Raw genomic sequence first — 144,179 nt, 5'->3', positions numbered from 1 at the left:
TTTCACCGTGCCCGAACGACGTTTCGACCACGTCAACGTGGATCTGGTGGGCCCCCTCCCCCCGTCACGGGGGTTCACACACCTGCTCACCATGGTGGACAGGACCACCAGGTGGCCGGAGGCCGTTCCCCTCGTCTCCACCACCACCACCGACGTGGCGCAGGCTTTCATCGCCACCTGGGTCGCCCGCTTCGGCGCACCGGCGGACATCTCGTCAGACCGCGGACCACAGTTCACCTCCGAGCTGTGGGGTGCGGTCGCCCGCAACCTGGGGGTCAAGCTCCACCGTACTACGGCCTACCACCCCCAAGCAAACGGGTTGTGCGAGCGATTCCACCGCTCCATGAAGGCCGCGCTCATGGCCGGCCTTCAAGACGGCGGTTGGGCCGACTGGCTGCTGTGGGTCCTTTTGGGCCTCCGCACGGCCCCCCAAGGAGGACCTCCAGGCATCCACCGCCGAGCTTGTCTATGGCCAGGCGCTACGCGTCCCGGGCGAATTCGTGCCCGACGCTACCAGTCCCTGGTCCGCAGCTCACCAGCGCTCGGACCTCCAGGAGGCCGCCCGACGGTTTGCCCCCGTGCCAACATCCCACCACGGTGACCCCCAGTCCTACGTCCCCCCAGCACTTCGCACAGCGGAGTATGTTTTTGTGCGTCACGACGCACATCGGGGGCCACTCCGGCCGCCGTACGACGGGCCCTTCCGGGTGCTGCGACGGGACGACAAGTCGTTCGTCATCGACATCAGCGGCAGGTCGGACCGGATTGCGGTGGACCGCCTCAAGCCGGCGCACGTGGACGTCGACCACCCACCACGGGTGGCCCTTCCGCCGCGGCGAGGCCGCCCCCCGTCCACGGTGCCCCCCACTCGACCACCCACCACCACACCGGACCCCCTCCCACGACCCGCCAGGGGTCGCTTCGGCCGGGTCATCAGGACCCCCCTCAAATTGACCCTGCCGGTGCAAGTCGATTCTGGGGGGACGTGTGTAGCGGCTACCGCTGGGTTTTCACAATCGCCTTGCACCTATCAAGGACGCGGAGCGATCACCATGCCGGGCTCGTCCAGGACGCCCGGGCAGGCCCGCGCTCAACTTGCCAGGCCTCGGTCGGGACGCCCGGGCATGCCCGGGCATGCCCGGGCAGGCTCGCCCTCAACTTGCCAGGCCGCAGCCAGGACGCTGGGCCACGCCCCCTCTCGCCTTTCCTGGGCAAACGCTCCGGGATAATATGTATACATATTGCTGCCCGATAAACGGGCTTTTCAGAGTGCCTGAGTGTTTGGTTTGATTAAAGCAACTCGGATGAATTCCAGCTTTTTGTCGCGTCCATTCTTCCGATCGACGTGGGAGCCCCAGCTCCTTCAACCAAATAAATACAAAATAAAACAGGAAAATTCATCATATAATTTCCAGTACAGGGCCAAACCACAGTCGGCAGATTTGACAAATATGCTCGGACAGCATCCTTTGATTTGGAAGAAGTTCTAAGAGAATGAAAATAATTAATTGCATGCATTGATGAAAAAAATAAAGAAATGGGAGCCAGATGATCTTGGCTTGTCACACTGTTGTCGCTGTTTTGTACTACTTCGCCTCTTCTTCTTCCTCTTCTCCTTTAATGGCTACAATTATTCCCAACTTCTTGTGGGGTTGTTTGGAGAAAGCTTGGCCCAATGCCTTCACGGACTGAATGTCCAGGCCTGACGTCCTACTAGAGTTAAGGCAGGAATTTGGATATGGTGCCGGCGATTGCTCGCCTGCTCTTCACGATGGACACCATTGCATCTTTAACGCCCAACAACTAATGCCAGCAGACAAGACCCCCATTTAATGTATAGCCGATGGAGGGCACACACAATGATGAATCACCCTGCATGTGAAACACCAGGATGACAGTTTATAGCTGGGTCAGGATTCATACCCAAGCTGGACAGCTGAGGCGAGTGTGTGTCCCTCTAGGGTCTAGGCCATCTTGCTAGCCCTTTATATGGTGCAGCATGTATTAAAATAATTGAAGATGTTAGGGAAAAAAAAAATCTTACCAAAGAATTTTGTTCACCTGGCGACTTCTGCATCTGTAGCAGTACTGCATCCCAAGGGTCCTTTGCTTGCAACGCCACAGTAGTTGATGAGGTGAATAAATCATGCGTGTTTGTCGAGTTACTTTTGATCGGAACATGTGGTTCTAGGAGCTTGACCGTAGTTCCGTTTTGAAATTTGCTTAAGGGATCCAGGTCAAGCCAGTCACAGTCAAATGTCCTTGGGGGCTCTGGAGTTTTGGGTGAAGAAGAATCAAGATCTAATGCTTCAAAATCTGATGGGAAGGCTTGGGACACACGAAGCTGTTCCGCCTGCCGCCGCTGCTGAATTGTTGCAATTTTACTGTATACCTCATCCCACTGTGAACTGTAAGGCTGAGCAAAACGTATGCCCTGTGCCTGGTACTGTCCTGATGGATGTGAGAGCGAACTGGGCAAGTTGACTGAACTCCATGCTTGGAAGGCCACCCGGGAATTTGACAAGGCAAGAGATCGTGCTGGCAAGGTGTTGCTCTGAGCCACGTTGGACTGCTTTTGAAAGTTTGTATGGCATTGCACAGTATTTGCTTGCTGTTGATTTGCCACCTGACCTGGAGGAAAGGCAAAATGCAGTGCTCCACTGTCACGAGGTAAACTTTGAGAAAGTATAACGTTGTGGGGCGAGGGGCGTGTAGCTCGGGGTATGGAGTGGGATGAAGGGTGCAAGATGGGAAACGATGAAGTTCGAGAAGGTGCCACATTGTCCGTAGAAATAAAAAATTGTTCAAGTTCGTCTGCACTCCAATCCTCCTTCAAGCGCTGCCGACATTCAATGTTCAGTTCAGGAAAAAAGATGAGGTCACGTTCTTCTCTCAGTCTCAGGCTCCCATCTAAGTAAATGGCATAAATATCCATCAAATTAACACAAATACACACAAAAGCAAGAAGTAAAAGTTCTTCAAATTCTTACTTTCTAGAAAGTTATTAAAAAAGATAACAATCAAACATCGATTAAAATTATCAAAACTTGATTCACCGACAACCCAGGACAACTATATTAAAGATATACTTGGGTTGATCAGCAATTTGAAGACCCAAGATCGACCTGCCTTTTTAGGTGGTATGAGGAATCGATCTGTGTCATGTCAAAGTAGAATATTGTTTTACAAAATAATCAAATATGAAAACTTTAAATGTCTTGAGTCAATAGGTATTCTCACCCCCTTTGCTATGACACTCCAAATTGAGCTCAGCTGCATCCAATTTCCTCTGATCATCCTCGAGATGTCTCTACAACTTGATTGGAGTCCACCTGTGCCCAATTCAATTGATTGGACATGATTTTGAGAGAAACACACCTTTCTATACAAGGTCCCACAGTTGACAATGCATGTCAGAGCAGCTTCACCAACATGAAGTCCAAGGAACTGTCTGTAGAACTCCGAGATAGAATTGTGAGGAGGCATAGATCTGGGAAAGGGTATAAAACAATTTCTAGTGCTGAACGTTCCCAAGAGTAAGCTCCATCATCAGGAAATGGAAAGAATATGGAACTACCCAGATGCTTCCAAGAACTGGCCATCCGACCAAGTTGAGCAACCAGGCAAGAAGGACCTTGGCCAGGGAGGTGACCAAGAACCCAATGACCACTCTGATCGAACTACAAAGTTCCTGAGAAGATGGAAGAATCTGCTGGAAGCGCAATAGTTTCTGAAGCACTTCACAAATCTAGGCTTTATGGGAGACGAGAGTGGCCAGATGGAAGCCGCTCCTGAGAAAAAGCCACATGACATCACGTGTGGAGTTTGCAAAAAGGCACATGAAAGACTGAAAGTATGAGGCAAACGATTCTGTGATCCACGAAGATGAAAATTGACCTCTTTGGCCTGAATACGAAGTGCTACGTCTGACGGAAACCGAGCACAGCTCATCACCCTTCTAACACAATCCCTACTGTGAAGCATAGTGGTGGCAGCATCATGCTATGGGGATGTTTTTCAGCAGCAGGGACTCATGGGAGACTTGCAAGGATAGAAAGAACAATTGATGGAGCCAAATACAGGCAAATCCTTTCGGAGAACCTGCTTCAGAGTGCAAAAGACCTGAGACTGTGGTGAAAATTTAAGTTCCAACAGGACAATGACCCCAAGTATACAGCCAAAGCAACACTGGAATTGCTTCAGAACAAGAACGTGAAAGTCCCTGAATGATCCAGCCAAAGCCCTGACTTGAATCCTCTTGAGAATCTGTAGAAAATCTGTGGAAAGACATGAAGATCACTGTTCACCAACACTCCCCATCCAACTTGACAGAGCTTGAGCAAATCTGCAAGGAAGAATGGAATAAACTCCCCAAATCCAGATGCGCAAAGCTGATACAGACATACCCAAGAAGACTTGAAGCTGTAATCACTGCCAAAGGCACTTCTATGAAGTATTGACTCAGGGGGTTGAATACTTATGTAAATTAGATATATCAGAATTTCATTTTAAATTGTTTCGTAAAAAAAATTATTTTTAAAAATTCCACTTTGACATTATGGGGTATGATATGTAGATCAGTACCAAAAACCTTAATAAAATCAGTTTCTTTTAATTCAGGCTGTAACAACAAAATGTGAAAAAACATCAAAGGGTGTGAATACTGTACTTTCTGAAGGCATTGTATGTCACAGGTTATTTGTAATGAAGTGGTGTTGCGGTTATGAAAAAAGGATCCCAGGGAGTCACATCCAACACATAAGGAACCCTTAGTTAGATATTTCATTTGTAAGTGTGGTTAGTCAGGCCTCCTCCCCTTTTGTAAAAGGGACAGGAAAATACGTTGTGTGTGTGTGTTTAACAGGTTCTATCGCCTTTGAAATTCCCCATCCATCAATCGTTCCCATCCTCCGTCCATTTGAATCGTTTTTCCAAACCTTTTTCCCATCCTGCACCTCCCCACAGATCAAATTATACACACTAGGGCATGCCCGTACTATATATATATCTAAAATTATATCCCCCCCCTCTATTTACATGAAATGGTTTGGTCCATTCGCAAAGCCAAAGCGAACGGCTTGCGAGTACGGTGGCAATCCCCCCCCTCTATTTACATGAAATGGTTTGGTCCATTCGCAAAGCCAAAGCGAACGGCTTGCGAGTACGGTGACAATCCCCCCCCCTCTATTTACATGAAATGGTTTGGTCCAAAGCGAACGGCTTGCGAGTACGGTGACAACCCCCCCCCCTCTATTTACATGAAATGGTTTGGTCCAAAGCGAACGGCTTGCGGAGTTTGGTAAAGAAATCGCCATAGCTCGGTAACTACTTCTCCGATTAATATGAAACCTTGAAAAGGCACATCCTCGGGTCCCCAGCAATATACCTGGCAAGTTTAAAGTATATCAGACCCGTGGTTGTCGAGAAACAGCGGTCACAGACAAACACACAGACAAACACACAGACAAACACACACACACACAGAGATTACTGGAATTATAGATAGATAATGCAACGTCTTACAGAACACACATTACAGAACCATATTGCAAAGTAATTCCTGTGCTGGGGCATAAACCACCAACGCACCAACGCTGCAGTGCCACAGAGACTGACCCTCTGAAAGGCCACGGGGAAAGCCGCATGCGAGCACCAGGTGCATGACCGACCCTCCGAAAAACTATGTGATGCGCGCACCAAGTAAGGGTCAAAGAGTGTGGAGTGACCAATGGGGACCTTGCTTCCAGAAGCCCCACTTCAGAGAGTGCTGCGGCAACCTTTTCCCCCTTGAAACCACACTTCACCCAGGGCCGATAAAAGCTGGAGAACACCAGAGCTGAGCGCTGATTCGCACACCATGGAACTGGATGGGGAGCGAGACTGCTTGCTTGTTAGTGGAGCGAGACTGCTCGCCTGCCCGTTAAGGAACGAAATTGCCCTGCTTGCCTGCTCGTGCTGCAGGTCGGGGCAAGAAAAGTTATGCTGAGGCGAGACAGGTTGGGCTGGGGTGAGGGCGATAGCGAGAACAGCAGCACGGCGTCCTTGGCGGGCAACGGCTCCATACTGACTTACACGATCTTTTATTCCTATCTCTAAGACCACCTAATTAGTCTAGTCTACTTGAGACACACAGATAACCTGAAAGAGTTATCAACGTTTAACCTCCGTCCTGGCTGGGCGAGGTACTGATACGCACCTCACACATTTTCTTGTAGAGCTTACATCGCATCTGCTACACCTCTCCCAACACACCACTGTATTCACTTCCTTCCACTTTGGACCAACACAAACCCACCTGCTTGCTTGACTTGAGGCCACACCCAAGCCTCATACTTTTCTCTTTCTCTCTTTCTCGACTTTCCCAGTAGGATTGTGGCATGCCTGTCCTGTGCATAGTTAAGCAAGATTGTTTAAGGTCAAATTTATGTACTTAAAGGATAATTGCTTTACTTTGTGACGCTGCACTTGTAAATACAGTCAGATCCCAACATTCACAGGGGATACTTTCCTGGAAATGTTGCGAATGTTGAATCTGCGAATGTGGGGGCATTGTTCCAATGGAAAAAGGGGGGATAGGTTCCCGGCAGTTCATTTTTAATGGTTTCGTAAAAATTTTATTTAAAAAAATTAAACTTTGACATTATGGGGTAACAATATTAACAATATTAAGCTAAGATTTACCAGTTATCATCAATATTAACCTCAGATCCCCACCAATAGGTAAAAGGGGATAAACGACCAAGTACCAAGTAAGTCCATAGGTGGGTGGGAAATACCTTTTTGCACCCACGAAAAACAGCGTATAGTGGGACTCGTGACCGTAAATATAGAAGCAGATCGCATTTCATCAACCACCAATACGAGGAACCCACGGATGGTGGGACCGCTAAATGTCGGGGTCCGACTGTACTTGCCTTGTGAATTGTACCTGTAAGTATGGCCTTTATCGTTTAGTAAGCCGTTTCAGACCTACTCGATTTCCATTTTCCTTCATTAGTTTGACATAGTGTACGTAATAAATAGACGGTAAGTTGTGCCCCATTAATTTGCTACGCCAGAACAGCCAACACCCCACCAACGGTTTCGCAAGGTGCGACATTGAGAGTGCACATCCCCAGTTGAGATAACTATGTCACCAGGTAAGGTAAGGCGACGACGCTGATCCTGCTAGATCTGGTTGTCCCAAACCGGCGGCTGCTGGTTGCAGACTTATCCGTGACTCAGTGTCTTCAAGGTCGGAGGTCGAGTGGCGAGTCCAAGAAACCCCCTTGTGAACCTCACACTCGCTCCGGAACCCGTAACAGTATATTTTGACGCCTGTTTCTCTCAGATCTGGTTACACTGTAAGTTATTTTATCTCTCTGTAAATGTTCGCTGGGATTTCACATGGTTAACATCGTTGAGATTGTCATGGGTCTTGTTATCCCTCCACGAAATAAATAAATAAAAATGCCTGAACATGTTTTCATGGTGCTCAGCATGAAAATTTAATTGAGTGAAGATTTCCACTTTTACAGTATCTTGCCAATGCTAAATACGAGAGCAAGTTGAAAAGTAATGCCTCCTATTATTTTTTTCTCCAAAACAAGTAAAGATGTTCAAATGAAACAAAGACAAATACCAACTTCAATCTTTATTTTACCCTGAGGCATATTTATTTCTCAACATAATCACCACTATGGTCCACAAATTTCTATCAATGTTCAAGTATTTTTGTGATGCCAACACGATAGAACTGTGCATCCTGCCAACTTAACCAGCGCTTCACAGCGGCCATGACATCATAATTGTTAAGAAAAATGTTCTCCACGAAGGTGCCCCTTAAGTTTGGGGAAGATAAGTTGTTTTTTTTTGGTGGTACACGGGGTACTCCTTGACCTTCTCTTACTTTCAAGATTGTGATGGTGCACCCAACTCTCATCTCCAGTCAGTCATCCTACTGGAGATATGTAGCGCTTCACACTTCACAGCACTGACAACATCATGCTGGCCTCTGCCATCTTGACTAACATAGCATGGAGACATTGACTCAAAATCACCAAATTTCCTACTCGGTGGCAGGGAAAACTAATGGGTGGACTATGCTTTGTTTCAAAAATAATAGGAGGCATTACTTTTCAACATGCCCTCGTAAGATGATCTCACCTGTATTTCCAGTGTTTTCAGCATGATGTGCAGACTGGCATGTAGTTCTACTCCTCGCCTTCTGCAGTCGTGCTAAAGCCTCAGCTTCCATCATCAGGGCCTCTTCCATTCCAACCGTCTCCATACTGCTAGGACTACCAGAGAATGAACGACGACGTGAACGACGAGAGGATTGTTTTGATATCCTGCCACTCTCCATTACTATCTGCTTAGTTACAAATATCTTGCATAATTTACAGAATACCAGTGAAGCTTGAGAAAAGACTTCTATGAAGCATCAAGTCAAACGTCGAGACCTGCAAAGCAGAAAGGGGGGGGGGGGGGGGTGGGGGGAGGAGGGTGTTTAGGAGAACATCAACCATGCAAATATTCACTTACATTGCTGCAGCCTCCTGTAAACAATGAATAATAATAAAAAGGTACTCAAGAATACAGTTGGTAAGTAATAGGATTTTTAAGGTAACTCCATTCTAGTGTGTTCATGGCAGAGGCTTTGGGGAGGGAAGGGAGAGGAGGCGGGGGGACGGATGATAGGGAGGGCCAGGGAGGGCCAGGGAGGGAGTGGGTCCAAAGAGCATAAGTAACACATGGCATTGTACATGCCATCTTCCCACATCATCAAATCTGCAAGTTCACTCTCCACGTACCTCATGGATGGTTCACATAACACCCTGCCCACCCCCTAACATCATATTCCACATACCACCTGACATGAAATTGTACAAATAAATAAATAAAAAATCAAGGAATGATACACGCACAAGCACACACACGTAAGGTTAATTGCCAATGGAGTGTGGAATATTTAGGGAGTTTGCTAGGAATGTCCTTTGACAGCATAATAGTCACTAACTGTTAAGACTGCTAAGGTTTCACTGTGAAGTAAATCGATGAAAACGAAATCATACGTTGGACGGAATTGACTGAATAGCATTTTTTCCCTGGTAGGTGTGCGAACCAGCGTCTGATCATGTGCACCACCTGTGTGTGCAACCTAGCTACAAAAAATGCACATAATTCAAAATTGCATGAATATCAATATTTCTAAGCCTCTGAATGAATTGTCGAGAACGAGAGCTCTTAAATGAGGTATCATGCAGCATTATCCGTGCTGCAGTTATGATGTTTACAAGGTTCAGTTCAGACACAATCACACAATCTGCATATACGATACAATATACAACACAAGAAAGGCGTCATGAAGAGCACGGTACTTGCGAAATCCATCACTCCCCACCCCCCCCCCCTCCCCCCCCCCCCCCAAATGCCATGAATACATCAACTTGTCCATTTCATTAAGATTAAAATTAACAATCTTAATCAATGCTCTGGTCAATCAGATGAAAATTGAAGATTTGAGAAGTTTTACCTTGAGTTGACCTTTGACCTCAAAAATAGTTTGTTTGGTTTTCCAATTCAGTGATGCACTATGTAATTGCTCTTTAATTTTCAGGTTAATCAGATGAAAATTGATGATTTTAGAAGTATGACCTTAAGTTGACCCTTAGACCTCAAAATTAGTTGGTTTGGTTTTCCAATTCAGTGATGCACTATGTAATTGCTCTTTAATTTTTAAGTTAATAGGATGAAAATTGATGATTTTTCACATGAAATACATAATACATATACATATACATATACACACAGGTATTCCTCTATTTACGTGCAGCATGCGTTCCTGGAAAGCAGGGTGTAAACCGAAAAGGCGTAAACCAAATGTGGGTTTTCCCATTAATGTAAATGTAAATATTAAAGGTGTCAAATGGCGTTAAACCAAATATCACAGGCATACATTGAAGTATTACCGGTACTTAATTCTTCCATGGCGTTAAAACGAAAAAGTGTAAAATGAATGGGTGTAAATAGAGGAATTTCGGTATATACAGTCACGTGAAAAAGTAAGTACACCCCATGTAAAGTTTTGACTTTTTCAACATACAGCTATTTGATCTTCATTTCAACAATATTGATAGATAAAGGTGATATAATATAACAAATATCATGAAACATTTACATTTTGTAGTCCATTGTATAATTTAAATAAACAAATGCAAATTTCGCATGTGGAAAAAGTAAGTACACCCTTGGCTCTAATAGGTGGTATTGCCCCCTTTGGCAGAAACAACCTCAAGTAGGCGTTTCTCATAACTGTCCACCAGTCTCTGCCATCGACTGGGAGAAATTTTTGCCCACTCCTCCATGCAGAATTCTTTCAGCTGTGCGATGTTTGAGGGGTTTCTTGCATGCACAGCTCGTTTCAAATCCCCCCACAACATCTCGATGTGTACCTAAAGTGCGTCCCTTGGAAGATTATTGGTGTTAATCTTTCATACCTGTATATAATACTCTGAGGTATATAATATAATGTGGAGCATCATTGCTTCGGATATCAAATCCTTCCTCTTCTCCAATGGCTTGATCTCTGATCATCAATTTGGTTTCAGACCAGGTCATTCTACTCTGGGCATGTTGCTTCCGCTGTCTCAACAATGGATGGAGGTCCTCAATGCCAAACAGGAAATCAGAGCTGTCTCACTTGCTCGGGTATTTTGAGCATTATATTATATACAGGGTATTTTGTGCCGCGAAATTTTGCGGCATAGTTCTTGAAGATTCCTACCTTGAGGCTTGTTTTCTCCCAGTGGTCGATTGTGGTCCTTCTACTCTCGTTCTCTCAGTCTTTTCCCAGTCTTTTCACCCCATACTTCCTTGTTTAAATTTTTAACTAAAAAAAACAAATAAATAAATAAATAACATTTCCTTCTTTTCGTTCGTTCTGCGACCAGGTGTTTCACCCCCATTTCACCCCCATTTTCACGCCATTCCCCAGATCTGTTTTGCCCTGTTCCTTTTGCTGACACCTTTTGCCCTGTTCACGTGACTCGTGGTTGTCCCTCTAGACCCTCTCCCCGTTGGTATTTTCGTGAATATTAGATTGTTCTTCACGGTTCTGTTTAAATATGTTTAAACTTTCCCCTGCAGTGTTTTATTCAGTGGTATATTACAACACGCTGTTTTTCTTCCTATTTAAAAGGCTTTTTTCAATTTCCTCTTCAACTCATTCCATTTCAAAAAAATATTCAATCTCTTATAATTCTTCCTCACAACATGCTCTAAATTCAAATTCATTCCACCCCTCCTCCATCGTTCTTAAACGGATCTCCAACTTGAAAATCACAATAAACCCAATTTGTTTATCAATGTTCGTCTTTCATTAATCATCCACTTTCTAAACTCCCCCCTTGCCCCTCCACCCCAAATCTTCCCCCTTGCCCCTCCCCTTCAAAACTCCCCCCTAGTCCTCCCCTTCAAATCTCCCCCCCTGCCATCCCTCTCCAATTCTCCCCCCTCCCACCTCCTTCTCAAAGCTGCCTCCTCCCCACTACATCTCCCTTCTATCTCATACCTCCACCTCCCCCAACCTTCTACTTTCCTCTGCCCCCCTCAGAGAACCCCTCACTGTGCCTCATCCCATCACCATCAAACCCTTCGTCCTCCTCATTCTTCCCTTTCTTGCAACTCTTCTGTATTCTGACACACTATAAACTGCTCTTCCTACCTCCCCCTCTCATCCTTCATCTGACCATACCCCTCCCCCTCCCCTATCCTGCACCCGATGCTCCCCCTCTCTCCTCACTAACGATATGGACCTCAAACATCCGGGGCCTTCACTCAAGCCTGATTGATCTCTCCATTCAGGTTGCTTCTGACAATCCAGACTTGATCTGCTTAACAGAAACTTTCCTCCTTCAAGATGTCTCTGATTCCTTAATATGTCTTCTTGGTTACTCCCTCCTCTGGTATGATAGACCTGAGCCTCGTCCTGGTGGTGGGGTTGCTATCTTTATCAAAAACTCTCTTCCTCACTCTCCTTGCACTGTCCTCTCTCCACCCGACCCACAGGAGTACCTCTGGCTACGGCTTCCTCTCCGCTCCCACCTTTTGTTCATATGTGTTCTGTACCGTCCTCCAAACAGTGATGACTCCTTTACATGTCGCTGTCTGACAACATGGACCAACTTCTATCAACTCATCCCAACTCTCTCTTCCTCATATGTGGCGACTGCAACTGTCATCATGCCAGCTGGCTGGGTGTGGGTTCCTCTCTCACCAGCCATGGCACCTCAGCAAAGGACTTCTGTGACTCATTGGGACCGACACAATCTGTCAATTTCCCGACCCGGATCTCAGTCAATGGAGTATCTTCTCTTCTAGACTTGGTTATGATAAACTTCCCTGCAAATGTCTGCTGCTCTTCTTTTGCTCCAATCGGTTCTTCTGATCATGTGCTTGTTAAAGTGGACATCTCTCTGGCCATTCTCCGAGAGCGTCCTCAGCGCCGACGAGTCTGGCATTTCACTCAGGCTGACTGGCACGGTCTGCAAGCAGCCATCAATCATCTGGAATGGTCTCCATCTCTACTGCTTCTGACATCAATTCTTCCTGGGAATTCTTCCAAAGAAAACTGCTCTCTCTCATGCACAGATTTATCCCATCTCGTCTTCAGTTGTCTTACCCTTCCTCCTGTCCATGGTACACTGAATCGTGTGGTAAGGCAGTTGCCCTGTTAAAAAACAACTTGCCTTTGCCTCTTGGAAGGCAAATCCAACTGAAGGCAATCTCAGTTCCTTCCACCAAGCTCGGAACAAGTGTGTGTCTACCCTCAGGAGTGCCAGGAAGCACTATCTCTCCACACTCAAGAATGAACTCTCAAACCTGTCTCCTTCCTCCAAATCCTGGTGGCGTCTGGTTAAATCCGTTTCTGGTGTTTGTTCCCCCTCCATCCCCTCCCTTACCTCAAACTCCACAGCTGACTCCGCACATGAAAAAGCCGAATGCCTCAACTCTGTGTTTGCCTCAAAATCTTGTGTCCCAAACCCATCTCTCTCTGTTCCCACCTTACCCAGTAGAACCCAACTGCTCCTGGACTCTGTGTCCTTCTCTCCTGACAAAGTGGAGAGGTTTTTGTCAAACCTCGACTCTGATTCTGCAACTGGACCAGACGGCATCAGCCCACGGGTCCGAAAATCCTGCTCTGCCACTCTATCTCACCCTTTCTCTGTTCTTTTCACCCTCTCTTTTGCTCAAGGTCACCTGCCAGCATCTTGGAAATCAGCAAACATTACCGCTTTACACAAAAAAGGTGCAGAAACAGATCCTTGCAACGACAGACCAATCAGCCTGCTCCCAATTATCAGCAAAGTCATGGAATCCATCATTGTTTCGGATATCAAATCCTTCCTCTTCTCCAATGGCTTGATCTCCGATCATCAATTTGGATTCAGACCCGGTCATTCTACTCTGGACATGTTGCTTCGGCAATGGATGGAGGTCCTCAATGCCAAACAGGCAATCAGAGCTGTCTCCCTTGGCATATCACGTGCCTTCGATACGGTCTGGCACCCTGCTCTGCTCACCAAACTCTCCTCCTATGGCATCCATGGAAATCTCCATGCATGGCTTGCGGACTTCCTCTCTGGTCGTTGTCAACGTGTGGCCCTGAATGAATTTCTCTCATCTCCCCTTCCTGTTCTGGCTGGAGTTCCCCAAGGTAGTGTTCTGGGCCATGTGCTTTTTCTGGTCTTCATCAATGATCTCTCCGACTCTCTGGAAAATCCTCTCTATCTCTTTGCTGATGACTCCACTCTCTGCCGCTCCATTCCTCATCCCTCAGATCGGCAGTCTGCAGCCTCCTCACTCTCTTCAGACCTGGACAAAATCACAGACTGGTCAAACCAGTGGAACATGTCTTTCAATCCTGACAAATCTCACACTCTTACTATGTCTCTCCGAAAAGACCGACTGGAAAACCCTCCCAACTACTTTCTCAACAATCCTCTCCAAGAAGTTCTGTCGCTCAAGCTTTTGGGTCTCACTATCCGCCATGATCTTTCTTGGGAAAACCCCATTTCCAAGCTGGCCTCCAAAGCCAGTCGCCGACTGGGCATCATCCGTCGTGCGAAGTCTTTCCTTGGCACACCAGAGATCCTCACCACATACAAGGCTTTCATCCGCAGCTCAATGGAATACTGTTCCCCCCTCTGGGCCAGTGCTCCTGCCTCACACCTAGCTCGACTTCACGCTGTTGAAACCAAAGCTTTCAGAATCATTGGAATCTCCTTCGATGAAGCTAACTCCGAGGGCCTTTCACTCACTCGCCGCAGGTAGGTTGGTGGTCTTTCTGTCTTCTACTGACTCCTCTCCGGGCTTGCTCCCCCAGCTCTCTCTGTGCTCTGTCCCCCAAATATTCCTACAGGTCGCACAAGATCTGCCAGCAACCCTCTTATGGTTAAACTGCCAAAATATGGGCTCTCTGCTCACCTTCACTCTTTTATTCCCCTTTTTCCCACCTCTGGAACAAACTCCCCCACTCCCTTCAATCCCACTCCTCCCTCCAGGTCTTTAAAACAGCTGTTCACCACCATCTCTTATCTTCCGCCATCCAAAACTTTGATCTTTTCTACCCCTGCTAATTCACCCCAAATACACTTTTTCGAAATTCCAACTTCTTTCCTGGAAGTCCTTGCAGTGTCCATATGTTTTATACCTCTCCCACCTCCCCCCAAGCCCTCTCCCTCCCAAAGTTCTCTTGATGTCCCTGCTCTCAAATGTTGTTTGTGTCCTTCCCCCTCTCCCCATCTTGTCTACCGCTCCCCTTATTTTGTGTTTTATGTGTTGGTTTGTGTCGGTCTGACTTTTTGTGCGATTAATGTTCGCTCTTTCACGAGCTTCGATCTTGTATACAAAAAAAAAAAAAAAAGTTACATATTTCATGCGTCCCACAATGTTTATTACATATCCAACATTTCATTTAAAAATGTTTTAAAATGTGCCAGTAAATGCATTTTTCAGTATTTGACCTTCTGACTGATTCTGACTGATGGATGGACAAAGACAGACAGAGACTATAATATCCCCCGTTTGTTTTTTTTCCCAAAAAGCATGGGGATAATAATTTCAATGACTGGTGTTCATCAAGTCACACCTGAAATTACTGGAAAAAAAGATGTAGGAACAAGTTAGAAAAAAAAACCTTTTAGTCACAATTCACGATTGCGATACATCGTGGTATGTATTGCAGTTTATCTGTATCGCAGTCGACTACAATACAAAAAAAATTCAGCAATAACCATCTCTCGTAAGTATAAGGCAGTGTAAAGATGTGACAAGTGTTAGTACTTGAAGTTAGAGTTCAAGCTCATGTTTAAAAATAGACGTTTCTGCCACTTTGCTTGCAGACAAGATGGGAGAACGTGGGAAATACATGATGTCACAGCGTATATTCTTAAAGTATGGATGTGCGCGGCGTGAACACCAATCCACATTGCCATCCCCATATGCTCCCCTCTAACCTGAAGTGGTGGAACAGACAATGTTTATAAATAACTACAACGATTCAGAGAAAAATGCAATGATTACACCCCATTGACATACAACCTAGCCAAAAGCTCAGAAGAATTGATAAACGACAAAGTTGTTATTCACGTGAAACCTTCAAGTTAAACCATTAGTTGTCAAATTACAAGAGAGGAGAACAAAATATGTGAACAAGGGCATCTCGGTCAGCATATGCAAATGAGAGAAAAGTTTCCAAAGCCGTTTTTTATCGAGCATGCCCTTGTGCAGCGTTTTCACAGAGATTACCACTTAGTACATTGGCATCGACTACATGTAGGCAAAGCAAGCGCATTTGTACAAGATCACATTCACAAATAATAGCAGTAGAATAATATATTTGAATTTATGGGTATTTTTTTGGCAAAGTTCATTCAGTCATTGTGACGTTTCAGGAAACAACAAACGGTCTTAGCAAGAAGGGCAAAACACACAATGGGTGAGCAGCACTGTGTGCGATGTTTTCAAACCGGCATCATCGTCCAATATATTAAGAATAAAGTTTGTTTGTACGTTTCTTTGTTTGTTTGTTCATTTATGTATTCGGACCCTGCAAGAACCAGTGCAACCAAACTTTGCATGGCCCCCACTTTCATCCAGAGGAAAGTCAAGAACTGTTTGGATAAAAAGAAATTTACCCCAAATAAAACCATTTAAATGGCCTTCAGGCCTCGATCAGGTCTTTCGCTTATACACTTGCTTGGGTTTTTATTCCGGGAGCGATTGAGTAATATGTATTGTGCGGATCGTATGTCGAGGTCGTCTATAGCGATTTTGTGGTAACGACACAAATTTAATTATTATGGTGTTTACACGTGTGCCTGTTATTAAAAAGATGGGCTTTACACAGGTGTGTTACAACACTTCCATTTTCAGTCCTCAAGTGAGTATCTTTTCATTGAATTTCCCCAGGCAACGCCGGCTAGTTCCAAATAAAGAGACTGTACGAACACCAACACCTCACACGCAACATATGATTATTTTCACAAATCATCAAGAACAGCCTTTCAAAACATGCTTTTTCACTCTGTTAAGGAACCCTCTCCTGTAACATCATTTAAAATATCAAGATGCTTTTAGTCACATTCCAGTGAATATGCAGAACGACACTCGGTAGAGAGCATACCTCCACCAGGCTGAACAGTTTACAGTTTTGTGTTCCACTGATAGGCCGGACCAAGATCCAGACCTGAACCAAAATCGAATCGGCTTGTTCTTGTCACCAAACCAACTCCACCAGATTTTGTTATAATCCATCCACAACGTTTTGAGATAACGTGTTATATATCGTTTTTGGCCCTATCTCTCAATTAGGCTAACCCCCGCTCTAGCAGGGAAAATGGCCTTAAAATGCATGTTGTTGTTTGTTGTTGCCCTATCTCTCAATTGTTAAGAATAACTTACCAAATCTTCACCAAAAAAATCAATTCGTCCGTGTCACACACCCGACCTGTCCACCAAATTTCATTTGAATCTGTCCAGAACTTTTTCAGATATCTTGTTCACAGACAGACAAACGTACAAACTGACAGGGGTGAAAACATAATCTCTGCCCACCTTTGTTAGTGAAGACACATCTATATATACATAGATGTCAAGATGCTTTTGGTCACATTCCAGTGGCTATCAAGTCTGCATCGATAGTCCAAACACCATATGGAGCTATAAATGAACTCTTGGCACTTTCAGTCTTGGGCCAACGGTCTGATTTTCTTCCAGATGACCTTCATTCCTTTCTCGACGGTACATCGCCAAGTCTCTCTTGGCCATCCAACCCTCCTCTTCCCGCCAGGTGCCCAGCAATTTGCTCTTTTCGGTATATCTTGACCCTACCTGTGCACCACGTGATCAAGCCATCTCCACATCCTAATTTTGATCTCCTCTATGATGTTTTTCCTCCCTGTTAACCTTTCAACGTCTTTCATACCAGCCATGTCAGGACAGAAGAGACTCAAGATTTTTCTAATGGCTGCTTTAGATGAAAGACTCCAGTTTGCATGATATTTATTTGGTGATTTTCCAAGATTCACATCCAAATGGGACTGACTTCACATTGCTGTCATAGGTCCTCAGCTTCGTTTTGGTCTTGCACTTCAACTTCCACATTTCCTTGCGCCTCCTGAACGCACCCCTTGCCTTTTCTATTCCATTGTATGCAGTACGTCTGTATCTCCTCCTCCTGTTATGGTAACCATGGATCGCAGATATGTAAACTTGTCATGCACTCCAATTGGTGAATTGTTGTCCATGTTGTTCTTGTTGGTGTATGTACCATGCAAGTCCATGCTTTCTGTTTTGGCTGTTAATTTCCAGCCCCACTTACATCGCATACTCTTGTAACCTATTTACTCTCTCCCACTTGCCATGGGAAGATTGTGACATCAGGAAGATCTCATCTGCAAAACAGAGTCCATCTCGCTGTTGGATATGGTTCATCACAGGAATCCCATTCCTTCCCTGCTCAGCTGTTTTATGCAACACTCCATCCAACCCCACTAAAAATAGTGTAACCTTGTCTGACCCCTGTAGCAACTTCAACTTTGGATGACAATTTATTGTTGCAAGTTACCAATCTGTACAAATGTATCTGGAACGTACTACAAAAGGAGGAAAAGAAAAAGAGCATCTCATGATCATAAGAAAAATGGTAATTGTAACAGAAGTAAACCAGAACACCACTCGTTAGAGAGCATACATCCACGAGGCTGAACAGTTTACATTTTGTATCCACTGATGGGTCGGATCTGGAATAGGACCTGAACCAAAATCGAATTGACTTGTTCTCGTCACCAACTTTTTGATATATCGTGCTATTTATCATTTTTGGCCCCATATCTCAATGGTGAAGAATCACTTTTTAAAATTCTCAGATCCAGATCCGGATCTGGAAATCCGGCAGCAGTCATTGGTCCATGTCACACACACAACCTCACATCCAAATTTCATCTGAATCAGTCCACAACTTTTAGATATCCTGCTCACAAAAAGACAGGGGTGAAAAGATAACCTCTATCCACCTCTGGTGGTGGAGGTAAACATTATCTACCATGTGACTTAACTCAACAAATTGGATACATACAACAGTGTTACTCATACTTTAGCGAATTGTGAAACAGAAGTCATCATTTGTTCATGGTGCCGGCGATAGCTCGGCTGCTCTTCGCGAAGGACAATGTGGGATCTTTAACGTCCACAAACTAACTAATGTTGGCAGACCAGACTGGACGCCCAGTTGAACGTCCATCCTTTAACGAATCACCCTGCCTGTGAAACACCGGGATGACAGTTTATAGCTGGGCCAAGATTCAAACCCAGGCTAGACATCTTAGAGGTGAGTTTGACACCATTATGCTGTGGCAACTCTATTGACAGCGTGTCATCGTTAGATGTTCTTTTGTGGCAGAAGCACATCCTGAAGCCTTAAATATAGGGCAAACGTCACCACTCTTGCTGCAGTAGCTTGGACTGGCAGGATAGCATCGAGGTATGTGCCCTTGGTGTTTCAGAGTCAGGGCGACATCAATGTGTGCACGCACCACCCTTCGTATTCTATAGTTGTACACACAAATCGTATTCCCTTCTCTATTCTCAGTGTCCAATCTGCCAGCATTAGTCGGTGGATGTTAAAGATCCCACAGCATCTTTCGCAAAGAGGAGGCCAGTCATCACTAACATCCTATGCCTGGGGTTGGCTTAGCGGTTCAGGCGGCTGGCTTAAGATCTTCGGGTCTTGAGTTCAAGTCACTGTCGTGCCGTTGAAATAACACCAGGTTGGTTGACTCAGCCCGTCATCCTTCCGAGGTCTGCAAAATGAGTACCAACTTGCTGGTAACGGGGGCACTGCATCAGCGGCACAGCCACGCTTACAGGAAATGATGCAACCAGCAGCCACAGGAATACTGAACAAATTCCTGCCAAATCAGCTGAAGCCTGCCCAGCTGGTGGGTAAAAGGAATCTTGGACCAATAACGTTCGCCGGCTGACACCACCAATAGGGAATGTTGGGCTGTTCAAGTATGCGGTTGTGACCACGTGCGCGCATCTCCCTGCGTAAAAGAAGATCGCTGCACTACCTACCGTGCGTCATGACGTCATGATCCAAAAGCATTGATTTCTTGATGAAAACGAACTCAGAATCAAATTAGGTCATCACAGCAAGACATCTAAAGCAGGCTTGCTCTGGATAAACTATATAATGAAATAAAGGACCCACCGTAGAAATAAACACAATTAAAGCGAGTGATACGAACTGCCGCCGGCTTCAATTAGAATTACAGGTAGGCTACAGTATTACTACTATTACTATTAGGCCTATAAGTATAAAACATGGATCGCAAGTGGACCAGAATTGAAAATTATTAAAGTATTTCTGCACGAGCGGATAATATAAATAATGTTTTTAATATTAATCCACACACTTCACGTACTTCATGCAGTCGTCTGGCTGATAACTTACAAATATCACAACATGCCTCTACGATTCTATACACCGCACATAATCACTGCATTCACAAGGTGCCCCGGGGAAACAAAGCCGGTACGAAAACCGGCTCAGGGAGATAATACCATTAGCAATAGGTCAAAAAGCACCAAAATCCGGCAGCAGTGGGAAAGTGCGTCTCAAGAAGATCTCACCCAGGAAAGGAATTCCAGTGTCAATTCAAATGCCGGCCGCGAAGTTCACTCGAGCGACTCCAAAACAACTGCAATGGACGACTTCCTGAAGGAAAATTTCCTGTTTCGAGACATCCGTCTCTTGGACTCGACTCTCGAGCCCGCCTGGTACGCTCCGCCCACACGTAGCCAGCCCTGTACGCTCCGCCCATACGTAGCCAGTCCTGTACGCTCCGCCCACACAGAGCCAGCCCGTTACGCTCCGCCCACACGTAGCACTGATCCCGCCCAGTACGCTCCGCCCACACGGAGCTAGTCCAGTACGCTACGTCCACACGTCAACCCGTCGATGACGAACAAACAGGAAACAGCGTTCCCAAAATGAAACTTTTCCTTTGAACTGGAAACGATTTAGGAATTGGGCTGGTCGGATGGGTTTGAGGTACGCACACTCGCCTGATCGAAACTGTCGACACTGGGTTCGAATCCCGACCCAGCTGTAAACTGTCATCCTGATGCTTCGCAGGCAGGGTGATTGATTCATCGATGTGTGTGACGTCCCTCGGATGGACGTTAAACTGAGCGTCCCATGTGCCGACATTAGTTGGTGGACGTTAAAGATCCCACGGTGTCCTTCACGAAGAGTATGCGAGCTATCACCGATACCCTGAACCTGAACAAATTACAAACTAAACTTAGTTTAACCCTAAACTTAGTCGAACGTCAGGCCTGGCCAGCCGGTTCGTGAAAGACTTGGGGGAAGCCAAGCTTCCCTCGACTAACCCCACAATAACGTGGGAAAATAATTGTTCTCGTTAAATAAGAATACAGTAATTAACTGCGGATGAAGAAGAGTAAGTCAACCCACCTTTTGTTAACAGCATGACAGGGGCTCAAACTCAAGACCCGAAGATCTTAAATCAGCCACTTTAACCATGAAGCCAACACCGGGCTTATTTTCCTGTATTACGAACATAAATAAAGTTATTTTCTTTTGAGTTATTAAGATCATGTAACTTACCTGTAATAACAAGTGAATCCTCTTGGATTGCGCTGAGGTTCGGGCATGGAATTTCGAGCCTCGATCATGGTTCGAGCCTCGATCTTGTATACAAAAATAATAATAATAATAATAAGAACCTTGGGCCGAATCTCGCGCTTCACCAGTGCGCGTGCGCGAATTTACGTCACGTCGGCAGCGAGAAGGGGTTCCCCAACACGAACCAATCAGGAACTGCCACGTCACACTTATATGATCTCAGAATTCCTGTGACAGGAATTCGCGTTACACTGGCTGGAAGTCATTCGCTAGAGGCGCTTCCTCAGCGCTAATAATGATGACAAGCGTTACGCCTAGGTCCCCCGTCGGTGAAGTGATGTGAGTTGACAAAGTGGGAGACGCAAGGCGGCCATCTTGGATTTTGACGTGTCGACCCAATTTTCAATAGCGTTCTCCCTTATGCGTAGATACAGCCACACACCAGATTAGAAGTTAGTAGTTCGTTTATTTTTCAAGATATTACGCTCACAAGGTTCAGACATATATATGGTGGTGGCCATCTTGGATTTTGACGTGGCGACCCACTTTTGAATAGCGTTCTTCCTTATGCCTAGATACACTCACACACCAGATTAGACGTTAGTAGTTCGTTCATTTTTCACGATATTTCGCTCACAAGGTTCAGCCATATATATTGGTGGCGGCCATCTTGGATTTTGACGGGGCGACCCAATTTTCAATAGCGTTCTTCCTTATGTCGAGGTACACCCACACACCAGATTAGAAGTTGGTACTTCGCTTATTTTTCAAGATATTCCGCTCACAAGGTTCAGACATACATGGCGGCGGCCATCTTGGATTTTGATGTGGCGACCCAATTTTCAATAGCGTTCGTCCTTATGCCTAGATACACCCACACACCAGATTAGAAGTTGGTACTTCGCTTATTTTTCAAGATATTCCGCTCACAAAGTTCAGACATACATGGCGTCAGACATACATGGCGGCGGCCATCTTGGATTTTGACGTGGCGCCCAATTTTCAATAGGGTTCTTCCTTTTTCCTAGATACACCCACACACCAGATTAGAAGTTGGTACTGCGCTTATTTTTCAAGATATTCCGCTCACAAGGTTCAGACATACATGGCATCAGACATACATGGCGGCGGCCATCTTGGATTTTGACGTGGGTTGCACCCACACACCAAATTCGAATGCGGTCCTTTGCTTACGCACGCACGCACGCACACACGTACGCACGCAAGGACGGACGGACAGACACACGGAAGGAGGAGAAAACCATAGTCCCCCTTTCGCTCCGCGTTGCGACGGGGGACAAAACGTTACATCGCGGATATCTCAAAAGGTTGTGGACGGATTTGGACAAAACTTGGTGGACTGGTTGTGTGTGTGACAAGGACGATTTAATTTTGGCGAAGATCCGGTTTTTCAGTGATTCTTCACCATTGGGAGATAGGGCCAAAAACGATACATAGCAGGATATCTCAAAAAGTTGTGGACGGATGATTTTGATTCAATGTGATTCTGTATTGTGATTTTCTCGTCTACTCTGGGATACAAACCGTAAACTGTTCACGTGGCGGAGGTATGTTCTCTACTGAGTGCCGCTCTAGTTTATTTTGTAGCGGTTGCCGCTGAACAACTCTAGTATTGTAGCGGCTCTAGTATTGTAGCGGTTGCCGCTGAACATACACAATCGCGTTACACCTGCCGAGGACGCAACCACGGAGCGATCGCTGTGCCGGGCTCGCCCAGACCGCCCGGAGACGCTCAGTCTCGCCTTGCCCAGGCATGCCCGGACTCGCCCGGCCCGTCCGGCGACACCCAGTCTCGCCGTTCCCGGGCATGTCCAGGCACGCCCGGCCCGTCCGGCGACACCCAGTCTCGCCGTTCCCAGGTATGTCCAGACTCGCCCAGGTCTCCCGGACACGCCCAGTCGCGCCTTTTAAGGGCAAACTCTCCGGCATGAGATATTCGAGTGCTTGTTTATAATGCTGCCCGATAAACGGGCTTTTCAGAGTACCCGAGTTGATTTGATGCAATAAAGAAACTCGGACGAATTCCAGCTTTTTGTCGCGTCCATTCTTTCGATTCGAGTTGGAGCACAGCTCCTTCATTGGTGACCTACCGACATGGACACGGCAGTTGTCCTCAAACTGCCTACCTTCTGGGAGGCTCACGTGGCGGTTTGGTTCACCCAGGCGGACTCCCAGTTCGCCCTGTGAGGCATCACCGCCGACGACACCCGCTTCCATCATGTGGTAGCAGCACTCGGCTCAGCCACCGCGGCCCGCGCCCTCAGCCTCCTCCAGCACCAGCCAGCCGCTGACAAGTGCGGCGCGATCAAGAAGCTCCTCCTCGACGCTTTCGCCCTCTCATCGGCGGAACGCGCACTGCGCCTGCTCGACCTGCCTGAGCTCGGCGACACGCGCCCGTCCGAGCGAATGGATTACATGCTCTCGTTGCTCGGGGAGCACGCCCCGGATTTTCTTTTTCAAGAGCTGTTCCTCCGTCAGCTGCCTAGCCAGGTACGCCTCGCCCTGGCAAGCACGCAGATCACGGATCCCCGCGCCCTCACCAGGGAAGCCGACAAGATCTCCTCGGCAGGCCAACACATCGGGGCAGCGACCTGGAGGCCGCCGCCGTCCGAAGCAATGCCCATGGCGCCCGAGCACCCGGCACGGTCGGCGGCCGAACTGCCGGCGCAATTGGCGGCCGCTACGCCGCGCCGACCGCCTCCAACAAGACGACCAGGGCCTACACCTGACCAGGCATGGTGTTACTACCATGCCAGGTTTGGACAAAAGGCCCGGACATGCCGACCCCCCTGCACTTTCGGCAAGTCCGGAAACGGCCGGGCCGGCGTTCTTTACCAGCCATGAGCGCCGGCCACACGGGCAACTTACTTTTTATCAGGGACAAAGCGTCCGGACGGCACTTCCTGTGTGACACCGGCGCCCAACTGAGCGTCATACCCGCCTCCGATCAGGACAGGCAGTCCGCAGTTTGCAGCCCCTCCTTGGTGGTGGCCAATGGATCGGCCATCCACACCTTCGGCCCGCGCAACGTCACCCTCTGCTTCGGCAGCCAGCGCTTTCATTGGACTTTTGTGACCGCAAGCGTGCCCATGGCTCTGCTGGGCGCCGACTTCCTCTGCACACACGGGCTGCTGGTTGATGTCAAACTGCGTCGCCTCGTCAACGCCGAGACCTTCAGCTCCCTGGCATGCACATTGAGCAGCTCCGCGCCGACCGAGCTAGCATGCGCCCTCCCGGCGGCGAACGAGTTTGCTCGCCTGCTCGCAGAGTTCCCGGCCCTCACGCGGCCGACGTTTTCGGCCATCGCGGTACGACATGGTATCGAGCACCACATACCAACTATGGGCCCGCCGGTTTACGCCAGAGCCCGCCGCCTCGACCCAGCCAAGCTCGCCGTGGCCAAAGCCGAGTTCGACGCTTTGGAACACCTCGGCATCGTGCGGCGCTCCGATAGCGCGTGGGCTTCGCCACTACACATCGTACCAAAGCCGGGGAGCGGCTGGCGCCTATGTGGCGACTACCGCCGCCTTAACGATGTTACCACCCCCGACAGGTATCCGATCAGGCACATTCAAAACTTCTCCGCCCGTCTGGCAGGACGGGTCATTTTTTCGAAGATCGATTTGATACGGGAATACCACCACGTACCTGTCAGGCCGGCCGACGTCCCAAAAACGGCCGTCATCACGCCGTTCGGCTGATTCGAATTCCTTCGAATGCCACTTGGCCTCAAGAACGCGGCTCAGGCGTTCCAGCGCTTGATGAACGGCGTGCTGCGCGACCTGCCGTTCCTCTTCGTCTACCTGGACGACATCCTCGTCGCCAGCGCGTCCCGGGCCGAGCACCTCCTCCACCTCCGAACACTGTTCGGGCGCCTCAGCGAGCACGGCCTAATCGTCAACCCGGCCAAATGCCACTTCGGCACGACGGCCGTTGATTTTTTGGGCCACCACATCACCAAGAACGGGGCCGTGCCGCTGCCTACCAAGGTCGAGGCCATCACCGCGTTGCCGCGTCCCCGCTCCATCAAGGCCCTGCAGGAGTTCCTCGGAATGGTGAATTTCTATCACCGCTTCGTGCGCCGCGCTGCTCAGCTCATGCGGCCCCTCTACGAAGCCCTCCGGGGCAAGCCGGCCAAACACGACGTCGTCTGGTCTGCAGCCATGGACGCGGCATTTACAAGCTCAAAGCGGGCCCTCGCCGACGCAACACTGCTCGCTCACCCGGTGCTCAACGCTCCCATCGCCCTCACCACGGATGCCTCCGACTACGCGGTGGGCGCCGTACATGAGCAATGGGTGAACGGCATTTGGCAGCCACTCGCTTTTTTCAGCCGGCAACTCCGGCCGAACGAGCTCAAATATAGCACGTTTGACCGCGAGCTCCTCGGTCTACACCTGGCCGTTCGCCATTTCCGCCACCTCCTGGAGGGCCGACCCTTCACGGCTTTCGTCGACCACAAGCCGTTGGTTTACGCAATGGCCAAAGTCACGGAGCCGTGGTCGGCCCGCCAGAGCACCACCTCTCCACCATGTCGGAGTTTACCACGGACATCCGGCACGTCGCCGGCAAAGACAACGCCATGGCCGACTGTCTTTCTCGGGCCAGCGCGAACGCGGTCCACCTCGGCGTGGACTTTGCGCTTATGGCGGCTGACCAGACCACCGACACCATGGTGCAAGCCCTCCGGGCGGCGGGCACGGGCCTCCGCCTGGCCGACGTCCCCTTCACGGACACTGTCCTGCTCTGCGACGTCTCCCAAGGCCAGCCTCGCCCCATCGTGCCCGTTACCTGGCAACGCCGCATCTTCGCCTCCCTCCACGGCCTTTCCCACCTGGGCCGGAAAGCTTCCCAGAAGCTGGTGTCGGCGCGATTCGTCTGGCACGGCCTTCGACGGGATGTCCGCGATTGGACCAGCACCTGCACGGCCTGCCAACAGGCCAAGGTCCACCGACACACCCAGGCCCCGCTGGCACCTTTCAACGTGCCCGAACGGCGTTTCGACCACGTCAACGTGGACCTGGTGGGCCCCCTCCCCCCATCACGGGGTTTCACACACCTGCTCACCATGGTGGACAGGACCACCAGGTGGCCGGAGGCCGTTCCCCTCATCTCCACCACCACCGCCGACGTGGCGCAGGCTTTCATCGCCACCTGGGTCGCCCGTTTCGGCGCACCGGCGGACATCTCTTCGGACCGCAGGCCGCAGTTCACCTCCGAGCTGTGGGGCGCGGTCGCCCGCAACCTGGGGGTCAGGCTCCACCGTACCACGGCCTACCACCCCCAAGCCAACGGGTTGTGCGAGCGGTTCCACCGTTCCATGAAGGCCGCGCTCATGGCCAGCCTTCAGGACGGCGGCTGGACCGACCGGCTACCGTGGGTCCTTTTGGGCCTCCGCACGGCCCCCAAGGAGAACCTCCGGGCGTCCACCGCTGAGCTGGTCTACGGCCAGCTGCTACGCGTCCCGGGCGAATTCGTGCCCGATGCCACCAGTCCCTGGTCCGCAGCTCGCCAGCGCTCGGACCTCCAGGAGACTGCCCGACGGTTTGCCCCCGTGCCAACGTCCCACCACGGTGACCCCCAGGCCTACGTCCCCCCATCGCTTCGCACAGCGGAGTACGTTTTCGTGCGTCATGACGCACACCGGGGGCCACTTAGGCCGCCGTACGACGGACCCTTCCGGGTCCTGTGACGGGACGACAAGTCCTTCGTCATCGACGTCGGCGGCAGGTCGGACCGGATTTCGGTGGACCGCCTCAAGCCGGCGCACGTGGACATCGACCAACCACCTCGGTTGGCCCTTCCTCCGCGGTGAGGCCGCCCCCCGTCCACGGTGCCTCCCGCTCGACCACCCACCCCCACACCGCCCCCCCCCCCACGACCCTCCAGGGGTCGCTTCGGCCGGGTCATCAGGACCCCCCTTAAATTGACCCTGCCGGTGCAAGTCGATTCGGGGGGGGGGGGGCGTGTGTAGCGGTTGCCGCTGAACATACACAATCGCGTTACACCTGCCGAGGACGCAACCACGGAGCGATCGCTGTGCCGGGCTCGCCCAGACCGCCCGGAGACGCTCAGTCTCGCCTTTCCCGGGCATGCCCGGACACGCCTTTCCCGGACTCGCCCGGCCCGTTCGGCGACACCCAGTCTCGCCGTTCCCGGGCATGTCCAGACTCGCCCAGGTCTCCCGGACACACCCAGTCGCGCCTTTTAAGGGCAAACGCTTCGGCATGAGATATTCGAGTGCTTGTATATAATGCTGCCCGATAAACGGTCTTTTCAGAGTACCCGAGTTGATTTGATGCAATAAAGAAACTCGGACGAATTCCAGCTTTTTGTCGCGTCCATTCTTTCGATTCGAGTTGGAGCACAGCTCCTTCAGTATTGTTGACTTCATTGACACAATGTCTATGGCAACAAATGTCATGAGAAAGCACGTGATGCCCTTTCCCAGAAATTCGTTGGGTGACTTGTGTCCTCTATGCCAAATTTTGTGGCAAATAACACTCATTGTCTTTGCTTCATATTGAGGCTACTTACATCTTGTTGTTGCTTGAGAAACACTTGATCGTTTTCCCGATTTGGTGATACATTTCCCATCCTCCTTTTTCAGCAAGGGTCACTCTTTTTCAAGAAGTACCTGCTCCTGCAATTTCTCTGCTATTTTGGGGACTTGTCATGCAACAAGTTGTTTTGATTAGCTATTGTAACCGTCCAGCTGTTTCGGCACATCCTCCTTCCATTGCGGTGTGGAGCATTGGCAAGCTCTCCGGAGTAACGTTCAACATATTCTTTGCATCTTCTCCTTGGCATGTGAATGATGTGATACACAGGGTGTGATTGATTTGTTCCAACGTTCTCTTGACATCACGTTTGCTATCATGGTTGAGAGATACGCTCCCATGTCATACAGGACTGTCCATCTTAAGGGTACCTCACACCAAAAAATGTTTTTTTATGGACGTCCACGGTCGTCCACGGATGTTCTTTCTACGGCAGCGTTGCGATTTTTTGAGCAAAATCGTGAACACCGGGGAGAGGATTTTGCTTGACCGTGACCGATTCACAGCGGTTTATTACGGTTTAGTACGGGCTGCTACGGCTTCGTTGCGGATATACACGGTGGAGATACGGTGCCTCTACGTTTGCTTGCGGTTCCTTACGGTTCCCGGCCCAGAATATAAAAACGGGGGGCCCCCCCCCGCTCTCCCCTCATTCTGCTGCTGACTTACAAGGGGGCAAGACCTATCCAGGAGAGCCATGAATGGAGCACCCGCTGCCCAGAGAGTCCAAGGAGAGGGAGAATCCTTGCGGATGGTTAAGATGGCCTTGCAGAGTCTTACGGTGGTGTTACGGCAGTTGCGGAAGCGTTGAGGAGGAGTTGCGGTCTAGATTTCCGTAGCACTGCCGTAATTTTCTTACGAGAGTTTTGGTCTGGACCAAAACTCTCGTAAGAAATTACGACCCCTCCCGGACGCTTAAGGATCCATACGAATGCTCCAGGAAGCGTTGAGGATGTCCCAGGTGCCACAAGGAATGCTCCCGGTTGTGCACAATTTTTTCGCCGCAACGCCGCCGTAAACGTCGTAACGACCCCGTAAGGCCGATGTGAGGGGAGTTTTAGATCTGCAAAAGAGAAAACAGTATTTTAGAATGGCATATGGTACATTCAGTTTTACACATGTTTACATCACATGGATGGGCATAGTATTCATATCATATCGGTCGGTCGGACGGAGCTCGTCTCCGAATTTGTCCGACTTTGTAATATGATTAGTTCGCTTACAAAGAACTTCGACGGTGGAAGAGGCTGAGAGTCAAACGAGGAAGCATCACATTGAAGTGCGGTGCTACGCGCGCGACTTGCTACCAAGGAGGAAGCAGACAACGCGGTTAAACAAAAGAGTCTTTATTGACAAGAAGTCACTGTAGCACTGGCGCGCTCCGGGCTGCGCACCCAGTGTATATCCTGAGGCCACGCCTACCCCTCGGGCGTGGCCGCCGCCCACTTGGTGCACGGAATGATGTCACCACGCCAGTGGGCTTTCGTGTCCGCCACACGCGCCCCCCCAGAATTCCCGCGCACCTGGAGGGCCAGTTTGCGGGGCAAACGGATGACCCGGCCGAAGCGCCCTTTGGCGACCGGCGGCGTCCGGGGTGCAGGGATGCCAGCTGGGATGCCCCCGGCTGTACCCGGGATGGGTGCCGGACCGGGGGGCGGCATGCCGGCGGTGCTGGGCGGTGCCGGGGGTCCGCCCGCCGGGGGGCGGCCCCGACGCGGGGGCCGAGCCACCGGCGGTGGGTGGTCCACGTCGAGGTGGGCCGGCTTGAGTCGATCCACCGAGACGTGGTCGGGAGTACCGCCGATGTCCAAGGTGAAGTATTTCACCCCGGTCTCCAGCACGCGGAAAGGCCCGTCGTACGGGGGCCGCAGTGGTGTCCGGTGGGCGTCGTGCCGGACGAAGACATACTCCACGGTGCGAAGCTCCGGGGCGACGTGCGTGGGTGGGTGCCCGTGGTGCGCCGTCGGCACCGGGACGAACCTCCGGGCGGTCTCCTGCAGCACGGAGCACTCCTGCGCCGTGGACCAAGGTGCCGTGGGGTCGGGGAGGAACTCGCCCGGCACCCGCAGCGGTTGTCCAAAGACCAACTCCGCCGCGGATGCGCGCAGGTCCTCCTTGGGCGCCGTCCGGAGGCCCAGCAAGACCCAGTGGATCCTGTCGACCCAGCCGCCGTCGCGGAGGGTGGCCCGGAGCGCGGCCTTCAACAAGCGGTGGAACCGCTCGCACAGGCCGTTAGCCTGGGGGTGGTCGGCCGTGGTGCGGTGCAGCTGGACCCCGAGCCCCCGCGCGACCGCCCCCAGAGCTCCGAGGTGAACTGGGGGCCGCGGTCGGACGAGATGTCTGAGAGGGCGCCGAACCGGGCGACCCAGGTGGCGATGAACGCCTGCGCGACGTCCGCCGCCGTCGTTGACGCCAAAGGCACGGCCTCCGGCCACCGGGTGGTGCGGTCCATCATGGTCAGGACGTGGGTGAAACCCCACGAGGGGGGCAGAGGTCCCACCAGGTCCACGTGAACGTGGTCAAACCGACGTTCCGGCACCGCAAACGGGGCCAATGGGGCCTGGGTGTGTCGGTGCACCTTCGCGCGCTGGCACGCGAGGCACCTCCTGGCCCAGCCGCGGACGGCCTTCCGGAGGCCATGCCAGACAAACTTGTCGGCGATCAACCTCTGGGAGGCCCTCGTGCCCGGGTGGGACAGGCCGTGGATGGAGTCGAAAATCCGGCGCTGCCAGCCCGCGGGCACGATGGGGCGAGGCCGCCCGAGGTGGTGATGGGCGGGGCGTGGCGGCCGCCACGATGCGCCCCTCGGAGCAGGGGTGGGCACCCGCAGGAGGTTCGGGCTCGGGAGCCGCTACGGCCGCACCGAAACTCGCCTGCGTGTCCAAAGCCACGTAGAACTTGTCGGCCTCGGCCGCGAACGCACGGGGTTCCGTCGTCGCGGAACCGGCCAACGCGAGGCGGACTCGTGCCGGCAGCTGGCGTCGAAATAACGCCCGGAATAGAGCGTTCGGGGTTTCGTCGCCCATGAGCGACAGCATATGGTCCATTCGGACCGACGGTCGCGTGTCACCAAGCTCGAGGAGGTCCAAGAGGCGATCGGCCCGTGCGTCCACTGTGAGGCCGAACGTGGCGAGGAGGAGGCGCTTGATCGCCTCGTACTTGTCGTGGGCCGGTGGGTTCCTCAGGACCGACACGACGCGGGCGGCCGCGCCGGCCCCGAGGGAGGCGACCACGTGGCAGTAGCGTGTCTCGTCCGCCGTGATGCGTCAAAGCCTGAACTGGGCTTCGGCCTGCAGGAACCAGATCTCCGCCTGAGCTTCCCAGAACTCGGGGAGCTTTATCGCTACCGCGTTGGTTGCCATGGCTGTGGCGGTTTCGGGTGGTCAGTGACGGCTGACCAAATGTCGGAGTCACCAATGAAGCGCGGTGCTACGCGCGCGACTTGCTACCAAGGAGGAAGCGGACAACGCGGTTAAACAAAAGAGTCTTTATTGACAAGAGGTCACTGTAGCACTGGCGCGCTCCGGGCTGCGCGCCCAGTGTATATCCTGAGGCCACGCCTACCCCTCGGGCGTGGCCGCCGCCCACTTGGATGCGCGGAATGATGTCACCACACCAGTGGGCTTTCGTGTCCGCCACAACGTACAGTTTTAAAGCGTTTGGTTTGGTATGACTACGGATCTGGGATTCGAACCACCGACCTCAGCCCCAGCCTTAGTGTAGAGTGGACGTTTTAAGTTCTAACCATGAGATAGAGTGGACGTTTTAAGTTCTAACCATGAGACACAGATTCGAGTACAAGGATGTTCACCTTTGGTCATATCACTTGCGATTCAGTCTTCAGATCGTGCACGGCGTGTACACCGTGAACTGAGCGAGAAATCGACATTGTTGACAATGATCGTGACCTCCGACATTGTCTTTATTTAGTCAGCACACTATTTATGATTCTTCAGAAAGACCTCAATTGATTTCGTTAATAACAGAAACAGCACAAGAAACACCAACGTTCTTGTATTCTTACACATTTTACTGCAATGGCATAATAATAATAATTGAAACTATTGAAAATCACTTACATATCACTTAGGCGGTGTATCATTCCCTATGTTTTTTTTTGAACGATGCAATCGAAGGTTAAAATTACGTCAGCTATATACGATACCTCGTTCTTACCTTCAGTAAAGCTCGTCTTAGATTTTATAGAAGAATTTCAAAATGACGAGTCCAATCGAAATATTTTTTTCCTGGGGTAGGCATGATACATTCGTTCTTGACGCAGTTACGTAAACGCTGCCGCAGCTTCAGACATCGTGCCACGTACGGGTTAAGGTGTACGTCACAGGATTGTGTTGTTCAACGACTCGTGGGTTCTGTCCGGAAGGAATCGAAGGTCGTGTTTGTGTCCCGGGGATCTTCGGGTGAGTGTGGCTCTGTTATAAAACACATGTACAGTATTGCGATTGTGTCACACACATGTATGTAAATTGTGATTTATTTCTACTTGATCCCCCTGCTTGTGCAGACACGAGACAGTGTATGGAAAATAAACGGCTCATTCATTGTACAGCATATGTAGCTGAACAATTGAATATTAACTACTGACAATGCCACAATTCCGGTGTTCTGGTTATTTCTGCAATTGTCACTTTATTCTATTTCATCGAACACAGTAGATTGTTCGTCATTTTATGTTGTCCTCTCGTTTGTGTATATATATGTATATATATATGTTACAATAGCTGAAGTAACCGGTGTTGCCCGAAGAAATTCAATGACGTATGTGTTTTAACTATTTCCTGAATGACAAATTGTGGAACAGGTGGTTTTATGGTTTCGTCTAAAGGTTTTGTATAAGTTACTGATCTTCATGAAACATATTACTCAATTGCTCCCGGGAGAAAAACCCAGGCAGTGTATAAGCAACATACTCACTCGATGCCTGAACATGCAGGTGTTATAACAAACCTGTCAAGGAAACTTTTCAATACCAGGCGCACGTGGAAGCACTATACAACAACAACAACAACAACATGCATTTTAAAGGCCGTTTTCCCTGCTGGAGCGGGGGTTAGCCTTGCGGTCCCCATGACAATCTTCTCCATTTTGCCCTATTTTCTGCATCTCTCCTTGTTATCATAATCCCTGCTCTTGCCCGCACGCACCCCTTGCCCGCATTTCTTCTTCCACCATCTTTAGCCAAGTTTTTCTCGGTCTTCCCCGTCCTCTACTTCCTTCTACATTCATTTCCATCACTCTTCTCAACCAGTCACTTTCATCCTTAACACATGACCAAACCATCTCAACCTGTTCCTCATAACAGCATCAATCACAGGCTCTATTCCCATCGTCTTTCGCAATTCATCATTTGTCTTCCTCTCTCTCAACGATACTCCACACATCCGTCGAACCATTCGCATTTCCACCCTTTCCAGCCTTCGTTTCTGCTCTACGTTCATTACCCATGTCTCGCTCCCATAAATCATAACACTTCTCACACATGCAGCATACACCTTTCCCTTCAGCTTCAACGACACTCCCCTCCTCATCAGCACGCCACTCAGTTCCCGAAACTTCTTCCATGCACATCTCACTCGAGCAACCGTTGCCGAGTCTGATCCACCGTCTCCATTCAGCACATCTCCAAGGTAGCAAAATGTTTTCACACCTTCCAGCTTCACGCCGTCTCCAAGATCCAACTCAACATTTCCTCCATCTGCAGCTCCCTCTGTGCACACCTTACATTTGAGTGTAGCTGCCACACTGGTTAATGACCCTCTCAGACCACTACATTTTTGATGAACCCACTCAGTGCACATTGTACATTGAATGGAGTTCACTCCGACACCCTTCCTGCACATAGCACATGGCCACTTCCCAGTTCTTTCCACCTCACCACATGCTTTACCACTTGCCATTACCTTCGTCTTTCTGATATTCACCTTCAGACCTTTTGTCTCCATACATTCCTTCCACTTGTTCATATTTTCCTTCAGTCCATCCATACTTTCCGCATTCAACACCAGATCATCTGCATACAACAACTCCCACGGTAAACCCTCCTTTACGTTCTGAGATAGCACCTCCATCACAGCTACAAATAGTAGTGGACTTAGTACCGACCCCTGATGCCCTCCCACCTTGACCTCAAACTCACCACTGTTCCCGTCCTTCGTCCTTGCAGCTGTGTGCGCTCTTTTGTACATTGCCATCACTACTCTGATCAACCATTCATCCACTCCTAACTTCCTCAATGCCCATGTCACTACTTCGCATGGAACCCTATCGAATGCTTTCTCCAGATCAACAAACCCAAGAAACAACTTCTTCCTACTTCTCCATGTGCTTCTCCTGCAAATGCCTTACAATAAAAAGCATGTCTGTCGTTCCTCTTCCTGGCATAAATCCAAACTGAATTTCATCAATCTTAACTTTCTTCATTATCCTCCTCTCCAACACCCTTTCCAATACCTTCATTCCATGCTCCAATAACTTTATCGCTCGATACGAGCCACAGTCCAGAGAGTCACCTTTCCCCTTGTATAGAGGGACGAGGGTACTCAGTTCCCAATCCACTGGAATGCGGCCTTCTTTCACCACCAGATTACAGATCTCTGTCATACTCTTCACACCCCAACTTCCTGCTGCCTTCAACATATCTCCCACAACTCCCTTCGGCCCTCCCGCTTTTCTACTCTTCATTGCTTTTATCGCTTCCTCAACTTCCTTCTCAGTTATCTTCTCTGTCGGTCCTAAAACTGGGTTACTCTCTATGTTGCCATCCCATTCATTCTCTGCATTCAACAGCATTTCCATACATCTCTTCCATCTTCCTTTAATTCCATCTGGGTCCACAACGATTTGTCCCACTTCATCCTTCAAGCAACTCACTCCCATAACATCACACCTCTCTTTTGCTATCTGCTTTGCAATCCTGAATACCGCTCTCTGACCCTCTTCTGAATCCAAGCGTTCTCCGAACATTTTCCTCCATGCCTCCTGCGCCTTTGCTACCTCTTTCTTTGCAGCCTTCTTGGCTGCCTTATAACTTTCATGCTCTGCTTTTTCTGCCCCCGTACCATTCGCCTTCTGCCACTCCTTGAACTTCTTCCTCTTCTCGTCAATCCTCTTTCGAACTTCATCATCCCACCACCATGTTTCCGAGTGCCTCGGTGGTCCTTTTGTCCATCCACATACCTCAACAACGGCTCCCAACAGACTATCTTTCATTGACATCCAACCACTTTCAAGCTCGACCACATCATCCTCTACCCTACTCAGCCTCTCTTTTAATGCCTCCCTAACTGTCACCTCTTTCAACCTCCACACCTTCATTCTCGGTTCGTACTTCACCCGCCGAGCTCTCCTCGCACCTTTCACCCTTGTGTTGCAGACAACCAAGTAGTGCTGTGAAACAGCCTCCTCCCCCGGGATCACCTTTGTGTCCCGGAGGTGCCGCCTATCTCGCCTACGCACCGCACCATCAGGTCGTCAATGGTTGTCGTCGACCCATCTGACGTGTATGTAACATGCTTATTATCCTCTTTCTGGAACTGAGTATTACAAATCAACAAATCGGCTCCATCAGCAAACTCCAAAATCCGTTCACCTTCTCCATTTCTCTCACCATATCCGTAACCCCCATGAACTCAGTCAAAACCGTCCATACTCCTTCCCACATGTCCATTTAGGTCTCCTCTTACCACAACAACTTCCTCATCTTTCACATTTTCCATCAGCTTCTCTATTGCACACCAGAACTTGTCCTCTTCATCGCTCCGACCAACCTGCGGAGCATATCCCGAGATGACGTTCACCAAGAGCTTTCCAATTATCATTTTCACCATCATCAACCTATCACTCACTCTAGTCACACTCACCACACTGTCTACAAACTCCTCAGAAAACAGGACACCAACGCCATGCACGCCCTCCGTGCACCCTTGCCACACAAACTTGTATTTCTGTCGCTGCCTACCCTTCACCATTCTCACACCACTTCCCTTCCATCTTGTCTCTTGCACGCAACATATGTCCACTCTTCTTCTGACCAATACTTCCACCACTTCTCCTGATCTCCCTGTCATTGTCCCTACATTCCATGTCCCAAACCTCAGAAACCGTTCTCCACTTTGGGCATCAGACGTTTCATCATCATAAATGGAGTGATTTCCACCCTTGCTTCGATCGGGTTCCCCACCTTGAGTTTTGACAAGAGGGAGTGGGGTTCCCCATGGGGTACTTCGTGCTGTACCCTGCCCATATGTAGTTGTAATTGTCATGGTTCTCTTTTTGAGGCAATGTTTTTCTGGCTGGATGCCCTTCCTGACGCCAACCCTTTTAGTCGCCTCTTACGACACGCAGGGATACGGTGTACCTATTCTAAACCGGGGTACACACCGGGATTATTAAATTTAAGTTATTAATGCTATTTAATTTTAATTTAATTTAGTAATGAATTATTAATTCAATAAGCACTATGATTATTAAATTTGTGTTGACAACAAATCACGAAATACGATCTTCACAATACGTATTACTCGATCGCTCCCGGGAAAAACCCAGGCAGTGTATAAGCAACATACTCGCTCAATGCCTGAACACGGTGGTATTATAATAAACCTGTGTAAATCAATCACTTTAAGTAACAGGCACACGTGAAACGCTATCGTATAAAATACGCAATTTGGTGCCTGTCTGTTTCTGTCTGACTGGGTTTTTGACCACGATACCTTCAATGGTTACTTATCCAATCACAAACAAACTTGAGAGGTCCAATTTAACTCCTTTGCGCCCTCCCCAAAGGTGGTTTTCCCCGCCAACGGGATTGCGTGTGAAGGTGTATATCCGTATTAAGATAGCTTTATTGTGGCATTTTTCCAAGGCCGCTTCTAATGACAAAAGTAACGACAACACTAAATATAATAGCATAATATTAATGTTATTACAAAACAATGTCAATACTAATTATATCCTCCCTCCCGAAGGGGTGTTTCCTCCTTGAACAAACACCGCGTGAACGTGTATAAACAGCCTATCATGGCGTTTTGTGGGAGCATCCCTACCAAAAGAAAAAATATAAAACCCAAACATGTATGATTACCTTTTGAAACAGTCGCTACTGCTGTTTAACATGAGACTGAAAGGGAGAAAACTCTAGCTAGATGCTTGCCAAGCCAGTCATTCATTAATTATCAATGGTTTTGAATGAGGTACTTGCTTGAATGGTTAAGACACTTGGCGAGCTCTCCACAAGAGACTTGGTAATTGAACACACCCCGATGTTCTCGAGGCCCAAACCTAGATGTACTGTAATCGAAATACCCCAGAGAGCAATGACCCTTCCTCCTGCCCCCATAGGGAACGGGTGTACTAGTAATAATTAAATTTGTGTTGTTGATGACATATCACTACAACCTCAACATACGGTCTTCACAATACATATTGCTCGAACGCTACCGGGAAAAATGCAGGCAGTGTAGAAGCAACATTCTCACTCGAGGCCTGAATACGAAGGTGTTGTAATAACCTGTGTAAAGCAATCTTTGTAATAACAGGAGTATGCATAAACACTGATGATTAAATTTGTGCTGTTGACAATAAATCACAACAACCTCAACATACCATCTTCACAATACATATATTATTACACTATTGCTCCCAGGAAAAAAAAAACCCAGGCAGTGTATAAGCACAAGACCCAATCGAGACCTGAATGACAATTATCTGGTGTTATCTGGGGTCAATTTTTTTTTAATCCAGACAAAGCTCTCGACCATCCTCGAGATAAAAGAGCATGCACAGTTTGGTTGCACTGGTTCCTGCAGGATCTGAATGCATAAACTAACAAAACGAGACCTAAATTCTCACAGCGTAGCTGGGCTTATTTGATACTTTAGTTGAACAGGATAGTATGACGTGGGTGGGGATACTAGTTAGCAAATAATGTATTGAATTTTTTTGAAGTACTTTAAGTCTCTAAGCTGTCTGTGACAGTGGAAGCAAAGAGATTGCATTGAGACACTCATTTATTCTATATGTTTCGAGTTAACAATTCTTTATATACGAGTACACGCACATCGTACGGAAGCTGCAGGAAGGATCATGTTACTATATTGTTTGGGTATATAGATTGCAGTAGATCTAAGCTCTGGTACCTTAGTCTGTGGTGGATGAGATAAGCATATATAATGCCACAAGGATGTTGGGATTCCTCCAGATTTCTTTCAGTTTCATATTAAACAGCAGTAGTAACTTTAAAAGGTAATCATGCGTGTTTGTTTCTTATAATATTTTGTTTACCTCTGGTAGGCTAGTCCCATGGAATGGCATGATAAGCCATTTATTCACGTTAACACAGAATTTGTCCAAGGAGGAAAAACCCCTTGGGGAGAGCAGATATTATTAGTATTAATATTATGCTATTATCATTAGTGTTAATACTGTTGTGGATTCGGGGGTCGGCTCTCCCCTTATCAATGGGGGGTTAGTCCCCTTGTCTTGTAAGCTGGCCGTCCCCCAATCCTGGAAGCTATGACATCACTTCCGGTTGGTGGTAAGTAGGGTTGTAAGCCCAATTAGTCTTATTACCTAAGTACTACCACCGGCCGTAAGCGAGGAGATAACTCCCACCCGAGCCGCAGCGTTAATGGATACGCCGAGCGAAGCGAGCCGCGACTTGGGCCATTAACAATAAAACTAAACCCGATCCTGAGCGGTTCCTATCATGCCACAGGTACTCAATTGAAAGAAAGGACGCAAACGATCGAATAAGAGAAAACCCAGAAAATAAGAAGAACAAAGAGTGGGTTTATTAATTATGTACAAAAACCCAAAAGAAGAACCGAAAGGAATATACAAGAGCAAAAGGACACAGGGCAAGCTTATCTAAACAGTCTTACTTACAACCCCAAGACAAACAGACAGGCTCACACGGGATGGTAGTGGTAGGAGGAGAAGGTCCAAGCTGATGGTTCCAGGCTCCGGGTCCGCGGCGAAGAATGGCAGGCAGCTTTGCTTGTCGTTGGCGCGCGACCGGACCTTATAGATATATCGGGGGACTGGGATGCGGCGTACGTAATATGTGTGCCATCTCTCTCTCTCTCCCTCTCCTCTCCTCTCCTCTCTCCGTGAAAAGGTGCCGCGCTTGCGCTTATATAGTCCGCTTAGAAATCAAGCCGCGCACTCTCAAACCATGCCCACCAGTGAGCTCACCTCAGCCCTGATTGGGTAGCGAGGGCTCACCGGCTCCGCCCTTGACGGAACGTTGACAGGGCCACGCCTCGTTATTGGCGCACCGCCCCCTTCTTCTCCAAGCTTGACCGCGTGCGTAATGGCGTTTGGAGCGAACGCTGAGGCGGCTGCGGCTGGCAGAGGCGCGTAATACAATTTGGAGAGAGAGAGTGCAAAATGAGCGAAATGGGGCCTATCTTATTTGATTAATGCAACGCAGATTCAACTATTGGGAACACAGCCTTAACTAAACACAGACTAAGGAAATAACTGAAAGTCCTATGGTGTCCTACGTGTTGCTTATGGACTAACTATGGGTGCGACCTTATTAAATGATGGGATATTTACAAGAGTTATTATTTACAAGTATTTACAAGTGAGGGCTTCTCAAAACCGCAACAATACTTTTGTTACTGGAAGTGCGAAAACGGGAAAATGCCACGATTAGCTTTCTTAACACGGATATACACCTTAATGCAGATTTCATCCAAGACTGAAAACCCCTTTGGGGAGGTAGGAAAATTAAGTCACTTTATCATTCGTCGTGTCACCCTTAGTCCTGTAAAGTTTGGTTGATATTGGACAAGTATCGACTGAATGTATTTAAGTATCGACTGAATGTATTGAGTTGCATATCTTACCAAATTGCATATCTTAATATGATGATCTTCTTTATATATTAGATGTACACCGACAGGTTCCGCTAATGTTTGCAAAATTTGCTAAGTACGGAATTTGAACCCAATTGACTCAGAAAGAAAAGTTTGGCAAATATCTGGGAGCAAATTCTTTCTAGCTGAAGCTATCGTGTAAAGTGAATTCTCCATGTCCAAGCCAATTGTAGCTCAATCTATAATCGGCGTATATTCTCATATCCATTTAACATCTCATCAATATGCATAGCTGTGATTTCATTTACCTTGATTCATCAACAAGGGAATCTTTTATACCGGAGCAAGGTTCATGGAAGAGCAAGGTACAACTGACAGTGGGACAAACATTAAGGGAATTAACAAACAGGAAAAGAGCGGAGGAAACACTGAAATGAGCAAACAAGTTGGTTGGGTGAAGAAAGGTTAATGGGGGTGAATAAAGATCATGGGTCTGAATTGGAGATGACACGAGATGGCGATGCACTGCTTGGTTGAAATCCTGGAAGGAACAGAGACAGAACAGCCTCTAGACGGTGGTTCCATAGAGGGGGAGAAGTGAGGAATAAATGCCCTGGGGTGTGCAGTCAGCCTGGATTTTGAAAGTTTACCTAGGAGGTCATCTTTCTAGGTCAACTTGTGAACGACAACATCTCTATAGCTAATCTCAGAGAACAGCCTCAGTGCCGGCGAGTCTGGCGGTTCACTCAGGCAAACTGGCAGGGACTGCGAGCGGCCATCTCACTTCAGGAATGGTCTCCTATATCTACCACCCATTATATTGTTACAGTCGCGGTTTAGATGTTACTTTGGGCCGAGTGGATGGTCCAACCGCGACCGTTACAGGATCCCCAATTGGCCCGACTCCCCCAACGTTGACCAGATCGCACCACAGATATTCAATCGGGAAAACTCTAAAGCGACCGAAAGAGAAGGAAGACGAAGGCAAAGAAAGGTTTGGAAATACTACTAAATTTATTTACTATTCATACACATAAGCAAAAAGACAGCAGTCACGTTTATTTACAAGCACATGAGACGCAGGTGACACAGTGAAAATACTAGCTTATACAGACTTATTGTTACTACCCAGGGACAAGACAAAGGACAGACTACGAGCACACTTACACGGGGAATGATGATAGGGATGGCAGGTGGGTGGCTGGTGGATGGCTGGCGGGATAGGGAGGTCCAACTAGTTCTGCAGCTGATCGACTCGTGGGCAGCCGCCGCTCCTTCGCGGCCCTGCTCCAAACTGCCGTCCAGGCCTCACGCTGCTGTGGCTGCAGTTTCGGTGGCTCCAGCTGCAGCAAATGCAGTTTCAGTGGCTCGAGCTGCAGCAAGTGCAGTTTTGGTGGCTCGGGCTGCAGTGAGTGCAGTTTCGGTGGCTCGAGCTGCAGTTCAACCCTGGACTTCTTCTCGTCTCTCTGTCGTCAAAGCTCAACTCCCCTTGGACCTCCTCTTGTCTCAACGGCTTGGGCTCCCTTTCGTCTGCCGGTAAAAGCTCCTCTGCCTTGGACACGCCCTGCCTGCGGGTTATATAGGCCCCACCCCTCAACCTTCGCGAACCTCCTCGATGTTTCTCTCCACCCCCTCTCCAAGTCCAACCCCTTGTTCGTGGTTGGTTGAGTGGGGCTGACTCACTCCTCCCCTCTATGACGAGGTGGGGACCCGCCTTTCTTCCCCAACCCTGCCTCGTGGTCAATGGCGGATGAAGGGAAAACCGCCCAACATGCAGTTGGCAATGCGAATTGCAATTGACGAAAAGGGGGGAATGGAAGTGTTGGGAGTGGGAATGAAGGGAATCTATCTCTTTCACTGGTGCAATGGAGTATTTCAATTAATGGGAGACACAGCCTTACCCTAAAAACACATAATAAGATATAACTATTGAACAGGGGTATTCTATGATTGGCTGTGGTGTGGATGCTTTATGGACTAATTATGGGATGCCCTTTGACCTTTACACAGCTCCAGAGGCAGGAGGCGCAGAATAAACAATAATAATAATTCACACCATCAAAAAAATATACAGTCCTCATATCCGCAACACTGCACCCTCTTCCTCTTAGGCACGTTCCGGGCCTACAACTTTTATTTAGTGTGACACGTAGGTGTAGTTCCCTCTACTTTTAACCTGACCCTGAGTGCGACAGTTTTAAAACATAAATAAATGTGTCCCGCTGCTCCATTGCACCCTGCCTAACAGACTTACGCCCACAGTTAACCGAATTACGGAATTGTTCTCAAACTATACATTTACGGTGGGGAGCATTATTTACAATGACTCTGCTTTTATTTACAAGACTAACCCAGGACCTGTGATTGTTCTTTCTGGGGGGGAGACAGTCTGCTCTGCATCAATGCACCATGAAAGCACCTAAAAACGCACCAATACAAGCACCCTTAAGCACCAATCGGTGCAGTCACCATAGTTCATCAGTGTTCAATGCATGTTCAATAAAAATAAAATCAACAACCCCTAACCCTGCAGGTGTCTCTTGCTCTTCGGCTCCCTCTGCTGGTTATTATTATTTGTTCTTCCAGATGTTGTCTTTCTTTCATTTTCTTACTTGCGGCCTATTTGCAATAAAGTGTGCCCAACGTGTCCATTTTATTTTCTTTATTTATGGCCCACAGGGCCGACTACGTGTGGTTCACCTGTGGGGCATCGGTGCCCTGTGGCCAAGGTCCGCCAGCAAGATTTCGGGCCCTCATGGCCGGTTCCAGCAGAGGGGCCATGCCCCAACCCATGGGGTCCATAAGTGGTGCTCGGCCACAGACATGTGGTCCATAATGTGGTGCATCGATGCAGACAGCTGGTTCTGAGAGTTCCGGGCGCACAATGGCCGACTCACGCACGCTCCCCTCGGTGCCCCATAGCGCACAGGTCATGTGGGAGACAAAAGGGGGACAAGAGAAATGAGCGAGGGGTAAGGTCACAAGGGTACACATCAAACAAGGCAATGCAAGGCGAAATGCGTACGGAGGGCGAAGTGAGAAAGCTCGTCCCTACCGTACGTCACCCCCCTGTCACCTACACTACCCTTGCCCTTACCCCATATGTACAAAATCTACACATTACCAATCCGTCGCTACTGTCACGTCCCCCCATATTTCCTCTATACCAAATTCGTCACCACAATCCCTCTATCCAAAATTTGCCATCACCCAATTCGTCATCAATCCTCATAAGGAGGAAGAGATTGAACAACAAAGCACAATGTCACACCCACGTCATGATGCGTCTCACAATCCAAAACATTTGCATCAAAAATAATTAAACGTGGCATGGTGTGGAGTACCTGTTACCTCAGGTGAGTGGATGCAGATGGTGCGAGGAGACTCCAATCCTAACTATCCTCTAAATGACCTTAACCCACTTTACACTACCCGGGGTCTCTCCCTGCCAATCCATTGGCCAACTTACACTATGGGTTCTAAAAACCAATTCCCATTGACCAAACTGTGGTGCTTCTCAATTTGGGGTCTCACTCCCCCGATTCATCTCCCGGTGCCCTCGCACAATTTCTGGGCTGCGACGTGTAGCTCTCCCAGCAGGTCTACCCACCTGCACACCTCCACCACTGCAGTTGCCACCCGAGCTTACCTAGCTCCTCACCCTAACCTAACTAACTGGGGAAAGCCCCTCCTGGCTCTGTCACCCCACTCGGTGCCCTCTGGCACTGGGCTACCCGGGTCCGTCCTCCGGATACTCGGGCCCCATCCACAACAACTACTACTGGCTCCCAGAGCCCACCTGCGGCCTCACCTGGCCGACATCCTCACAGTGGTGGAGCGCCCAACCAACTACACACACTAACAGGCTACACGCCCAGCCATTTCCACAACACTAATGCACCCATCCAAATACCATTCTTCCACCCGCACCACAGATGCCAATATCCAACCACAATTTACCTATATAGTCTAGTAGGAAGACTAGGTCCCCCTGCACCCCCCGGAGATATACTTCTAATCAGTGTTTCTAGATTGGAAAAAATGTGTAGAAAATGACTAGCTATGGCCCCAAGCTGAAAAAATGTCCCACATACCATTTTTATGCAAATTACTGCTGCCATTATCAAAAAAACGATTTTTGACATATCTCAGCCAATATTGCAGATAATTGAAAAAATAAGGTGTCTAGACTCATGTTTTGACGGGTGTAGATCATGATAGAACTATTCATAACAAGATCACCTGTGTCTATGGTTTGCTAGTATGCTAATTAGTGCTTTATTTACAAAATAATCACAGTTTTACGAAATAATAGACTCATATTAAGGTCCGTCTACACAGACGTTAACACAAAGTTTTATTTTTCTAAATATTACAACTGTCAAAATAGTCCTAGCACTCAATGTGACCACTCTTCTCTTGCTTGTTTTAGATAAACATCATTAGCATTAGTGATTCTACACTGAGTCAGTCATCATCATTTTCATCGAAATCGTCAGAGTCAAACTCTTCTTCTCCTTCCTCTTCCTCCTCCTCTTCGTGCTCTCCTGTGTTCAGAAGATCCACCAGTGAGGTTGGTAGGATGGGACCACTGGACCACATTGGTTTCAACAGTCCTTCATCAGTCCTTATCCATCCTTGCTCCTCATAAGGTTTTGGCTTTTCGATGATAGGTTGATCGGCTCTTTTGTACAATGCTACGCGGTGGTTCACACGCTGGATGTGCGGCTTCAGGGCAGACTGGCATGGAGGAAGGCGAGCCAGATCAACCTTGGACTTGGATGTGAGGGTCTTGTCCTCTCCCACCATTTTTCGTAGCAGCTTGGCACGGACAATGTCCACTGATGACTCGCGACTCTGGCCGTACATCACACAGGTGAATTTTTCTAACTGCCTCTCCACCTCAGGGTTGGCATCCCAGTTGTCACCCAGTTCACCGAATGCCCTGTGAAACCTGGGATTCTTCTCCAGCTTTTTCAAGGGCCCGACTTTTCCCTTCCCTTTGAAGGCACTGGTGCAGTCTTCTCCGCTGAACACATAGTACCCCAGGAGAGTGGCACAGTAGTCCTCTCCCAGGGATTCTGCCAGCTCAGAGACGTTGACAAGTTGGCGATGCTTCCCTGACCCTGTATCCAGGTACACCGTCAGCTTGATGTTGTGGGCATGGTGGAGCAGGATCAGGAGGATGTCTGTGTCCGGTGTTCTGACTACAGCGTTCTTGTATCCGATGGTAGCAGCATGATGGAGGTACAGAACCACCCTGGTATCAGTCTCTTCCTGGTTGCTGTAGATCGTGGGGAGTTCACGTACCTCGACCTGAAACACAAAAAGGCACCGCATTTCAATCACCAGTCACTGCCAGTTTCAGATCTAGACAAACATCACAGGTAATCACCTTTTTTTCAGGAAAAATTACAAATTGAATCGCCATTCACGAAGGGCTTTCAATTTTACCTTGCCATTCGTTGAGGCAAGTTGGTGGGCCTTCCCCTCCATGATCAGCACAGCCATCTCTGTTCTCTCCAGCCTGGTAGCTGCCTCTTGTCCACTCCACACTTTCAGAAGAAGCTGGCACATCTGCTTTTTGTTGTCGTCATTTGCAAGGAACATTTTGAAGTCATATGGCTTCCTGGTTGCTGGTCCAGCCAGAATGATCTGTGCGGAAAGCTTTAAAACATGACGGATGGTGTTTGGCCTCACATGCAAAGAGGTCTTTGTTTTTCACCTTTCGATGGAGTCGATAGAGACCCATTTTCTCAGCCCGTGTTTCGATTTGCTCCCATGCATTTTCTTTGTTTTTAAAGGATGGGAAGGTTGTAGGCCTCTCAGTATTGCGATGAGCATCTTTGGTCTCAACTTTCTCACAAAATATACACTCTGGCGGGAAGATGGGTTCAGCAGAACCTCCTGGTTTACGAGGAGAGTGATGCCATGATGAGGTTGATGGCCCTGGTTCTGTATCATCTCCCAGACGATGAAAGTGGCGGACAAAGTGCTTATAACACTTGCTGTGATATCCTACTCTTTCTAGGTCATCAGGAAGAGTTGCCGGGATCTGATCACATACTGATTGCATACGACATGGGGAGTCATGCGGTTGGTTGAGACGTCTATCCCGGATCTTTTGAAGCAGTTGCAGTTTTTCTGAAGCAGATCCTTTAATTTTACGGAGGGGCGTGAAATCCCCATGATCAGACATGGATGGTACATGAAGGATGCATGTAGGAGGAGAGCTTTGGGCTGCAGGTTCTACACTCCGTTTTCTTTTGGGCATGCTTGCTGTCGATGTCTACCATCACTGTTAAATGACAAATAAGAAATCACGAATGATGTTAAAAGTGCCTGTGAAAGGAGGCTCTGAGTTTTCAGTGAGGTAACAGAGGTTCTGAGTCATGTTCTACACTAGGGTACTTTTTAGCTGACTAAACCATGTTTAGTGGCATCAAAAGTGCTAATAGCTAAAACATCTAAATTCTTCCACACTAACGTTAGCTATCTAGGCCAATGAAACATTGTGCTAAGTTACTGTAGCTAGCTCAGCTGTCGTGCCTCTTTCTGGTTCAATTCATATACAGAAGTCAACAGATATGTCTCATGTTTGGCATTAACAAAAGTTTAAGTTACACCGACATTAGGAACATACTGTACATAGATGAGGCTAGCTTTAACGTTAGCTAACATGGTGCTAGCTGGCTCAGCTGTTATTCTGCCTGTTTATGATTTCATGCAGAAACTGAAGTCAAGAGTGTGAGTAACATTATAGTTAGCATCTTACCTGGCTAGATTGGAGGATGAATACCAAGAACAACACACAGATGGAATGGAAGACTGAACTTTCAACTGAGGTATTCAATAACATCAACGTTACCAATTGATACGAGCGCGCGACATTACCAATTGATACGAGCGCGCGAGCGCGCATGTTACATGGATGGAAATGTAAAATGGCAGCTATAGCAGCACTAATTTGGATCTCTAGTCTGTCATTTCTGCACTGTGATTGGATAACATAAAAAAATATGTTTGGGAGTTAACAGCAGGAGTTGGTAGATTTTACGTGGGCTGGGTGAGAAACCTTTAAATAAGCAAGTGAAAATCTCTCGCAATACAAAGTCAATGGTGGGAAGAAAAGTTGAGTGGTACCAATGTTACTGCCAATGTCCCGCCCCTATGCAAGACTCAGGAGCATCTTGTTGACATTTAACCTTGAAAATACCTGGGTTTAGACCCCTTATGTACCATGTTAAGTTATCTGCAGTATTAACGTATCCTTATCATTTGTAAAACTGATTATTTTGTAATTACAGCATTAATATGCATACTAGTATACCATAGACACATGTAATCATGTTATGAATAGTTCTATCATGATCTATGCCCTTCAAAACATGGGTCTAGACACCTTCATTTTTCAATTATCTGCAATATTGGCTGAGATATGTCAAAAATCGTTTTTTTGATAATGGCAGCAGTAATTTGCATAAAAATGGTATGTGGGACATTTTTTCAGCTTGGGGCCATAGCTAGTCATTTTCTACACATTTTTTCCAATCTAGAAACACTGATTAGAAGTATATCTCCAGGGGGTGCAGGGGGACCTAATCTTCCTACTAGACTAATACCCTCTACCTAACACTTACACTACCCGCCCCGGGTATCCGTGATGGGGGTCCACTCTTCCCCCATTCACACCTTCGCACCATCCACTCCACTCCATTGTTTCCACCATACTCACTCCACAACCATCCATTCCAATACTCCTTTTATTCCACACTACCATTCTCCATACCTGTTGTTGCACACCTGTGCACTCACACCTGGTGCCACCTGCACCCTCCTCCTCTTCCTGGACCATTGGGTCAGCACAACACGCAATCACCACTACTCCCTCATACACTGCTCCATCCACCTGTTCAGTTGCACACCTGTGCAATCACACCTGTTCAATCCTCAAACACACGGCATCATCTCATCTAACTACTCCCCTCTGAAACTTGCGCTTCCCAGTCGTCCCTTTAAACTATTGCGCTCCCTCGTCATTATCATCCACTCTAATCTACCTGCGTCCCCTCTACAGGTATCCTTGTCACTAACTAACCTTAACGTTACCTCATGTCATCTTCGCTAGATCCCTACACACAATATCCTAACCCACCCGGGCTAGTTTTCACTGCCATACACCCCATAATCTAGTGCTCCTTTGCCCCCCTCCGTGAGGGATGACAGAGTTGCCATCCCACCACATCGGGGAGGTCCTACTATCAATTTGGCACACCAAATTTCAGCCAATCAAAAATTTTGCCAATCATCTGCCAATCACCGTACCAATCATCAAATTTTGCCTTTTTCTAATTTTGGGTCCAAAACACTAACCTCATCACCCGTCTACTTATTAGATCCTCTCGGTGCGCCAATTCACGTCTACAGCCCGGCTTCGTACAGCCGAGCAATGAACGCGGGTTCTTTGGTGCCGGCGGCTGGATGCGTCCGGCACTCGGTGCAGGGACGGGGGCTTACCCGTGCCGAGATCCCACGCACCACCTCGGCGCGGAGCCATCCAATTGCCCGATCTCGACCTGCCGGAACGTCTCAATAAAAGGTGGTCGCCATGACGACCCTTCCTATCGGGCTGCCCGCTCTGCCTAGTGGAGCCCGGACGCGGCCGTTCCAAGCGAGGCACAGCGTGGATCGCGTACGGCGGTCCTTTCGAACCCGCCGTGGCTCGGATCCCCGCTGGTTCTCGCGGCACGCGAAGCCCGGCACGCACCGAGGGCCCGATTCGGCTAAAAGTCGCTCTCACCGCTAACCCGGTTACCGTCGATGCCTCACCTGCATGCTTACACGCATACGCTACCCCTTTCTTGCTCATACCTCCAGCTGTTCCCATGCTCCTCGTACCTTTCCTTACACACCTCGGTACACTCATCCCGCTCACAGACTTGGTCACACACCTGACCACCGAACACTTTGGCACACATTCGTTGTTCGCACACCTCACCAACACACCTCTTCGCGCCCCTTCCTCGGTCACCTCCTCTGTGACAATCACAGGTGTGCTTTCACTCGCACACCCAACCACGTGCCTCACGACCAACTCAAGTGTGCATTCCCACACACGCTCTACCATTCCAGGTGTGCATCCTTCCATTCCAGGTGTACATCCTCGCTCACCTGTCACAACCAACTCACGCTCCGTGTCACTCTCACTACTTTCACCTCCATTCTTGACAGCGCACTCACCCTTACTCTCGACAGCACACTCTTTCCTCATGCACCCGTCCGTTACACACCTTTCTCGCGCACACTCTTGCGCACACTCTCCCGTTACATCCTCTGTAACACTCACCACAGGCGTACACTTTCTCGTTACATCCTCTGTAACACTCACCACAGGCGTGCATTCCCCCTTACTCTTGACAGCGCACTCTTTCCCCATGCACCTGTCCGTTACACACCTTTCTCGCGCATCCTCTTGCGCACACTCTTTCGTTACTTCCTCCGTAACACTTACCACACCGCGCTTCCATGTACCCCCTCGCACACGCGCTACGACCGACTCACTCTCGACAGCACACTCACTGGTCGGCGCGCACTTTTTCCTCACACACCCCATGGTCGGACATTCTCGCACACCTCTTTTTTCACACACCTGACCTGTCACACACTTCACCAACGGCCTTTCACGAACACCCGGATCCAAACCAATCCCCAAGCCGACTGAAGCTTTCCTCACATCATGTACATTTCCGAATATTTCGCCACTCACCTTGGCACCTCGTCTCCGCACCTCTTTTGCCACCTGCAAACTCTTTATTTGGTTAGTGAGCAGCACATCATGAGTTGAGCACCGACCTTGTACATATTCCATGACTTCCTCCTTTATCTCCCTCTTAGTTTCCGTCCGTCCCTTCTTAATTTCACTCACCTCTTCTTCCACTTCCTCTAATTTTTGCTTCACCTCTTTTATTTCCCGGTGCGTCTCCTCAAGTTCGTCCTCTAAGGCTACCGTGACCGTCTCTATGTGCATCCTCACCTGCCGGTCCTTTGTCTCCATTACCTCTGTCACCTCGTCCAACCTCATTGTCAGTCCCTCACGTACCATCTGACATTGCCTCTGTGTCGCTATTAAGTCATTTTTAATTTCCTTTTGTGTCGCCTTTAACCCTCCTAGTACCGCAGTGTTCCTTTGAACCTGCTCCACTAACTCCGCTTGTCCCTCTGTCAGCTGTTCCACCTCCTCCGTCAGATCTTCTATTCCCCCTTGTAACCTCGCCGTATTATTTCTCACCTCTTTCTCTATACGCTTTTCGCCTCGCTTTACCTCCTCGCGTACCCCCGAGACCTCCTCACTTACACCTCGTCGTATCTCCTCTTTCATCTCCTCCCTCTCTTTTGTAGATGCCACCCTCATCTGTCCCAATTCATCCCTCTGAGCATCCAGTTTGGTTTCTAACCCGATTTTCACCTCCTCTATCTGGTTCCCCATCTGTTCGATTTCCCGGGTGGATTGCTCCCCTATTTCCCGCAATTTGTCTTCCATCCTATTTTCTAACCCCATTAACCCATTTTTCACCTCTTTTATCCCGTTGTCTAACCCCTCAAAATTATTGTCTAACTTCCCAAATTTCTTGTCTAACCCCTCAAAATGATTGTCTAACTTCCCAAATTTCTTGTCTAACCCCTCACCGGTACTCCTCGCTTCGTCCCTCATTGCCCCCAATTGCTCACTCCGAGCCCTCGCTTCGTCCCTCATTACCCCCAATTGCTCACTCTGAGCCCTCGCTTCGTCCCTCATTACCCCCATTTGGCCCTCCAATCGCTCACTATTCTTGTCCATTAGGGCTTCAATTTCAGCCATAAATAATTGCATGTCTTCCACCGTTGGTACAAAGGGCGCGGCAAAATTTGGTGCCACTACACCCACGTGCGCGAGGACGCCATTTTGTGCGTCTGAAACTCCCTCAACCATATTGCCCATGTTCTCCTCTACTTCTTCCCCTAAGTCCTGGGTTACCCCTAACCCATCTATCTCCCCCACCGACATCCGATCGCCTTGATTGTCCATGGCGCGATCTCAAAATTCGGGTTTTATAAAACAAAATTTCGGCAGCTCGTAATTTTGACCCAAAAAATTTTTTCCTACACGTTTTAAAAATTTGGTTCGGGCCTCGGATCTCACTCCTCGACACCAATTGTTACAGTCGCGGTTTAGATGTTACTTTGGGCCGAGCGGATGGTCCAACCGCGACTGTTACAGGATCCCCAATTGGCCCGACTCCCCCAACGTTGACCAGATCGCACCACAGATATTCAATCGGGAAAACTCTAAAGCGACCGAAAGAGAAGGAAGACGAAGGCAAAGAAAGGTTTGGAAATACTACTAAATTTATTTACTATTCATACACATAAGCAAAAAGACAGCAGTCACGTTTATTTACAAGCACATGAGACGCAGGTGACACAGTGAAAATACTAGCTTATACAGACTTATTGTTACTACCCAGGGACAAGACAAAGGACAGACTACGAGCACACTTACACGGGGAATGATGATAGGGATGGCAGGTGGGTGGCTGGTGGATGGCTGGCGGGATAGGGAGGTCCAACTAGTTCTGCAGCTGATCGACTCGTGGGCAGCCGCCGCTCCTTCGCGGCCCTGCTCCAAACTGCCGTCCAGGCCTCACGCTGCTGTGGCTGCAGTTTCGGCGGCTCCAGCTGCAGCAAATGCAGTTTCAGTGGCTCGAGCTGCAGCAAGTGCAGTTTCGGTGGCTCGAGCTGCAGTGAGTGCAGTTTCGGTGGCTCGAGCTGCAGTGAGTGCAGTTTCGGTGGCTCGAGCTGCAGTTCAACCCTGGACTTCTTCTCGTCTCTCTGTCGTCAAAGCTCAACTCCCCTTGGACCTCCTCTCGTCTCAACGGCTTGGGCTCCCTTTCGTCTGCCGGTAAAAGCTCCTCTGCCTTGGACACGCCCTGCCTGCGGGTTATATAGGCCCCACCCCTCAACCTTCGCGAACCTCCTCGATGTTTCTCTCCACCCCCTCTCCAAGTCCAACCCCTTGTTCGTGGTTGGTTGAGTGGGGCTGACTCACTCCTCCCCTCTATGACGAGGTGGGGACCCGCCTTTCTTCCCCAACCCTGCCTCGTGGTCAATGGCGGATGAAGGGAAAACCGCCCAACATGCAGTTGGCAATGCGAATTGCAATTGACGAAAAGGGGGGAATGGAAGTGTTGGGAGTGGGAATGAAGGGAATCTATCTCTTTCACTGGTGCAATGGAGTATTTCAATTAATGGGAGACACAGCCTTACCCTAAAAACACATAATAAGATATAACTATTGAACAGGGGTATTCTATGATTGATTGGCTGTGGTGTGGATGCTTTATGGACTAATTATGGGATGCCCTTTGACCTTTACACAGCTCCGGAGGCAGGAGGCGCAGAATAAACAATAATAATAATTCACACCATCAAAAAAATATACAGTCCTCATATCCGCAACAATATTAACTCGGGTGGGGATTCTTCTACAGAAACCTGCTCTCCCTTATGCACAGATTAATCCCATCTAGTCTTCAGTCATCATACCCATCCTCCGGTCCATGGTACACTGAATCCTGTGGTGAGGCAGTTGCCTTGAAACGACTTGCCTTCTCCTCCTGGAAGGTGTATCCGACCGAAGACGACCTCAGGTCATTCCACAAAGCCTGCAACAAGTGTGTGGCTACACTCATCAGAGCCAGTAAACAACATCTGTTCGATCTTACGACTGAACTTGTCTCCTTCCCCAAAAACTTGGTGGCACCTTGTTAAGTGCCCACATGCATTGCTGTAGGCCCAGTCCTATTCCTTATCTTCATCAACAATCTATCCAACTCTCCGGAAAATGCTCTTTGTCTTGGCTGATGACTCCACCTTCTGCCGTGACATCCTTCAGACAGGCAGGCAGCAGACTCTTCCCTCTCCTCAGACTTTGACAAAATCACAAGCTGGTCAAACACTTGCAATATGTCTTTCGATCCTGACAAATCCCACTCTCCCTCTCCCTCTCCTAAAGGACTGTCTCGCAAACACTCCTATCTCTTTTCTTAACAATCATCTCGAAGAAGTTCATTAAATCAAACACTTGTGTCTCACTCTCAGCCATGTTTTTTTCTTGGGCAAACCATATTTCAAATTTTACCTCCATGTGTGTCATGCAAAGTTCTTCCTTGGCATATGTGTGGCATCCACAGCTTGATGGAGTACTGCTCTCCCCTCTGGGCTTTCGCCCCTGCCTCACACCAACTCAGCCTCGACACTGTGCAAAGGAAGGCCTTCAAGATCATTGGAATCTCATATGATGGAGCTGCGTCCATGGGCCTATCACTTTGCCATCTCAGACCTAGTTCTACCTATCTATCTATCTTCTTCTGCCTGCTTTCTGGTCTTGCATGCTATGCCCTCTCCATGCTTTATCCCTCACAGGTTTTTTGCAGGTCCACCAGAAACCCCCTTCTGTTGAAACTCCCAGAATCCAAAATCGACGCTTATTTGCACTCATTTGTTCCTCTTTCTTGCTGCCTGTGGAACCAACTCCCACGTTGTCTTCCATCTCATTCTTCCATCAGGTCTTCAAGACACCTGTTCACCACAATCTCAGATCATCCCCCATCCAAAACCATGATCTTGCCTACCCTCATTAAACCAGTCCCACCCCCCCCCCCCTCCCCACACCCCCAACATGAGAACTTGCTTTTTTATCCATCGTGTCCACCCACTGCATTCTCCCCTATGCCTTATCTTTACCCGCATTCCTTGTTTGTCCAGCTCTGTTTATTTTGTCCCTCAGCTCTGCTATGCTGTTGGTGTTTTCTCCCTTTCTTTCTGTTGTTCCTTTTGTGTTGTTGCATCCTGATTCGTTCTGTGCTCTCCAGCTCTTCCATGAGCCTTGACTTTGTATAAAAAAAAAGGAAAGGGTTACTGGAAGAATGCATGTATTCTGGAATTGCTGGGGAGGGTCAGAGTACAAAATGCAGATGAAGGAATGGTGTGCAATGGATGGTCGATAATGGTGAGGCCACAATTTGCCTGCCCTGTGAGAGGAACAGCCCTAATACTTCGGCTACAGTGCATTCAGATAGTATTCAGACCCCTTCACTTTTTTCACATTTTGTTACGTTGCAGCCTTATGCTGAAATCGTTTAAATTCATTTTTTCCCTCATCAATCTACACTCAATACCCCATAATGACAAAGAGAAAACAGGATTTTAGAAAGTTTTGCAAATTTATTAAAAAGAAAAAACTGAAATATCACATTTAAATAAGTATTCATACCCTTTGCTATGACACTTGAAATTTAGCTCAGGTGCCTCCCATTTCTCTTGATCATCTTTGAGATGTTTCTACACCTTGATTGGAGTCCACCTGTGGTAAATTCAATTGATTGGACATGATTTGGAAAGGCACACACTTGTCTATATAAGGTCTCACAGCTGGCAATGCATATCAGAGCAAAAACCAAGCCATGAGGTCAAAGGAACTGCCTGCAGAGCTCAGAGGCAGGATTGTGTCGAGGCACAGATCTGGGGAAGCCTACAAAAAAAAATTCTGCTGCATTGAAGGTTCCCAAGAGCACAGTGGCCTCCATAATTCTTAAATGGAAGAAGTTTGGAACAACCAGGACTCTTCCTAGAGCTGGCCGCCTGGCCAAACTGAGCAATCGAGGGAGAAGGGCCTTGGTAAGAGAGGTGACCAAGAACCCGATGGTCACTCTGGCTGAGCTCCAGAGATCCTGTGTGGAGATGGGAGAAACTTCCAGAAGGACAACCATCACTGCAACACTCCACCGATCTGGGCTTTATGACACGAGAGATTCTCAAAAAATTGGAAAGCTATAGAATCCACAGAACCTATGAGAGACAGATGTGATGCTGGAGCTTCAGCCCATAGAGGGGAGCATTGATTCGGCAACAAGCAGTACGGGCTATTATGTGGATTCCGTAACGCTGTTTACCTTAAAATACTTTATCACTCAAATCTATTTTCACGTATCTGCATTTGGTCAGATATTTGTCTGAAATCGTAACTCATAGGTTCTAGCTTCTCCACAAGCCTCGACACTGTATATCAATAGGAGAATGCTTTATGCACTTTTTTGGCATGTGCACATTCGCAGTGAATGTAAAATTATTCCCTTTTAATGGAATGCCGCATAAACTGTTCTAGAAGTAGGTATGAGTTAAATCGAAGCGCGATTTCCGTGTTCTCTGAATCTACAAGTTCCGGATTTGTAAGTGATTTGCTCAAATTCAAATAATCCTGTTTGCCAACTTGAAAAGTGATCAAACAAAACTAAACAAAGAAACTCCTGTTCTCTGATGTCAGCAATTCAAATGTCATGAGCACTGAATGCCAGCGGGGAAAACAATTAAATAAATGTGGTGAAAAAGAAAAGCTTTTGCCTAAATATTTAATATTTTGGTTTGTCAAGAATAAAACCATTGGGACCCCCTGGTTTACGAATTCAAATAGTTTCCTTGCTCGGTCTTTATTTTAATTCTTCTTCATTATGCATTTTTGTATTACCCATCCACATTGTATTAGTCATTCAAGGTGAACTATAACTCGAAGAGTTGTTACTGTATTGTCGTCATAGAAGGCTTCATTGCCAAACAGAATGACACATATAAAAGTTGAAACAGTAGTTTTGTCTTTCACAATGCAAGTATCAATCTCCCCAAAATCAACAATTGATTAACAATAGCATGCAATAACAATAGCATCATAATTTATGAACAATAAACTCGAACAATAAACTAGACTTCCACAACTAGCTTGCTGTTTCTCATGTGAATTTTTTTTTTGTTAAATTTATTAATTTATTTATACACTGTGCTGTGCACTGTTATATAACACTGTTATACACTGTTAACACTGTTATACACTGTTATACACTGTTATATAACACACTGTGCTGTGTGTAGGAAGGGTGTTGGAGTGAACTCCATTCAATGTACAATGTGCGCTGAGTGGGTTCATCAAAAATGTAGTGGTCTGAGAGGGTCATTAACCAGTGTGGCAGCTACATTCAAATGTAAGGTGTGCACAGAGGGAGCTGCAGATGGAGGAAATGTTGAGTTGGATCTTGGAGACGGCGTGAAGCTGGAAGGTGTGAAAACATTTTGCTACCTCGGAGACATGCTGAATGGAGAAGGTGGATCAGACTCGGCAATGGTTGCTGGAGTGAGATGTGCATGGAAGAAGTTTCTGGAACCGAGTGGCGTGCTGATGATGAAGGGAGTGTCGTTGAAGCTGAAGGGAAAGGTGTATGCTGCATGTGTGAGAAGTGTTATGATTTATTGGAGCGAGACATGGGTAATGAACGTAGAGCAGCAACGTAGGTTGGAAAGGGTGGAAATGCAAATGGTTCGACGAATGTGCGGAGTATCGTTGAGAGAGAGGAAGACAAATGATGAATTGCGAAAGATGATGGGAATAGAGCCTGTGATTGATGCTGTGAAGAGGAACAGGTTGAGATGGTTTGGTCATGTGTTGAGGAAGGATGAAAGTGACTGGTTGAGAAGAGTGATGGAAATGAATGTAGAAGGAAGTAGAGGACGGGGAAGACCGAGAAAGACTTGGCTAAAGATGGTGGAAGAAAAAATGCGGGCAAGGGGGTTAACAAGGAGAGCTGCAGAAAATAGGGCAAAATGGAGAAGATTGTCATAGGGACCGCAAGGCTAACCCCCGCTCTAGTAGGGAAAATGGCCTTTAAAATGCATGTTGTTGTTGTTGTTGAATATTTATTTATTTCTTGCTCTGTGGAAACACTCAAATATCTTTTGGTGCATTTTCGTCCCCCGTCGCACCACGGAGCGAAAGGGGGACTATGGTTTTCCCCTGCGTCCGTGCGTGCGTGCGTCCATGCGTGCGTCCATGCGTGCGAGCGTGCGTGCGTAAGCGAAGGGCCGAATTCTAATTTGGTGCAACCCACGTCAAAATCGAAGATGGCCGCCACCATGTATGTCTGAACCTTGTGAGCGGAATATTTTGAAAAATAAGCGAAGTACCAACTTCTAATCTGGTGTGTTGGTGTATCTAGGCATAAGGAAGAACGCTATTGAAAATTGGGTGGCCACGTCAAAATCCAAGATGGCCGCCACCATATATATGTCGGAACCTTGTGAGCGAAATATCTTGAAAAATAAACGCACTACTAGCTTATAATCTGGTGTGTGGGTGTATCTTCGCATAAGGGAGAATGCTATTGAAAATTGGGTCGCCATGTCAAAATCCAAGATGGCCACCATGCGTCTTCCACTTTGTCAACTCGAATTACTTCAACGACGGGGGACCTAAGCGTAACGCTTGTTTTTCTTAATAGACAGCCTAGTTAGTCTGATCACATATTTCAGGGCAAAAATGTTTCTCAAAGATGCAGTTTCTAAAGCTCCTGTGTCTTGTCACCATCTAACCTGTATGCAGTATATGGCTTAATTGCAATTCGTTAAAAGAAAAAAAAATTGGGTCATTTCTGGATTAGTTATGATTGTACATGTCACAATTTATTGCAGATCTGGCTACTGCTCACTTGATATCCCCCACAGGATCTGGGGATTTATCTGCAAGACCAATTTCATCCTTGACACCTTAAAGCTGCTCATGATCAAAAAGGCATTTGTTGACGAGTGCAGTCACCCTCTGCCCTGTCTTGGCTCTTGCACCCTCTGCCTTTTCTTGACTGCTATCCCTCACAGGTTTCTGCAGGGTGCACACAGTCTGCCAGTTACCCTCTTCCTCTTGAACTTCCAAAATCCAGGTGCACTGTTCACCTCCACTCATTTGTTCCTCTTTTCTCTCACTTGTGGAACCAACTTCGCTAGTCTGTTCAGTCCCCTCCAGGGTTTCAAGACAACTGCTGGCCACTACCTCTGGTCGTCCACCATCCATACTCATGATCTCTTCTATCCAAATGACCCCATTCCTAAGCCCTCCTTTTTCCAGGTTATTGGGATTCCCCTCTCCCACCCCATACCTCTTTTAGTTTGTTAGTTGTTTATTAGTTTGTTCCTTTTTTGTTTCATTCCTGCTTTCCCTGTCCTCTTCTTGCTGATTTAGTTTCTGTCCAGCATCTTCATACCAATGGCTCCTTCCACCCCCCCCCCCTCCCCCACCCCCCCGCTGATCTCACTCTCACTCACTTCTTAGTTGAGGAAAGGCCACATGTGCAACCAATTTGTATTATCATTAATAGTCTCACAGATGGTATCGTAGGAGAACCATTCCATTGCTCAGTTTAAGATCCCCGTGTTCCAAACTAAGGAGTTTCATGAGGTTTGCCTTGTAAGCTGATTGTTATATCCAAAAAACGTGTCCATATAAATCAAAACTCTTTTCCATATTCCATTAGCAAAGGTGATACTGGTTTAGTGTTCTCTCATGAATTGAATCTTTTTTTTTGCACTTTCTATATTAATGAAGGAATGCCATTTGTAGATTATATCATTTACCTCGATTTGTTAAAAAATAGGAATATTGATACAGGAATTGATTTTCTGTCATGAAGGCTTTGGAAGAAGCAGGGTTAGACCAAAGATCATATGTTGAGATGAGATTGAAAAAATTGTTGGAGTACAAAGGCCTCAAGTTGTATTGGATAGATCAGAATGGACCATGGTGTGCAAGACATTCATCCTGCAACATACTAAATGGGCTAGTTTAGTCATCAAAGCTATTAATTGATTCCTTTTGCTATTCGTGCTTTTAAATTTAACAAACTTTTACTTTAAGATTTGGAATATTTTGGTAACATTGTTTAATACCTGAATGTATCCACGTTGCATTTTCAGAACCAAAATGAGGAAGGACCTTGTGGTTTTTACATTTCTGAGTTCGCTCGCCCTTTCCTGTGCCATCCCTATTGATAAAAGTAAACTGGAAGAATCAAAAGTGAAGGAAGAACAAAAAGCCCCTGAAGTAAGTAATTTGTCCTGTTTCGCATTGTTGTGGGATGTTAATGCAATTTATTTTTGGTTTGTTTTTGTGCATTTGTTTTTAAAATTTGGAGAAAGTAACACAAGTTTACAACCTACAGAAAGTTCCTTGGTAAAAGCACAGGTCGACAAAATAAGATGTTACTGGAGTACTGTACATTGTTTTCAAATAGAATTGCATGAAACGGCATTAACCATTTTAGGAACATATATACATACATACATACATACATACATACATACATACATACATACATACATACATAGTCATGACCAAAAATATTGGCACCCTTGCACTTTTTTCAAATAATGCACCATTTCTTCTAGAAAATTGTGGAAATTAAAAAATATTTTGGTATCCACATATGTATTTCTTTGGGTTGCAGTGGAACAAAACAAAAAAAGCTGAATAATTACTAAATCTTAGCCGATTCCACACAGAAATCCTAAAATGGTCCAGACAATATTATTGGCACCTTTTCGAAGTGGATAGAAATATTTAGATTTCAAGCAGGTGATTCTCCTTTACTTTGGAATTGAACTCACCATACGTGCCTGCAATATAAAAATCACTCGTTCAACCAGTTTGAATGGAGAAAAGAAGTCGTTCTGCTGTTTTGTGTCACTTGTGTACCGCAATGATCATGGAGAAAAGAAAGAAAACCAGAGAATTATCTGAGGAGGTCAGACACAAGATTGTCGCCAAGCATGGACAATCTCAAGGCTACAAGTCCATCTGCAGAGACCTTGATGTTCCTGTGTCCACCGTACGCAATGTTATCGGGTAGTTTAAGGCCCATGGCACTGTAGCCAACCTCCCTGGATGTGGCCGCAAGAGAAAATTTGATCGAAGTTTGCAGCGAAGGATTGTTCAAATGGTGGAGAAAGCACCTCGATCAACTGCCAAACAGATTCAAGCTGATCTTCAGACACAAGGTACGACAGTTTCAACTCGCACCATCCATCGCCAAATCGATGAAAGGGGGTTATATGGTAGGAAACCCAGGAGGACTCCACTGCTGAGAGAGAGACAAGAAAGCCCGACTGGAGTTTGTAAAAACACACCCAAACAAGCCAAAATCCTTCTTGGAGAATGTCCTGTGGACAGATGAGACCAAATTATACATTTTTTTGGTAAAGCACATCATCTCTATGTTTACAGAAAACAAAATGAAGCCTTCAAAGAACAGAACACCTTTCCAAAGTCAAACATGGCGGAAGTTCAGTGATGTTTTGGGGTTGCTCTGTTTTGGGGCCTTGAATGTGTGCATGACATCATGAAATCAGGAGATTACCAAGGCATTTTGGAGCGCAATTTTGGAACGATGACCCCAAACACACATCAAAAAGCACCCAGGAATGGTTCAAGACAAAATGATGGACTGTTCTGAAGTGGCCAGCAATGAGTGCAGATTTAAATCCCATTGAACACCTGTGGGAGATCTGAAAACAGCAGTTGGGAGAAGGCACCCTTCAAATCTGGGAGAACTGGAGCAGTTTGCACAGAGAGTGGGCCAAACTGCCAGTAGAGAGGTGGAGGAAGCTCATTCATGGCTATAGGAAGCGCTTGACTGCAGTTATTTTGTCCAAAGGCCGTGCCACCAAATATTCAGTCCAGGGTGTCAAATATATTTGTCAATGCCATTTCTTTTTATTTTGTGATTTAAAGGGATATATTACGTTCTGAATCAAAAACAAAGGTTCTGTAATATTAACAGTGAAATAAAGAATTGTGGAGACCAAATACTTTTGTCAATTTCAACTTATTTTTCGAGAAAATTGTGAGTTATTTGAAAAAAGTGCAAGGGTGCCAATATTTTTGGCCATGACTGTATATGTATATATATACTAGCAAAAGTACCCGGCGTTGCCGGGTAACAATGAGTCGCTTCCTGACGGGAATACGATATACGCAATGTGGGTCCATCATCTAGATTCTAGAGGGAATTTTAAAAACAGATTGCAAGTCCAGTGGAGCAGTGGCCTATCGAGGAAACGTTGGGGGCAATGCCCCTGGCGCTCACCTGTTAGAATACACGATACTGCACTGACCAAAGGTATTTTAAACCAATTTCAATGATTGTTAGAAGACAGAGTAACATGTAGAATCGTACTGACATAATCATGAGACTTCAAACAAACAAACAAACAAACAAAAAAGACCTATTTTAGGGGGGAAACTCTGCCCCCCTCTCCACGCCATGTACCTCCTCAGACCTCAATTTTTCCAATATCTTGTACAAACATTTGTCCATCACGGATGATGAAGGTTGTGGTGAAGTTCCATCGAAATTGTGTGTGTGCAGGTTCTGAGAAAAAAGCAAATACCTATTTTTGGGTGCAAGCTCCTCCCCATAAACCACCTGAGGCATCTTGAAAAGTAAACCACAAGAAGAGACATCTCGTAAAGTAAACCACATGAAGAGACATCTCGTAAAGTAAACCACATGAAGAGACATCTCGTAAAGTAAACCACATGAAGAGACATCTCGTAAAGTAAACCACATGAAGAGACATCTCGTAAAGTAAACCACATGAAGAGACATCTCGTAAAGTAAACCACATGAAGAGACATCTCGTAAAGTAAACCACATGAAGAGACATCTCGTAAAGTAAACCACATGAAGAGACATCTCGTAAAGTAAACCACATGAAGAGACATCTCGTAAAGTAAACCACATGAAGAGACATCTCGTAAAGTAAACCACATGAAGAGACATCTCGTAAAGTAAACCACATAAAGAGACATCTCGTAAAGTAAACCACATGAAGAGACATCTCGTAAAGTAAACCACATGAAGAGACACCTCTTAATATGGGGTCATGTAATGGATTAACCTTTTTTGTCGAAACTGAACGAATTTTCTTTTTATAAAAAAAACAAAGAAATACGTGTCACAACTTTTTAGGAGCATACAGGCAAGGTCATTTGGCAAATTGACAAGGCAAATTGACTTTTATAATAGTTATTCAAAAACGAAAAGTTGCCCGGGCCTTCCAGACTCATACGTGCACAGTTGGCATAAGTTTAGCAGCGTTAATTTATTTTCCTGGTGGACAGACTATTAATACAATGGAAGTATTTCACACAAAGATGTGGGCTCCGTCTACTGTAACGCCATGGCTTGCAAAAGCAGCCTGGATAAAAACAAAAAGGGAGCTCTGTCTACTGTAACACCATGGCTTGCAAAGGCAGCGTTCACCAATCGCTAGATATTATAGTAGATTTTGTCAAATTTCACTCCAGATTTGGAAATTTGCAGAGTCTAAACTCTACAGCATCCAATCCTCATATCCGAATCCAGATTTTGATGATATGCTTCAATTATGTAATGATATAATCGATTGTGTTTCCCAAGGCAAGGCACGTTTGAGTAGGCCGAAACAAAATGGCGGCTTTAGAACCCAGCGAGGTGCAGTGGGCTGACCAATATGGCGGGCCGCCATATTGGTACACCACGACATTGTGCTTTTTTCTTATGAGCACCTCATTAATCATCTTCAAAAAGGATGTTATAACTTATAACACACCCAAACACCCAGTTTTCATCTTTGCAATCTGTTGGAGGTCCAGGTGTGTGCATGCAAAGTTTGGGGCCGCTAGGTTTCATGGTTTTGGAGTTATGGAGGACACAGACGGATGGACACTGCCTTTTTTATTATATGTATTTATACATACATACATACATACATACATACATACATACATACATACATACTGTTACGGATCTCAGTCGTCGGCCTTTTCCCCTTACCAAGGGGGGGTTAGCCCCTTGTCTGTTACTGACCAACGTGAGTCCTGGAAATCCCAACGCTCCTTCCGGTCGGGAGCAGCCAGGGTAATTGGTCAATGAAAAGTCCCAAGGACCTGAGTGCCACTCTTGACCGTGAAGCAGGGAAGAGACTCCCGCTCGAACCACGGTTTTAGATAGACTAGTTGCCGAGCGGTTTTTAGCAACCCAGAGTTCGAGCCATTTAACAAAGACTAACCAGATTGCGGAGCTGTGGCCAAAATCGCACCACAGGAACTCAATTGGGAAATCACTAAAGCCATCGGACGAGGAGGAAACCAAACGGGTAAGAAATAACAGGATTTATTAATTATTTACACAAACCCCAAAGAGGAAGAAGAAATCAAAGTAATATACGGAAAATGGAAGGAGCAGAAGGACACAGAGCAATTCTTATACAACTTAACTTATACCCCGGACAACACAAAGGACAGACGACAGGCAGACTCGCACGAATGGGGAATGAAGGCAGGAACGAATGGCTGGAAGGAGAGGAGGTGGGACCACAGGGCTGGATGAGGTTCAGGTCTGTGCAAATGGCAGGGCTGGAGGTGAGCGGCCGCCGACTCCACCGCAATCTGGTTCACACGGCGGCGTTGCTTCGCAGCAGCGCGTCAATGCTCTCCACACACACGGCGACGTTGCTTCGCAGCAGTGCGTCAAAGCTCTCCACAGAACTCTTTCCACAGAACTCTTTAGAACTGCTTGGTTCGTGCTCCCTCACTCATCTGGCTCCCTCAATCATCTGGCGGTGGGGGCTTATCCAACGGGTTTTATAGGCCACACCCTCGAATCTTCGTGAACCTCTTGATCGTTCTCTCTCCGCCCTCTCAAGCCAAACCCACTCATTCTTGGGTTGGTTGATCGGGGCTGGCTGACTCCTCCTCCTGATGACGATGGGCGGGCCACGCCCTTCTTCCCCGAGTTAGAGCACATGGCAATGGCGGCGAATGCAGTTGGTAATGCAGGCAATGCAATTGAAAGGGGATTCTACCTTATTTCATTTGATGCAACGCAAATGAACTAGTGGAAAACAGAGCCTTATACTGAACACAGAATAAAGAAATAACTATTGAGGGAAGCCTATGATTGGCTATGTGATGCGATGGACTAACTAAGGTGCGATCAATTAACAGCCAATTAAGGGGAAATGTACACAGCGAATTTACTACTAAATTTACAAAGTGAAGGTTCTAAAAACCGTAACACAGCACCCTCATTCCTCACGGTATGTCTCGGGCCGACAAATCTTTAACTTAGTGTGACACTCAGGTGTAATTCCCTCTCCAATTAATCTGACCCCGAGTGTGACAGTTTTAAAACACAAATAAATATGTCCCGCTGTTGCGTTGCACCCTACCTAACAGATTTACACCCACAGAATAACTGAATTGCGGAATTAATTTTCAAACTAAATATGAACGGTGGGGAGCATTATTTACAAGTTACACTATTTTGACTATTTACAAAACGCAACCCAGGACCTGTGATTTATTTTGGGAAACAAAAAGAAAATCCTGTGGGAGTGAGGATAGAGACAGCATGCACTGCATCGACGCACCAGCACCAATAAACACCAATAAAGAGCACAGTCACGTACCATCCAGTGCGACATTGCACGACACCATAAAAAAAACACAACTGGTGATCTTGTTGTTGTTCTGCTCCCTCTGCTGGCCGATGTTCTTCCTGTTGTTGTTGTTCTTTCTTGCTGTTCTTGCTTGCGGCCTATTTGGTGGATAATAAAACAAAAGCACAAACAGTGTCCATTTTTATTTATGGCCCACAGGGGCCGACTATGGGTGGTTCACCTGTATGGCTTGGTGCCACCTCACCGAGGTCCGCAAGCAAGATCTTGGGCCACCGTGGCCGGTCCCAGCAGAGGGGCCATGCCACAAAACTTGTGGTCCATAAGTGGTGCGTGGATGCAGGCAGCTGGTTGTGGGAATTCGGGCACACAGTGGCGGACTCCCGCACGCTCCCCCTCAGTGCCCAGAGAGCACGATCCATGGGTCGGGGAAGGAAGACAAAGCCGCAGAGTTAGCGAGGGCAAGGGCGCAAGGGTACACATCAATACAGGTAATGCAGAACGAGGTGCGCACGGAGAGCGAAGTGAGAAAGCTCGTCCCTAACGTACGTCACCCCCCCCCCCCCCCTGTCACCTATGCTACCCTTGCCCTTACCCCATATTTACAAAACAATTTACAATTCGTTTCTAGCGTCACGTCTTCCCCATATCTCCCCTAAGACCAAATTCGTCACAATCCCTCTAACCAAATTTGCCATCATCCAAATTCCTCATCAACTCCTCATAAGGAGGAAGAGATGGAACATCAAGCACAATGTCACACCCACGTCATGATGCGTCTCACAATCCAAAACATTTGCACAAAAATAAAACAACATGGCATGGTGTGGAGTTTTGTCGTCGCCTCAGGTGAGTGGATGCAGATGGTGCGAGGAGATTTCAATCCTAACTACTTCCTAAATGACATTAACACACTTTACACTACCCGGGGTCTTTCCCTGCCAAACCATTGGCCGTCTTACACTATGGGTTCGAAAAACCAATTCCCATTGACCAAACTGTGGTGCTCATCAATTTGGGGTCTCACTCCCCCGGTTCAACTCCCTGTGCCTTTGCACAATTTCAGGACTGAGTCGTGTGGCTCTCCCAGCAGGTCTACTCACCTGCACACGCTCCGCCACTGCAGTTGCCTCCGAGCTTACCTGCTCCTTACCCTAACCTATCTACCTGGGGAAGGCCCTCTGGCGCTCTCCCCTCTCGGTGCCCTCACTGGCACTGGGCTACCCGGGTCCGTCCTCCGGATTCTCGCGCCCCACTGAACAACTCTACTGGCTCCCAGAGCCCACCTGCGGCCTCACCTGGCCGACATCCTCACAGTGGCGGAGTGCCCATTCAACTACACACACTAACAGGTCACACGCCCAGCCATTTCCACGTCACTAATGCACCCATCCAAACACCATTCTTCCACACGCACCACAGATGCCAATATCCAACCACAATTTACCTATACCCTCTACCTAACTCTTAAACTACCCTCCCCGGGTATTCGTGATGGGGGTCCATCCTCCCCATACACTCCCTTCGCACCAACCACTCCACTCCACATTTTCCACCATACTCACTCCACACCATCCATTCCATACTCCATGTAATCCATACCATTTATTCCGAAAACCATTCTCCATACACCTGTTCACTTGCACACCTGTGCAATCACACCTGGTGCCATCTGCACCCTCCTTCCTCCCAGGCTTCTTCATTCAATACAATACAACGCACAATCACAATTATTCACTCATATACTGCTGCATCACTTTCCCGCTCAGTGCAACCCACAATCGCACTTTTCACCATACACATCCAACTCTCCAAACCATTGCCTCAGGCACCCAAATTCTCCCACGCTCATACACACATCTCTCCCGAGCTTTGCCCCTCAATTCCTCATTTGCTCAACATGCTCACCCGCAAAAACTTCCATACCAATTCCTCATTCAATAAACCACAAACACACTGCATCATCTAAGCTGACTACTCCCTTCTGAAACTTGCGCTTCCCCGTCGCCCCTTATGCTATCGCGCTCCCTCGTCGTTATAATCCAACTAATCTGCTACGTCCCCTACTACAGGTATCATGTCGCTACTTACCTCTACCGTTACCTATTGTCATTTTTCTAGATCCCTATACATTATCCAAACCCTCCCTCGGCGAGCTTACACTGCCAAAACCCATAACTAGTGCTCATGTGTCCGGGTGGATGTGAGGGATGGTGGATTTGCCATCCTTGCACATCGGGCATCTCCCACTATCAATTTTGCCAATCCAATTTTCTGCAAAGCAAAATTTGCCAATCACTGCCAAACTTTTTTGCCAATCATTACTGCCAATCATTTTCCCTATTCCCAATTTTGAATCCAAAACACTATCATCTTCACAGTCCATTAAACGTGAGCCTCGGTGCGTCGTTACATCATTAAAACTCGGCTTCGCAAAGCCGAGCAATGAATTTGGGTGGCTTGGTCGCCTGCAGGTTGAGTCCATCCGGCATTCGGTTCAGGGGAGGCGGCTTGCTCGGCCCGAGATTCCACGCACCATCTCGGCGCGGAACCTTGCGGTCTCCGGCCCGATGGCTCAATCTCGCCCGGCCGGAACGCCGCAACCACAAGGGGGCACCGCTCCGGTCCCTCCTACCTGCCCTCGAACTGGACCGGTCGCCTTGCCCGGCACGGCCCGGACTCGACCGTGCGGGGCGGAGCCAGGCCCGGATCGTGCGCGACGCTCCGAAGAGGAGCGACGCAGCACCGATCCGCGCCGAGCCTCGCATCCAACAAAGCGCACCGCGCACCGAGTGCTCGCGTCGGCTATCCGTTGCCCGAAACGCTGCCCCGGTCAACGTCGATGCCTCCCGGACATGCTCACACCACTCGTTCCGTTTGTTGCTCATACATCACATGCACATCGTCAATTCCACCACCGTACTCCCTGTTACACACCACACCTCTCGTGCACCTTCTTGCGCACATTCCCTTAACACACCTCCTCGCGCCCACTCCTCGGTCACATCTTCTGTGACAACCATGGGTGTGCACTCTATTGCACACCCGATCACGCACTTCGGTGCGCCCTCCCGCACACGCGCCACCACTAACTCAGGTGTACACTCTCGCACCACCAACTCACTCTCCGGGTCACTCTCACCCTCGCACGTACACCCCGTATCGCTCTCACTCTCTGTGTCGCATTCATTCTCACTTCCACACTCTGTGACACACTCACTTTCCGACGCACATTTTTTTCTTACACGCTTGGTATTCTTTCTCACACCACGCACCCCGGACCTCCCACAAACGCCCGGGTGCCATGTCGACCCCTCTCGCGCCAAACACTTTTCCGAAAAACCTTTTCGCACCATACACAGCCCGTCTCACCTTTGGGGTTCTTCTTCTTCGCTACACACGCACCTGCAAATCTTTATAAAGATTAGCAAGTACGGCATCAGGATGTGAACTTAGACTTTGTACATTATCCATCACTTCCTTCAATTCCTGGGCTACCGCCGTCGTCTTTTCAATTTCAATTCCCACTGCTGCTTTTTCTTTATTCACCTCGACGACCGCCTGCTTTATTAAAATTCCCTCTTCCACCTCAGCGGTCGCCGGCTTCCCCACACCCCGGGTCGCGATTTCTACCCCGGTCCAGTTACCCGCGCTTTGCTCCAACTCGCTCAACCGGCGCTTCTCAACCCGCGTTACCTCATCGCGTACCCTTGGGACCCTCTCGCCCAACATGCGATCCATAGTCTCCCCACATTTTTGTGCGCTCTCCCCACATTTTTGGATGCCCTCCCCACATTTTTGTATGCGGTCACGCATTCTGTCCCCAAATTTACTTATTTGCTCACTCATTCCGTTTCCAAACCCTTCAATTAGATTTCCCATTTTCTCACGCATCTTATCGCTCCGAGCATCCATTTTATTTTCCATTTGCTCACCCATCTTGGCCATGAGGGCCTCCATTTGCAGCATGAAAAGGTTCAAATCCACCGGTGCTGCAGGCGTGGCTGCCGCAGCCACGTGCGAGGCGCCGCCATTTTGTGCGCCTGAAATCTCCGCTACCACATCCTCATTGCTCTCCTCCTCCATTACTCCCACTGCCTCCCTGGGGTCCTGGGTCGACTCCAAACCCTCTTCTAACTCCCCTACCGGCATCCGGTCGCCTTGATCATCCATGGCACGATTTAAATTTAGATGTTACTACAATTTAGGCCGCTCGTAATTTTGACCAAATTTTTTGATGTTATAAAAAATTTGGTTTGGGTCCAAATCCCAACTCCTCGACACCAATTGTTACGGCCAATAGCACAATTGGTGTCCAAAATTTGGGCTAAATAAATTTAGTCCCAGGTTCCAGATCCCAACTCCTGACTACCAATTGTTTTGGATCTCAGTCGTCGGCCTTTTCCCCTTACCAAGGGGGGGTTAGCCCCTTGTCTGTTACTGACCGACGTGAGTCCTGGAATTCCCAATGCTCCTTCCGGTCGGGAGCAGCCAGGGTAATTGGTCAATGAAAAGTCCCAAGGACCTGAGTGCCACTCCTGACCGTGAAGCAGGGAAGAGACTCCCGCTCGAACCACGGTTTTAGATAGACTAGTTGCCGAGCGGTTTTTAGCAACCCGGAGTTCGAGCCATTTAACAAAGACTAACCCGATTGCGGAGCTTTGGCCAAAATCGCACCACAGGAACTCAATTGGGAAATCACTAAAGCGATCGGACGAGGAGGAAACCAAACGGGTAAGAAATAACAGGATTTATAAATTATTTACACAAAACCCAAAGAGGAAGAAGAAATCAAAGTAATATACGGAAAATGGAAGGAGCAGAAGGACACAGAGCAATTCTTATACAACTTAACTTATACCCCGGACAACACAAAGGACAGACGACAGGCAGACTCACACGAATGGGGAATGAAGGCAGGAACAAATGGCTGGAAGGAGAGGAGGTGGGACCACAGGGCTGGATGATGTTCAGGTCCGTGCAAACGGCAGGGCTGGAGGTGAGCGGCCGCCGACTCCACCGCAATCTGGTTCACACGGCGGCGTTGCTTCGCAGCAGCGCGTCAAAGCTCTCCACACACACGGCGGCGTTGCTTTGCAGCAGCGCGTCAAAGCTCTCCACAGAACTCTTTCCACAGAACTCTTTAGAACTGCTTGGTTCGTGCTCCCTCACTCATTTGGCTCCCTCAATCATCTGGCTTCCTCAATCATCTGGCGGTGCGGGCTTATCCAACGGGTTTTATAGGCCACACCCTCGAATCTTCGCGAACCTCTTGATCGTTCTCTCTCCACCCTCTCAAGCCAAACCCACTCATTCTTGGGTTGGTTGATCGGGGCTGGCTGACTCCTCCTCCTGATGACGATGGGTGGGCCACGCCCTTCTTCCCCGAGTTAGAGCACATGGCAATGGCGGCGAATGCAGTTGGTAATGCAGGCAATGCAATTGAAAGGGGATTCTACCTTATTTCATTTGATGCAACGCAAATGAACTAGTGGAAAACAGAGCCTTATACTGAACACAGAATAAAGAAATAACTATTGAGGGAAGCCTATGATTGGCTACGTGATGCGATGGACTAACTAAGATGCGATCAATTAACAGCCAATTAAGGGGAAATGTACACGGAATTTACTACTAAATTTACAAAGTGAAGCTTCTAAAAACCGTAACAATATATATATATATATATGCATATATATATACTTTTTTTTTTTCTTTTTTTTTCTTCTATTTTTATTTATATATATATATACAGTGAAACCTTGACTTATGAGTTTAATTCGTTCTGTGACCGAGCTCGTAACTCAATTTGCTCGTTTCTCAAATTAAATTTCCCCATTAAAATGCATTGAAATGCTATTAATCCGTTCCAGCCCCCAAAAAACCACACCAATTTTTTTTGTTACGTGTTTTTAAATAAGAAAAATGTACTTTATAAATAACAAATAATGTATAAACAAGCACGACCTCGTATATACTGTACATAATAAAAGAGAATGTAAAGAAATAAACTGGTTTTATTAAGTGTATTTACCTTGAAGATCAGACGAAGATGCTGGCGGAGGTGGAGGAGATAACTTTTGCCTTTTTCGCCATACTTTCCTCGCTTTCACTTGCAGGGCGTTTCAATAAAAACCTGTCCAACGAGGTTTGTTTCTTCCTCCCTTTCAAAATGTTTCGAAAATGAGTGAGGCAAGTGTCGTTACACAGCGCCAACGCACGACCTGTTGCAACTTTTTCAGGGTGTTTCTTTTCAATAAACTCTGAAATTTTCTCCCACATTCCCAAAATTTCCTTAATCTCACTTGTAGCGATAACTACCTCCGCCTCTGGCTCCTCCGCATTAATTTCCTGCAAAACCTCCGTATTCTGCTGCTGCTGTAGCTTCTTTAATTCCTCCGTTGTCAGTTCCTCGTTGTGCTTCTCGATGAGGTCGTTAACGTCTTCTTCATTCACTTGCAGGCCCATGGACTTTCCGAGGGACACGATCTCCTCCACTAACACTTCAGGTTCGAATCCTTCGAAGTCCCTTTCGGACACAACCTCAGGCAACAGCTTCTTCCATGCAGAGTTTAAGGTCCTCCTTGTAACACCCTGCCAGGCCATGTCGATAATTCTGAGGCAGGTCACGATATTGTAGTGATCCTTCCAGAACTCTCGAAGGGTGAGGTTTGTGCTCTCCGTAACCTCAAAGCAGCGCCGGAACAGGTGCTTGGTGAAGAGCTTTTTGAAATTTGAAATCACCTGCTGATCCATGGGCTGCAGGATAGGGGTGGTGTTGGCTGGAAGGTAGAGGACCTTAATGAACTTTTCTTCAAGGATGTCGTCTTCGAGGTTTGGTGGGTGTGCGGGAGCATTGTCAAGGACGAGAAGGGCTTGCAGGGGTAGGTTATTTTCCAAAAGGTACTTCTTGATGGCAGGACCAATGACCAGGTTTACCCACTCCACAAAGAACTGCCTGGTGACCCACGCCTTTGCGTTTGCTCTCCACATAACCTGCAGTTTTTCTTTAAGTATCTTATGAGACTTAAAGGCTCTGGGGTTTTCAGAGTGATATACGAGTAGCGGCTTAATCTTGCAGTCACCACTCGCATTCGTGCACAGTGCAAGGGTTAACCTATCCTTCATGGGTTTGTGGCCTGGCATGCTCTTCTCCTCTGCCGTTATATACGTCCTCCTCGGCATCTTTTTCCAGAAGAGCCCTGTCTCGTCACAGTTGAATATTTGCTGGGGGATGTATCCTTCAGCTTCTATCAGTTCGGCAAAAGTTATAATAAAATCTTCAGCTGCCTTCACATCCGAGCTTGCTGCCTCACCATGCCTGACGACGGAGTGAATGCCGGTCCTCTTCTTAAAATTATCAAACCATCCCCGACTGGCTTTGAATGACTCTTCCGATGCCTCGTCCGTTGATGTTCCCGCCGTCTGCTGCACCAAATCCCCGTAAATGTCTCGGGCCTTCTCACACATGATGCTCTCGGTCACGGTATCTCCTGCGAGCTGCTTCTCCGTCAACCACACAAACAACAACTTCTCCATCTCTTCATGGACAGAGGTCCGGAGCTTTGAAATAATCGTAACGCCCTTGGCTGGCGTTATAGCCTTTATCGACTCCTTCTGCTTCAAAATCGTACATATCGTAGAAGTACTACGATCGTACTGCCTCGCCAAGTCGACAACACGCACACCTCGCTCATGTTTTTCGACGATTGCGTGTTTTATATCCAAGCACATCATCCTCTTCTTCTTCTCAGTACTGCCCTTGGCACTCAATTTCTTAGGACCCATGGTTAAAACTAAGAAATTTTCCAAAATAGCCAAAATGCGAAAACAAAGCAGCAGCGATATACGGCAGAGATGCTTGCACGGCAAGATAACCACGTGACCGGAACCCACCTGGTGGCGGGTGGCGTAAGCTCGTAACTCAGATCTCGGCTCGCATCTCAAAGCAAAAAACCGCCCGAGCGACGGCTCGTATCTCGGAAAACTCGTAAGTTGGTGCACTCGTAAGTCAAGGTTTCACTGTATATATATATACACAAAGAATTAAGTTAAGCACCCCCCCCCGTTTTTTTACAACCTCGCACATTACAAGTTTGTTGTCGTCAAAACAGTGTAATATACCCATGATATTGCTATATTTTCTGGAGAAGTGATATTATGGTCACATAAAAACATAACAATCATGCCGTTTTCAATATTTTATTCTGAATAATTTAAGGTGAAATTTTTTGGGAATTTTAGGCATATTTTCACCTCAATTTAAGTATGGAGCTATAGGTCCATCACGGACAGTGTGGATGACGTTTATGTTTTCTAACGTACAGTCATTGTTCTGAGAAGACCTCTAGCGATCTTTGCGTCAATAACGTGTGTAGGACCCACGTGATCGGATCACTGACTCAACCCTACGTCTCATAGACCCTGTAAGCCGTCGTATGCGTTGCTGTGGCAGGTTGTTCCATTCCCGATGTAATGCACGTTCCAATTCATCCAGATTGGATATTGGAGGGACCATCTTCGCAATTTGTCGTCCCAACATGTCCCAAACGTGCTCGAGGGGGTTCAACCTGCCACAGCAACGCATACGACGGCTTACAGGGTCTATGAGACGTAGGGTTGAGTCAGTGATCCGATCACGTGGGTCCTACACACGTTATTGACGCAAAGATCGCTAGAGGTCTTCTCAGAACAATGACTGTACGTTAGAAAACATAAACGTCATCCACACTGTCCGTGATGGACCTATAGCTCCATACTTAAATTGAGGTGAAAATATGCCTAAAATTCCCAAAAAATTTCACCTTAAATTATTCAGAATAAAATATTGAAAACGGCATGATTGTTATGTTTTTATGTGACCATAATATCACTTCTCCAGAAAATATAGCAATATCATGGGTATATTACACTGTTTTGACGACAACAAACTTGTAATGTGCGAGGTTGTAAAAAAACGGGGGGGGTGCTTAACTTAATTCTTTGTGTATATATGTATATATATATATATATTAGGGTGGAGCTTAAAATTTTTAAAATAACTATCTTTTTACTTTTGAAAGTCTTACCCCCTTAATCTGTTCCATATAATATAGAAACACTGTATAAAAAGTTTGAGCACTAAATTATTATGTTTAGGGGTAGCTCAAGGGCCTCAAAGATTATGAAAATTATAAAAATTCAACGAATTACGAGTATATCAGACTATATCTTAATTTATTTTAAACAACACACTTGAACACAGTATTTATTTTTGAACACGTTAATAGTGAATTCTTTGTTCAGTTTCTGACAGAGTTCATAGTATCAGTCTGACAATGTCCAGCAAACCCCAAATTTATTATTTTCATGGCATCCCGGACAGTGTATGTTTTCTGCTATCAGGGTACATTCTGCGATGGTCCTCGACAACTTGCAGCAGGAATTGCAGCTGAGTTTCATCGCGGGTTATCAACCCACTGTACTCCTGAATAAGTGCCACTCCACGCTCAGCGTAGTCATTGACAACTTTTCGAGAGTTGACTGTTTCTGCAGCCTGCTTGTAGTCGTCTCTGTCATCCCACAAGTCCGGATCAACCGCGAGAAATCCATCTGGAAGTTCCATCATTCGCAGAAGTTTCATTGACCTTGCTGTGACGAAATCTTCCAAGTTCTTGTCCTTGAATGAATCAAGAGCAACAGTGATTCGCTTGGAATGATCCTGATCTTGGTCTGCTTCATTCTTCATGGCACTCACCATCAGTCTCTTGGTTGACGAACTGACCCGACTGTCGAAGAAAGCCTAGCTAACAAGTTCCTGTGACAAGTACCACACGTGATTGGAAAACTTGCATGATGTTGACTTTGAGATGGCTGGATGGATTGATGAGTATTCAAGCAGTGACTTCAGCAGCAGCAGGTCACTGTAAGGAGCACCTGATGCTTGAGGTGCAGAGATCCAGGCTGTCAGGTAGACACGTACTGTGAATACACACACATCACGTAATCCTCTCTTTTCTGCAGGAGTCAGTTTGAATTGAGCCTTGAACATCCAGATCTTGAGACAGTATATTACTTTGGACATCCAGCGGGCGTGGTGCATTGCTCCGGGTGACATGAATCGCACTCCTCTGGCAGGAGCAGCACCGAGAAAGACAATCACAAGTTCCAAGAATTCTTTATAATCCTCTCTCGGCTGACTCTGTTCAAGATGCTTGTTGGCGTAATCGATAGTGCCTTGCTTTATGTCTTCCACTAGACTTGCCACGTCATCAGCTGCAATCCCTGGTTCATACTTGGCCGTGTCTATGAATCCCCAGTATTCCTGGAAGCGTTTGAAGAGTGGAACCTCGGGAGAAGATTTGGCTCCCAATCCCATACACACTTGGAACACTGCACCAATTATCAATTCCATAATGTGATGCGATGCCTGCAAGCTAGTGACAAGAGCTCCTTCTCAAGCTTCTGCTCTAGGAGGACACAGGCACCAGCGATCCGACCAGTGTTTGAGCTGGTCGTGTCAAAACACATAGCTCGGATGCTGTCGGCTATGCCCCAGTCTTCAATGGCTCCAAAGATAGCAGCAGCCTGAGCCTCGCCTGTTCCAGATGGAAGCTTGGCAACTGTGAGTAGCTGAGAAACTCCTTTCCCTGAAACCAATACTGGCAGGCGATCAACCTTCTCTTTTCCAATTAGATCAAGGATCAGTTTGCCGTCCCAGTGAACAACAAGGGGAACGTTACCCTGAAACTCCGCCTTTATATTTGCAGATCTCTGGACTCGGTGTTGTCCTCTTTGTCGGCGAATTGAGTCTCTGTTTAGAGCAAGTTCATCAATGTTCTGTCCCAAGCTTTTGGCAGTTTCTGCTATAACAAAAACGGCTTTGCGGTCTGACACTTTTTTGCGATCTAGAGCGGCTGCGAGTTCTTCAGTAACGACAGTTTTTCGCCCCCTCTTTCTTTTTTGTGTCTGAAATGTGATGCCTCCAGCAGCTCCCTCACTTGCATTGTCCCCAGTTTCCATCTTTTCACTATCTTCTGCTGAGCTGTTTTCAGATTCAGAACCAGATGAAATCAGTTCAGCTGTAGAAGCTGCTAACTGTTTCATTTGCTCCATTCACTGTCGCCTGGCAAGCATTTCCTCCTCTCTTTTGGACGCCGTTTTCTCCTTCGCAGCAAGCTTTACATCTACTCCAACCAGTGACCCCCTTCTTCCCTTTTCTCGCTGGGCTAACAAGAAATCCTTGTCTTCTTGTAATACTGACGTATTGGTCAGAGCATCAGCATGAGCGACATCAAAAAGGTCTTCAAGCCTGGAAACAAAAGCCGACTCTCTCGCGAGTTGAGTTGGTGACGTTCGCGCTTTGTTCTTTTTCAGAAGACGCCATTCTTCAAATGTCTGCTCAAGCTTGGTTTGGCAGTTTTGATGAGCTCTCATCGGGATTCTAGCTTTCTTCCAAAAGTTAGCTATTTCCGTGATGGTAACATCCGACGATTGTCTTACGGTCTCCTTCAGATCGAGATGGTGATGTAGGAAGAATCCAAGAGCCATACGCAATGATGGCAACTTGCTGCCACTTAATTCAGTCACAGAGTCGCCAAGGAGATACAACTTGGTTTGAGATCTTGTTGCTTTTTCCACAGATGACATTTTCAATCAGATATGAATCTGAAAGAAGTAGAACATAGCATTAAGAAATTAAGAATCAAGAAAATTCAAACAGTTCTATTAATAACTGAGCAGTGAGCACAATGCCTCAAGCAATTACACAAACATACTGCTGCAACAGTGTTGCAGCTGTTGCTTAGTCAGCATAGTCAGTCCATTGAGTCCAAACAGTAAACAAGTCTGAACATGTCTGGAATATAAATTCATGGAAAATTTGCATTATCAATTTATCAGAAAAACAATGGGATTCGGATGATTGGTTGGATAATAGATATGAACCAGTTGAACCACAATGATTATGCTTCTATAATCTGTGATAATATTATACCATGTTTATACACCCATTGTGTCTGTGATTCTCTGCAAAGCCTGTGATAACTTCGTTTTTATTTTCAAATAGTGTTCTGTGATATACCTATGTACAGTGTTTACTTTTAGATACTATGGTGATAAGCGTTCCCAGGTCAGTGCTACATCTCATTTTAGCATTTATTGTCTAGCAGACTCTAGCTCAACGAACATTTTACTCTTTTATTATAACAGATATTGTGTATGTACAATGTACATATTACTACTGTAATTATTTATTTAATGGAGCACAGAGTTTTATAATTTAAAGGTTTTATCTGTGTTCCCAGTAATTAATTTTACCACAATGATTGCATGTTGTGTGTATGATGATAGGAGAGAGTGTCAATTTACGTAGTAGTTAAAATTGGGTTCTTAATTTATCAACAGAATTAATCTATTATCAGTAGTATGCGAAATAAAAGGGCGGCCGCAGCTTTGGGGTATCAGAAACTTTACCATAATGGAGCTACCCCTAAATATTGTTCAATTGTGCTCATATTTTGCCTGAATTTTTATTTCATATATAGGGACAAATTGAGAGGGTAAGAAGATCATATTTCAAAAGTTCAAAAATAAGCTCCACCCTGATATATATATTATAAATATTGTTGCGGATATGGGATTTGCATCCATCCATATCCGCTTGTAAATATTCCCCTATTTCCTCAATACTTCCCAACTATCCCCAATCCCCCATTCCCTAGTCCCATTTTCTGTAAACAACACTCTGTAGACCCGACCTCCCCCTATTTCCCCCCATTAAATGTCGCATCCAGGTCCACCGCATCTCACGTAGACAACTATAGGACATCTTGCTAGTTATTCTTAGTCTATGTCAGTTAAGGATTCGTTTCCATTAATTCTGACCCTTCGTTGCACCAGAATGTGATTGTATGGCACCGTTAGGAAGTTTAGGACCTCCCAATACCTCCCCGCAGCTCTTCCTCACGGTTCAGAAACAACAACAGCAACGTCGGCGGCGTGCACAGGGAGTGCGAGTCCTCACTCCGGCTTGGTTGGTAGGGGGTGTTGGGAGGGCATGAGGCCTTCCCAGCGAGCCGCCATCGAACATGTGCTCGACGGGGTTACCAAATAGGGGCTCCCTGTCAGCTCCTCGTCAAGGGCGGAGCCCGGTAACCCCCGCACCCAATGGAAGCGGTGGACCGGTCCCATCTGGGGCGGAGCCAACCAGCCGAGGGCGTGTCACTCCCCGCTGAGCATGCGCAGGAAGAGGGAGGTGACGTCAGATGCGCGCTGAGCTTGGAGAAAGAAAGACGCCACCTCCGAGCGCTGTGAGGCCTCCCTGCATCTCTTGGACCGTGCTTGATCCTGTCCCTGAGCCAAGGTGCACCTTGTGCTATCGACTGCCTGTCCCTTCCTGCCATCAATCCCTGTGTAAGTCAGCCTTGTTCCGTTTGTCTGTGGTCTGTCTGGGATAAGATAAGATTGTATCTAAGTGCCTATCTCTTCTGTGTCTTTACCTCTCTACCTTGTAATCTACCCCCTTTTCTCCACCACTAATTATACCCTCCTCCGGAGGTCTTGAGAACTGTACCCCTGGCGTCATTTCATTTATCCCAGTCGTTGTGTCCTTTCCAATCATTGATTTAGCGTAGCGCGATTTGGCCAACGTTCGGGTGGAATCGGGTGAGTTGGGGAAGAATCGGGGGAACTGTTAGGTCGCGGTAATACACCACCGCTCGGTAAATAACATCTAATCTGCGATCCGTAACAATATATATATATCCACACACACACATACATGTATATACAGACTTGGCATTTAATATGGAATATTTTTTTTTCTTGACTTGGGTTTACTTTCTTAACTCAGTATATCAATCTGGTGAGTTTCTTTTACACTTTGGTGATTTATTTGTTAAAAGAACCATGTCACTGATTGTCTGTCGCAGCAAGAAGTCAACAACAGGATTATATCACAGGTGGCGTGACAAAATGTAGGGACAGGTACATTTGATGATTGGCTTAACAGTCGGGTATACAAAGGTTGTTGCGTTCTGTATTAGTGGAAAACAACTGCTGCACGTCTCCAAAAGTTATTGCCGCTTCCTCTGGAGATGGTCCGTCAACTCGACAATGCTGTTTGTCATGGAGTGGTGGCTTTACGAAATTCCGGCATGAAACAGCGTGCTATTGCTCGGCAGTATGGCATCACTCAAGGTCAGGTGTCAAAGATCCTGAAACGAAATGCTCAGAGGGGTGTCCCTACTCCAATACCGAGGCCAGGACATCCCCGCAGAACCACAAGGAGGGATGATCGCCAGCTGCACCGGTTAGTCCGCAATTGCCGTACCAAGTCAGCTAATCGGCTTAGGGCTGAGTGGCAGCAACTGACAAATGTGCCTGTATCCAGAAGGCTAGTCGACCAACGACTGGTTCAAGCAGGCTATCGTGCCAGGCATCCCCTGAGAAAGCCACGCCTGACCAGACAACACCGCCAGCGCCGATTGCAGTGGGCCAGAGACCAGAGAGCAGTGTCAATGGCAGCCAGGACACTGGAATCACGTGATCTTCAGTGACGAGGCTAGATTTCTGGTCTATCGTCAAGATGGCCGGGTCCGAGTGCGCAGACAAGTGCATGAAGCCTACCACAAAGATTGTATAGTGCCAAGAGTCCAAGCTGGAGGTGGTGGGGTGACCGTTTGGGCTGCTTTTCATGCAGGGGGCAAAACTGACCTGGTTGTTCTGAATGGAAACCTGAACCAGTTCAAGTACAGGGCCATTCTGGAAGAAACATTGCTTCCATTTGCTCGTGCAGCCTTTCGAGGAAACTTTGTGTTCCAAGATGACAATGCACGGCCTCATCGTGCTCGCATGATCCAACACTTTCTTGCTGACCGTGGTGTAGAGCATATGGAGTGGCCTGCCATGTCCCCGGATATGAATCCGATAGAGAACTTGTGGGCAGAATTAACGCGTCAAATCGACCACTTGGACCAACAGCCGACCTCTGTGCGTGAATTGCAGCAGACTATTGTCACTGCATGGCAAGCGATTCCTGTCCAAACCTTGGCAAATCTCGTAAACAGCATGCCTCGACGTGTACGTGCTCTCCTGAATGCTCGTGGGGGTTACACGAAGTACTGAACTGTAATTTTACTGTCCGTAATCCCAGTTGTAATTTAACTTTTGTTTTTGTTGAAATTTTTTTAACCCTTAACGTCATAATAACCCTTAACGTCAGTGGAATTTCTTTTTTAGAAAATTTTACATATGAAATAAAAATGAAAAGTTTAAATGTCTTGAGTCAACAAGTATTTAACCTCTTTGCTATGACTCCAAATCCACAATCCAACTGTTACCACTTCCACATTCCAAATTGAGCTCAGGTGCATCCAATTTCCTTTGATGCGATGCCCATATAACTTGATTGGTGTCTACCTGAAGCCATTTCAATTGATTGAACATGATTTAGAAAGAAACACACCTTTCTATATAAGGTCCCATAGTTGACACTGCATGTCAGAGCAGAAACTCTACCATGAAGTCCAAGAGACTGTCCATAGAACTCCTAAATTGAATTGTGAGGGTTAGACCTGGAGAAGGGTAGTAAACAATTTGTAGAGTGTTGAAAGTTCCCAAGAGCACAGTGAACTCCATCATTTGGAAATTGTAAGAATATGGAACAACCCAGAATCTTCCTAGAGCTGGCCGTTCGACCAAACTGAGCAACCGGGCAAGAAGGACCGTGGTCAGGGAGGTCACCAAGAACCCATTGACCCCTCTGACAGAACTACAGAGTTCATTGGCTGAGGTGGGAGAACCTGCCGGAAGGGCAATAATTTCTGCAGCACTTCACAAATCTCGGCTTTATTGGAGAGTGGCCAGACAGAAGCCACTCCTGAGAAAAAAGGCACATGACAGCACACCTGGAGTTTGCAAAAGGGCATGTGAACGACTCGGAGCACGAGGCAAAAGATTCTGTGGTCTGATGAAATTAAAATTGAACTCTTTGACAGCATACTTCCGCCAGGCTGAACAGTTTACATTTTGTATCCCACTGATAGGCCGGATCTGGACCCAGACCTGAATCAAAATTGAATTCACTTGTTTTTGCCACCTCCTCAACTCATCCACCAATTTTTGTCATCACTCGTCCACAATGTTTTGAAATATCATGCTACACATCGTTTTTGGCCCAAAATCTCAAAGGTGAAGAATCACTTTTAAAAAATAGTGTCGTATCCGGATTGGGATCTTCACCAAAATGTAATCATTTCGTCCTTGTTACTGTTACGTGCTCCTCCCCGACCCCCTGGTCACGGTGTACCTCCAAGCCCCGTGTGGAGTCACGGCAGAAAAATGTTTTATCCTGTGTCAAAAATCAAAGGTGAAACCACAACAATTGTTACCAACACACAAATATTGTATTAAAAATCACACAAGAATAACAGTACAACAATAATAGCAATCAAAAGTACAATCGATGTATATCTTATGATGGTACCATCAGCTAGTATAAGGTAACTCACTGTGCTCCAAGTGAGTGAAAAAAGAGCATTCCCCAATGTCTCTATATTCCCGTCTTCAAGCTCAAAGTTGATCCCCTCCAGCGACCGTCAGAGCAATGTCGAATCAAAACCAGAATCCCGTTCAGATGACGGGCCCAGTCACGCCGCCAAAACTGCACAAAGGCGTACGCGGCCAAAGCAGCGCAAAGAGTCATGCGGCCCAAAGCTGCGAAAAGGCGCACTCAAGGCGACTGGGAGATCCAAAGGCCCCCTCCAGGCGTCTGGGAAAAAATCACACCCTCGGGTATGAATGTTTTACCGCTCCAAATCGGTGAACCTCAGGTTTGCCTTCAAAATCCGCGTTGCACACACACATCCCAGATAGACGTCTGAATGGTGAAAACGGCTGGCGCGAAGCAACGACCTTTCGCGATGAGCAAAGCGCGCGAGTCAAAATGGCTGACGGCTCGTTCTCGAGACGCAACGACCTGACGATGATTCTTCGGAATCCAAAGCCAAACCTGACACGCAGGTTGATCAGTCACAGCGATAACAACTTTATCGCAGGAATCCCTTTTCCCAGGAAACCCAAAGTTCACCCGTGACTCTTGCTTGACAACGTTCGCTCAGGGCGAAGAAGCGACTCGCTTCTTGTCCGACTTCACTCGCTCCGCCCTTTTTTCCTCTCTTCTTCTTCGTCTTCCGGTTCCCGGTCCGATTTCCTGTTTCTTTTAACATTAACCTTTTTTTTTACCTTTTGAAAACAGTTCATGAACAATAATAATAGTACATGGAATCAGAAATATTTACAGTGGATGCAAACCACCATAACGGAAGTGACGAATCCATAACAGTTACACACCCCACCTCTCCACTAAATTTTGTCTGAATCTGCTCACAATTTTTGAGATATCCTGCTCACAGACAGACAGACAGGGGTGAAAACTGAAAACATAACATCCGTCCACCTTCGGTGGCAGAGGTTTAACAAGCGAGAGCATATCCGGTCTCGGGTGACATTTCACTTGCTTCCTTGTGGGCTTTCTTCTTCAGGCCAATATAACCTGGAGCAAAAACGGCAAGTTGGTGACACATTGAAAATGCAAATTTTATGACAGACCTTTATTCTTTGCTCTGCCAGGTGTGCCTGCACCTTCATTTGACATTAACCTGTACTGTAACTGTGCATTTGACATTGCAAGTTATTTATGGTATGTGCATCACCTCCCTCATAACTATAGCCTGAGGAATTCAGGTGATTGTGAATGATAACCTGAGCACTTAATTACACTCCTAAATTAGCGAACTTTCTTGTTGATTGGCTTCGACTTCATTCTTCCAACTTTTAGCATCTGGTGCATAATTTATGCATGTGAACAATCCGTCCACTATGTTGCATATGGAATGTAGTAAATACATTACCCATTTCAAGTTGTGACACAGGCACAGTTGCACAGGTGCTTGAAAGAAGAAATGTGATTTGTGTGCATGCACAAATTTTGTAATCGTGCCTTAATGTGGGAGTACATGGATAAATGAATTTACCTATCACTTTATACAAGAAACAATTTCATGGGTACAGAAAATGAAGTAGGTGAAACGACTGTGTCTTAGCTTGTCTGCGAAGAAGTCCGAGATGAGCTGTTAAAGTCATAACGATGTCCTTTCAGTCATTCCGTCCCTTCCGTCATTTAACAATTTTTGTTTTTTTTCCCCTACTCCTCTGAGGAGCTCAACTGATTATTTTGAAACTCGGCATGATGATTCGTCACAAAAGCAAAAGGCTCACAAAACGACCTTTTAGTCCCTCAAGACGCTTTCGACAATTTAGATTCCTTTAGCCCCTTCCAGCCTTTAGACCCTCATTCTCTTTAGACCCTTAAACCCCATAGACCTTTGCACCCTTTAGACCTCTTACACCCTTTCTTCTTACACGCTGTCGCCCTCTGGACCGCTGTCGCCCTCTGGGCCGCTGTCGCCCTCTGGACCGCTGTCGCCCTCTGGGCCGCTGTCGCCCTCTGGGCCGCTGTCGCCCTCTGGACCGCTGTCGCCCTCTGGACCGCTGTCGCCCTCTGGACCGCTGTTGCCCTCTGGACCGCTGTCGCCCTCTGGACCGCTGTCGCCCTCTGGACCGCTGTCGCCCTCTGGACCGCTGTCGCCCTCTGGACCGCTGTCGCCCTCTGGACCGCTGTCGCCCTCTGGACCGCTGTCACCCTTTAGACCACTATATAACCTAAAATAGTGTTATGTCGGGAGGGTAGCAATATGATATTAGTGTTGCAATAAAGAGCATAACTAAGTGTCTAAATGGGTGCATTGCCAAAAGGGACAAAGGTTTGGCTACCAGGTGTGACATACAGTGGCTTTATCCTTCAATCCCTATACTACCTATCACTCGAACATCCTGGTAGGTTCACAGGTATACATCTTAACCCGACAAACCGGACTAAACATGAAACTTATTACAGGTCAGATTCCGTACCGCGACAGACGAAGCACGTTACCTATTCAGATCTATCTGGCTCTACATATTGCTACCCTCCCGACATAACATAGCCCCCCCCCCCCCTTGTCAGAGTTGGCTTGTGAGTTGGCTAGAGAGCTGGCTTGTGAGTAGCAGTGCTAGCTCTAAGCGCAGTTCCAAGTCCTGGCCATGTTCGAGTGGAGAGTTACAGCTTCAGCAGCTTCAGCAGCTTTAGCCCCGGCCGGCAGCCCGAGTTGAGTCCGACCCCGAGTGGAGTTCGCTTGCTTCGTGCAGCCCTGCGTTGGACCTTCGGTGCACGGACCTCGTGGGGGTCGACGAGGAGCCTGGAGTGGGCGCTGGCCAGGGCCTTCACGGTGCTGTGGTGCTGTGAACGGGCGGGACCTCGTGTGCAGTGGAGACACAAGACGACAAGACCAGATAAGGCCAATACCCATTTCACAATTACATAACGAACGTGTTATTTTCGTAAATTCATTCCCCTGTTTGTGTTCGAGGTCTGGTGTGCGGGATCCCGATTTAGGAATTAGATTTACCGGCGTGTGCTTTTCCTGTCCCTGCCTTTATTTGTAATAAACCCTTGTATTATTTCCCTTTCCCATTCAAAATCTTGGTTGTTCGCTTGAATGAATTTCCCTGCAGGATCGGAGCTGCAGTCGGTGCGCTGAAGGTAAGCGCTTTTACCGCAGCTTCACACTTTCCTTATTCCTCCCGCGTCCATAGTTGAGTCCGTGTTTGGCCGTCGCCTCAATTAAAGCCGTTTTCGGTCCATCCGCGAGCCTCTGGGATTAACCAGAGGCTACGCACGACAATAGTTAAAAGGGTATTTTCACTGGACAAAAACGAATGGAATTTTTTTTCATCAATTCAGGACCTACCTAGTTTTAACTGCATGAATACTATCGTGTTAGCAGGCTTTTCAGCCCCCACAGGCTCCTAATGTCACATCAAATCAAACTGAACATCAACTTTACTGTATTGTCGCCTGATGCACTCCAACTGCGACCGTCCTCCATCGTCCTCCATTACGACCGTCCTCCATTATAACGACCGTCCTCCATCGGGAGATGTGTGTCTATCCTACTTGGAACCATTCATTTCTCTGTGTTATCATCACTCTGCTCCCTTCTTCCTGGTTGTATTCACAAAAAGTGGGTTGCCAGTAAGAAGCAACAGTATTAGATTGGCATGATACTCCAGCTGGTCTTTGATGCCCTATTATCCTTGTAGTATGTAGTTATTCAGAAGATTGTAGTATGCATCTCATAAACATGATTGATGAGTTATGTGTAGCTTTTTTTTTTTTTTTTTCAGGACACAGGCCTGTACTATGATCGATATCTCCGAGAGGTAATTGACGTCCTTGAGACAGATGAGCATTTTAAAGAAAAACTGCAAGCTGCTGATGTGGAGGACATCAAGGTATCAACACCTCGTGTAATCACTATATCTGTTTGTCTGATTGTCTGCATGGGATGTTCACCTCTTTTATATGGACATTTGACTTTGATCATGGAGTACAGATTGGTACCATTGCTATGATACCATTGTTACCATTGCTACCGCATGAACAGGCAGATTGTTTTACCTTGTTCACTCCGAGTAATGCAATGTGTGTCCAGTGGAGGGCGGAAATGAACAAAAAATAAGAATGTCTCTATTTCAAAAACAGGTCTTCATGAAAAAACAATCACCAAGACTTCATTCTATCTGAATGGTCTTAACTTTAGGATTTGATAGTTATGTAATGTTTAACATAATGCTGTACAGTCATGTGCAGAAAACTAATGTGGCTGTAATGTGAAAAGTGAGCCTGGTGTTGGCTTAGAGGTTAGGGTGCTGGCTTGGGATCCTAGGATCCTGGGTTTGAATCCCGGTCGATCGCTGAATTAACGCCAGGGGGGTTGACTCAGCCTGTCATCCTTCCGAGGTCGGCAAATTGAGTACCAGTTCACTGGTAATTCCCTGTGTGTCGCAAGAGACGACTAACAGAGTTGGCAGCAGGAAGGGCATCCGGCCATAAAACATTGCTTCAAAAAGGGGACCACGGTGCCCGGAAAAGGCCAACCCCTGCCCTGCAGGGAATAATGGCATCTAAAGGTGGTTCTGTATTGTGAAAAGCAAACTAATGTGACAAAGGAGTCGAACCACACGATACAGTTCTTTATTTAATTAAAAAATGTTTTTTTTTGTTTCTTTTTTGCTAAATGCTTATATTTTAGGTGGAGTGAAATGGAATGTAGTTATGTTGACTGGACTTGTGTACTTATAACCTCTATGTGCATGCTTCTCAAAAGGGAAATGTTTATATGGAGTCACTCAAACCCCCCACCTCCCCCTGTTCCTCCTTCTTACAACCACTCTCATCTCCTTTCTTCTGCCTCACGTTGAAAGCTTTCGTCTTGTGTTGCATTGGCTGCCTCGGATTAATTAAGCTGAAAAGGAGTTGTGGGATGCAGCATAGTGGTGGCTTAGAGCCAAGACAAGAGGAGTGCTGGTGTCTTGACATAGCACGTTAATTTATTTGGAGATCAAATGTTGCACTGCGGTTTTGTCACTTTTGGAGTAAATTATGAAACGTTGCGCAACACATTTTGCTGTTATTTTTCCAGTTCTGGTGTTCAAGTATCGCATGCAGGTCGCTGACCTCTCTGGTTTTTACTGCTTCTCCTCCGGTCTGGCTCCGTCTGCTCTCTCAGCCCTTTGACCCTCCCCAGCAATGCCACGATGTTCACATTCTTCCAGTAACCCCCTCCTGATTAAACTTCCAAATCCTGGATGACTTCACATCTTGACTGTTTTGTTCAATGCTTCTCCCGCCAGTAGAACCGCCTTCTTGCGGCTGTTCTATCCCACTCTTCCCTACAGGCCTTCAAGCAGGCGAAGCACTGCAATAGTATGTCGTCCCCAATCTTTATCCATAATCTTTATTATCCCCTCAATGACACTTCCTAACCCAATTGTCTTGCTTGCAGGTTTCAGTGTTTCCTACGCATCCACTCTTTGTTTGTTCCCCTGCTTATTTGTATCAAACTTTTGCCCTGCTGCCCCACTTTCAAGTTCCAACTTCATATTTATGGATGGCAACACGTCTCTCTTTCTTCACTGTGTCCATGTTCACTCACATGGAATGGCCTACACAATTGCTGGGCTTGAATTCAATCAAACATACCTGGGATTTCCTAGGGCTATTTGCTTGTGGTCGCAGAGTTCGCCCACAGACTTTTGGTCAACTGGAAATGCTCTTGATTCAAGAACGGCTCAACTTCCTCCGGCAAGAGCTGAATTGCTTGTTTGGTCGATTAAAGTGTGTGCAAACTTGATTTGTGACTAATGGTTGTCACAAACAATACTAAACCTATTTCTGAGCTTTTCTGCTTGTCTGTAATCATTGTGGTAGATTGATTTTGGAGCCAGTTTGCATGCTCATTTTGAACAGCCATGTTGGTTTTACAAAGCAAAACTGTCGCAGACATCCTGTTTGTTTATGGAGTATGCAGGTCAATGTGCTGGTCCTCTTCAAGCAGTATGTTAATACGTTTAAACATAACATCAAATAATACAAGGTCAAGTGTGCATGTGCATGCACACGAGTTCATTGAGTCGGTGTCAGAAAGTGAAACAGAATCCTCCTAGGGCCCAAAGTAGTCTCCTTCCTTTTACATGGATGTTTCAAGGACCCAATAGTGATATCTTGCTGTTCTCACATCTTTATTCCAGTAGTTCTATTGAGACAAGAGGAGTGCTGGTGTCTTAATGTTGGTGTGTGCATGCATTTATAACACTGTATACAGTCATGTGAAAAAGTAAGTACACCCCATGTAAAGTTTTGACTTTTTCAACATATTTCAACATACAGCTATTTGATCTTCATTTCAACAATATTGATAGATAAAGGTGATGTAATATAACAAATATCATGAAACATTTACATTTTGTAGTCCATTGTATAATTTAAATAAATATAAGTGCCATTTCCCTCTGTGGAAAAAGTAAGTACACCCTTGGCTCCAAAAGGTGGTATTGCCCCCTTTGGCAGAAACAACCTCAAGTAGGCGTTTCTTATAACTGTCTACCAGTCTCTGACATCGACTGGGAGAAATTTTTGTCCACTCCTCCATGCAGAATTCTTTCAGCTGTGCGATGTTTGAGGGGTTTCTTGCATGCACAGCTCGTTTCAAATCCCCCCACAACATCTCGATGGGATTTAGATCCGGGCTTTGACTTGGCCATTCCATAACCTTCCATTTCTTTCTTTTCAGCCATTCATTGGTGGATTTACTGGTATGTTTAGGGTCATTGTCATGTTGCAAGGTCCAGCTTCGGTTGAGCTTGAACTTTCCGACAGATGGCCGCGCATTATCCTCAAGCACCCTCTGGTACAATGAAGAATTCATAGTGGATTCGATGCTAGTGAGCTGCCCAGGCCCTGATGCAGCAAAGCTGCCCCAAACCATAATATTTCCACCACCGTGTTTTACAGTTGGTATCAGGTTCTTGTGGTCAAATGCTGTCTTTGGTTTTTGCCAAACATGTCTTCTGGTACTGTGGCCAAATAGCTCTACCTTTGACTCATCTGTCCAGAGCACATTGCTCCAGAAGTGCTGGTCTTTGCCCAGGTGTTCATTGGCAAACTTTAGTCTTGCCCTGATGTTCTTTCTGGGCAGCAAAGTTTTCCTCCTGGCACACCTCCCATGTAGATCAAATTTGTGCAGCCTCTTTCTAATGGTGGACTCGTGCACTTTGACATCAACAGTGGCAAGAGCTACCTGTAGGTGCCGTGATGACATTCTGGGGTTCTTAGAGACTTCTTTCAGCATCTTGCGGTCTGCTCTCGGGCCGAACTTGCTGGGGCCGCCTGGTCTAAACAAGTTAGCAGTTGTTTGGAATCTCTCCACTTGTAGATGATCTTCCGGACAGTCGAATGATTGATTTCAAATTGTTTGGAGATCTTTTTAAATCCCTTCCCAGACTCGTAGGCATCTATAACCTTTTTTCTGAAGGCCTCGGAGAGCTCTTTTGATCTTGGCATGGTGACGCCGCACACTTCAACAACAAAGAGCAAACCAAACTAAATGTCTGAGGTTTAAATAAGACAGGTTCCTTCAAGATCCTCTCTGACGATGTTCTAATCATTTGCACATGACCTGGTGCACCTGATTCTAATTTTAGGTATTTGAAGTGGTGATAAATGTAGGGGTGTACTTACTTTTTCCACATGCGAAATTTGCATTTATGTTTATTTAAATTATACAATGGACTACAAAATGTAAATGTTTCATGATATTTGTTATATTATATCACCTTTATCTATCAATATTGTTGAAATGAAGATCAAATAGCTGTATGTTGAAATATGTTGAAAAAGTCAAAACTTTACATGGGGTGTACTTACTTTTTCATGTGTGTGTATGTGTAAAACATTCTGGAATCCTTTTTGTTGTTGTTGTTGCTGTTGTGTGGTGCTATTAATCTGTGCAGAATGGCAAGCTGGGACAGGAGCTGGATTTTGTGAGCCACAAAGTGCGTACGAAGCTGGATGAGCTGAAGCGACAGGAGGTTGCCAGGCTAAGAATGCTGGTTAAAGCACGGACAGATGCCATGCAGGGAGATGCCAATGGAGATTTCGGTAAGTGGTCTTTCCCCCATCCCCCAACCACTAACTCTTCCTTACCATGTTTTGTGGATTTTTGAACGTACAGATTTCATCATATGCATAGACCTGTTAACTGGACAAAAAAAACCAACTAAACTTCACATAATATATTTACTTCTTGGAATGAGTAATTGAGGCATGTATGGGTATATATATATATAATTGATAATTGAGGCACCTGGGCCACCTGTATATATATATATATATATATATATAGGTATAGATTTTTCCTACGCATTAATTTTATTTTTCGATGGATTTTCCTCGTTTTTGGCTCCTTTTTACTATAGCAATATCAGGGAATAGTTTTATTCCTACAATAAATAATGTATAATGGATAACAAAAACAACAAGCAATAAATAATCACAAATCAGTTTATATCCCCACAAATCCTGGTAGGCCCTCTTTTGAGACACAAAACATTAATCCTTAATTATAACTGCTAGCCAGAAGATGGGGTATGCATGATGGGAACACAGGAACAAAACAACAAAGTCAAGGATGGATAATAAGAATTGGAGAAGATGGTCTGATGCACTGGGATGGTAAGGTGTAATGTGCTCGCTGAGCAGGGCACGACGCATGCAACTCGCCAGCTATGCCTGTTAGATCAAGAAGGCACGCATGCACGCAGATTGTGAAGTATGGGCAGGCAGACTGTCAGCACCTCTGTGTGACTATGTGTGGTGTGTTTGTGTCTCACTCTGTCGGAACATCCTCGTGTGAATGGCCAGCAGTCTATACCCCTTTACGCAACTTGATCCTTCATGCCAAGAAAATAGTCTTCACACCACATGGATTGTTGTAATGGGGGCCATATATTGCCCATGGAAGGAGAAGGGAAAAATGAACACGGTGAACACAATGGAAGGATGGGAGAGGATTGAAGGAGGGACAAAAGTATGAACGATTCAGCGGATTCCCAACAGCTTTCTGAGGAAGCAGCATTCCAACAATAATACGTATAAGAGTGAATGGAAGGGATTTATCAATGATCGGAAAAAACATGTTTTTTTGTATGTGAGACGAAGGGGAAGGATTATGGAGGGAAGGAGGTTGTGAAGAACTTTTTCAATCATCAGACGAGGTAGCAATGGACTGGCAGGTATAGTAATGGACACACGAGTAATGAACACCAACATTTGATAATATATTGTAATCAGAAACAAGCGAGTGTTGGAGATCAAGAGGGGAGGTCAGGGAGAGCTATGGATTGATTATTTTAAAAACTTAGATTATGGAGGAGCATTATGAATGAATTAACTTAGTTTTAAAGTTGAATCTTAAAAAAAGGAAAACTTGCATATTGAGTGGCGAGGATTGTCCATGTGGTTTTCCATGACATTGGTAAAAATTGCAATTTTCAACAATTGCTGATATAAAAAGTTGTGGGAAGTGTCATTTCTTTTGTTGAATGTTACCATTTCAGTTACTTCATAGTTTCGACTTGTGGTACTACTTTAATGGTTGCGCCAGGGCGAGGAGGATGTCCTAGAGGTAAGCACACTTGCCTCAAAGCTGTCTAGCCTGGGTTTGAATGCCATCCCAGCAATCAACTGTCATCCGGAGTTGCACAGGCAGGTCATTCATCAATGTGAGTGCCATATCTCAGATGGATGTTGAATTGGGTGTCCCGACTACCAGAAAGAGTAGGTAGACATTCGGGATCCTACAGTGTCCTTCTTGAAGAGGCGAACTTTCGCCAGCACCCTCAATAAATTCCTGCCTTAACTTACAGAGGGAATTGCATCAGCAGAGCAGCCACACCCGCAGCCAATGATGGTACCATGCAGAATTGTGCTGCATAGAAAAGAAGAAGAAGAATAGCCTCAACTATTCATGCCCCCTTGTATTTATAATGGTGCCAATTGGCTGTGGAATGTCTTTGGAACAAGTCTACAAAGAACCGGCTGGCCAGACCTTGTGTTTGAGTGAAGGTAGTAGGAATTTGAGGATTTGACCACATCTGGCAATAACTCGCCTACTCTTCACGGAGGACAACATGGGATAGTTTGCATCGACTAACTAATGTTAACTGAATTCATACCGAGGTAGAGTGTGCTTTCTGATGAAACGCCCTGTCTGTGCAACACCAATCTGCCCATTTATCATTGGACCGGAGTTTTAACGTAGACTAGAAGATGGTAGTACGACAGCTAATCTAGACAGTGGTGTTCTGGAACCTGGGCCACCTGTACACAATTCTGTGAGGCTACCATTTTAACTTGATACTAATCCCAAGTCACAAGTTACACCTGCACTTTCATCATTTTCCTTTCTTTTTTTTTTCCCTTCCGTCCTCCGTCCCTTCGTTCTTTCCAGATGTCCGAGTTGATCATCAGGCTCTGCTCAAGCAGTTTGAACACTTGGACCACAGCAATCCACATCGTTTTGAAGCTGTGGACTTGTCAAATCTCATCAAGACGGTACGTGTGTCACCAAATAAAATCATATTAAACCATTTCACAAGCACGCATGCTTTATTATTCCTCTTTCGTTGCTTCTTCATTTTTATTTTCCATGTTAAATTAATTATATTTGCAATGTTTTTTTAAATTGTGATTTATGCCTTGCCAGGTTGTTAGGGTTAGTTTGATAAATCCTTGATAAATTTGACATTGATAAATCCCCGGTCCCCAGTGTGTACCCCGGTTTAGAATAGATACACCTTATCCCTGCGTGTCGTAAGAGGCGACGAATAGGGTTGGCTAGCGCCAGGGAGGTCATCCGGCCATAAAAACATTGCCTCAAAAAGGGAACCATGACAATCACAATTACATATGAGCAGGGTACAGCCCGAAGTACTCCGTGGGGGACCTCACTCCCTCTCGTCAAAACTCAAGGTGGGGAACCCGATCGAAGCAAGGGTGGAAATCACTCCATTTATGACGACGAAACGTCTGATGCCCGAAGTGGAGATCGGTTTCTGAGGTTTGGGACAAGGAATACAGGGACAATGACAGAGAGATCAGGAGAAGTGGTGGAAGTATTGGTCAGAAGAAGAGTGGACATATGTTGTGTGCAGGAGACGAGATGGAAGGGAAGTGGTGTGAGAATGGTGAAGGGTAGGCAGGGACAGAAATACAAGTTTGTGTGGCAAGGGTGCCCAGAGGGTGTGAATGGTGTTGGTGTCCTGTTTTCTGAGGAGTTTGTAGACAGTGCGGTGAGTGTGACAAGAGTGAGTGAAAGGTTGATGATGGTGAAAATGATGATTGGAAAGCTCTTGAACGTCATCTCGGGATATGCTCCGCAGGTTGGTCGGAGCGATGAAGAGAAGGACAAGTTCTGGTGTGCGATAGAGAAGCTGATGGAAAACGTGAAAGATGAGGAAGTTGTTGTGGTAGGAGGAGACCAAAATGGACATGTGGGAAGGAGTATGGACGGTTTTGAGGGAGTTCATGGGGGTTACGGATATGGTGTGAGGAATGGATAAGGTGAAAGGATTTTGGAGTTTGTTGATGTAGCTGATTTGTTGATTTGTAATAATCAGTTCCAGAAAGGGGATAATAAGCTTGTTACATACACGTCAGGTGGGTCGACGACAACTGTTGACTACCTGATGGTGCGTAGGCGAGAAAGGGGGCACCTCCAGGACACAAAGGTGATCCCGGGGGAGGAGGCTGTTTCACATCACCACTTGGTTGTCTGCGACATAAGGGTGAAAGTTGCGTGGAGAGCTCGGCGGGTGAAGTACCAACCGAGAATGAAGGTGTGGAGGTTGAAAGAGGTGACAGTAAGGGAGGCATTAAAAGAGAGGCTGAGTAGGGTAGAGGATGAAGTGGTTGAGCTTGAAAGTGGTTCGACGTCGATGAAAGATAGTCTGTTGGGAGCCGTTGGTGAGGTATGTGAATGGACAAAAGGACCACCGAGGCACTCGGAAACATGGTGGTGGGATGATGAAGTTGGAAAGAGGATTGACGAGAAGAGGAAGAAGTTCAAGGAGTGGCAGAAGGCGAAGGGTACGGGAGCAGAAACAGCAGAGCATGAAAGTTATAAGGCAGCCAAGAAGGCTGCAAAGAAAGAGGTCGCAAAGGAGGCATATAGGAAAATGTTCGGAGAACGCCTGGATTTGAAAGAGGGTCAGAGAGCCGTATTCAGGATTGCAAAGCAGATAGCGAAAGAGAGGTGTGATGTGATGGGGGTGAGGTGCTTGAAGGATGAAGTGGGACAAATCGTTGTGGACCCAGATGGAATTAAAGGAAGATGGAAAAGATATACAGTGCATTCAGAAAGTGTTCAGACCCCTTCACTTTTTTCACATTTTGTTCAGTTGCAGCCTTATGCTGAAATCGTTTAAATTCATTTTTTCCCTCATCAATCTACACTCAATACCCCATCATGACAAAGATAGAACAGGATTTTTGAAAGTTTTGCAAATTTATTAAAAAGAAAAAACTGAATATCACATTTACATAAGTATTCATACCCTTTGCTATGACACTTGAAATTTAGCTCAGGTGCCTCCCATTTCTCTTGATCATCTTTGAGATGTTTCTACACCTTGATTGGAGTCCACCTGTGGTAAATTCAATTGATTGGACATGATTTGGAAAGGCACACACCTGTCTAATTTCTCACAGCTGACAATGCATATCAGAGCAAAAACCAAGCCATGAGGTCGAAGGAACTGCCTGCAGAGCTCAGAGACAGGATTGTGTCGAGGCACAGATCTGGGGAAGCCTACAAAAAAAAATTCTGCTGCGTTGAAGGTTCCCAAGAGCACAGTGGCCTCCATAATTCTTAAATGGAAAAAGTTTGGAACAACCAGGACTCTTCCTAGAGCTGACCGCCCGGCCAAACTGAGCAATCGGGGGAGAAGGGCCTTGGTAATAGAGGTGACCAAGAACCCGATGGTCACTCTGGCTGAGCTCCATCGATCCTGTGTGGAGATGGGAGAAACTTCCAGAAGGACAACCATCACTGCAACACTCCACCGATCTGGGCTTAATGGCAAAGTGGCCAGACGGAAGCCTCTCCACAGTGAAAGACACATGTCCATAAAAAGAGCAAGTGTTGTGTACGTGTACAGTATATTTGTAGATGCCCCAATTTTCTTCTCTCTCTCTTTCTGTCTGCTGGTGCTTCTGTTCTTGTAGCTTATCTGGCGTGAGTCCCCGGCATTCGTCCCCACCCCTCCAGAGAACCGCTCAGGGTTTTTCTGATGTGTACCAATAACTGCTGTGCAGAGCTCTACTTGTTTTGAGTGTTTGCTCTGCAGCTAATGTGTGAAAATGTTGGTTACTTTAGGTTCTGGGTTTCTACTTTATATCCATTTTAGTGACTTATCAAGTTGTTTTTTTTTTTTGTTTGTTTTTTAAAAATGTTTGTTTTTTAAAAAACCTGCATTGGTGTTTTTGTTTTTTCCCTGAAAAATCTCAACATAAATTCTTACAATTATATACCCTTCCAGAGGAGTAAGCAAAGAAAATCCACTGCTTTGTGGCTCTGTGTGATCAATCTCGTTGGCTTGTTCACTCGATGCAGGTCTGTGGCTAGAAAACTTTGGTTGAAAGATTAATGGGATTGTCAATACCCCACAATCTGAACAAGAATACTCATCCGTTAGGCGCTTTGCTTTTGACTCAAGGTCACATGCTATAGCTGGAAGTACATCTGAATAAATAACAAATTGACAAGTCGTACACAAAAAGGACCTTTGGACACAATGTGATTTTTAGTAAACCGTAATGAAAGCCTGGATAATAGCCTTTGTCGGTGGTTTTAGTGAAGATTTCACTTTTGTTTATTACTTTGTGTTTATGTGATGTATGTCCTTAACTAACAATTTATTCCTCCATTATTTTCTGTATTACGACTATAATATATATATATATATATATATATATATATATATATATATATATATATACAGTGGAACCTTGACTTACGAGTGCCCCAACTTACGAGTTTTTCGAGATACGAGCCGTCGCTCCGGCGGTTTATTGCTTTGAGATGCGAGCCGAGATCCGAGTTACGAGCTTTCGCCACCCGGTCACGTGGTTATCTTGCCGTTCAAGTACAGTATCTTTGTCGTATAGCGCTGCATTTTAGTTTTCGCATTTCGGTTATTTTGAGTTTTGCCGCCAGGTGGGTTCTGGTCACGTGGTTATCTTGCCTGCCGTGCACGTACAGTATCTCTATCGTATAGCGCTGCATTTTAGTTTTCGCATTTCGGTTATTTTGAGTTTTGCCGCCAGGTGGGTTCTGGTCACGTGGTTATCTTGCCTGCCGTGCACGTACAGTATCTCTATCGTATAGCGCTGCATTTTAGTTTTCGCATTTCGGTTATTTTGGCGTTGGCGCTGTGTAACGACACTTGCCTCACTCATTTTCGAAACATTTTGAAAGGGAGGAAGAAACAAACCTCGTTGGACAGGTTTTTCTTTAAACGCCCTGCAAGTGAAAGCGAGGAAAGTGTGGCAAAAAAGGCAAAAGTTATCCCCTCCACCTCCGCCAGCATCTTCGTCTGATCTTCAAGGTAAATACACTTAATAAAACCAGTTTATTTCTTTACATTGTCTTTTATTATGTACAGTATATACGAGGTCGTGCTTGTTTATACATTATTTGTTATTTATAAAGTACATTTTTCTTATTTAAAAACACGTAACAAAAAAAATTGGTGTGGTTTTTTGGGGGCTGGAACGGATTAATAGCATTTCAATGCATTTCAATGGGGAAATTTGATTTGAGATACGAGCAATTTGAGTTACGAGCTCGGTCACGGAACGAATTAAACTCGTAAGTCAAGGTTCCACTGTATTATATTATATACATACATACATACATACATACATACATACATACATACATACATACATACATACGAGCAGAAGTACCAGCATTGCCGGGGGAGGGAGAGGGGGGGAGGGGGAGGGGAGGGCAGAAAGGAAGGGGTAGGAGGGAGGGGGAGGGGAAGGGGTAGGGCAGAAAGGAAGGGGTAGGGGGGAAAGGGAGGGGGAGAGGAGGGAAAGGGGAGTGGGGAAGGGTAGGGTGGAGGGAGAGGGGAGGGGGAGGGGGGAAAGGGAGGGGGAGCGGGAGGGAGGAGGAGGGAAGGGGAGGGGGAGGAGGGAAGGGGAGGGGGAGGGGGGAAAGGGAGGGGGAGCGGGAGGGAGGAGGAGGAAGGGAGGAGGAGGGGTGGGGGGAGGGGGTAGGGTGGGGGGAGGGGAACGGGGGGGAGGGATGGGAGGGGGAGAGGAGTGGGAGGGTGGGGGGAGGGGGAGAGGAGTGGGAGGGTGGGGGGAGGGAGGAGTGGGAGGGTGTGGGGAGGGGGAGAGGGGTGGGGAAGGGGTAGGACAGAAAGGAAGGGGTAGGGGGGAAAGGGAGGAGCTGTTACGGGGTCAACCTCGAGGGTAGCCCCGGCAGAAAGATGTATGGTCCTTGGGTGAAAATAAGTCAATCAATACGAGTCCACACCAAGGGTTACGAACAAACCCCAATATATTCCCAAATCCCGCACAGGAATCACAATGCGTTTACAGCACTTCCATACAATCCTTATCTATAGTATAGGTGGCGCCACCTTAACCCACAACAGTGTTGGCAACACTCACGGCCCTTGCCCCCAATGTCTCTGCACGCCTCCCAGGTGACGTCGAGTCGATCCAGCGATCGGGGAAGCAATGTCCGATTCCTGCACGCCTCCCAGGTGACGTCGAGTCGATCCAGCGATCGGGGAATCTATGTCCGATTCCAATCCGGGGCGGGGAGTGAGGATATTCGACAACCTCAGCGAGGATACCCGACTTCGCAGGTTCCGCAGTAATCCGGCGCTCTCCTGACGCGCGGACTTCGGTTCACAGAGGCACGGTTCCCTTGTCCTTCACGTTCGGCAGCTCGGTCTCGAGCTGCAGTCTCAACTCTCAACCGTCTCCTTCCAATCTCTTTCGCGCGCCAGGCCCAAGATGCGACCCGTACACGCCCTCGTAGGCGTCGAGGCGGACAGCGCCGGGCGCTTGGTTCCTTCCAGGACCACACGGCACCTTGACACGTAACCGGCAATCAATCACCCCGCGCAGGTAACTCCTCTCGCCAGACGGGCTTTTCCAACTCCATTCCAAAGTAGGTAACGATCGCCTCCGCTCGCGTCCGAGCTCTCGAAGCTTAAGATGGCCGCCTTTTCTTCTCCTCCTCCTCTTCTTCACGAGCCGTTTCCGGTCTCCTTTTTCCCAGAAGGCTCCTGACCCTTTAATCACAACAACCTTTAATAGAATATACATTAATCAGAAATGACCTGAATTTTAAACCCGGAATTCGTAACAGAGCATGGGGGAAAGGGAGGGGGATGGGGAAGGGGTAGGGCAGAAAGGAAGGGGTAGGGAGAAAGGGAGGGCATGGAGGGGAGGGGAGGAGGGGGGAGAGGGTAGGCTGGAGGAGAAGGGAGGGGGAAGGGTAGGGGGGAAAGGGAGGGGGAGGGGGAGGAGAGGGGGGAGGGATGGGAGGGGGAGAGGAGTGGGAGGGGGAGAGGAGTGGGAGGGTGGGGGGGGAGAGGAGTGGGAGGGTGGGGGGGGAGAGGAGTGGGAGGGTGGGGGGGGAGAGGAGTGGGAGGGGTGGGGGGGGAGAGGAGTGGGAGGGTGGGGGGGGGAGAGGAGTGGGAGGGTGGGGGGGGAGAGGAGTGGGAGGGTGGGGGGGAGAGGAGTGGGAGGGTGGGGGGGGAGAGGAGTGGGAGGGTGGGGGGAGGGGGGAGGGGAGGAGAGGGGGGAGGGATGGGAGGGGGAGAGGAGTGGGAGGGTGGGGGGGGAGAGGAGTGGGAGGGTGGGGGGGAGAGGAGTGGGAGGGAGAGGGGGGGAGAGGAGTGGGAGGGTGGGGGGGGAGAGGAGTGGGAGGGTGGGGGGGGGAGAGGGATGGGAGGGAGGGGGAGGGATGGGAGGGGGAGAGGAGTGAGAGGGTGGGGGGAGAGGAGGGGGGTGGGGAAGGGGTAGGACAGAAAGGAAGGGGTAGGGGGGAAAGGGAGGAGCATGGGGAAAGGGAGGGGGAGGGGAGGGGGGGTGGGATGGGGAAGGTCTCCCATCTCCACTGCCTCTGACATCAATTCTTCCTGGGAATTCTTCCAAAGCAAACTGATCTCTCTCATGCACAGATTTATCCCATCTCGTCTTCAGTTGTCTTACCCTTCCTCCCGTCCATGGTACACCGAATCTTGTGGTGAGGCAGTTGCCCTGAAACAACTTGCCTTTGCCTCTTGGAAGGCTAATCCAACTGAAGGCAATCTCAGTTCCTTCCGACCAAGCTCGGAACAAGTGTGTGTCTACCCTCAGGAGTGCCAGGAAGCACTATCTCTCCTCACTCAAGAACGAACTCTCAAACCTGTCTCCTTCCTCCAAATCCTGGTGGCGTCTGGTCAAATCCGTTTCTGGTGTTTGTTCCCCCTCCATTCCCTCCCTTACCTCAAATGGCCACACAGTTGACATCGCACGTGACAAAGCCGAATGCCTCAACTCTGTGTTTGCCTCAAAATCTTTAGTCCCAAACCCATCTCTCTCTGTTCCCACCTTTCCCAGTCGAACCCAACTGCTCCTGGACTCTGTGTCCTTCTCTCCTGACAAGGTGGAGGAGTTTTTGTCTAACCTCGACTCTGATTCTGCAACTGGACCAGACGGCATCAGCCCACGGGTCCTAAAATCCTGCTCTGCCGCTCTATCTCACCCTCTCTCTGTTCTTTTCACCCTATCTTTTGCTCAAGGTCATCTGCCAGCATCCTGGAAATCAGCAAACATTACCGCTTTACACAAAAAAGGTGCAAAAACAGATCCTTTTAACGACAGACCAATCAGCCTGCTCCCAATTATCAGCAAAGTCATGAATCCATCATTGCTTCGGATATGAAATCTTTCCTCTTCTCCAATGGCTTGATCTCTAATCATCAATTTGGATTCAGACCAGGTCACTCTACTCTGGACATGCTGCTTCTCCTGTCTCAACAATGGATGGAGGTCCTCAATGCCAAACAGGAAATCAGAGCTGTCTCCCTCGACATATCACGTGCCTTCGATACGGTCTGGCACCCAGCTCTGCTCACCAAACTCTACTCCTATGGTATCCATGGAAATCTCCATGCATGGCTTGCGGACTTCCTCTATGGTCGTAGTCAACGTGTGGCCCTGAATGGATTTCTCTCATCTCCCCTTCCTGTTTCAGGCTGGAGTTCCCCAAGGCAGTGTGCTGGGCCCTGTGCTTTTTCTGGTCTTTATCAATGATCTCTCCGACTCTCTGAAAATCCTCTCTATCTCTTTGCTGATGACTCCACTCTCTGCCGCTCCATTTACTCTTCCCTCAGATCGGCAGTCTGCAGCCTCCTCACTCTCTGAAGACCTGGACAAAATCACAGACTGGTCAAACAAGTGGAACATGTCTTTCAATCCTGACAAATCTCACACTCTTACTATGTCTCTCCGAAAAGATCGACTGGACAACCCTCCCATCTACTTTCTCAACAATCCTCTCCAAGAAGTTCTGTCGCTCAAGCTTTTGGGTCTCACTATCTGCCATGATCTTTCTTGGGAAACCACATTTCCAAGCTGGCCTGCAAAGCCAGTCGCCGACTGGGCATCCTCCGTCGTGCGAAGTCCTTCCTAGGCACACCTGAGCTCCTCACCACATACAAGGCTTTCATCCGCAGCTCAATGGAATACTGTTCTCCCCTATGGGCTGGTGCTCCTGCCTCACACCTAGCTCGGCTTCACGCTGTTGAAACCAAAGCTTTCAGAATCATTGGAATCTCCCGCGATGAAGCTATCTCTGAGGGCCTTTCACTCACTCACCGCAGGCAGGTAGGTGGTCTTTCTGTCTTCTACCGACTCCTCTCCGGCCTTGCTCCCCCAGCTCTCTCTGTGCTCTGTCCCCCAAATATTCCTACAGGTCGCACAAGATCTGCCAGCAAGCCTCTGATGGTTAAACTGCCAAAATCTCGGCTCTCTGCTCACCTTCACTCCTTCATTCCTCTTTTCTCCCGCCTCTGGAACAAACTCCCACACTCCCTTCAATCCCACTCCTCCCTCCAGGTCTTTAAAACAGCTGTTCACCACCATCTCTTATCTTCCCCCATCCAAAACCTTGATCTTTTCTACCGCCACGAATTCACCCCAGATCCACCTTGTTTGTAATTCCAACTTCTTTCCTGGTAGTCCTGGCAGTGTCCATATGTTTTATGCCTCTCCCACCCCCTTTCCCATGCCTCCCTCCCACAGATCTCTCGATGTCTCCATGTCTCTCGGTTCCTGCTCTCAAATGTTGTGTTTGTGTCCTTCCCCCTCTCTCCCCATGTTGTCTACCGCTCCCGATGTTTTTTGTTTTATGTGTCGGTTTGTCGGTTACGTGTCGGTTTGTCGGTTTGTCTTTCTGTGTGATAAATGTTCGCTCCTTCACGAGCCTCGATCTTGTATACAAAAAAAAAAGGGGGTAGGGCAGAAAGGAAGGGGTAGGGGGGAAAGGGAGGGGCATGGGGAGGGGGAGGAGAGGGGGGAAGGGGAGAGGGTAGGGTGGAGGGGGAAGGGTAGGGGGAGGAGGGAAGGGGAGGGGAGGGATATAGATGGTTACTGGCAATTGATCACATCCAGAAATGATGTAATCCACACAATTTATGTACTTTACATCTATCTATAATTCCAGTAATCTCTGTGTGTATGTGTGTGTGTATGTGTGTGTGTCGTTTGTCTGTGACCGCTGTTTCTCGACAACCACGGGTCCGATATACTTGAAACTTGCCAGGTATATTGCTGGGGACCCGAGGATGTGCCTTTTCAAGGTTTGAAATTAATCGGACAAGTGGTTCCCAAGGTATGGTCACCGTACTCGCAAGCCGTTCGCTTTGGCTTTGCGAATGAACCAAACCATTTCATGTAAATAGAGGGGGGGTTCTACCGCACTCGCAAGCCGTTCGCTTTGGCTTTGCGAATGGACCAAACCATTTCATGTAAATAGAGGGGGGGTTCTGTGGTCGTTACTGCCACGTGGTTTCAAAGTTTTTTTTTGTTGTTGTTTGCACGCATGTTTTTTTGCACCCACGTACGGGCACGCCCTAGTAACGTTAATAGGAATACATGGCCGTGTAGATGGGAAATACAGTTTGTTTGAAATAAATCACAAATATCAGATGAAAGTGAAAAAAAACCGATGTGGTGTGAATGGCAATGTTCCTCGCTGAAATGTGAAAAAACTGAATTACATGCGAACGCATAACTGTGAGATTATGGCGGCAAAGTTGGAACATCATGTGATCCTAGCAGAAGTACCCGGCATTGCCGGGTGGGGGAGGGGAGACCCGTACATTCCCAACCCGGACATTCGCCCTCTCGACTCAAGCTCGTATTCGATTCGTATTCGAAATCGAAAGGGGAAAGGGGAAATCCTTCGTATTCGAATTCGTAAACACGAAATATGAATTGAAATTTAATTCATATCGCACAAAATCGACACAAAACACGATCGCATAAAGGTGAAAAACGCAATGGCTTTTCGCCCTGAATCACGTGCAAACGTGTGACGTGTGACGGGATGGAACATCACGTGATCGCTCTGAGCGAATCAGCGAGCTGCTCGCACTGGCTGAGATTAGCTGGTACTTCGCTGAAATGCGCTGAGGTAAATATGAATAAAAAATATGGATCTCGTCAAATATGGTCTCAGCCATGTTCGTCCCAGGCTCAATGGCCATGTCTATGCCAAATATCAAGCACGTGAGCCTCTCCGTTTCGGAGTCTATCCGTAACATTACACACACACACACACACACACACACACACACACACACACACACACACACACACACACACACACACACACAAACTGTTGTATATATATATACACAAAGAATTAAGTTAAGCACCCCTACACAACGAATTAAGGTAAGCACCCCCTAATATATATTCTTTGTGTATATGTATACATTGGCATATATTCTAAGGTATGTGAGATCAAATAATGATTGGTATGACATTAGCAATTATCCATTGATGAAATTGAGTGATCAAAGTGAAAAAAAGTGATTGGTTGAGTCAGTGATCCGATCACGTGGGTCCTACACACGTTATTGACGCAAAGATCGCTAGAGGTCTTCTCAGAACAATGACTGTACGTTAGAAAACATAAACGTCATCCACACTGTCCGTGATGGACCTATAGCTCCATACTTAAATTGAGGTGAAAATATGCCTAAAATTCCCAAAAAATTTCACCTTAAATTATTCAGAATAAAATATTGAAAACGGCATGATTGTTATGTTTTTATGTGACCATAATATCACTTCTCCAGAAAATATAGCAATATCATGGGTATATTACACTGTTTCGACGACAACAAACTTGTAATGTGCGAGGTTGTAAAAAAACGGGGGGGGTGCTTAACTTAATTCTTTGTGTATATATATATATGTGTATATATATATATATATATATATATATATATATACATACGTATATATGTATATATATACACACACACACACACACACACACAGACTTGGCATTTAATATGGAATTTTTTTTTTGTGGGGGTGAACGTATTTTTTTTTCAAGATGTCTTAGAACCAAAAGTTCATTGGAATTATGTTGAAATTATTCTCGATTTTGTTAATGTGACCTTTAAAAGAAACAAAAACCACATTTGACATTTCGAAACAAATAAATTGATCCTTGAAAGTGATGTAAACTGATATCGAACTCAATTCACGGACAGTACTGTGTTAAACTTCTGTACGTTTTCCAGAAGTATCTCTTTATTTTGCACATTAGCCAATTTTTTTTTTTAACAAAAACAAAAGTTAAATTACGACTGGGATTACGGACAGTAAAATTACAGTTCAGTACTTCGTGTAACCCCCACGAGCATTCAGGAGAGCTCGTACACGTCGAGGCATGCTGTTCACGAGATTTGCCAAGGTTTGGACAGGAATCGCTTGCCATGCAGTGACAATAGCCTGCTGCAATTCATGCACAGAGGCAGGCTGCTGGTCCAAGTTGTCGATTTGACGCGTTAATTCTGCCCACAAGTTCTCTATCGGATTCATATCCGGGGACATGGCAGGCCACTCCATATGCTCTACACCACGGTCAGCAAGAAAGTGTTGGATCATGCGAGCACGATGAGGCCGTGCATTATCATCTTGGAAGCCAAAGTTTCCTCGAAAGGCGGCATGAGCAAATGGAAGCAATGTTTCTTCCAGAATGGCCCTGTACTTGAACTGGTTCAGGTTTCCATTCAGAACAACCAGGTCAGTTTTGCCCCCTGCATGAAAAGCAGCCCAAACGGTCACCCCACCACCTCCAGCTTGGACTCTTGGCACTATACAATCTTTGTTGTAGGCTTCATGCACTTGTCTGCGCACTCGGACGCGGCCATCTTGACGATAGACCAGAAATCTAGACTCGTCACTGAAGATCACGTGATTCCAGTGTCCTGGCTGCCATTGACGGAGGGGGGAGAGGGGGAGGGGAGGAGGGGAGGAGGGGGGGGAGGGGAGGAGGGAGTGGAGGAGGGAGTGGAGGAGGGAGGGGAGGGGGGAGGGGGGGGAAGGAAGGGGGGAGGGGAGGAGGGGGGGAGGGGAGGGGGGGAGGGAGGAGGGGAGGAGGAGGGGGGTGGGGTGGGGGGGGAAGGGGGCAGGGGGGGAGGGGAAGGGGGTAGGGGGGAAGGGGGGAAGGGGGGAGAGGGAAGAGGGGGGGAGGGGAGAGGGAAGAGGGGGGGATGGGAGGGGAGAGGGAAGAGGGGGGGATGGGATGGGAGGGGAGAGGGAAGAGGGGGGGAGGGGAGAGGGAAGAGGGAAGAGGGGGGGGATGGGAGGGGGGAGGGGAGGGGAATGGGGGGGGTGGGAGAAGAGGGTAGGGGGGAGGGGAGAAGGGGAGGGGTAGGGTGGAGGGGGTAGGGTGGAGGGGGAAGAAGGGGGGACGGAGGGGGGAGAGGGAAGAGGGAAGAGGGGGGGATGGGAGGGGGGAGGGGAATGGGGGGGTGGGAGAAGAGGGTAGGGGGGAGGGGAGAAGGGGAGGGGTAGGGTGGAGGGGTAGGGTGGAGGGGGAAGGGAAGGGGGGACGGAGGGGGGAGGGGGAAGGGAAGGGAAGGGGGGACGGAGGGGGGAGGGGGAAGGGAAGGGAAGGGGGGACGGAGGGGGGAGGGGGAAGGGGGGACGGAGGGGGGAGGGGGAAGGGGAGGGAAGGGGATGGCCAGTCAACAATGACGTTGCAGTTCTCATGGTCGGAGAGCAGCACAACAATCGGACATAGTCCTGCATCTATCTATAATTCCACTAATCTCTGTGTGTGTGTGTGTGTGTGTGTGTGTGTGTGTATGCGACCGCTGTTTCTCGACAACTACCGGTCCGATATACTTGAAACTTGCCAGGTATATTGCTGGGGACCCGAGGATGTGCCTTTTCAAGGTTTCATATTAATCGGACAAGTAGTTACCGAGCTATGGCGATTTCTTTACCAAACTCTGCAAGCCGTTCGCTTTGGACCAAACCATTGCATGTAAATAGAGGGGGGGGATTGTCACCGTACTCGCAAGCCGTTCGCTTTGGACCAAACCATTTCATGTAAATAGAGGGGGGGGGGATTGTCACCGTACTCGCAAGCCGTTCGCTTTGGACCAAACCATTTCATGTAAATAGAGGGGGGGGATTGTCACCGTACTCGCAAGCCGTTCGCTTTGGACCAAACCATTTCATGTAAATAGAGGGGGGGGGATATAATTTTAGATATATATATAGTACGGGCATGCCCTAGTATTCGCAACAGCACGAAGCGGATTTTGGAGACTCACCGATCCTGTGACGTCCTCCAGTACCGGCGTTGCCGGGCGGGGGAAGGGAGACCCGTTCATTCCCAACCCGTACATTCGCCCTCTCGACTCAAGCTCACTCGGACAAAAGCCTCGCTCAAATTACACCGTGAAGGCCCAATGGTCATGTCTATGCCACAAATCACGGGCGCACTGAATTGAAAATACTAGGGCATGCCCGTACTATATATATAGGACGTGCCCGTAAGTGCGTGATGTTACCGTACAATGAATGTATCGTCCCGACGCCGCAGCTCGGATGGCGCTGCAGTTAATCGGGCCCCCAAATTCCTCATCGACGATAACTAAACAATATATTATATGAATCGCACCGTACATACCTCCTTCTAGATCTTGTTCTTGTCTTGATATACTCACTCAGGCTCACTCTATCACGACTGAGTCCTCCCAGCTCCTCCAAATGGCGCCCGCTAGCCGCTACGTAAGTCCGGAAGTGACGTCCTCATTTGACTGTCCGGAAGGTCGCAAATCGCAGTTACGATGAATCGCAAATTAGTTTTAATTAGTTTTAAAACATAGTTTAACGGCAACATAGTTTGCCGACGGGAAATAAATGAATACGCTCTCAAATGTGCCATCCGAGGCAGAGTCTGTTCGCCACGTTCGCCACGTTCGGCACACGTGATAGCTCGCTGCTCTCTGATTGGTTGAATCGTTTTTTGGACATAGCTCGGTAACTACTTCTGCGATTAATTTAAAACCTTGAAAAGGCACATCCTCGGGTCCCCAGCAATATACCTGGCAAGTTTCAAGTATATCGGACCGGTAGTTGTCGAGAAACAGCGGTCACAGACATACATACAAACATACAAACATACAAACGTACAAACAAACATACACACAGAGATTAGTGGAATTATAGATAGATATAGAACGCTCATACTCCGTGAAAAGTGAAGCCGCCGTGTCGCCATCTTGGTCAGCACGACTCGACCAACTCGCTTCGCGGATCTCGTTTTGTGCGGCAATAAACTGCTCCAATTGGTTACGGAAGGGTTGTGGAAAGACGTTTCACAGCTGTTTCAAAGACATTTAATTCATATCGCACAAAATCGATACAAAACACGATCGCATAAAAGGTGAAAAATACGTGTGACGTGTGACGCGATGGAACATCACGTGATCGCTCTGAGCGAAACGGCTCGACCAACTCGCTTCGCGGATCTCGTTTTGTGCGGCAATAAACTGCTCCAATCGGTTCCGGAAGGGTTGTGGAAAGACGTTTCACAGCTGTTTCAAAGACATTTAATTCATATCGCACAAAATCGATACAAAACACGATCGCATAAAAGGTGAAAAAACGTGTGACGTGTGACGGGATGGAACATCACGTGATCGCTCTGAGCGAAACGGCTCGACCAACTCGCTTCGCGGATCTCGTTTTGTGCTGCAATAAACTGCTCCAATCGGTTACGGAAGGGTTGTGGAAAGGCGTTTCACAGCTGTTTCAAAGACATTTAATTCATATCGCACAAAATCGATACAACACACGATCGCATAAAAGGTGAAAAAACGTGTGACGGGATGGAACATCACGTGATCGCTCTGAGCGAATCAGTCTGGCGGCGGAAATGGGACATCACGTGATCGCTCTGAGCGAATCAGCGAGCTGCTCTGGAACCGGCTGAGATTAGCGGGTACTTCACTGAAATGCGCTGAGGTAAATATGAATAAAAAATATGGATCGTCAAATATTTTGAGTTCGGCCATGTTCGTCCCTGGCTCAATGGCCATGTCTATGTCAAATATCAAGCACGTAAGCCTCTCCGTTTAGGAGTCTATCGGTAACATTACACACACACACACACACACACACACACACACACACACACACACACACACACACACACACACACACACACTGTGTTTTATATATATATATATATATATATATATATATATATATATATATATATATATATATATATATATATATATAATTTCAAAAGACCTGGTCACAAGTGTTCCTCATTGACCGGGTCCTCATTCGAGGTCCTCAGCATCATCCTGTTTCGGCCCTTCAACCTCAATACGGTCAGCTGTTGTGGGCCAGTAGGGGCACATACGCCTCCACATGCAGAGGCTACACCTGGATGCATACATACCTCCACCCCCAGCCAATGATAAAACAGACTGCAACAACAAAACCGCTTCCACTCCCAGAATCCACAGCCACTCACTCACACACCAAAAACAAAACAAAAAAAATAATTGACCACCTACCCTTACAACATGCACCACTCAAACAAAAACACATTCATGCAAAACCACAGCCACTCATGCAAAACACACACCCACTCCTGCAAAAGACACACCCACTCCTGAAACACACACCCCCACTCCTGCAACACACACACACACACACACTCCTGCAACACACACACACACCCACTCCTGCAACACACGCACACACCCACTCCTGCAACACACACACACACACACACACACACACACACACACACACACACACACACACACACCATTCACACATCTCCATTTCTCTCCCGTGCTCAGTCACTACCCCTTTAGGCTGAAATGAACCACCACCCACAACCTCAACCTACACTGTTCGACATGCATCCATAAACTTCCTCCATATCCAAAGTGAGTCTTTCAAGGCAACCTGGGCCACTCTGTCACACATCCTCCTTCTTTCTGTCCCATACACCAAGCCGAACAAGAAATGCAGGAAAGGAATTGCCAATACCCTCTACACCCCACCTCAAATGCCTGACAAGAATCTCGCCTACCCTTCTCTCGACACTCTGCCTCCAGCTCACTGTACTTTCCTCTCTTCCTCTCGTGCACCTCCTCCATGTTCTCTTCCCAAAGTACAGACAATTCCCCTAAGATGATGACCTGTCTTGTTGCACCTGACCAGATGACAATGTCAGGCTGCAACCTTGTCACACATCTCCTCTGGGAATACCAATTGTGGCTTTAGGTCTGCCACCACCCACAATCATCTGACAGCCCTCTTGCTTTCCACCTCCTCCTCTTTCCACCTCTTACCACTAGCTAACTGAAGCTGGTAACAATTTGAAATTTATCCAAGGTGCCAGTGATAACTTGCCAACTCTTCACAAAAGACACCGCTTTCATTTCCACCAACTAATGCTAGCATCTGTCCGATGGACGACAGACTTTATGAAGCAACACTCTGCCTGTGAACTACCATTCTAATCCAGTAGTTTATATTTCGGTCTAGAATCAAGCTTAATTCTACAGTTCAGAGGTAAGTCCTGTGTATGCTCAAGGCCTCATGTTGAATTATTACTGGTATTGAAGTACTTTATATGAGGATTTTCACAGTTATTACCATGATCCACCGACCAATAGAAGTCAGTGTCCGATGGCACTATAAGAGTGCAGTCCAGCAGTTATCGGGGTGCCGGTTTCAAGATGTCCAGCTGCTCAGTGTCTCAGCCTTTGACATTAATAGTCTTCCCTTTGAGGGTGAGCCCCTTAAACCGACAGCAAACAACCTCCTCAAAGAAGTTCAATCACTCTCTTTGGTCTTTGGTCTACTCAGCGATGATCTCTCTTTTAACCCACCATGTTTAATTCTAAAGGGTTCTAAAGTGTAATTCTAAAGGGATCTAAAGGGTAATTATAAAGGGTTCTAATGGGTTTCATTCGTTTCTAGGCTTTGCCTATTTCATATTAAAATGCCAAACTGAACCGCTTCTTTCGGACACGAGTGCAATTTTTTAACTCAACTGGACTACTGTCCAGTTGAGTTCATCATATACTGAACCCTCCGGCGTCCGTCGTCGTCGTCGTCGTTGTCTGTCGTCCGTTAACTTTTTGACGTTAACACTCCAGCGTCCACAAATATCAACCGATTCTGATCAAACTTGACCTGCAGCATCCTTACCCCAAGGACCAGGTTGGTATTACATTTCAGCCCGATCAGTTGAAAAATGGCGGACTTAGGCGACCATTTTGTTTTTGGTCATGAAAACGACGTTAACACTCTAGCGTCCATAAATATTAACAGATTTTGATCAAACTTAAAATGTTTAACCCTTATCACACAAGGGAGGTTGCTATTGCATTCCAACCCGATCCGTCACAAAATGGCCGCCATAGGCCGCCATATTGTTTTCAGCTCCGAAACGACGTTAAGACTTTAACGTCCACAAATATTTATGGATTTTGATCAAACTTGGTGTGTGAGACTCTTACCACACAAGGTATGTTGCTATCTTAAGTCAAATCTAGTACAGACAACTGACCTACTTTAAAGTTGTCCAGTCAGTTCAGTTGAGTTCTGCTTCCCTGGAAGCTCGAGTTTTTTTATGCTATATTTTGATGAGTTGTGAGTAGGCAAGGCTGGTTACGTCTTACTTAGAGACATGTTACGTTTACGCACATGGAGAAAAGATAGAAACATATCTGGGAGCACCAGATCGTGTTCTTGAAAATTTCACATGTTTAACAGATTAATTCGTATTTTATTTGTCTTTTTATCCTCCGTGTATGTAATAATTCTACAGTTCACATGTGTAGGGTGACGAGAAGACAATATAAACAGCTTAAAACAGTTTTGCACCACTCTGTCGATTTTAAGTAAAACAAATACCCCGAATAGATGAATATTGCACCAACGTATACTTGATGCACCATTCGTTTGCATGTGTTTTCATCAACTGTGCGTTAAAAAATATTGTGAGCACCCCTAGTGTTTGGGGACATTGTGATTCTTGCTCAGATACATATTTTCAACTCATCTGTGGTGTATTTCGGTAATCCCCAACGTTGTTGCACGAAAATCGAAAAATAAGCACATAGTCACTCAATGGCCTATTATTACATATGATGGCACTGCACTCTGCTTGCTTTGCTCCCTCTAATTCGTCTCTTAGACAAAAACAAATGAATTTATTTTGAAATGCAAGAATGCAAACTTTTAAAATTCAAACCAACAAGAAAAAAATTCACCTTTCCACAATCCTGAGTTGTTCAATCCCTCCTTTATTCTTTAATGGATGATTCCTTTATTAAGAATGTTCTTTTCAGCTTCTCTTCATCTACCTTTCCCAACCCCAAGTCCCCTACTGGTTCCCTTCGCTCAATCTCACTCACTCCCACTGCCTTTGTGCTCACCATCATCTTTCTATCCTTTCTTGCCAGCCCCAATGCCCAAATATTAGCATCATGGAAAATTATGCACTGCTTTTTTCTTATTGGCATTTAATAGTTCACTTTTCCTCCCTGGCCACAGTGTTTGTGATTGTGTTCTGGAAGTCTGGAACTTGAACCAAGTCGATAGTATTAATAATAATAATATGTTCCCCTGCAAGGAACTTTGATGCAGGAGGAGGCCATAGGCCCAACAAAGCCTGCACTATTATAACCCACTTATGGTTGTTTGTCCATGTTCTATCCTTTTAAATACTGAACGTCAACCAAGGAAGCAACACGTACCATTTTGAAAGTCTTTGGTATGACCCGACCAGGATTCGAACCACCGACTTCCCAGACTCGTAGCGAAAGCTCTAACCATTACGCCGCTGAAGTTGCTGCAGATATGCCAACCAAGGTGTTATAATGCATGCATATGCCTGAAACCTCTTCCATAAAAGTTCTGTTTTGTGCCAACTTTTTAGCCGCTCCCCCTCTGCCGCCCTTGCCACCAACACCTCTCCATTCCTCCCCTGTAGCTCTCAAGCCCCAGCCCTCATCTGCCCTCCACCATGCTTTCCTCTCACTATCATACACCTCTCACCCCTTCTCTCTCCTCCATTATCCATTTCTACCACCCCATCCTCCCCTGCTATTACAGCCATGGCCTTATTAGTGCCCTACCGGTGTACACCGGAGGGGACTATAGGTTTGCACTCCGTCCCGCCGTCTGTCAGTCCGTCACGCAAAGAACAGCTTTCCGGACTTTTTGTTCTAAACTCTTAATGCTAATGATTTCAAACTTGGTACATGGTTTCCTAATGATAAGTTACAGATCAAGTTCGAACTTCACGACGTTTCGATCATTTTTGACAAAGTTATGGCACTTTGAACTTTGGTAATTTCCCCAACAGTTTTCCAGACGACAGACTGCCGGTAGGGGACATGTATTGCAGCGCAATACTCAGAATGCTTGTTCAGTTTATTTTCTTACTTTCATCTCTCCAAATGTCAGTCATTCTCTGTTAAAAATACTCGTGTTAAACATCTGTCCAAAAATGTTCCACATGCAGTGTGCACACAATTCACATTGGTGTTGAAAGAGAAACGAAAGATTATTCAATACTTCCACCATGTAAAACTTATTGGCATAATATTTGGTTAAGAGACAGAACACAATGGCAATAAATTCCTCGTATCTTTCAAGGTATATATTTTTAAAAAATAGTATTTTGCTGAATTTCATCATATGGCTGGCAGGATGTTCTACAGGTAATGCACATTGTTCTCCAAGCTGTTTATCCTGTGTTCGAATCTTTGCTAATCTAAAAATGATCATCCTGGTGTATCACAGGTGGTGATTCGTCAATGGACATCAATGCCCTCCCTCGGATGGAAGTTAAATGGGTGTCCCATTTGCCGGCATTAGTTGGTGGATGTTAATGATCCCATGGTGTCCTTCGCAAAGTGTAGGCGAGCCATTTGCCGGCACCCTGAACAAATTACAAATTCCTGCCTTGACCTATATTAAGGGCATTGTATCAGTGGCGCAGCCACACCCTCCGCCAATTAAGCTACCCCACAGTCTCGCACTGCATACAATAGAAGAAGAAAAGGTTAATTTTATCGATTTGTTTTACTTTGAAATATTTTCCAATATTTCTGCTGGATGACTTTCTTTAATTTGTTCTCAATGTTGTGACTTGCAGGCAACAACCGACCTAGAAAACTTTGATGAGGCAAGACATGAAGAATTTAAACGGTACGAGATGCTGAAGGAACATGAGAGGCGGGAGTTCTTGAAAACTTTGGATGAAGAGAGAAGACAGGAAGAAGAATTGAAGCACAAGGACATGAAGGAAAAGCATCAAAGCCACCCTAAAGTCAACCATCCTGTTAGTCACCTTTCTTTCCATCCAATCATGCTGTAGCACCTCCACACATATACACCTTTACTAACTGATTATGGCATTTAAATAATTTAGCGGATTTCTGCTTTTACATCCAAATTTATGTTTCTTTTGGGGCATTGACTCAGATTAGACTTAGACTTTAACTCATAGTAGACTAGACATCTAGTCTACTCATAGTAGACTAGATTAGACATTGACTCATAGTAGACTGAACGCGTCAGGACCGTGAACAGACAAAAACAGGACTCAAAACATGTAAAAGGAACAGCGGAGAGAGTGGGGAAACATCAACAGCAGAGTTAAAGGCCAAGATAGAGGCAGACTTTGACAAACGATGAGTGTGGAAGGAATGTGGGGTGGCAGAGAATGTATGGGGTGGACAAGATGTATACAGAAGGAAACTCTCAGGAGGAAAAATGGAAATTTGAGGGTAGAAAAGATCATGGTTTTTTTTTTTTCTTTGTTCAGAATCCCTCACATACTTTATATTCATGCTTCTTCCATTCTGAAATGCTGTCCCAATATCACATGTGACATTATGCCAGCAACTCCTGCAATGACAAAGCCTTTAATCAATTTGTGCTTGAGCTTCCCCTTAAGATTTTCCAATTAGTCCCAGATACACTATGCGAAAGTGCAAGGCGAGCCGTGTGTGTGTGTGTGTGTGTGTGTGTGTGTGTGTGTGTGTGTGTGTGTGTGTGTGTGTGTGTGTGTGTGTGTGTGTGTGTGTGTGTGTGTGCGTGCAAGCAAACATACACATCTGCACGTGATATAGCACGTTGAAACATATTGGGATTATTTGCAGACATTGCATCATTTATCCACCGAACCATTGTTTTTTTTTTACCTTTTTACATTTCTTAGTAGGGCCAACATTTGTATTCCCCAGCATTCGTTTTGATCAACTTTTTTTCCTTTAGGGCAGCAAAGATCAGCTGAAGGAGGTTTGGGAAGATAGGGATGGGATGGATCCCAATGCTTTTGATCCGAAAACATTTTTCAAACTCCATGGTGAGTAAGTGAGATGTTGCACGTGTATTGTCATGCACTAATATAATTGAGGTTTCAATCAATTGTTTGTGAGTTTGTGAGTGCGTGCATACAGGAATGTGAGTCTGATTATTACAATGATGGAAAGAAACATACTAGAAATGTCTGTTGAAGTTGGAATAATCATTTACAACAAAAGAACACAAATATTTGAATTACAGAGTTTAGCTCTATTGAATTGAGGGTTTTTTTTTTTGTTTCCCATGAAGACTTTAATGAAGATGGCTTTTTTGATCAAGAAGAGCTGGAAGCATTGTTTAATAAAGAGGTGAGTGAATTTCCACTGCATCCAAGTTGTTCTCCGCACTACGAGATTATGAATTCTTTCTAAATTTTCCGAAATTTCACGACGTATGGAAACGTCTGGATGATGCACATCGATGATAAGAAGTTTTCTGGTTTTCGTTATCCAATTTGTTAATTTCTGGTTGTGGCCAGTGTACCATACCATGACTGCATTTAAACACTGGCGCTCTTTGATTTTGTTTGTTCGGGAGATTTGCATTTTCACGATTAGATTTAGGTGTTCTGCACAGGTATTCCTTGGCAATTGTTTTGGCCATTTGGCTTTTGCAAATTTGGTGGCCCTATACCTGTCAACTTTTGTTGTTACCTCCACCACCGAAAGTGGACTGAAGTTATGTTTTCACGTCTGTCTGTCTGTCTGTCTGTGAACAGGATATCTAAAAAGTTGTGGATGGATTTGGTGGCAGGTTGGGTGTGTGACAAGGACGAATTGATTAGATTTTGGTGAAGATCCGGATCCGGATCCAATAATTTTTTAATTTTCTAATTGATTGCTCCCCTTTGAGAGATGAGGCCAACCACGATATATACCATGATATTTCAAAGAATTGTGGATGGTTTTTGACAAAACTAAGTGGATGAGTTGGATATGTGACAAGAACAAGCTGATTAGATTTTGGTTCAGGTCCGGATCCAGATCCGGCCTATCAGTGGGATAATAAACATAAACTGTTCAGCCTGGCGGAGGTATGCTCTCCACCGAGTTCTAGTTCTTCTTTGTTCTTGCTACTACTGCTGCTGCTGCTTCAGTTTTGAATGTGCATTTGGCACATTGGTCTCATCCGAAATCCTCTTTTAATGTTCTGGGAGTGTTGTTTTCGTGGTTTTGTTTAGTTTAGTTTTTTTTTTTTTGCCCCAAAAAGTTTGCATCTTGTGCAGGAGGTATAACTGAATTTCATCCTGTCACAGGTTGCATTGTATTGTCGTTCTTTTATCGTTGATCATATTGCTTAAGGGACTCGGGGCTAAGCAGAACAGAAGGGCAGGAGAGAATATCCCCATGGAATATACGTAGATGTATTTTGACATCTGGTAATTGTATTGTTCCTTCCAATTGATTCAGTATGAACATGAAGGTTGTGCATTGTATCTTTCATTGGGCCATTTATTTTGGGGTTGATTTTGTACACTACGATGCACTGTATGATCCACAACCACAAATATTGAATGCTATTTTAATACATCCTTGTCGTCGATCCAAGTTGACTGTTAGGTGCCTCTTTATTTTTATTTTATTAGTCCCCTACCGGTGTACACCGGAGGGGACTATAGGTTTGCACTCCGTCCCTCCGTGTGTCAGTCTGTCAGTCTGTCCGTCTGTCACGCAAAGAACAGTTTTCTGGACTTTTTTTCTAAACTCTTAATGCTAATGATTTCAAACTTGGTACATGGTTTCCTCATGATAAGTTACAGATCAAGTTCGAACTTAACGACGTTTCGATCATTTTTGACAAAGTTATGGCACTTTGAACTTTGGTAATTTCCCCAACAGTTTTCCGGACGACAGACTGCCGGTAGGGGACATGTATTGCAGCGCAATACTCAGAATGCTTGTTTTTACTCTTTGATGATGGCCTTGTTGAGCAAGAGGTGGGCAATTGTTCCTTAGTAGTTTATTTTGCATTATTTTTATTCTTCCTCCAGGCATTTTTGTTCTTTAATGGTGATGCATCTCTTCTGTGATGATTCTTGTTTAGAGTTTGTAGATTGTTGATAGGCACATTTATAGGTCTGTATTTTTGAAGCAGTTGTGTTTCTTCAGATTTTGGGATTACAAAAGTGATCCCTTCCATGAGTAATTCATCCAAAATTTACCTTTTCTTCTTCTTCCCTCTTTTATAACGGCACCATTATCCCACCTTTCTTGTGTGGTTGGCCAGGGGAAGCTTGGCCTGAGGCTTCACAAACCGGCTGGTCAGGCCTGGTGTTCAACTAGTTAGGGCAGGAATTTGTAATTTGTTCATGGTGCCAGCGATAGCTTACCTTTCACCAAGATAGGGATCTTTAACAACTGGTAGACAAGATGCCCGTTTGACGTCTATCCAAGGGAAAGCACATATTGATGAATCACTCTGCCTGTGAAACACCAAACTGACAGTTCATAGATGGGTCGGGAATCAAACCCAGGCAAGACAGCTTAGAGGCGAGTGTGCCTACCTCCGGGCCATCCTGTCAGCCTTCATGTAACCTTTTCTCTTCTCAGTTTTTCTTGAATTTTCTTCCTGATATGATCTGTAAATTGTTTGAGTGTATGACTATGGCGAGCATGAAAAGCAATGATAACATTTGTATGAGTGTCATTATGTTGTGATATTCATCCATTTGTTTTCTTCTTGTGCTTTATATACAGCTTGAGAAAGTTTATGATTCCAAGAATGCTGAGGATGATATGCAAGAAATGGAAGAGGAGCGGGTACGGATGAGAGAGCATGTCATGAGCGAGGTTTGTGCTTTTTGTTATTTTTAACAAGATTTACGTGATCTTGATCTCACTGTCATGATAACTATCTACATCACAACAAAGTTTCATGAACTGTCTAATGGATGTGGCAGTTGTAATATTTTTGATCACATTTATTTGATTCTGGAATGATGCTTACTTGTGCCCTCATTTAAGTTATTGATAAAATTATGAAACGGTTGACGATGAAAATGAGCCTCGTCCTTTAAAGAGCTAGTGGGCCTGTTGGTCCATTTGACCACATTTTCATTGGTCTTCCCGACCTTGTAGCATACCTGCCTGCTGTACTGCTTGAGCATAAGCTTACCTTTCACCAAGCCCAGATATGCTTGGGCCAGGGCAGGGAAGGGGGGCATTATACGTTTGTTATTATTATTGCCAAATTATACTACTACTATTGATGTTGTTTTTAGTATTATTAGTATTAATTAATATATGATTTGTTACAATGTTATCATTATTTTTGTTATTTATTTTGAAATTAGAATACCATGCCGTGGAAGGACATATTAAGCTGCTCTATACACCTTAACATGGCGCACATGTAGAAACATGGGAATTCTTCCGGATTCTTTGTAATTAATTATTCTAATCAATCTAGGAGGTCATAACGATCATTTTGGTGTATCACATTCACATTAGAAAGCTCCACTAGAACTCCACATAAAACATACCTCACACACACACACACACACACACACACACACACACACACACACACACACACACACACACACACACACACACACACACACCTCGTCCATTTATAGTAGATGGCTCCTGCCTGGAACTCGAGGTGCATACTATCTTGCTCTGAAGGTTTATCTTATCATAGCTTTCCTAGCTATTTCTTTACTTCCTCCACTCCAACCTGGAACTCTTCATAACGCCCTTGTGCACCTCCTAGATAGATTCTTTCTTCTACTGGGAATGTCCCGAGACTGTTCTTGAGATTAAATATTGAAGCAAAATCACTATTTCTTAAGCCTGCCATCTCACTTCAACCAACCAATCTCCCTCTGCTTACCTTCAATGGGCCCACACTTGTCTGGATACCGGATTTGGCCGGATGCCCTTCCTGCCGCCAACCGTGTTGGTCGCCTTTTGCGACACACAGGGAATTACCAGTGAACTGTGTTGTGGAAATCATTCAAGTCCACAACTTTAGTCCATCTGTTGGTTTAATTCCATTAAGACCTTTGACATCATTCTGCAAATATAGGAATGCAATAGAAATAAGGTTTGGCATCACATAGGTCAATCCATAATATAGTTCAATGAAAGCAAGCGTAATGTTCTATGCGGTACGTATCGTTAGCGAGTCTACTAGTCATTGTAACATGTCACAGGAGAAGTCGCCTAGAGCAGCGGCCGCATCGGGTCTTATAGCCGCGCCCCCCTAGCGGTGTCAGCGAGCAGCGAGCATCACCTGGGTTCAGCGTTAATACGATTTCACTACATTCTCCACACCGTTAGAATTACACTGCCCCGCGGCTAGAATCGAGTGAGCGTCAGCATTAACAGGGTGCGGAATTATGGTATCAGTCGGCCCAACCGTACCGGTCCGGGCGGCGAATTTCCCTGCCAGCACGGGTCTGAAATTCCCCGGGTACGGCATCACGTAACCCAGAGACCCCGGCGTCGGAGTAGCTGCCGGAGTCAGGTGACGGGGGGGGGGGTACCGCCAAGCCGTCAGGTAAGGGTGGATGTGGCGAAGGGAGGGTCAGCAGACGTTCAGTGACGGAAGTGTCGGAAGAGTCCATAGTCTCATAGATTGGCTCGTCCGGTTCCTTATAAGGGTCGGTGACCCCGCATGGGGCAAGATGGCGAACGGAGACTGTGGACTCATGCCCATCTGCCGTCATCACACGTGCATGCTCGGGATTAGCCTAGAGTACCTGCACTTTGTCCACTAAGGGGTCGTACTTGCTCGTGCGAACCGCCCGTTTGAGATAGGCCGGCCCGGGCTCAGCGAGCCAACTGGGTAAAGGCCGTATACACCCCGTGCTCCTCGGGTGGTGGAAAAGTCTCTTGTGGGGAGTCTGGTTGGTGGCCGTACATAGTAGAGCCCTGATCGAGTTCAGCGCCGCAGGTAGCGACCAAGCCCATTTATCGAGGCCCCGGCCGAGGGTCCGGAGGTTGAGCACGACGGCCCTCCATATAATCCCGTTGAAGCGTTCGATCTGCCCATTCGCTTGGGGTCTGTACGGCGTGGTATAACTAGAAGCGACGTTATTTTGGAGCAAGTAGCCTCGCACTTCCTGAGACAAAAAGACCGCAACCCGATCAGTATGCACGTAGGCTGGGTACCCAAACATAGAGAACAAATTCTGCAGGCATCGCATTACCGTGGCAGCCGTCATATCCACGCACGTATAAGCAAAAGGAAACCGCGAGTACTCATCGACGATAGTGAGCAGATAGCGAGAGTTACTCGACACCGGCAACGGGCCCTTGAAATCCATCGCCAATCTTTCCCACGGCCTCGTAGCCCTAACCAGCGTCCCCATGGGAGGGTTATAGAAACGTGGTTTGATTTCCGCGCATATAGTGCAGTCGCGACAGATACGGCAGATATCATCAATCGAGTACGGTAGATTGCCACGTCGCACAAAATGAGCGAAACGCGTTACGCCCGGATGCCCCGCAGTTTCATGCAAAGCGCGTAGGCCCTCCAGAGTGACGATGCCCGCGCACGTAACCGGTCTCGATAAGGCGTCGGCGACCTGGTTATCCTTCCCCGGGCGGTATTTGATAGTGTAGCAGAAGTCCGCAAGCTCTATACGCCAGCGAGTGATTTTCTCATTCTTAATGCGCTGGGCATGTAAGGTGTCGTACATGAACGCAACACTTTGTTGGTCCGTGATGATTTGGAAGCATCGCCCGAGTAAGTACGGGCGCCATCGCCGAATCGACTCGACGATCGCGTACGCTTCCTTTTCGACAGACGAATGTCTCCGCTCAGCGGAGGTAAGAGTCCGTGAAAAGAAAGCCACCGGACGCCCTCCTTGGGAGAGGGTCGCCGCTATGGCATGATCCGAGGCATCACTTTCTAGGACGAAAGATCCGCTCCCGTCGATCGTCGCCACAGCGGCACTGGCGATGTCGGCCTTAAGGCCTCCAAAGGCCGCCAAAGCGGCCTGACGGAGGGAAAGTGTCGCAGGCCACAAGGGGGCGAAGTTTCGCGGAGAAATTTTGGACCCACTTAGAGTAATGGGCGAATAGCCCAAGAGCGCGCTTCAGGGACGCCCGATCGCTGGGAAGGGCCATGTCGAGCAGAGGTCGCAGACGCTCCTTATCCAGAGCGACAGAGCCATGGGTCACGGTGTACCCCAGAAGATCTATCTTGCGTAGGGAGTATTGACACTTAGCCTCGTTCATGGTTAAGCGATACCTCTGTGCGACCTCGAGGAAGCGCTTCAGATTAGCATCATGGTGCCCTTGGTCATACCCACAAACCGTAGGATTGTCTAGATAGACGTAAACATCGGTCAGGTTGTCCCTCGCAATGAGGTCATCCATGGCCCTCTGAAAACAAGCGACCCCGTTCGTCACCCCAAAAGCCAATCGAGTAAACTGCTACAACCGTTGCCCCGACTCAAATGCGGTATCGATACGATCGGCCCTAGAGATAGGGATCTGATGATACGCACTACGGAGATCGAGAGTGCTGTAGACCGAGTATTGGGCCACCTGTCGCACCAGCGCGTCCATCCCCGGAAGGGGGTAGGCATTCAGCTGTGTAAAGCGGTTAATCGTTTGGGAATAGTCGATTACCATGCGTCTGCGGTGTGCTTCGCTTCGCACCACTAAGACCTGGGCCCGCCACGACGACCGGCTAGGTTCTATGATACCGTCTTTCAAGAGCTGAGCCGTCTCTCCCGCAATGAATTGCATGTCTGCTCGAGAGTAGCGCCGTGATTTTACCGCCACAGGTGTACAGTCGGAGGTTAAATTGGGGAACAGCGAAAGTGGCTGGATTTCCATTTTCGCTAGGGCACACACAGCAAGCGTGTCAGGCCCACCAAACTCCATTTCCAGTCGTCCATGTCGCTTAAGAAAATCGTGTCCCAACAGAATATCAGCACATAAAGCAGGTAAGACCATGAGGTGTACATCTGGGAAAACCCGTCCCTTTATCACGAGTTTCAATCGACATTCCCCCTTCGTGCTGAGCCGAAGTCCCTGGGAAGCCATGAAGATCCGTCTCGTAGCCCCCCAAGACCTGCCAACCATGCCTGTGCACTAGTCGCTGATCAATAAAACTATCCGTAGAACCTGTATCCACAAAGGCATGCACACAATGGCCCTCGACCATGAGGGGAATAATGGCTTGAACCAGGCCGGACGAGCCTGCTGGGAGTGGGACCGAACCACCCGTGTGAGTCGGTCGCGCCTCGCGGGTGGATCCTATGCCAGCTGCAGTTTTCCGGGCGTCAGAGGGTGTCCGTGGAGTTTCGTATAAGTTGTCAGGGAGCGTTCCCATGCAATCAGCAGTTCTGCGGTCGTTTCCGGAGTATTCGTTGTTCATGGGGCATTCGTTGAAGCTGTCAGAGAGCTTTCCCATGCATTCCGCAGTTTCGCGGTCTTTGGCGGAGTTAGAGCCGTCAGAGAGCTCCCCCATGCGGTCCGTTGTCTTGCCATTCAAAATCGCTGTTTGACGAGTATGGGCCTCCGTAGTTTGTACCAAACATGTGTCGCCGCCAGAGGACGCTGTACGCTCTTGAGAGACGTGACGGTTACCTACCGCTGGGATTTGGCGTAGCCCCAAAGTCCCTCGCATTGCCCGGAGTCTAGTCAAGGACGCACGTTCCGTATCCGATTGAGGATGAGACAGTTGTGGCTGTTCGGTGTCTCTTGCCAAGGTCGGTTGGGCGACCAGGGGCCCGCGAGGAGGGGCACTGCCCATCAAAGCCGGGTAAGGCGCCGTGTTCCGTGCTCGGCCCATAGGCTCTGCAATAAGCTCATTCAAGGTCGCGCGCGGCCACGAACCGCGTGCGATTTTCCGGCACACTTTTGCATAGTGCCCCTTTTGCGAGCACATATGGCATATTGCGTCCCGAGCCAGACACACTAACCGGGGATGTCGTTGACCCCCACAGAAGTAGCATGTGGCTCCGCGTAAGGCCTTGGGTCTGGCCGTAGCGGCAGCCGTCAGGATCCCTGGATCCTCCGCCAGGGCAACCTGGAGTTCCGCGAGCGGGTCCGCTCCCGGTTCTTCGGCGGTAGCACTCTCCGGCCGTGCGTGTAGCGAGGTCCCCGCCAAGAGGCGCGTGCGATCATAGTCGTTCGACTGCAGCCGCGCTTCGGTATATACTTTTCCTTGTTCTAGAGCCGCCGTGAAGGTCAGGTCGGTCTTCTCCAAGAGCTTGAGCCTGAGGTCCTGAGAGGAGACTCCAGAGACGAAAGCGTCTAGGAGAAGGTCATCTTGAACCTGCTCGTGAGTCCGTGGCTCCTGGGTGCCGTCTAGCAGGAGTTGCCGGAGCTCCTGGGCATAGTGATCCATTGAATCGTTTGGTTGCTGGCGTCGTGATGACAGCAAATGCCGAGCATACACCACGCTCCTTTTCTTTATGTACAATCGCTTGAGCTCCGCAACAGCGAGGTCGTACGTCGCACATCGTGCAATACTGTTGTACACCTTGTAGTCGACTTTGGACTGGAGCGCTGCTAGCTTCGCGGCAGCTGTCGGCACGGCGTCCTGGTCAGCGAACTGGTTCTCCAAAGTTTTCAACCAGTGAGTCAGTTGCAAACCAGCATCCGGGGCTTGTGGGTCGGCGCAGAATTGCGATACCACCAGCATCTTGTTTCCCGCCATGTCCGTAGATTTTAATGGAATTAAGTGTTGTGGAAATCATTCAAGTCCACAACTTTAGTCCATCTGTTGGTTTAATTCCATTAAGACCTTTGACATCATTCTGCAAATACAGGAATGCAATAGAAATAAGGTTTGGCATCACATAGGTCAATCCATAATATAGTTCAATGAAAGCAAGCGTAATATTCTATGCGGTACGTACCGTTAGCGAGTCTACTAGTCATTGTAACATGTCACAGGAGAAGTCGCCTAGAGCAGCGGCCGCATCGGGTCTTATAGCCGCGCCCCCCTAGCGGTGTCAGCGAGCAGCGAGCATCACCTGGGTTCAGCGTTAATACGATTTCACTACAAACTGGTACTCAATTTGCCGACCTCGGAAGGATGACAGGCTGAGTCAACCCCCCTGGTGTTAATTTTTATATATATATATATAAAATTATAGTAGATTTACGTAGATTTATGATATATATATATTTTTTTTTTTTTGTTGCGGATCGCCCATTCCCGTTACAAAGGGGGGATTAAACCTCTTTTTTCCCCCCGGGTCTTCGGGTCCGCGAGACCGAATCACCACTTCCGGGCAAACGTGAAAAAGGGTTTCGGGACAAATTCGCACGTACCTTTGGTACCCACGCTGCCACTAAAGTGGGGATCGAGCCTCGCACGAGCCACGCTTAATCGAGTACGCCCGAGCGGAATGCGTATCACGTGACTCGTGCTGTTACTTTTATTGGAACACGATTCGAGCGGTTTTATTCGTACCATGCGAAGCCAATGGATGGAAGGGACAGGAACGGTCAAATCAGAGGAAGAACACAATTTATAATTATTTACAATGATCCAGAATGAAGGAAAGGGGGGGACACAGAGCAGAGCTTAACCAGTTTAACTTATTCCCAGACAAATGGGCCCACTCACACACACGGGGCGATGGAGGAAGAGAAGTTCGCGCACCAAGCGCACTTCGCCGTCAGTCGCCCCGGGGCAGCTCGCCCGGCGTGACTCTCCGATGTTCACGGCACGTATCCAGGCGAAGGCAGGCAGGAGGAAATCCTCGCGGCGCATATGCAGGCAAAGGCAGGCAGGAGGGAATCGCGCGTCTGTGGCCCGGCGCGGGTCGTCCTTTCGAGCGTGCGATTAATACAGCGCAGAGCACGGGGAACGGGGGAAAGTTCGTGTACAATAGGCAATTCAATTCCTCGTTCTGCAGCTCCACTCGCGTTCTCGTCTGCCTTCTGCGTTCTGACTCACGCGCGTCCTGCTGCTGTTCTCGTGCGGTCTCGTGCGTTCTGCTCAATGGGCTCGGGGCAGGACCTTATATGGCACCTCCCCGATCTTACGCGAATGTTCCAAGCCCCGCCTCCTGCTGCAGTGGTAAGCCACTCCCCTCGAGCCCTGATTGGCGGCTCGTTGCTTACCGGGCACTCCCCCTGCAGCTCGTCCCTTCGGCCTCGGCAGACTTGCCCAGGCCTGCCGCGTGGCATCCCAGCGCCAAACCAAAAGCACCAAAGAACACCTAAGCTCACTGGCCTACTCAACGCAAAACTAAACACAGGAAAGGACTACGCTTACATTTACTAAAAAAATAACTGAACTATCGCAAGGCTTCATGTTGTGGTGCAACTAACTAAGAGGGGGAATTAACCTTTATTCCAAATCGCAACAATATATACTTGTGTGTTACAGATGCAGATCTGGCAATCAGTGGGCTACAAAACATAAACTGTTCAGCCTGGTGGAGGTATGCGCTCTACCGGGTACTATTCTAATTTAAAATACTAGGGCATGCCCGTACTATATATAAGCTAGGACGTGCCCGTACGTGGGTGCCCGTTCCTTGCAAAAAAAAAAAAACTGCAAAAAAAAAAAAAACTGCAAAAAAAAAACAATGGTTTGGTCCATTCGCAACGACCACAGAACCCCCCCCCCTCTATTTACATGAATGGTTTGGTCCATTCGCAAAGCCAAAGCGAACGACCACAGAACCCCCCCCCTCTATTTACATGAATGGTTTGGTCCATTCGCAAAGCCAAAGCGAACGACCACAGAACCCCCCCCCCCCCCTCTATTTACATGAATGGTTTGGTCCATTCGCAACGGCAAAGCGAACGGCGAACGGCTAAATCGCCATAGCTCGGTAAGTACTTGTCCGATTAATTTCAAACCTTGAAAAGGCACATCCTCGGGTCCCCAGCAATATACCTGGCAAGTTTCAAGTATATCGGACCGGTAGTTGTCGAGAAACAGCGGTCACAGACAAACGTACAGACGTACAGACGTACAGAGATTACTGGAATTATAGATAGATATATATATTTGTTTGAATTAGGAGAGGAATTAGGGGGATGAATTTGAATATAATCTGGAGGATTCAGACCACATGGAACACAAATGCAACAGCATAGACAAAGGAATGTAGATTACAACAACAAACATAACAGATGGCTGCAAGATTTAAGGGACAGTTTCATAGTGATGGAGTACAATGGAGATCAGTGACACAGGGATGGAAAACAAGGATTGAGAACTGTCTGACATAGGGCCAATACTGGGAAAATTTAAGATGTTACTAACAGCAAGTAAAACATACAACAACATTTAAAATTCTAAAACCGAAAGGTAACACCAGAAGGACTAAAAGTAAACCAGTCAGTCGGCATGCTTTAATTTAACGAGCCAGGAAGGATTTGTCTGAATGCAAAGAATTAGCAATGGAAGACGATTGACCATTTTCTTGCATATATTGTTGTAATGATGTGCAGTTAATGCAAATGCATAGAAGAAGGCATGATTACATGAAATTGATGACATTTTCCTTATCACCAGGTTGACAAGAATAAAGACCGGTTAGTGAGTTTTGAGGAGTTCTTGCAATCAACTCAAACAAAGGAGTTTGCAGAACCTGATGGCTGGGAAGTGAGTCTCATTTTGTAATCCTGTTTCTTCTTCTTCCTCTTCTTCTTCTTCTTCTTCTTCTTCTTTGTAAAGCTTATTGTCAAGCAAGATTTCATAATCATCTTTTCTTTGTGTCACTAAATATTTCTGTGTGACCATTTGACGATTGTGCTTTGCTATTTCTGATATACTAATTGCTTTGTAGCACTTTTCTTATTTTAGGACTGACCTTGTTCGTCGACAAAAATGACCTGCCCGCTTCCTTGGTCCTGAGCTGTACAATTTTACAAACGATTACACCCTGTGTCGAACAGTGCATCACACTTCTGAGAGACATGCTGCCACACCATCCCTCTCTGTAAATCTGTGGAAAAGGGTAGTTTTTCATCTACCTGGAACATGTCTTTCAACCCAGAAACATCCCATGCTCTAATTCTGTCCCGCTACAATTATTGACTTTTGAACCTCCATTCTACTTCGCTGGCCAATCTCTGGAAGAAGTGCAATCTCTGGAACTCCATGGCCTCGTCAATTGTAGTGGATCTCATTGAAAAACTGTCTTCTAAGGTGGGCCAACACCTCAGAATTCCCTGTAGATATAACTTACTTCTGATTCACTCATGAGATCATTGATGTGTATGAGGATTAAATCTGCAGTATGGCTGATGAAGCTGCTTCCTATGTTGCTCTACTGGAGGTGAAAGACTTTCCACGATAACTAGGCGTGTGTCTCCCATCGCTTTGCTGACAGGTTTATCAAAAGACAGCATGTTGCACTTCACAAACGTAAGATTGCCAAAACGTCAAAAGAAACGATCACTTTATTATTCCCTGCTTTTTTGACGAAATACACCGGCCAGGGACACAAGGTGCTTTCTGCTGTCTTCCTCTTCGGAAAGTTGTAAACAAAACGAACATCATCGTGGGCATTGTTTTTCCAAGTAAAGTAAAGTGTGTTTGTTTGTGTGTGTGTGTATGTGTGTCTGTGTCCGTGGCCCCAACCCATAACTTTGTTTGTACCATTTCAGCCATTGCCATCAAATTTTCAGCAAAGCATTATTATGAGAAAAACATTTTTCATGTTGAAGTCTCCAGTCATAGACTATATAGTCCTCATCGAGGCCAGGCCTTAAATAAAAGAACCTCATAAAGGGAAATAAAAGAGAGAGAATGTAAAGGCGAGGAGTGAAAATTAGTTAGAAAATTGTACGATGAAAAGTGTACGATGTTCGTTTGCAAGAAAGAGAGATTGAAGCTAGGCCGGTAGCTGTAGTTTGAGTGAGACAGAAAGTAAGACATGCATTCCTGACACGGAGTGTAAAATGGTTCCCGGCACGACTTTAACGCTCCTAAGTCTGAACGGTAGTACCACCCTACGTGGTTGCTGTCAACAACCTACTACCTTAAAAAAAAAAAAAGAAAAAAAAAAAAAAGAAATATATATATATATATATATATATATATATATATATATATATATATATATATATATAACTGTGAGAAATAGTAGAAACTCCACAGTATGAGCAGGGCGTCTCATTTGCATTAAATAAATAAACGGGAGATTAAATCAGACGCGGACGTAGCTTCAGGACGGTCGATCTTTGATTCTCGACAAGCTTTCGACCAACAACGGTCTTCTTCTTAGTCCACAGAAACAACAGGCATGTATATCAGACAAGTATGTATCGTGATATGTGTGTAAGATGTGTGATATGTGTAGAAGATGCATACAAAAGGAAGAGCCACGCTAAAGCTCACTTTTATTAAGTGAGCATAAGCTTACCTTATCTGGTGGATTGTAAAATTGCTTAAGGACAATTTAAGTTGTCAGTATAATTTAAGTAATTTAAGTTGTATAATAATGTTAATTTAATAACAACATTACTATACAACTCCTAATTCACTTCCGCTGAACTTGGGGACGGTGAGTGAGCTTTAGCGTGGCCCTTGCTTTTGTATTCATCTTCTACACATATCACACATCTTACACACATATCACTATACATACTTGTCTGATATACATGCCTGCTGTTTCTGTAGACTAAGAAGAAGAACTTTGTTGGTCGAAAGCTTGTCGAGAATTAAAGATTGACCGTCCTAAAGCTACGTCCGTGTCTGATTTAATCTCCCGATTATATATATATATATATATATATATATATATATATATATATATATATATATATATATATATATATATTTGTTGCGGATCTCGAGCCTGTCGACATACTGAGGGGGATTAAGCCCTGCTCCCCCTCGAGCTTCGAGTCCAGGAGGCCGCTACCCACTCTACACTCGTGGGGGCGGATTGCTGAGCAATCCCAGCCACCAAACCCGCAGGTAGCGCGTGGAAGGGTTTCCGGTCAATAACCCGAGTACCTTCGATACACACGAGGACGGGGGCTGGACCTCACACGAGTCACGCTGGTCTTTAACGCCGAGCGGTTTGCGTGTCGCGTAACTCGTGCTGTTAATTACTAGGAACCCGATCGAGCGGTTTTATCTCGTGCAATGCGAGGCCAATGGTGAAGAGACGAAAACGGCCAAGTTGGAAACAAGCGCAGGTTTATTAACAAATGTACACTGGTGAGAGAAAAGAGACACAGAAGAGAAACTTAACAGTCCCTACTTACGTTTCCCAGACAAGGGCCCTCTGACTCGCTCGGGGAAGGGGAGGAAGAAGAGGACGCGCCCGAAGCACGACCGCTTAGTGCAGTTTGCCCCGGACGGCTCGCTGGGCTTCCCCCTCGATGACGTTCGCGGCAGGGACGTCGGCCTCAGTCGTGCATGAACGGGAATCCCCGTAGCGTGTCCCGAAGCCAGCGAGGCGAAGCGCACGTGCAGGGAGTCCGGGTAGGGAGATCGTCAGAGTACAGGGCCAATGAGAGAGATCGTCCTGCGAGAGCCTGAATCCCAAGAGAGCGAGGGCAAAAGAGACGAGCGTGGGAGAATGGGTGGGGGGGGGGGGCAGAGAGCGTTTGGGGGTCCAGGCCGGGTCTTATATCCCCCCGGAGCCCCCACTAGAATGTTCCACGGGCCACCACTGGCCGCCGGGGGTCACGTGTCGTGATAGCCCCTCATCAGTCACTCCCCTTAGTTCTCAATAGCCGCCGTTGCTGGCCACTCCCCTTTAGCTCTCATTGGCCGCCGTTATTGGCCACTCCCCTTTAGCTCCTCCCTCGGGCCTCCTAGACTTGCCCTAGGCCCACCACATGGCATTCCAAGCTTCAATGAGGCCTACCCTTACTTTACCTGCCTCAACACATACCAACACTGGGAAGGAGACTATACTTCACATTTAATAAGAAATAACTGGCTAATAGAGGCTAGATGTTGTGGTGCAACTAACTAAAAGGGGGTTTGCCTTTATTTACAAAACCACAACAATATACCGTATTTTCCGGTGTATCAAATGCGGTTTTTTTACCGATGGGAAAACCCTAAAAAAGGGGGTGCGGTTGATACACAGTAACAGAAAAATTTGTGCATTGAAAAACTGTCATATCAACAGGACGTAATCTTTATATTACTTTGGGGTTGCGGGGATACAATGATGAATGATCGTCAATTACGTTACTAAGGTAGGTTCAACACCGATTACTGCTGCCAGTCAAAATACAAGAAAGTTTGAAGTTTGTAATATTTGATTTTTCTATGCGTGTTTGTGAAAATGTGTACTTTCACTAGTCCTCTTTGAATGACAGGTCACATAGTGAATAGAGTGTGCTAAATAAAGACAGGATTAAGTCACAAAACAAAAGCGTCAACATGGTAAACAGGATGTTTTGCATGGGACATTATGACGTACCTATTGTCTAACCAACGCCGCGGTATAAACCTATTGAAGTCGGCTTTGATGCCACCGCATGGGCTGGGCGAATGTATAAAACGGAGAGGTCAACGGGGAGTTTCACCATTCGTTCTATCCTGTTCGAGCTATCAAGACCAAGATTCACCATTCGCTTCTATCCTGACCAAGACCACGAGATGGCACCGCGATCATTCACAGCAGCTTTCAAGCTCCGTGCCTGCAGGTTTGCAGAAGAGTTTAGTAATCGGGCGGCCGGCCGACACTTCGGAATCGACGAGTCCATCATTAGACGCTGGCGGACTAACAAGGAGACGCTGGAGACGATGCCGAAGAAGAAGAAGGCGATGAGGGGCAAAGCAGCCCAGTGGCTGGCCTTGGAGGAGAGACTGCTAATGTGGGTGAGAGAGAAGCGAGCCGAGGGACACGCCATCGCGACACTAGCGTTGCTACTCCAGGCCCGACTCATCGCCAGGGAAACAGGGGTCGATGACTTCATGGCCAGTACGTCTTGGGCGTACAGGTTCATGGGTCGTCATGGCCTTTCTATTCGCCGGCGAACCCACATCGCACAGAGTCTCCCTGATGACATAGCAGAGAAGACTGCTAATTTTCAGAAGTTCGTGATCAAGTCCCGCAAGCAGCACGACTATCCCCTAACCCGCATCGGTAACACAGATCAGACGCAGATTTTCGCAGATTTTCCCTCGAAAATCTGATTTATTTTATTTTTATTTTTTTGAAGTCGAAAATCGGGGGTGCGGTTGATGCACCGGAAAATACGTATATATATATATATATATATATATATATATATATATATATATATATATATATACAGTGGAACCTCGACTTACGAGTGCCCCAACTTACGAGTTTTTCGAGATACGAGCCGTCACTCTGGCAGTTTATTGCTTTGAGATGCGAGCCGAGATCCGAGTTACGAGCTTACGCCACCCGGTCACGTGGTTATCTTGCCGTGCACGTACAGTATCTCTGTCGTAGTATAGCGCTGCATTTTAGTTTTCGCATTTCGGTTATTTTGAGTTTCCGCCGCCAGGTGGGCTCCGGTCACGTGGTTATCTTGACGTGCACGTACAGTATCTCTGTCGTAGTATAGCGCTAATGATATATAGCGCCGCCGATAATGATATGATAATCTATGCAGCACGACGTGGTCCTCACGTCACACAAGGCGCCTTTGCCGGCGCAAAACGGCTCTCTCAGGGTCAAACTCGGTATCGTTTTGAGCGCACGGTTCAGACCTTCAAGAAAAAGTTTATTTTGTAAAAATCGAGCAACGCGTTCAAAAGATATGACCGGTTTTGTTCGCCGGCACGTCGGCGCTCGAATCGAATCGAGTTAAAACGAACACTGCCGTTGTCGGGTCCGTCTGAGACAACCACCGGGCCTAGAACGCTGGGACCGGTCTCGTTGGATAGGCCTGGATCAGATCTCGAAACGCTGGAAGCTGCACCTCTCTGTGATAATCTTGTGGACCATGACAAGAGATCGTGCGACACGTGGTTATCTTGCCGTGCAAGTACAGTATCTCTGCCGTCAACTTGTTCAGAGTGCCGGCGATAGCTCGCCTTCTCTTTGTGAAAAACACGGTACTGAGAAGAAGAAGAGGATGATGTGCTTGGATATAAAACACGCAATCGTCGAAAAACATGAGCGAGGTGCCGAGGAGGACGTATATAACAGCAGAGGAGAAGAGCATGCCAGGCCACAACTTGTTCAGAGTGCCGGCGATAGCTCGCCTTCTCTTTGTGGAAAACACGGTACAGAGAAGAAGAAGAGGATGATGTGCTTGGATATAAAACACGCAATCGTCGAAAAACATGAGCGAGGTGCCGAGGAGGACGTATATAACAGCAGAGGAGAAGAGCATGCCAGGCCACAACTTGTTCAGAGTGCCGGCGATAGCTCGCCTTCTCTTTGTGGAAAACACGGTGAGATCCTTAACATCCAACAACTAATGGGACGCAAACGGGGCGCCCAGTTTAGCGGTACACACATTGATGAATCACCCTGCCTGTGATTCACCCATGACAGGTTATAGCTAGGTCGGGATTCAAACCCAGGCTGGACAGTTTAGACTTTAGAGTCAAGTGTGCGTACCTCCAGTCCAGGCCATCCTGCTAGCTTGTATGCTGCATACAGGTGAAATATAAAGCGCGAGATATTTTTATATATACTGTATATTTAAAAAAAAATTGGTGTGGTTTTTGGCGGGCTGGAACGGATTAATAGCATTTCAATGCATTTCAATGGGGAAATTTGATTTGAGATACGAGCAATTTGAGTTACGAGCTCGGTCACAGAACGAATTAAACTCGTAAGTCAAGGTTCCACTGTATATATATGTATATATATATATATATATATATATATATATATATATATATATATATATATATATATAGTATATATATATATATATATATATATATATATATATATATATATATATATATATATATATATATATATATATATATATAGTATATATATATATATATATATATATATATATATATATATATATAGTATATATATATATATATATATATATATATATATATATATATATATATATATATATATATATATATAGTAGTATATATATATATATATATATATATATAGTATATATATATATATATATATAGTATATATATATATATATATATATATATATATATATAGTGTATATATATATATATATATATATAGTATATATATATATATATATATATATATATATATATAGTATATATATATATATATATATATATATATATATATATATATATATATATATGTGTATATATATATATATATATATGTGTATATATATATATATATATATATGTATATATAGTATATATATATATATATATATATAGTATATATATATATATAGTATGTATGTATATATATATATATCATGTATATATATATATATATATCGTATATATATATATATATAGTATATATGTATATATATATATATATATATATATATATATATATATATAGATATATATATATTGTCGCGCAACCGCGATTAACACCACAGTTGCGGAGGCCGATTGCGAGGCTTTAACTCCCGAGGCGAAAACTCAATAGCGGATTCCAAATCAAACACTTAAAGTTAAACGCACGGAATGGCAGGACACAGCAAGAGCCCTGCAGCCTTATCTATTAAAATCCAACAGGAAACTGCGTTCAGATATATTCAGAAAATAATATAAGGATTTATTAACGGTTCCGAGAACAAAGAAATGTGATTCTCTAAACCCCCTATATGGAGTACTCCCACTCGACAGAGTTATTAAACAAACCACAGGGCAGACGACGAAATGAACAAAGAGGGTGTGTCTGTGGTGCATTCTTAACTTTGCTCGCTCGGGAGTGTGGCGTGGAGATCGTGCAGTCCTCGGATGGCTAGGCCCTGACATGTGGGCGGGAGTGGTCTCCCCGACGCGACTCGCTCGCCGGCCCCAGTCCTCTCGCCCCGCAATTCTCAAACGCTCGCCCCGTCCGAAGGACCACGGTTTCTGGGGCTGTCGTCTCTGCCTGGCGCTTTGGAGATCGTGAGTGGTTGGCGATGGTACGCAAGAGGCCACGAATCCGGCCACCAACGGGGCGAACCTCGGCACAACAGCCGCCTACGCAATCCAATCGCAGGGAATATGGAGGGAACAAAGGCAGGAAAGAACGAGAGGGGAAAAATGTCCAGTGCACTCTATCACGACTGAATCCTCTCAGCTCCCCCAAATGGCGTCTGCTCTGCCTCGTGTCCAACTCCGAAGTCTCCTTCTTCTCCTTCGTGTCGTCACTTCCCTCCCGCCCCGTCCCGCCCTCTCGTGACGTCCATTCGTCCGCCCTTCCCCATGACGTCAAAAGATCCACCTCCTTCTCATCGTGTCTCAGCAGGGTGCGTTTTGGTGGGTGTTGTTTCATTGATGTGAAAGGGAAGGGAATTAATTAATGTAGGTGCGCTAGGGGCATGAATTCCTACTGTCTAGGTGCGGTGCCAAAAGGGACATTGGATTGACCACAGGGGTGGGAAAACACACAAAGTTACCCTTATCGCCCTAACTACTTAGCACTTCCTGTCCCCGTACAGGAAATATATACGCAATTATCCCGGCATACGCCAACACATACTAACTTAAAGGTACATAGTGGGTTCTAGCTATCGCGACATCCCAGAGCATTTTACTTACTCAGATCTACTCTGCTCTACATATTGCTCTACCAAATTCATAACAATATATATATATCTTCTATCTTTTATATATATATAAAAGAAAGTTTTTGTTTTTTGTTTGTCTGCGCAAGCTAATCTCCTGAACGGTGAAAGATAGGAGGAAACCTCCAATACAAAAAATGTCGGGACGGGCCCCGGGAAGGTTATAGGCTAGGTGGCGAAGCCGGTCGAGGCTGCATCGCCCGGGCTGGGCCCATTTCGCAATTAAAAGCTGAGCTGAATTATAGTGGTAAATCTTCTACGGCCACGAGTAAAAGCTGAATTATAGTAGTAAATTCATTCAAAAAGAACCTGGGCAACATTCAGCACTTTCAGAGATATAGAGGTGCAAAGTTTTTCGGTTTTTCCAAAGATGGCGGCCGAACCACGTGACATATGACGTCATCATTATTTATTCTTTTTTTCTCCACCAATTTATGCCTACATGACGCTCAATAAATTTCATCTTAATAGGATGAAGTTTTGTACTTGTCGAATTATGACGTCATAATGGAGGCACCAATGACATCATCTTTAACATATTTTATTCCCCGTGGAGAGTTCTTTACAATGAGCCATGTCTCAATTTTTTCTATTCAGCGCTTTCGGAGATATAGAGGTGCAAGTTTTTTCGGTTTTCAAAGATGGCGGCCAAACCACGTGACCTATGACGTCATAATTATCATTAAAAGAAATCTGCAGGTGGAGTTGCACTTATGGTGAAAATTTCCTGTCAATCCGACCAACGGTTGCAGAGAAAATCATATTTATTCTGTGTGGACAAACAAACAAACAGACAGACAAACGGACTCAAATGCAATACCCTCTCCTCAGGCGAGGGTAATAAAAGCAAACAACTGCAAGATTAGATCAACAGTTAAAAAAAAATTGTACTTTTTAATGTTTTGTATTTTCTTAAATATGTTCTGAATGTCGACTTGTAATTTCAGAATTCAACACCCTGAGAATCAAATTTGTGTGTTTATTTTGCCAGGCCTTCTTGTAGTCCACTAATTGCACAATCGTTCTCGTAGCATATCCAGGAAGTTTTGTGTTCTGTTGCACTCCATGCGTATTCCCTTAGACCCTTGATGAGACCGAGATCTATACCGAGGAGGAGCTGCGACGCTTTGAACAGGAGTTGGCTGAAACGGAGGCCAAATTGCATGCAAAGGCCCAAGACTTGCGCGAGCAGCATGATGTTCTCCGTAAGGAGCATAGCGAGCTTGAGGACCGCAAACAAGAATACCAACAGGTTTGTTTGTCTGTGAGCAGGATATCTCAAGAAGTTGTGAACTGATTCGGACGAAATTTGGTGGACAAGTTGGGTGTGTGACACGGACGAATTGATTAGATTTTGGTGAAGATCCTGATTAGGATCCTATATATTTTTAAACGCCCGAACCACGTGACCTGTGACGTCATAATTACCATTAAAATATTCTACAGACCGAGTCCCTCCTACGGTGAAAATTTGATCTCAATCGGTCCAATTATTGCAGAGAAAATCTTTTTTAAAGGAAATTAAAACTTAAAATGGCACTGAGTTAAGGATCATCAGAATTATCAGAATTCCCAAAGTTCAAAGTGCCATAACTTTGTCAAAAATGATCGAAACGTCGTGAAGTTCGAACTTGACCTGTAAGTTATCATGAGGAAACCATGTGCCAAGTTTGAAATCTTTAGCGTTAAGCGTTTAGAAAAAAAGGCCGGAAAACTGTTCTTTGCGTGATGGACTGACGGACTGACTGACAGACTGACGGAGGGACGGAGTGCAAACCTATAGTCCCCTCCGGTGTACACTGGTAGGGGACTAATAACCATTGTTTATTTCTCAAAGAGGTGGCAATTTTTCACCGGCACCCTTGACAAACTCCAAATTCCTGTCTAAACTGTAGGTAGCAATTGGTCTGGTCTTCTTGGATACACCATAACACCAGAGTACGCTGCTTGTTAATTTAAAGCATGGTTGCTGCTTGAGCACAAACCTCTGCACTTTCAACGGTGTACTTCTTTCATATGAAGAGCCATCTTTGACTGTGAAGGGAAGCAACATTGTAATTCAATTATGTTGACTGTGGCCTGTCAATTAACATGTGACTCTCTATAGGCCGTACAACTGATGGAGCAGAAGAGCCAACAAATCAATCAGGAAAAGCATGACTTGGGCCAGCACGATCAGCCTCAGAACCCAGCCATGAAGCAACCTGAGACGCATGAAAAACCACCAGTTGTGGTCAACAATCATCAAGGTAAGTTATATTTGGCTCGCATGGGTGTATGCGGGAACCAATCTGTATACTGTATATAAAACAGAGTTTGCTTGCTTTCTTACTTGCTTGCTTCCTTGATGCTTCTACTCAACAAGAGGTGAGTGACTATTAAGTATAGTACTGTACTTACTAGAATGTGAGTAGGTCTAAGTGGGATGGATGGGTGACCACTCCTGCTTCTGATGACCATCAGAAGCATATGGCTGCCGAAGCAGTTTCTTGAATATTGGGCACAATCCTGGATGGGTCGCCGCTCCGACGCAGGATACTCGAATGGCTCATTCATCCCAGTAAGCTGGTACTCATTTTGCCGACCTCGGAAGGATGACAGGCTGAGTTCAACCCACCTGGTGTTAATTCAACAACCTTATCAGGGGCTTGAACTCGGGACCCGAGACTCCCAAGCCAGCACCCTAACCATTAAGCCAACACCAGGCAAGGTCTACTAACTACATACTATTATAACGTTAGTAGGTCTATTAATATTAGAATGTCAGTAATCAATATGTCTATTACTTATGTGCTATTAAAATGCGAGTACGTTTATAAAGTATGTACTATTACAACTTGAGTACGTCTGAGTACATACTATTTGAATGTGAGTATATCTATTAAGTATGAACTACAACATGCATACGTCTATCAAGTACATACTAAAAGGTAAAAGGTGAGTACAATGCCAGTAGGCCTAAGTATGTATTCCAACGTATTTCTATTAAGTGTGTCTTATAATGTAGTAATTACTACTGAAATTGAAGCTGAAATTGCTACTGTATCAATTCAGTCAGTTATTTAGCTTCAGCTAACATTGTACTTCAATTCAAATTCGCCATCTATACCCACCAGTAGGAGGTATAGAATGCAAATTCAACTCGGCTCGATGGATGGAATAACTAGTGGAATTGCCGATGAAGACTGGTGTCGATCTACGTAGGCGGGCAGGTAGAACAATAGACAAAATCAATCGGCTGTTTATGAGGTATGCTAACAGTCGTGCAAATAAAAGGTGACGTTTCGGGCGTAAACCCTTCCTCGACGCAAAATCGGTTTAGCATTGGCCAATTCGACCGTTTTGCACGATGAAGGGCAGCATATCTCATTCCTGATGCCGATGATGAATTCCGATGAAGAGTAAATGCCCGAAATGTCAACTTCTCCATGCTCCCCATGGTGGTAGCATACCATCATCATTCAACTCAACAGTTTATTTGAAAATAAAACCTTGGAAGTTTGACGTTTCAACCAGTGTGTCCTGTAACCACGACCAGTGTGTCCTGTAACCGCGACCAGTGTGTCCTGTAACCGCGACCAGTGTGTCCTGTAACCGCGACCAGTGTGTCCTGTAACCGCGACCAGTGTGTCCTGTAACCGCGACCAGTGTGTCCTGTAACCGCGACCAGTGTGTCCTGTAACCGCGACCAGTGTGTCCTGTAACCGCGACCAGTGTGTCCTGTAACCGCGACCAGTGTGTCCTGTAACCGCGACCAGTGTGTCCTGTAACCGCGACCAGTGTGTCCTGTAACCGCGACCAGTATCTGGAAATGTTAAAATTGTAATGCAAGTTTTTTTGAATTATTATGTTGTTGCATGAATGCTTCTGAAATATATTTTTAATGAGAATTGGTGGAAGAATTTTAGTGAAAGTTTATTTTTCGACTTCATATGTTTTGCTTTCAGCTTTTCCAGAGATGCATCCAAATGCAGCTGAATCAGTCGATGGAAAGGCTGCCCAACCGATTCACCTAGAAGGCCAAGGGCAGGGTGATGGCAAGGTTCCTTTGCAGCATGTTGCTGCTGAACCTGTACATGCGTAAAGGACTCCATTTTCAACTTGCCTCTGGCCCTCTCCCCCACCTCTCCTTTCCCACCTACTGCATAAACGTTCCAATATTTTAATATCGTGTCAACACATATCTTTGCCATTGCATGCCATGAACAACCGACAGGCATCCAGCTGATTCCTCGCTCGGTTGACCAATGCTATATCACTGATCCAGCCAGCCGTTAACCAATATTTTCTCCATGCGTTGGCAGATTTTTTTGAGGAAATTATGTGAGTATTACAGAATTTGTTGCATTTCTCTCATTTGTATTTGCAGCGGCCCCGTCACTCGTCCACAACTTGCACACGTATGCTTGATTCCATTACTCCAGCTTTAGCGGCACAATATTTGTGGAAATGTGATCATGTCAAGGGAAAGATATGGGGTTAAAAGGGAGTTGAAGAAGGGAGTGTTGTGTGCATGAGGGTACCATAACAGATGTAGATTTTTTTTTTTAAACCTACAAACATTTCTTCTTCATAGATGACAGCTAGGATTGTTCATGCACCTGCTTTTTGAGATTGCGTTGTCTTGATGGCACATATATATATGCTGAAAATTTCCTGCACCTACGTTTGCAACTGATATCAATTGAAAACAGCCATTTTTCTTGTTCTGTGCTTCAATTAAAAAAAAAAACCTTATCCTTTTTCAGAGGATTTTTTTCTTCTTTAAACCGTGTGTGTGTGTGTGTGTGTGTGTGTGTGTGTGTGTGTGTGTGTGTGTGTGTGTGTGTGTGTGTGTGTGTGTGTGTGTGTGTGTGTGTGTGTGTGTGTGTATGTGTGTGTGTGTGTGTGTGTGTGTGTTAGTGTTAGTGTTATAGGAAATAAAAGTTAATTTGGAAATATGACATTTGTGTTCTACAAGTGTTAAAAATCTGTTGTTTATGTGTTCAATATGATTGAATTAGTTTGTGCATATGATACACCTTGCTGTTTGTGTGTATCATCTTGAGTGCCGCTGACGTCGTCTGTCCCTTTCTCCCACCCTGAAAGCAGGTTAATGCAGGAATGTAGAAATTGTTTTGGGTGCTGCAATATAATAGGCAAAATATTTTCAAAAGGCAATTTTATTTTCGTGTCCATGAGTACAAACAGACAGAACAGCCAGATTAATGTGTTCCCCAGAGAACAGCATACTCAATAATGCAACACTGTTTTTGCGGAGTACTATGTTGACAGTTTATAGTTACACCAGGAATCAAAGCCAGACTTTTCACCTGCATTTAGGACTCTTTTTTTTTTTTGTGTTGCTGATGAAGCAATTAAAAGTATTTAAAAGTCCAGTTTGATGTTTTAAACGTTGTCTTGCACAGTGCCTCCGATGGTTGTTTAATGCTTGAGAGCTTTCTCCGTGAGATCTTTATCGTTATGTATGGTATTGTGATTGTGTATCCACCCAACCATACCTTGTTGGTCATCTCTAATCACAAGTATAGTGATAGTGCAATGATAGTGCTGTGTATGACATTTGCAGAGGTATTTCCCCAGTTTTATTTTGGTTGTCTTTCCTCAAGTTACCCCTCTCCACTTGAGGAAAGACAACCAAAATGTGGAATAAAACTGGTGAAATACTGGCCTTAAAATGCCTGTATTTCACCAGTTTTATTCCACATTTTGGTTGTCTTTCCTCAAGTGGAGAGAGGTAAGTTTATCAATATGAATTCTTTAAATTTTTGTTTAATGCTTTTTGTGTTGCTTTAATATAGTTCAGTTAGTGAACAATCATCAAAGGAGTGTGCGATGTCGGTTGAATTATACTACGTCTAAACCGAAATCGGTAATGTGGATTGTAAAAGTCATTGGTATGACTCAGCTAGGGTTTGAATCACTGACCTTCCAGACTCAGAGCGGATACTCACGATTATGCCGTTGAATCTTAAGAATGGTTAGACATTTTTAAATACTAAATAAGGCACCACCAGAAATGGAGGCGACGTTGTGGTAGGCATGCGCATGACGTTTCATGGCACGTGACTTTCAGTTAAGAAGGTTTGTTTCTGGTTTAGTAATCCCGCCTGACCGCAACTCCATCTATTCATTTTTGCACAGCAGGGCAGAGACAATGTGCTCATGTGGCAGAGGACAATTATTTGTCACAGAACTCGCAGCAATAGCCGATATGGGACGCAATCTGTACCTTCTCTTCCAGTCACAAGTAAACGATTGTGTGGTGTGTCATCCTGATGATCCCAAATAGGGGCAAAATCATGGTCGGCGGCTCCACTTTCCTTTATTTGTGACCTTTTAAATCTTGGTCTTTAAAAAGACAAGAGTGCCCCTGCAGAAGCCATCCACAATTGGAGATGAAGTGGTGGTGCGCTTGGCATTTGGTGTCATGCCGCTTATTTAGCATATATTCATCGATGTTGATAATTGAAATATGATTTGTTGCTCTTAAAATTATGGTACAAGTTTAATATGGTACACAGTGTTAAAATTCAGTTGTGCCAAGATTGAATTTCCAAGATGCAAACAAATAAATGTGTGCAGCACAGGCTGACCAGTTTACATTTTGTATCCCACTGATAGGCTGGATTTGCATCCAGACCTTAACCAAAATCGAGTCGGCTTGTTCTTGTCATCTAACCAACTCATTCACCAAATTATGTCATAATCTGCCCACAAATTTTTGAGATATGATGCCATATATAGTTTTTGTCCTTTTTGAAAAATCGCTGAAATTCTCGCAATCGGATCGCCAACAAAATCTAATCAATACATACTTGTCACACACACAACCTTCGTCATATCCACCAAGTTTCGTCCGAATCCGTCCTTAACCTTTTGAGATATCCTGCTCAAGGGAAAATATCTGTATAAAAATTCAAGTATTTTATTTACAAAATTTCTAGTAATACTTTTATTTTCCCTCAACATGTTTTTTTTGTTTGTTTGTTTGTTTTTATATCTGGTACCTTTCCCAATAAGCAGACTTTCTCGATACATTATCATGGAAAAGTTTATGTATTTAGAAAATAAGGTAATTTAAGAAATATAATCTAAAGAAAGGCCTGTTTGGAAATGTGAGTTCTAATATGTGTTTGGAAATTGAGATGGAAGATACAGATCAGATCAAAGGTTCTTAGAATAAGAGTTCCAGAGATTGGGAGCACTAGCCGAAACAGCACGGCCGGTGAAACTTTTCTGGATCAGTTTCAAGTATCTGAGAGAGCAGAGATGCAATCCAGCAATAAATCAAGATTTGGTAATCCAAAGGAGGCATAATAATAGTCGTTAAAGAATGCCGTTTTGCAGTCAAGATATGAGATTGAGACTCGCGGAAGAGCTAGAGAAGAATTGAAGGGAACAAAATGGAAAAGGAGAAACCCTAACATCTTGGAAACAACAATCAGATCAAGGGGAGAGGGATAAGGATGCATGGGCTGCACAAATATAGTTGGAGCATAGCAAGAAAAGGGACAAACTAACTGACAACTAAAATCAAAAGGGGTGAGAGAGGTTTTTTTTTTGTTTTTTTTTGTATACAAGATCGAGGCTCGTGAAAGAGCGAACATTAATCACACAGAAAGACAAACAGACACACAAAACAAATAACATCGGGAGCGGTAGACAAGATGGGGAGAGAGGGGGAAGGACACAAACACAACATTTGAGAGCAGGGACCGAGAGACATGGAGACATCGAGAGAACTGTGGGAGCGAGAGGGCTTTGGGGGGGAGGCATGGGAAGGGGGGGGGGGAGGGGTGGGAGAGGTATAAAACATATGGACACTGAGATGGGGGAAAAATCACAATAACCTAGAAAAAGGGAGTGCTTTAGGGGGTGTAGGTGGGGGAGGGGGGGGGGGAGGGTGGAAGGACTTGCACCAGAACAATAGAGGTTAGAGTTTCAGTGCACAATTGATTTCTGAGTTTGACCACTCTGCAGTAAGGGCTCGATTAGTTAACATCCCAATATTGCCAATTATGGCTGCCAGGATAGCCTAGACCTAGAGGTATGCAAATTCACAGTTGGTCTGAGGCCGAGTTTGAATCCTGACCAAGCTATACACTGTTATCCTGGTGTTTCCCAGGCAGGGTGATTCATCAATGTGTCTGCCATCCCTCGGATGGACATTAAACTGGGTGTCTTGTCTGCCGGCATTCATTGGTGGATGTTAAAGATCCCACGGTGTCCTTCGCGAAGAGTAGGTGAGCGATCGTCGGCACCATGAACAAATTACAAATTCCTACATTAACAAGCAGAGGAAGTTACATCAGTGGCACAGCCACGCCCTCAGCCAATGATGTTTCCTGCAGCCTTGTGCTGTGTACGAATGAATAAGAATATCCGATCTCAATGCTTTGTTTTCTGTGTTCACGCTCGATGAGATCATCAGGTTGTAAGTGAGCAATACATCCTTGTATTTAATGATTGCTTTTGGTTCACGTTTTGTTTTCTGTGTTCACGCTCGATGAGATCATCAGGTTGTAAGTGAGCAATACATCCTTGTATTTAATGATTGCTTTTGGTTCACGTTTCCACAAGTATTGTGGAACTGGGATGTTGAAAATTTTCATCACTGATCTTCAGACAGTGGCAGTGGATTGTTCAACATACTGTTATGTTTGTGACGGGGGTAGTCGATGGAATACCTTAGGGCCAGGTAGGATTGTTTTGGTAGTGTGCTCCGACTGTCGTGAAGTAGACGAAACCTGTAACTAAGTAGGGATCCGTTAGACCGGATGTCGTATAAGAGCGTATCTTTGTCCCCATGGTGAGGGGTCGAGTTATGTTAATTAAGTTGGGGTTAAGGGTAAACCCCCTGTATGTAAATTGCCTCTGTGACCTTTTCCTTTGTTTCTTATGACACTGCACTGCACACACACTACCAGCCAAGTGATCGACACCATAATTAATAACACCAAATAAAGTGACAGGATTAATATATTCGGACATTCGAGCACCACCAATGATACCACCGACCGGGTCATGACAAAGGCCGGCAAGTGACAAAGGCCTTGAATTCAGTAACCAGATATGCAAGTCCTCTTCAAATTTCACATCAATTAGATGAAAATGTAGGATTTTAGAAATGTGGCCTATGTTGACCTTTTGGCCGATGTTGACCTTTTGGCCTATGTTGACATTTTGGCCTATGTTGACCTCAAAAATACTTGGTGGTTGAATTCAGTGACCAATTATGCAAGTCCTCTTCAAATTTCAAGTCAATCGGATGAAAATTGAGGATTTTAGAAATTTGGCCTATGTTGACCATTTGGCCTATGCTGACCTCAAAAATACTTGGTGGTTGAATTTAGTGACCAGATATGCAAGTCCTCTTCAAATTTCAAGTCGATCGGATGAAAATTGAGGATTTTAGAAATTTAGCAAAGTTGGTGACCTTTGGCCTATGTTGACCTATTGACCCCAAAAACAATAGGCTTCTTGCTTTTGACCAACTCTACCATTTGGTGAAGTTTCGTGAAGATCGGTTGAAAAATGTGACCTGTAGGCTGGTGACAAACAAACAGACAAACAGACTGAACCACAAACACAACCGACCAATATACTTGAAAAATCTTCGATTTTGCAAGTAACAAGAAGGCGTCATGCGGAGCACTCTCCTGCACTCCATCCTCCCTCCAGCGTCCTTAAACGTATTTTTGACTCGAAGGTCACAAGAAACTCATTTTGCAATAAATGTTCGTTTCCCATTAATCGTACACTTTCTAAAATCCAATCTCACTCACCCCTCTCCTCCAAATCTTCCCCCTTGCCACTCCCCTCCTAATCCTCCCCATATCCCATCCCTTTCAAATCCCTCCCCTTGTCCCTTCCCTCCTAAACTCCCCCCTCGCCCCTCCCCTTCAAATCTCCCCACCCTCATTTCTTCTCAATTTCCCCCATATCACCCCCCCCCCCCCTCCTAAAAGCGTCCTCCCCGCTTCTTCCACCTTCCAACTCTCACCTCCATCTCCCACAACCTTCTGCCTCGCTCTTCCCCCTCCTCAAATAACACCTCATTGTGCCTCACCCAATCACCATCAAACCTTTTGTCCGCCCCATCCTTCCCTTTCTCCGAGCTATACTGAAATCTCTGACACACCTTCAACAGCTCTCCCTACCTCTTCCACCTCTTTCACATCTTACCCTACCCCTCCTCCCCCCTGTTCTGTATCCGATGCTCCCCCTTCCTCTTCATTAACGGTATGGACCTCAAACATCCGGGGCCTTCGTTCAAACTCAACTGATCTCTCCATACAGGTTGCTTCTGTCAAACCAGACGTGATCTGCTTAACAGAAACTTTCCTCCTTCATGATGTCTCTGATTCCTTAGTATCTCTCCCGGGTTACTCCCTCCTCCGGTATGATAGACCTGAGCCTCGTCCTGGAGGTGGGGTTGCTATCTTTATCAAAAACTCTCTTCCTCACTCGCCCTGCACTGCACTCTCTCGACCTCACCCCCAGGAATACCTCTGGCTACGGCTTCCCCTTCGCTCCCACCTCTTGTTCATATGTGTGTTGTACCGTCCACCAAACAGTGATGACTCAATCTACATCTCGCTGTCTGATAATATGGACCAACTTCTGTCTACTCATCCTAACTCTCTCTTCCTCATATGTGGTGATTTCAATTGTCACCATGCCAGTTGGCTGGGTGTGGGTACCTCTCTCACCAGCCATGGCTCCTCAGCAAAGGACTTCTGCGACTCACTGGGACTGACACAATCTGTCAATTTCCCGACCCGGATCTCAGTCAACGGAGCATCTTCTCTTCTGGACTTGGTTATGACTAACTTCCCTGAAAATGTCTGCTGCTCTTCTTCTGCTCCAATCGGCTCATCTGATCATGTGCTTGTTAAAGTGGACATCTCTCTGACCATTCTCAGGGAGCCTCCTCAGCATCGACGAGTCTGGCATTTCACTCAGGCCAACTGGCACGGTCTTCAAGCAGCCATCAATCATCTGGACTGGTCTCCCATCTCTACCACCTCTGACATCAACTCATCCTGGGAATTCTTCCAAAGTAAATTGCTCTCTCTCATGCACAGATTTATCCCATCTTGTCTTCAGTTGTCATACCCTTCCTCCCGTCCATGGTACACGGAATCTTGTGGTGAGGCTGTTGCCCAGAAACAACTTGCCTTCGTCTCCTGGAAAGCAAATCCAACGGAAGGAAATCTCATTTCCTTTCACAAAGCCCGAAACAAGTGTGTGTCCACCCTCAGGAGAGCCAGGAAACAATATCTCTCCGTTCTCAAGACCGAACTCTCTTATCTGTCTCCCTCTTCCAAATCCTGGTGGCGTCTGGTCAAATCTGTTTCTGGTGTTTGTTCCCCCTCCATCCCCTCCCTTACCTCAAACGGCTACACAGCTGACTCCGCACGTGAAAAAGCTGAATGCCTCAACTCTGTGTTTGCCTCTAAATCTTGTGTCCCAAACCCATCCCTCTCTGTACCCACCGTACCCAGTCGTACCCAGCTGCTCCTGGACTCCGTGTCCTTTCCTCCTGACAAGGTGGAAAAGCTTCTGTCAACCCTCGACTGATTCTGCAACTGGACCTGACGGCATCAGCCCACGGGTCCTAAAATCCTGTTCTTCCGCTCTTTCACTCCCTCTCTCTGTTCTCTTCACCCTCTCTTTTGCTCAAGGTCAACTGCCATCTGCTTGGAAATCAGCCAACATCACCGCTTTGCACAAAAAGGTGCAAAAACAGATCCTAGCAACTACAGACCAATCAGCCTTCTCCCAATTATCAGCAAAGTCATGGAATCCATCATTGCTTCGGATATGAAATCTTTCCTCTTCTCCAATGGCTTGATCTCTGATCATCAATTTGGTTTCAGACCTGGTCACTCTACTCTGGACATGCTGCTTCTGCTGTCTCAACAATGGATGGAGGTCCTCAATGCCAAACAGGAAATTAGAGCTGTCTCCCTCGACATATCACGTGCCTTCGATACGGTCTGGCACCCCGCTCTGCTCACCAAACTCTCCTCCTTTGGTATCCATGGAAATCTCCACGCATGGCTGGCGGACTTCCTCTCTCGTCGTAGTCAATGTGTGGCCCTGAATGGGTTTCTCTCATCTCCTCTTCCTGTTCAGGCTGGAGTTCCCCAAGGCAGTGTTCTGGGC

General features: G+C 46.6%; 3 protein-coding genes across 7 annotated transcripts in view; 1 reads left to right on the top strand and 2 right to left on the bottom strand.

The window, feature by feature from the left end:
- LOC137416603 (phosphatidylinositol 4-phosphate 3-kinase C2 domain-containing subunit alpha) overlaps positions 1 to 20,341 on the bottom strand; it is a 146,874-nt gene extending 126,533 nt beyond the window's left edge. For 2 of the 4 annotated variants that reach the window (XR_013621791.1, XM_078769814.1), the window contains exons 1-3: positions 20,176 to 20,302; positions 8,146 to 8,441; positions 2,045 to 2,910 (exon numbers count right to left, since the gene is read on the bottom strand). Coding sequence is in view for 3 of the 4 variants with exons in the window: in XM_078769814.1 (XP_078625940.1) it covers positions 2,045 to 2,910; positions 8,146 to 8,344 (1,065 nt within the window). In the remaining variant the exon portion in view is untranslated. Of the gene's footprint in view, positions 1 to 2,044; positions 2,911 to 8,145; positions 8,442 to 20,175 lie in introns of all 4 variants that reach the window. The other 2 variants (XM_078769816.1, XM_078769815.1) reach the window with 2 other exon arrangements.
- Positions 20,342 to 31,906: 11,565 nt separating this feature from the next.
- Positions 31,907 to 136,742, top strand: LOC137412517 (nucleobindin-2). Of its 2 annotated transcripts, XM_078769813.1 has the most exons (14): positions 32,004 to 32,195; positions 35,168 to 35,294; positions 58,443 to 58,569; positions 84,231 to 84,338; positions 88,398 to 88,545; positions 90,896 to 90,999; positions 111,197 to 111,382; positions 112,321 to 112,411; positions 112,660 to 112,718; positions 115,107 to 115,199; positions 123,862 to 123,951; positions 133,087 to 133,257; positions 134,113 to 134,254; positions 135,953 to 136,742. In XM_078769813.1, exons 2-14 carry the CDS (start codon positions 35,269 to 35,271, stop codon positions 136,087 to 136,089), a joined length of 1,482 nt encoding a protein of 493 aa, XP_078625939.1. In that variant the 5' UTR covers positions 32,004 to 32,195; positions 35,168 to 35,268; the 3' UTR covers positions 136,090 to 136,742. The 2 variants fall into 2 exon arrangements, with proteins under 2 accessions (XP_067953941.1, XP_078625939.1); XM_068097840.2 differs by lacking the exon at positions 35,168 to 35,294 and having other exon boundaries at positions 31,907 to 32,195.
- LOC144889825 (uncharacterized) lies at positions 43,867 to 45,257 on the bottom strand. The gene is made up of 2 exons (XM_078771029.1): positions 45,072 to 45,257; positions 43,867 to 44,933 (listed from the first exon to the last, which is right to left on the bottom strand). Exons 1-2 carry the CDS (start codon positions 45,225 to 45,227, stop codon positions 44,085 to 44,087), a joined length of 1,005 nt encoding a protein of 334 aa, XP_078627155.1. The 5' UTR covers positions 45,228 to 45,257; the 3' UTR covers positions 43,867 to 44,084.
- Positions 136,743 to 144,179: the final 7,437 nt, after the last annotated feature.

Source organism: Myxine glutinosa, chromosome 1 (genome assembly GCF_964187855.1).
Source record: "Myxine glutinosa chromosome 1, kmMyxGlut1.1, whole genome shotgun sequence".
Taxonomy (NCBI): Eukaryota; Metazoa; Chordata; class Myxini; order Myxiniformes; family Myxinidae; genus Myxine; species Myxine glutinosa.
Note: the sequence above shows the minus strand (reverse complement) of the source record. Positions and strands in the feature narration are given on the sequence as shown.

What these genes read in the sequence shown, in the direction of transcription:
- LOC144889825 (XM_078771029.1), bottom strand. Translation starts at nt 45,227, where the DNA reads ATGTTCCTTGCAAATGACGACAACAAAAAGCAGATGTGCCAGCTTCTT. An exon ending in TTGCCTCAACGAATGGCAAG is followed by an intron (nt 44,934 to 45,071) that starts GTAAAATTGAAA and finishes TTTGTGTTTCAG; the next exon opens with GTCGAGGTACGTGAACTCCC.
- LOC137412517 (XM_078769813.1), top strand. Translation starts at nt 35,269, where the DNA reads ATGGTTGTCGTCGACCCATCTGACGT. An exon ending in CTGATGTGGAGGACATCAAG is followed by an intron (nt 84,339 to 88,397) that starts GTATCAACACCT and finishes TAATCTGTGCAG; the next exon opens with AATGGCAAGCTGGGACAGGA. An exon ending in ACCCTAAAGTCAACCATCCT is followed by an intron (nt 111,383 to 112,320) that starts GTTAGTCACCTT and finishes TTTTTCCTTTAG; the next exon opens with GGCAGCAAAGATCAGCTGAA.